The sequence below is a fragment of the Budorcas taxicolor genome, chromosome 4, assembly GCF_023091745.1.
Source record: "Budorcas taxicolor isolate Tak-1 chromosome 4, Takin1.1, whole genome shotgun sequence".
In the NCBI taxonomy this organism is placed as follows: Eukaryota; Metazoa; Chordata; class Mammalia; order Artiodactyla; family Bovidae; genus Budorcas; species Budorcas taxicolor.
In genome coordinates this window covers 67,810,733-67,954,911 of record NC_068913.1, presented here as the reverse complement: position 1 = coordinate 67,954,911, position 144,179 = coordinate 67,810,733, and the positions used below count along the sequence as shown (strand labels likewise).

Genomic DNA, 144,179 nt, shown 5'->3' with positions numbered 1-144,179 from the left:
GGCCAGGCACTGTTTTGTGCAGGGAGTACATCAGCAAACAAATCTCTCTGTAGCGTGGATTCTGCTGGGTGGACCAGACAATCAACAAGGTGTATGTTTAGGAAATAATATATTAGAAAGTGATAAGCTTAATGGAAAAAAAGGATCACAGGGCTCAGTAAAGAGGACCAGCAGTGTTGGAGTGGGAATAAGGGGACAGGGTCCACTTGTACACAAGGTAGTCAGGGGAGGTCTTGTTGAGAAGGTTACATTCAAATATGTACATGTATTGAAGGAAGCAGGGGAAGTAACCATGCCTTTACATGGGGAAGAGCATTCCAGGCAGAGGGAATAGAAAACACGTGGTATGTTAAAGACCAGTGAGTGCAGTTGGGGGGATGACAGATGTGTCACAGTGTGAAAGGGAGCCTGGTCATGGTGGGCCTCGTAGACCACTCTACACACTTGTCTTTCATTCGGAATGAAATGGAGGGCCCTGCCAGACCCTGAGCAGAGGAGCAGCCTGTTCTGACTTCTGTGTTTAAAGGACCCCCCCCCCCCCCCCGGCTACTGTTTTGAGAATGAGCTCTAGGAGGTCAAGGGTGGAGGAAGAAAGGCTGGTCAGGAGGCCACTTCAGTGATCCATATAAGAGATGAGGGTTTCATTTTTTGACTCAAACTTTGATGGTGAGAAGAGAATGGATTCTGCATGAATTTTAAACATAGAGCCACACCGCAGGCCTACCCAACCGTTAGACCAATTGTGACCTGGTGAAAAGAAAATTTCTTTATAAAAGAACAGAACATAGGAACTTGTGAACAGTGATTACAAAAACTGAGAATTAGTGCCAGCTAGGAATAAACTATACATATAATGACCCAACAGAAAGCACACAACCGGAAAACATAATAAAGTCTTTGTTTTTATTCTTTATATCATTGAATTCAGTGTAGTCATGCAAATAAGTGAGCCTTACTAGCAAAGCCATATCATTTATAACTTTATCCTCGTGATTGCACTGTGAGCACAGTCCATAGAAAAACAGTATTGTTGGAACCATTGCTTCTTTGTTTTCCAAGCTGAACTCTTAACTATTTTAATCCATCAGGAAATGCAAATAGAAGGAGAAAAAGGAAGCAAAAGAATGCATGTATTATTTAACTGTTCCTGATCCCTATGACTATGGACATCTTGTGATTATGAGAATTGAAAGGAGATTGGGTTTTTCTTTTCCTACAGTTTCCATACGAGGTACTGATTCAGAAAGCAGAGGTGACCAGATGGATCGGATTCACATCCTTTCTCAAGAGGGGACAATAAGTTGTGCACAGTGAGGAAGGCAATCATCATCTGGGCTGGTGTATTTATCTTCTCTAAATATAGCAAAGAAGTGTTTTGCTTTTAAGATGGGTTGGATCATCACTTGATCTTTTTTCACAGATGGGCGGGAGATGAATATCAGCAATATTTACCAATTGACTTCTGTGTGCCGGCACTATGCTATCTTATATTCACCTTTGTATACCCAGCTTACAGTCTGAATTCTGCCTGCTATGGTTTATTATTGAGATACACACCATCTTGAATGCTCATAGTTGAATGAAGAGCTTGCTTTCTGCTCAGTTATATGCTTAATCATTTTATGTTATTTATTTATTAAAAATTTTTATTGCAGAGCAGTTGATTGACAATGCTGTGTTCGTTTTAGGTGTACAAAGCGATTTAGTTATACTTTCACATATCCCTATTTTTTCCGGATTCTTTTCCTTTATAGTCTACTGTTTTTGTTGTTGGTTGGTCACTAAGTCTTATCCAATTCTTTTGAGACCCCATTGACTGTACCCCACCAAGCTGCTTTGTCCATGGGATTTCCCAGGCAAAAATACTGAAGTGGGTTGCCATTTCCTTCTCCAGGGGATCTTCCTGACCCAGGGATCAAACCTATGTCTCTGCCTGGCAAGCGGATTCTTTACCACTGGGCCCCGTGGGAACCCCAACCTATAAAGTTTAGTTTCCTGTGCTATACGGTAGGTTCTTGTTTCTCTATTTTACATGCAATGTTGTATATGTTAATTGCAAACTTCTAATTTATCCCCCACATCATCTTATATTAAAGAGACATTCATCTCAATGGAGTTTACTCTTAAAAGTGGACTCTGATGCTGAATTCAATTCTGAGCATCAGAAGCTAGGCTGGAAGATCTATACCCTCCTGCTTGTCAAGTGACAAACTGCGCAGCCAGTATCAGACAGCAGGTTAAGAAAGCATGATCCAAGTGTCCCATAAGGAAACAACAATGGATAAATGTCTAAGCTTATTCTCTTCAAAATATGTTTAAAAAACTCAAGACATTCTTTTTAATCAAGATGACTATTTCTGGAATTTCTAGGCCCTGAAAGACAGGAAAATGAAACAAGGAAGCAACAGCATTATTTTTTCTGAGAATTAATTAGAAGTAACAAAATTTCAATAAGGAGCCACTGTTAGAAATCACCTTATACATCTTTGAGGAAAAGCTCAGAGATCATCCCCATGGTTGAGCAGAGCCTCAAACATCAAGTTCCTCACTTAAGGCAAAAGGGTCATTTATTCTTGCATGGAAATTTGCTGACACGCAAAGGTGAAATAAGAAGAAAGGGATGGCTTCCCTGGTGGCTCAGTGGTAAAGAATCTGCCTGCCAATGCAGGGGACACAGGTTCGATCCCTGGTCCAGGAAGATCCCACGTCCTGCCTGTGTGCCACAACTACTGAGCCCACGAACTGCAACTACTGAAGCCTGAGCCCACCTAGAGCCTGTGCCCTCCAACAAGAGAAACCACGGCAATGAGAAGCCAAAGCATTGCACCTAGAGAGTAGCTCCTGCTCACTGCAACTGGCAAAAGGCCTGCATGTAGCAATGAAGACCCAGAACAGCATAAATAAAATAAAGAAATGAATAAATCTTTAACACACTTTTTTTAAAAAAAGAATAAAGGGAAAAGTTGGCAAACCCCCTGTCCAAGAATAAAAATGTGGGACTAAAAACTAAGGCTTCCTTATTTTTTAACCGTCTCAAAAAGAAGTCAGACATTCTAGACCAAGGACTACCACTGTAGGAACTTTGAATATATAGTCAAATTTCTCACATTTTTAAAAAACAGTTTGCATTCAGGATCAATGATTATGAGACCTTTGTCCTTTTCTACAGCCATGTTGAGAAACCCCTAGGGATTCAATGGATGGAAACATTGACTAAGGTGAGAGCTGGGCTGGATTTGGGGGAAACAAGAGTGCCATGTGTTTAAAAATATACCCCAAATTCACACTGGAGCTAGAAGATAAATCCAGCATGTGAGAAAGACTGAGGGAGGCAGGGATGATAGTTGGACCTCTTAGGGGTCATCTTAAAGAATATTAGAATAATTTTTTCTTTTGGTTTCAAAATCTCTCCTTCATAGTGTTCAGATCATGGATCTTTATAAGTGTGTCTGAATCTAAAAAGATTGCTTCATGGCAAGGAATCCTTCCTCCCGGACCCCGGTTGCCATGGAAACAGCACTTGCTCATGTGGCAGAAGCTCACATGCACACAACACATACACACACAGCAGATTAATATATTCTCGGGGAAATGCCTTTTATGTGATCTCCTTCTGGTGTTCTGTATACTTCTTAAAAAACACATTCAGAGCCAAAATTTTACTAATTCCTACCATCCAATTGTTAACTATCGTGTCCTTTGTTTTAATGTTTAAAAATTCTGATTTTAGGTTTTTCTTCAACACAATCTCTCCTGGAAGTGAAATAATCTATTATTCACCCTTCACCTACCTCTAACTTTTCTCTCCCCTTTTTTATGAACAGACTATGGATTTCAATACATTTAGTTTAACTAAAAAGAACCCTGTTTCAGATTTTACTCAATTTCTTTGATGAGTATAATGATACATTTCAAGTATTTCATTTCCCTAAATATTCTTTACTCCAAGTATTAGTTTTTTTTAAAATTTATTTATTTATTTTATTTCTGGGCTGTGATGAGTCTTCTCTGCTGTACTGGGGCTTTCCTTAATTGCGATGAGTGAAAGCTACTCTTCGTTGCAGTCAGTTTTTGTGGTGGCTTCTCTTGCTGCAGAACTCAGCAGTTGTGGTTTGTGGGCTCTAAAGGACTGGCTCAGTAGTTGGTACACAGGGCTTAGCTCCTCTGGGGCATGTGGGATCTTCTGGGACCAGGGATTGAACCAATATCCCCTGCATTGCAAGGGGGATTCTTAACCACACTAGACATCTAGGAAAGTCCCAAATGCTAGTTTTAGCTGGCAAAACAGCGATTCTTTGGAAGGATGTTGATGAATCCCAAGTTCATGTGAGTATAGGACTATAGTTACCTGGTTTAGTGTTTCATCTATATGAATTTGAAAAGAAATCAAAGGAAAATCTGATACAGGGAAGTAATTTACTTCAACCTGTAATTCTTGAGCACCTACTATCTGACTGTATCAGACTCAGTTCCCGTGACAGCTAATTCTGATTACATAGAGAAGCTCATGGTCTACCATATGGAGAGTGGGTACAGCAGGGTGCATGAGAGTCGCAAACTGACCTCGATTTCACCACCAGTTGGGAGCTTCACTTCAACTGAATTGAGCCCTATAATTATAACCTGTAAAATGAACAACTTGAACTCGACTCTCATCCTGGCCCCTCCAGTCCCACGATGCCATGACTATAATCAGCTTCAGAGCCAGACCAATGGAGGCATATGGTTGATGAAGCAGCCTTAGACCTCAGTCCAGGTGGTGACTCAGTCATGACACTGGATAAGGTATGACACCCGTCAGTCTTCCCATCCCTTGTGGTACCCACAGCTACCCAATGTGTCTGCCCATGGGGTGAGACAGAGCTCCTACTCAACTGTCCCTTTCAGACCATTCTTTCTTCTCCTGCATCAACTCTGACTGTCCTTTGCCATGCCCCTACTGAGGCTTGCCAACCTGCAACGCTTGTTCTCACCAAGTTATCCAGTGTCTTTGTTTGTACTCAAGGCGATGTTCTTTAGTTGTCAAGTTATTTTTTTCGGAGCTATTAGACCCTGGTAAAGTCTCCAGTTGAGTTCCTACAACTATCCCTCTCACATGCTTTGCTTCAGCCTCAAGGACAATTCCTGAAGCTCACCAAGCTCTTGATTATCCTGGACTTTGGCCCGAAGCTGTGGCCAGTGCTGCCTAGAGGGGTTGTCCCTCTCCACTCAGCTGTTAACTCCTTCCCACCCTTCAATCTCAGCCTCCCTAACTGAGCTCTGGCTTTGCTCTTTTCCTTCTTACATCTTGCTACCAGATACAACAATTTCATAACCATCTAATGTCTGTCTGCTCCAGGAGATGGCAAATACCATGAGGGCCCTGCACCACTGGACGCCCAGTGCCTGGCCCACCCAGGGGTGCAGTAAGTGACTGTGAAGTAAGTGCATGGATGAACAAATGAATGAAAGCACCATCTTGACCCAAAGAAGAGACAAATGATGGGAATTTCAGGCCTTGGCATATGCTGAGTGTGGAGAGACATCTTTTTTAAAAAATTTATTGAAGTATGGTTGATTTGCAATGTTGTGTTAATTTATACTGTGCAGCAAAATGATTCAGTTATGCATATATATTCTTTTTCATTATGGTTTATCATAGGATATTGAATATAGTTCCCTATGCTATGCAGTAGGACCTTGTTGTCTATCCATATTCTATATATAATTGTATATGCTAATCTCAAACTCCTAGTCCTTCCCTCTTTTCCCCTGCCCCCCGACCTCTTGGCAACCACAAGTCTGTGGGAGAGATACTTTTGACCCATAAAACTTGTCTCTCTTTGCATTGTTGTATGGCACAAACCAATACAACATTGTAAAAAAATTTTTTTTAATAAATAGAAAAAACACACCAGTGAATTCTTTCTACAAAAAAAGAAAAAAAATACTTGTCTTTCATCTCAGTCTGCAGTGCTCACCTAGCTCTTGAAGGACAGACACCAGCAGCAGAAAACATCGTTACTCCCAAATGGTCTATAACTATTTGTCAATAGTAATGCTTTAACTCATGATGGAAGCTTTCTCTGTATAAATCCAAAGCATTTTACTTTGTATTTGAGCAAACATGTTGATGACCGCAGCCTTTAGAATATGAAGCATAGTGTTAGAGACATTAGACTGAGATAGAAAAGCTGAGAAACTTGCTGCCATCTCACAGTGAGCCTTTAGCAGAATGAGGACCAGAATCTGACTTCTGGAGGTCAAGCCACTTTGCCTCTCTGGGCCTGTTTTCTTTCTCTGAAGATGATTTCCTCTCGTCCCCCCACTTCACTACTCAGTGGATCCTGAAACTCCTTAATTTAAATGCAACATTTCTGATATCAGTAATGCCCAAATCCTTCAAATCAAAAAAAAAAAGAAAGTATAGAAGTATGTCAAACATTTAATTGACATTCAAAATGTTTTTTTTAGATTTGTGATATTTGAGATTTATCAGATTTTAAACATTTGCTATATTCTCTAAAGAAATATCCATGTTTATATCTTAAAAAAAACACATGTAAACTTTTCTTTAAATAACTGGCTTATAGAGTACACATAATCTTGGAAATGAAAAAAACATTAGCGTCATTTTTGCTGTCCAGACTGGCGCTGGCAGATTCACTTGCCCTACTTATTCTATTTGTGTGCCTGCAGGATAGAGGAGAGGTAACTGCTGGGTTGCTCTCAAATCTTTGTATATCAATTCCATCTTTAAAATATCATTTTGCATCCTGTTTTCACCACTGGATCAATGTGAATTAGAAAAATTATTTATAGTTTTGTGTTTGCTTGATTTTTTTCATATGTGAAATGGAAAGAATACCTTTTCCTACTCATGTCCCGAGGAATTTGGCAAAGGCTATTGGAATTAGTGGTTGTGGCCGTGCCTGTTCCATGAGAAGCTTGACCACAGGGCAGGTCATACACTGTTATAGGCTTGCCAGGGATTTGTGGCACCTCTGTTGCTGAGTCCCAAGGAAGGTTTCTGGAGGAGATGCTGATTAATGGAGTTCTGTGGCCTAAGAAGACAGATTTTGTGTTGCTTCTAGAACAGTGGGTTCCCCAAGAACCAACTACAATTGGGTCTCCATCAATGAGAATAAAAGGATAAATGTGGTGTGTGTATATTTGATGTCAATGTGTGAATGTGCGTATTGTTGCCAATATTTTTTCCTCTGAGATAATGTTCTTCCTATCCTTTGGAGTTAAACTGGTGTTTTTAACATCCAAAAAATGTAGTCGTCCATAAGATTCCAAAGTCTGCTTAGAAACACTGAGCTGAAGGACAACCTTGTTATTATTTCCTAGATCTTTTGTGACCTGGTTTTGTCAGTCAATGATTAACTTCCTTTGGCTAGCAGAGATAATCTAAGCTTTGGAAATTTACCCAGCTTCTTAAGTGGAAGGATACTAACATATATTGAGTGTATACTGTGTGCCAGGAACTGCATTTGGTGCTTTCATATCTATTACTGCATTAAATCTCCTTAGTAACTCTATGAAGTTGGAAGTATTATGCCAATTTAAAATGGGAAAAATCTGAAACTCAGAAGACAAGTCACTTGATCAAGGTCCTGAGTTGTTAACCAGCGAAGTCTAAATTTGAACTCAGTTTTTCTGAGCCCAAAGTCCAAGGTCTTCTAACCTTACTAAGCTTATTTCCCCGAATAAAACCATAAGACACATATTTTAATCTGGGTGATACTTTTGATGTCAATTGAAGACCATCTGGGGACTGGCATTTTAATTCTGTGTTGTGCTAAGTCGCTTTAGTCATGTCAGACTCTGTGTGACCCCTGGATTGTGGCCCACCAGGCTCCTCTGTCCAAAGGATTCTCCAGGCAAGAAGATTGGAGTGGATTGCCATACCCTTCTCCAGGGGATCTACCCAACCCATGGATCATATCCGGGTCTCTTGAGTTATAGGCAGATTCTTTACTGTGTGAGCCACCAGAGGAGCCCTGGCATTTTAATCCTGATACCTAAAAAGAAAGCATTCTACTTCTAATAAATATAGGGACACATACACTCATTGTTAACAGAGGCAATCCAGAGTTGACCAGGACTAGTTAATCCATGACACCAGGGCCTCTTCTTGTCTGTGGAGTGTGTAAAGGACTCTGAAGAGGTTCCAAGGCCAGGGACCAAGTGAGACCAAGTTGCTTAAGACACACTGTGTTTCTGAGAACCTTTCAGAGCTAGGTATAAAATATTCTGGATTATCTCTTCTTCTGTATAACCTATCCTTGCTTTTCCCTCTGTCCATAAGAATAATCCGTTTTGACTAAATTTCATGACACAAAAACAAATGGTTAATTTGCCCTCCCAGGCCATAACCAGCGACTGGCCTTGTGTTCAGTGACTAGGCTAGAGTTTGTTTCTATGCCTCATACCTTGTCTTATCTGTGATTAACTTCTGCTGTGATGGTGACAAAGAAAGGCTAAAGTTCTGAATTTTCAAGACTCTATTGTTAAGAAATCAGTTCAAGAGAAGGCTAAGTCTTTGGGCAGAATGACTAAAAGTCTCTAAGCCCCAGGTTTGCAAAGTTTAGTTAAAAAGGTAACATGCAGGCTGCCCTGTCTGTAGGTTCCCATTCAGTAGGTCTAGGGTAGTGGCCTGGAATCAGTGTTTTAACAAACAAACCAGGGAGCTAAGTGTGGCAAAGGATCCAAGGAATCCTTTGGGAAACAGTTCTAAGACACATTTCACTCAAAGAGGATATAATCATTCACTTGCTCAGTGGAGCTTTTTCTTTTATTGCTTTTTTTTTCAGCCAATAAAGGACAGTGTTTTTGTACCCTAGTGCTGAGAGGGAAGTGCATAAACTTTCAAATAACAGCTCATTTTCTGGGTATGTTTCAGTATGAAAAATGGGCCAAAGAGAAAAACCCTTAGCTGTGGAGAATTCCAGATGATTGGGGTGTGTGTGTGTGTGTGTGTGTGTGTATGTGTGTGTGTGTGTGTGTGTGTGTGTGTGTGATGGGGGGTGATAACCCAGTCATGCTAAAGATCCCAGAAAGGACAACATCACACATAGCCTTCAGAAGGACAAGGAACATACTAGGGCCATCAGCATGACGACCATAAATCTGGACCGGGCAGTCACAGTGATTCCAGTTGCTTGGAATTTCCAGACAGTTCTGTTTTTATTGAGTGTACAAGTCAGCATCTCTTTTAAATGCTGCCTGAAAATACCAGCGCTCTGTCTGCCTGCCACGCTTCTCCAAGGTAACTGGCACCACGGTAGGGCTGTCTTCCTGGTTGTTTACGGGAAGGGAGCCATTCTGGTTGATGAGCACCTGAGCTGAACCAGTTGTTAAATACACTGAATGTCTTCCCTAACTCTGCCAGTGCCTTGTGGGTAAGTTGTGACCATGGAGAGTCACAAAGAGTGAAGGGCATAAAGGATGCCTTGAGAAAGGGGAGCTGGAATCTGAGGCTCCTGGCAGAAAAGCAGGAAATATAGCTAAAAATACTTATGCTGTCCCCAGTGAATTGGGGAAACTAGGCCAGAGATGGCAAAGTTTCTTTAGGAGAATTAAAGCTGAAGGGCAGGTAGTGGCTCCCTGCCCTGAAATAGATTTGGAAACCAGTCTTGGCAGTGATCACCTACAGTCATTGATTACTGATGTCTGCCAAGGGCTCAGGAAGGGGTATGTGTGTGAGGCATGCTTGTTAGCTGTGCTCGAGGGGACATGGGGCTGACCTTTTGCTGATCTCTCCTTTCAGAAAAACACACCAGCTTATTCTTTCTCCCCATGAATATACATGGCCATCTCCAAGCTGCTCAAATAAGAGATTTATAGTAGTTTAGGCAGAATCTCTCAGAGATATCTGGGCTAATGAGCAGTAAATGCCAGTCAACATATGTCTCTGAAAACTATGAACAGGGGACTCCCTTCAAGCTGGCTTTCCCTGTGTAGTCACTTATTCTCTGCAACAGATGTCCAATGTGTCAGGTTCCCCCAGGCCCTAGAACCAGCTGTCACCCTCAGATCCCCTGGAGTGGCTCATGACTGTGGTAGGATTCACATCTGTCACTTGGTTTCACACAGAAGACATGGTGGGTTATTATGAATTACGACTGTGAAATCACGGGTATTTTCAGTCATAACTGAGGTCCCTGGAAACACCTGCCCCATCTGATGGTGCTGATGTTCCTGGTTGTGATCTGCTGGATGGATGGGCAATGGTGCAGAGGGTGTTCACCTTGCTTCCTTATCTCTCCACTGACTGCCTTTTTGCCATTTTTTAAAATGAAAAATCCAGTTTCCTTAAATATTAAATAATCTTGCCTTCAGGGACACTCTCTTTTCTAGAAGGTGTATTGTCATTCAAAAACACCGGCCTTTGATAATAACATAGGGGATATAACCTATGTAACCAAATTTTCTACCAAGATTTTGCTTTGCAGTTTGACCTGACAGTGTTATGTTTTGGGCCTGTAGGGAGTTGATATACTGGTGGTACTGGCTTGTACTAGTTAGGGTTCTATGGAGAAACAAAACCAGTAGGATACATAGAGATATATATGAGAGGAGGGGCTTCTTTGGTGCTAGTGGCAAAGAACCCGTCCGCCAATGCAGGAGATGTGGGTTCGATCCCTGGGTTGGGAAGATCCCCTGGAGAAGGAAATGGCAACCCACTCCAGTATTCTTGCCTGGAGAATCCCATGGGTAGAGGAGCCTGGCGGGCTACAGTCCATGGGGTTGCAAAGAGTCAGACACAACTAAAGTGACTTAGTATGTACGTATGCACATGTAAGAGGAGATGTATTATAGAAATTTGCTCGTGTGAATAAGGATGCTGAGAAATTTCACAGTCTGATCTGCTGTCTATAGACTGAGAACCAGGAAAGCTGGTGGGGTAATTTAGTCTGAATCCAAAGGCTACAGAGCCAGGAGCCCTGGATGTCTAAGGGAGGGAAGAGATGGATGTCCCAGCCCAAGAAAAGAAAATGATTTTTCCCCTTCCTCCAGCTTTTTGTCTTATTCAGTTCCTCAATGGATTTGGTGACACCCACCTGCCTTGGTGAGGGCAATCTTCTTTACACAGTCTACTGATTCAAATGCTAATCTCTTCTTTATACAGTCTACTGATTCAAATGCTAATTTCTTCCAGAAATAATATTTTACCAGCTATCTGGGCATTCCTTAGCCCAGTCAAGTTGACACATAAAATTAACCATCACATGAGTGGAGAGCACAGAGCCTTAAAAAATCATTAAGATTTAGAGAAATAATGGTATTTTTTCAGGTTTAAAAGAAGTAGTGAGTGATTTGGTTGTTAATGCTAATCCTAGAAAAATGCCTTCGAAAAATCCTCTGGGGAAATACAGAGGAACATGCAGTAGGGTGTGGGGAAGACTCTGCGACTCTATGCACTGTAGCCCACCAGGCTCCTCTGTCCATGGGATTCTCCAGGCAAGAATACTGGAGTGCATAGCCATTCCCTTTATCCAGAGGATCTTCCTGATTCATGGATCAAACCTAGGTCTCCCATATTGCAGGCAGATTCTTTACAATGAAACTTCCTCTTGTATTCACATTTCTAAGCCACGAAGAACTTGCATGTATATACTGACAAATCACAAAAAAGAAAATAGAAATGGTACAGACACATTTGAAAAAATGTTCAAGGCTTTATCCCAGTTGGGGAGCGAAGAGTCATTGGCAGTCATGATCTCACAGCCACTTGGGGGTATTTAGAGCTTTAGCTATAAAAATGGGCAGGATTTTCCTTGATATCAGTGGTACCCGTCTGCTTTCCTGTGCAAACTGATACGATCCTGACCAACTGCTCAGAATTCATCTCCATGCAATTCACAGGCGCCACTAGCAGAATACTTCTTTTCAAAAAAAATTTCTTTCTTTATTTTACTTGGAGGATAATTACTTTACAGTATTGTGATGCAGAGCATTTCTTTATAACAAGGTAGTCAACCTGTGAATTTCAAAACTGGGTCATGCTCTCTAGTTATCACTTGGTTCAAACTGTGAGCTGCAAAAACTACAATAGCAAACTGGGATGGATCTATGAGTTTGCCACTGAAGACAGCCAATTTTATAAGCAAGGCCATGTGACACTGAAAAGTGCTCTAGTTTGAGAAAGTGAGGGCTTTGAGGAGGAGCATGAACCATCTGATAACTCTTGAAGAAAAAGAGATAAATCCATCTTTTCCCAGGTCTCTTTCACTGGAAACAAAACTCTACTTACATACATTGTCACCTTAGCATCAGAGTCTGATTCATGAACTGTGGAAAGAGGTTATGAGAATCTATGATGGAATCTTTCTCTCTTTTTTAAAATTTTCTATTTTCCATCCAACAGCAGTGTGTAGAGAGAATATTATGCAGATGCTGTTCTTTTTTTCCCCCTGTGTTTATATCTTGAGGCAGACTAGTCTACCTGCAGCTACATGGTGGGCTATGGGAGGAAAAAAGTCTGTGCTATTAGAGTGAAAAAGCGTTTTACGGACATTTTGAAAGGAAAATGTGTCAAGGGCATGATTTTTAAATTTTTCTGGGCTTCATTTTAAAACTAAAAAAAAAAAATCCAGTTATTTCACTTGATTTGCTAAGTTCAAAGAAGAGATCTGAATTTGTGGCCAGTGCAAAGGTTCAGTGTTAGTCTTCTCTATGTAACTTAAGCATAAAAGTGAAAGTAAAGGTCTCTCAGTCGTGTCTGACTCTTTTCGACCCCATGGACTCTAGCCTGCCAGGTTCCTCTGTCCATGGAATTCTCCAGGCCAGAATACTGGAACGGGTAGCCTTTCTTATCCCTAGGGAATCTTCCCAGTCCAGGGATCAAACCCAGGTCTCCTGCATTGCAGGCGGATTCTTTACCAGCTAAGCCACCAAGGAAGCCCAACTTAAGCATAGTAATATAAATAAAGTAATAGCTGGGAAAAAAGAAGAAATATTCAACTTCATAAATGAAAGAAATACAGGTTGAAGTAAGACTTTACTATTTTCAAACCATCAAAATAATGATTTTTCAACAATTTAACAATTCACTGCTAGTTAGGATGTGATATATATATATGTGTGTGTGTGTATATATATACATATAATGATATTACATCCCATCATTAAGAAGATAAGTGATATGGACTTCCTGGGCATCTTTTAGCAGTACACTTCAAGAGACTTGAAACATTTCATCCATTGACAGTGTAATTCCATTTTTAGGGAAACATTTTTCTTAGGGAAAGACAGCTTTATAACAAAAGATGTTTGTTACATCAGTACTTAATATAGCAAAGAAAGAAGGAAGGAAAAAGGAAGGAAGAAAAGAAAGTTTCTACAAATAGCTTAAATGTTCAACAAAGTAATGATTCAGCAGATTATGCTGTATCTATGAAGTGATCTGGCTTCCCAGGTGAAGCGGTGGTAAAGAATCTGCCTGCCAACACAGGAGACCTGGGTTCAATCCCTGGGTCGGGAAGATCCCCTGGAGAAGAGAATGGCCACCCATCCCAGTATTCTTGCCTGGAGAATCCCGTGGACAGAGGAGCCTGGCAGGCTAGAGTTTATGGGGTCACAAAAGACTGGACACAACTCAGTGACTAAACAACAACAACAAAACTGTCTATTAGAGGCCTTAAAATGCCAGGCATTCCTACAGTTCCCTCTAAGGGGTCTTTTAGCCAGTGACCTTTCCAGCTGGCCCAGGGGTGGAAACCTGACCAAGGGAAGCCAGTTTATTTACAGGATGATCAGCAGGGGAGACGGTGATTCACTGAAACCATGCAGAGCTTTCCTTGGCACAGGCTGAACCTGAAGCTTAGGGAGAGAAAAGCACATGGAGGCAGAGGAGAGGTGAAGATGAGTAGGATCTCCATCATGGTGGTGACTGAAACAGTGTACCAGAATTCTCTTGCCGTATTAACAAGCCATCCCCAAATGTAGTGCCTTCAGTTCAGTTCAGTTCAGTCGCTCAGTCGTGTCCGACTGTTTGCGACCCCATGAATCGCAGCACGCCAGGCCTCCCTGTCCATCACCAACTCCCATAGTTCACTCAGACTTATATCCATCAAGTCGGTGACGCCATCCAACCATCTCATCCTCTGTCATCCCCTTCTCCTCCTGCCCCCAATCCCTCCCAGCATCAGAGTCTTTTCCAATAAGTCAACTCTTCACATGAGGTGGCCAAAGTACTGGAGTTTCAGCTTTAGCATCCTTCCTTCCAAAGAAATCCCAGGGCTGATCTGCTTCAGAATGGACTGGTTGGATCTCCTTGCAGTCCAAGGGACTCTCAAGAGTCTTCTCCAACACCACAGTTCAAAAGCATCCATTCTTCAGCACTCAGCCCTCTTCACAGTCCAACTCTCACATCCATACATGACTACTGGAAAAACCATAGCCTTGACTAGATGGATCTTAGTCGGCAAAGTAATGTCTCTGCTTTAACAAGCCATCCCCAAATGTAGTGCCTTCAGTTCAGTTCAGTCGCTCAGTCCTGTCTGACTCATTGAGACCCCATGGACCGCAGCATGCCACGCCTCCCTGTCCATCACCAACTCCCAGAGTTTACTCAAACTCATGTTCATTGAGTTGGTGATGCCATCCAACCATCTCATTGTCTGTCATTCCCTTCTCCTCCCACCTTCAATCTTTCCCAGCATCAGGGCCTTTTATAATGAGTCAGCTCTTCACTTCAGATGGCCAAAGTATTGGAGTTTCAGCTTCAACATCAGTCCTTCCAATGAACACTCAGGACTGATCTCCTTTAGAATGGACTGGTTGGATCTTCTTGCAGTCCAAGGATCTCTCAATAGTCTTCTCCAAGACCACAGTTCAAAAGCATCAATTCTTCGGTGTTCAGCTTTCTTTATAGTCAAACTTTCACATCCATACATGACTACTGGAAAAACCATAGCCTTGACTAGACAGACCTTTGTTGGAAAAGTAATGTCTCTGCTTTTTAATATGCTGTCTGGGTTGGTCATAACTTTCCTTCCAAGGAGTAAGCATCTTTTAATTTCATGGCTATAGTCACCATCTGTGGTAATTTTGGAGCCTCCCAAAATAAAGCCAGCCACCGTTTCCACTGTTTCCCCATCTATTAGTCATGAAATGATGGGACTGGATGCCATGATCTTAGTTTTCTGAATGTTGAGCTTTAAGCCAACTTTTTCACTCTCCTCTTTCACTTTCATCAACAGGCTTTTTAGTTCCTCTTCACTTTCTGCCATAAGGGTGGTGTCATCTGCATATCTGAGGTTATTGATATTTCTCCTGGCAATCTTGATTCCAGCTTGTGCTTCTTTCAGCCCAGCATTTCTCATGATGTACTCTGCATATAAGTTAAATAAGCAGGGTGACAATATACAGCCTTGATGTACTCCTTTTCCTATTTGGTACCAGTCTGTTGTTCCATGTCCAGTTCTAACTGTTGCTTCCTGACCTGGAAACAGATTTCTCAAGAGGCAGGTCAGGTGGTCTGATATTCTCATCTTTCAGAATTTTCCACAGTTTATTGTGATCCACACAGTCAAAGGCTTTGGCATAGTCAATAAAGCAGAAATAGATGTTTTCTGGAATTCTTTTGTTTTTTAGTGATCCAGCAGGTGTTGGCAATTTGATCTCTGGTTCCTCTGTCTTTTCTAAAACCAGCTTGAACATCTGGAAGTTCACGGTTCACGTATTGCTGAAGCCTGGCTTGGAGAATTTTGAGCATCACTTTACTAGCGTGTGAAATGAGTGCAATCATGCAGTAGTTTGAGCATTCTTTGGCATTGCCTTTCTTTGGAATTGGAGTGAAAACTGCCCTTTTCCAGTCCTGTGGCCACTGCTGAGTTTTCCAAACTTGCTGGCATATTGAGTGCAGCACTTTCACAGCATCATCTTTTAGGGTTTGAAATAGCTCTACTGGAATTCCATCACCTCCACTAGCTTTGTTCATAGTGATGCTTTCTAAGGCCCACTTGACTTCACATTCCAGGATGTCTGGCTCTAGGTTAATGTGAGTGATCACACCATCGTGATTATCTGGGTTGTGAAGATCTTTCTTGTACAGTTCTGTGAAGTGCCGTAAAACACCAATAAAAAGTAACCTTGCTCACAAATCTCTAATTTGTGGGCAGAGCTTAATGGGACCGTTGGTGTCTGTTCCATGAGAAGAGCCTGTCGGGAAGTCAGTGGAGGATTGGATAGAGGGTCCCTCTTGAAGATGGCTCACTCACTTGGCTGGCATGTGCAGGCCCATCACTAGTTATGATCCTCTCCATGAACTTGTCACACACGGCATGGTGACTGGGTTTCACTGGGACAGGGCTGAAGAACATGAAAGTGAAAGTCACTCAGTCATGTCAGGCTCTTTGTGACACCATGTTCTGTAATCTGACAGGCTCCTCTGTCCATCGAATTCTCCAGGCAAGAATACTGGAGTGGGTAGGTGTTCCCTTTTCCAGGGGATCTTCCCAACCCAGGGATCAAACCCAGGTCTCCTACATTGCAGGCAAATTCTTTACCATCTGAGCCACCAGGGAAGCCCCTGAAGAACATAGTTTTCTTTTTTATAAGCACATGGTATTTTTATGACCTAGACCTGGAAGTCAAGGAATGTCACTTTTACCAGGCTCAAGGTCAAGGCAGTCATAACAGTCATCCTACTTTCAAAGGGATGATCATAAACTCCACTTCTTGTTGGAGGAATGGTTAGGCTTTCCTGGTGGCTCAGATGGTAAAGAATCTGCCTGCAATGTGGGAAACCTGGGTTCAATGCTTGGGTTGGGAAGATCAGCTGAGAAAGGGAATGGCTACCCACTCCAGTATTCTGGCCTGGAGAATTCCACAGAGGAGAGAGGAGCCTGGTGGCAGGCTACAGTCCATGGAGTCACAAAGAGTTGGACACGACTGAGCAACTTTCACTTCAAGGTTCTAGAGGAGAGCATAGAACAGGAAACATTTTTGCAGGTCTGCCACCAACACAGAGGGTTAAATAAATGAAAGGGCACCAAGGACCTTAGTTGCTAATTAACCTATGCTGGGCCCTGAATGACCTGAAGTTTCAAAACTACATTCTAGACACCATGAGACCTGTCTGTTCTTTTTCTGGGATTTCATGATGGCAGACCTCCATTTTCTACAATAAACTTTCATTATTTAATTATTAATGCCTAAGGTAACTTTAGCAAATCTTCCATCCTTGCAAACAAAAAAAGAAAAATAAGTGCTACTAATCTAGACATCCAGATAGCAACTACATAAAAAGAAATTAATGGAAGGAAGACTAGAAATAAATGTGTTGAAATGATAACAATTGTTGCCTCTGAGTGGTAGATTTTTAGGTGATATGTCTTATTCCTTTAAGATTATTTGAAAAACACTAAGGTGAAAAGACACTAAAAAACTTTATTTGAAAATAAGATTATTTGTGGAAGGGAGATTTATATTATAAATGAGCCTTCTATCAAGTTATGTCTGGTTGCCCAGAACTGGTTCTCATAAAGATCTTAGCTATACCCAGTTCTTTCCCCAATCTCATTTTTATTTATTAAAAATGCTTTTAGTATTTATTTTTATTTATTTATGTATGTGTCTGAACTGAGACTTAGTTGCAGCATGTGGGCTCTAGTTCTCCCAACAAGGATTGAACCCGGGCCTCCCACACTGGGAACACAGTCTTAGCCACTGGGCCACCAGGGAAGTCCCCTAAATCTCTTTTTTAATAATCCCAGTTTGGTGCCAGTTACTTGCAAGAGATTGTTTTCTAGACGTATTCATGTCTAATAACAATCCTAAAATTAGATGTTCAGGGAAATTGGAAGAGACATCTTGTCTGATCTGGTTCTCTTGTTCTTCACCACCCTTGAACAAGCAGTCTCTCAGCAAAGGCTGACAATTAAGGATGCTCCGCAGAGGACCACTGCATCAGGCTGGCTGCTCAGGCTTGCCAGGTTGCCCCAGCATTCTGCTGCTGGTCACGGAGAGTGATGACATCCCACTGCAATAAATCCTCATGGGCTGAGGGCTCGATTTCTATTTAAATCCACTGAAGTTAACCCATCTTGTTATTTCTCATTTCCACCACTGCCAGCTGGTTTAAAGGCAGTGACGAAGCAAGTTCAGGCCAAACAGTCTCCATTCTAGAGATTCCCACTGTCTCCACTGTCTCCCTTTCATGTTGTCATGTATGGAGAGAGAAGACATAATGTCAGCCACAGGCATGGTCCCTTGACTCGCTGGGAAGTCATACAGCCACAGGCACGGTCCCTTGTCTTGCTGGGAAGTCATATTGGCTCCCTAAGATTGCAGGGGTATTCCTTATCATCTCCTTAACCCCAGTTCCCTTTTCTTCATCTGACTCACCTCACCTTGCAACTCCCCCACTTGCTTCTACCCAAGGCACATATATAAACACACGCACATACACATACACCCTCTACTACCACCTCATACAAATCTGTTCATCAGAGGATCTTTTACCAACTCTCCATAGAGTCTCTGTTGTGCTTTGGTACAATGTGGTTGTCCCCTATTCAAAACTAAACCTGTTTCCTTTATCCTCAGCATGCACCTTCTATGTTTCAAAGCCTCTGTAGGCTTTATGTTTAGTGGGAAGTTCCAAGCAATCCAGGTACTTTTATGGCCAAAATAGCTGGGGAGAAGATGGTGCAGGTCAGGGAGACATAGGGTATATGTGACATTTGTCTTTACCTGTACAAGGGATCCTCAGAGATCCTGCTACTTACCAGTGAGATAGTGCTTTAAAGTTTTCCCTGTTTTCATCTCAACGAGGACTTCTCAGACAAGCAAGATTACATCTTGGATTTAGCACTGTTAGCATGCACTCTTCATTCATTTATTTTGGCAATAATTAATCTTTGCTCTGACCTATACAAACTGGCTTGGTGTGGATCAACTTCAAATGCTTTTCTCATAGGGTAGTTCAATAATAGCAGAAGTAATGATATCATCTCTGCAGAGTTGTCTAGTATTTGTGTTTTTTCTGACCATACCTTCTGATAGATCACATAAGAGCACTGTGAAGGCAGCAATTAATTTTTCTTTAGTTACTGCACTTACTGAAGATGCTTCATTTGTGAGGTCTATGCTTCCTGGCACAGCATAGAGACAGCCCTGCCAGAAAGAAGATTCCCTTAGAAAGGCAATATTTTGTGCACAGAGAATGTTGAGATTCCCTGCTGAGGTATTTTAGTCTTTTGGAAATATTTTGGGGAAAAATTAGTTGGAATAGTTTTGTGTTAATAAATCCAAAGACCTCTGATGCAGAACCAGTCTCTTCCCTGCTTTTTGAAAACAACAAACCAAAAAATAAGCTATTATCCAATGCAATATGCTGAAAAATTGATGCTTTTGAATTGTGGTTCTGAAGAAGACTCTTGAGGGTACGTTGGACAGCAAGGCGATCAAACCAGTCGATCCTAAAGGAAATCAACACTGAATATTCATTGAAAGGACTGATTCTGAATCTTCAATACTTTGGCCACTTGGTGCAAAGAGCTGACTCATTGGGAAAAAAAACCCCCTGATGCTGGGAAAGATCAAGGGCAGGAGAAGAAGAGGACAACAGAAGATGAGATGGTTAGATGGCATCAACAGACATGAGTTTGAGTAAGCTCCGGAAGACAGTGAAGGACAGGGAAGCCTGGTGTGCTGCAGTCCACGGGGTGGCAGAGTTGGCTACGACTGTCTGACTAAGCACAGCACAGCACAATATTCCTCTGTATGACATATCACATGTTGTTAATCAATTGACAGACAGTTGAATTGTTTCCACCTTTTGACTATTATGAATGACGTTGTTTACCCTCTTTCGTGTGACACAGTTTCAAATCTCTTAGCGGTATGTCTAGAAATAGCATTTCTGGGTCTTATGATAACTCTATGTTTAGGATGTTTTTGAGGAATTATTAAACTGTTTTTAAAGTGGCTGTGCAATTTTACACTCCATGAGCAATCACTAGGGGGTTCCAGCTTCTTTATATCCTGCCAACACATGTTATTGTCTGTCTTCCCCACTACCCTCTCATGAGTCTGTTTTCTTTTAAATTTATTTTTGTCTTTTATATGATAGCTATCTTAGTGGGTATGAAGTGATATTTCATTGTGGTTTTGATTTGCGTGATGACTAATGATGTTAAGCATCTCTCCATGTGCTTATTGGATATTTGTAAATATTCTTTGCTCATTTTCAGTTGGGTTATTTGTCTTATTATTAGTGAGTTGCAACAGTTCTTGACTTTCTCTCTAGTTGCTCTATCCATTATTGAATCATATTGAAGTTTCCAAATATTATCATTAAATTGCCTATTAATTCCTTCATGTCTGATCATTTTGTTTGTTTGCTTAGTGGTTAGGTAATTATTAGATAGAAATTTCCTTAAGTGTTGGGAACCAATGGATCTTTCTTTTTTGCAGAGGGCCCTTGCATACGTGTTGAGGCATGCCTTCAACATCCAGTCAGGCAATTGACAACTCTGCCTTAGCTTACACTTCCTGCCTACACACAGCTTCAACATTAGGTTGCATAGCAGTGAGAACTTAGGGCCTTCTCAGGTCTTTCCTAAGCATATGCCACAGTCCCATGTACGACCACAGCTTTCTAGTTTTTCAGGAATGTGTTGCAGTTTTTTGAAGTCCTTATGGGCATTCTGCAGCCTTTCCTTTTAAGCTTTTAGGTTAGCCTACTGTTTGCCAACAGATATCCATTGCCTCAGAGTAGTCATAAGGTTAAATAATTGCTTCTAAGTATTTTCAACAGAAGTCCTCAGGGAAAAGTCTTTTCACACTGGGTGAACTCCATAAGAAGTCAAAGCCTTCCTTGCAATTGGAATATTTCAGGGGAACAGCAGACAGGTCAAATTATGACTGTTCTGTGAGAAAGAGGCTTTGCAGGTGCTCTGGTTTCATTTTACCCTGTTCTGTTGCTGTCAGCATGCTGATTTTCACTGTGATTGTTGGCTATTGGTTTTCAAGGCTACAGAGCTGGGGGATGTGGGTAATGGGAACCAAATTAAACTCACTCTTCTTAGTAAGATTCAACTGTTTTTCTTGAATAAAAACTTCTTGAATTCCTGCAATCTTTGACTAATTTCTAGAGTTTTGAAAAAGTTGATTCTGACAACTTTTTGCCAGTTTCCTCCTTGTTTTTATGGAGGAAAGGATTTTTGGAGATCCTTACTCTACCATTTTCACTGACATTACTCCAGCGAAGTCTTAATGGGGAAAACAAGTATGTGTTTTGAAATAGTGGAATACAGTGTGTATGCTTAGTCACTCATGTCATGTCCGATTCTTTGCAACCCCATGGACTGTAGCCCAACAGGCTCCTCTGTCCATGGGGATTCTCCAGGCAAGAATACTGGAGTGGGTTGCCATGCCCTTCTCCAGGGGATCTTCCCAACCCAGGGATCGAACCAGGTCTCCTACATTGCAGGTGGGTTCATGTTTTGAAATAGTGGAATAGTTTCGAGTAATGACAAGATTCAGGGTAGGATCATGGGAATGGATAGTTGGAGTGAAGGGTAGGTAAATGCCACTGCTGTGGAGGAAGGTGGCAGGTAATGGATTTTTGAGGCCAGGCTGATGAGAGGATACCATGGTCCCTATGTTTGTATCCTCCCAAAATTGATGTGTTTAAATGATAACCCTCAAGGTGATGGTATTCTGAGGTGGGGCCTCTGAAAAGCAATTAGATCATGAAGGTGGTACACTCATGAATGGGATTAGTGCCCTCATAAAAGAGGCCTCAGAGAGCACCCTGTGCAGTTGCTAAGCTGCGTCTGACTCTTTGCAACCCCATGGACTGCAGCATGCCAGGCTTCTCTGTCTTTCACTATCTCCCAGAGTTGCACAACTCATGTCCATTGAATCGGTGATGCCATCCAACCATCTCATCCTCTGTTGCCCCCCCTTCTCCTCCTGCCCTCAATCTTTCCCAGCCCCTTCCATCATGTGAGGAAAAAAATGACCATCCAGGAAGGAGGCCTTTCAGCAAACAACAAATCTACTGGCACCTTGATTCAAGATCTTCTCAGGTTCAGCACTGTGAGAAACAAATTCCTGTGGTTTACAAGCCACCCAGTTTATGGTACTTTGTATTAGCAGTTTAAATGGACTAAGACAGCGGGTGTCCACATGGATTTTTTTTTTAATTTTTATTTTTACTTTATTTTAGTTTACAATACTGTATTGGTTTTGCCATACCTTGACATGAATCCACCATGGGCGTACATGCGCTCCCAAACATGAACCCCCCTCCCACCTCCCTCCCCATAACATCCCTCCGGGTCATCACCGTGCACCAGCCCCAAGCATGCTGTATCCTGCGTCGGACATAGACTGGCGATTCGATTCTTACATAATAGTATACATGTTACAATGCCATTCTCCCAAATCATCCCACCCTCTCCCTCTCCCTCTGAGTCCAAAAGTCCGTTATACACATCTGTGTCTTTTTTGCTGTCTTGCATAGAGGGTCGTCATTGCCATCTTTCTAAATTCCATATATATGTGTTAGTATACTGTATTGGTGTTTTTCACATGGATTTTGAAATCTTCCTGAATGATGATACTGCTTCAGGGAAAAGGATATTGAGCAGGTACCTAAGTTTCCTATGACTAAGAAGTTACTTGAGACTGATGGATGGTAGTGTCAGTGTTTGAAATTTGAGAAATAAAAGTTATCATATGCATAGCCAGTAGGAAAAAGCAATGGTAGAGAAATTCTCAAGGGGGAATATGACCAAAAAATGTTTAATGAGAATTTTAAGTACATGGAAATTACACTAAGATAAAAAATGGAGAGCTGTTATCAATATAACAAGGATGGTCTATCTGTGGGAACATTTCTTAATGCCAACAAACTATTTTTGCTCATACTTTCATACCTCAGGATGTAAAGGCAAGAATTGCAGCCCTCGATAGCTTCATCTTCTCATAGTTACACTCTGATCATTTTTCAAGGCAGTTCTCTTTCTCTGAGTTTTCTATTACCTGGGTTTCTTTCTAGCTTTATATTATAGAATAGCCCATAAGTCTCTCTCACTGGAGATGACCCACTATAAGGACAAGTTTGGTGACCTGCAATATCTTCAGGTCAAAGTTAGTCAAGGCCTTCGTCTTTGGAAAGTCATTGCTTTCTGCAGGCTCTGAGGGCACTGATTCATCCATCTTTGGTCTTTACACATAGAATCATGAGTATTCATTATATAAAATTCTTTTCATTGACATTTTCACTATTTATAATAGCTAATCTATAGTGGCTCACAATACATGTACAAAAAAGCATTATACACTAAAATGTCCTAATGGGACCATTGCCAAGTTACATCCAAATACAAGCCAAGACAACAAGATTTGGGGCTGGAAAATACACTCTTTAACATAATGGTTTAAAGCTACCATCACTTTGGACAAGGAAAATCATTTCAAGTTCAGCTCTCCTGACTGAATCTTAGACCCAAGGGACGTGGGGTGAATTCAACTGCTTTTCCTCTAATTTTCTAACCACATGTTATACCAGACTTAGAAGTAAACAGCATGAGGAAAATAAAGCAGGGAAATTGCCTCTCCTTCAAGTGGCTGTAACTCCTTTTCCTGCTGGGCCTGGCTTCCACCTGCTCCGCTCTAAAAAGATCAGCTGCGATGGATGCTCTGCTGTCAAGGACAATGTCTGTCTTGTTTGTGAATGCTGCATGAATAACTTGATCCTTCATCCCCCTATACCTCCCGTCTCCACCTGGGAGCCTCATGTCTCCAGCTCAGCCTGCTGGACACTGACATTGACACCAATATATCTCCAGCTCAGCGTGCCTCAGATTGTACAAACTGGTTTCCCCAAACCTGCTTCTCTTCTTGTCTTCCTTAGTCTCCATGTTACCCAGCCTAGAAATACTGAGTCATTACATATTCTCTCTTTCTCCATATAATCGATTCACTCCATTTCTGAATAAAACATTCTTAGATGCCTCTTCTCTCCAACCCCACTGGGTTCCCGGTTATCCCCTTGACTATAGGCACCCCCTCTGCTTTCCTATGTGCATTGCTATCAGACTCCCCTCTGTAATACAGACATATCTGAACAGTGTCAGGCCTTACAGGTGTGGCAATGCTAGGGTGACTGAATCGCCCTGTTAGCTTGGAAAATTTCAGTTTTATGTTGGGTGTTGTGTTATCCCATCTGGTTAGCATGCCCTTCTATTCCCATTTGGATGATGAATTATGTGGTCATTCTACCATGGCTAACAGGATAAAATTCAAACTCTTTTATCTAACTTACAGTCTGGCTCCAGGCTAACTTTTTGGCTCTGTCTTCTTCCATTCTGGACACCTGCTATTCCTCAAACATACCAAGCTGTTGCCCACCTCCTCGCTACTGTCTATGCCATTTCCTCTTCCTAAGCAACCTTCCCCTTATTTCCCACTTACTGATTCCTCTTTGACTTTCACTGCCCAACCAAAATAGCACCTCTTCGGTAAACACTATATCCTGTCTGGCCCCACCTCCCCCCATCAGAGATTGCTTCCCACCATCCCCCAGAGTCCTGCCTATGATCTTGTAGGAATTTGTTCAAACGTTTGTTTGAAACTAGTACAACACCTGGCACATTGTAGGCCTTCAAAGTGTTTTGAAGGAGAGGCTTTAAAGGAGCATGAAGCCAGGATTATTTTCTCTGGCTCTTTTTAGAATTGAGAGCTTTTATCCTCCATGTGGGACTTGCTTGAGAAAATCTGACATGTCAGAGCCAAGTCTATTTCTTCTTCATCTGTAAAGAAATAAGGAGAATAATTGCTGCTGCCAAAACCTACCCAAGTAAACTCAATAGGATGGCAAAAACAAGTCCTGCTGTCGAACTGTAACATGTTGAAATAAAGAGATGAACTTTCCACCTTCTGTCATCTGTCCCACAGCCTAGGGCCTGTGGAGGGGGTGGGCAGGAGGAGGTTCTGAGTTCTGGCAGATGGCTAAATAGAGAATGTACCTATGGGAGGTCAGAATGATTTATTCCAATACAAATGAAACTAATTCAAAGAATAACCATTTATTGACCATGTCCATGGGTCAGATACTGTGCTAAGAAGTTTATATACCATTTTTTTTTTTATGTAAGGCCAATTTTGTAGGATAGATATTATGTGTTCCTATTTTATATTTGAGGAAACTGAAACTCAGAGAGGTTAAGTAACTTACCAAGGGCATAAAGATTGTAAGTGGAGTTGGAGTGCATAATCATAATACTAATAAACACATGTATGTGCCAAGGTCTTTATGACGTTTGCTGCTTGGTCTTCACTACCACTTCACTACCACATATGAGTTCAATACTGTTATGTTTCCATTATCAGATGGGAAAACCTTTAAGTAACTAGCCTAGGGTCACAAAGCTAGTAAGAAACTGTACCAGGAAGTTTACATCAGAAGTCACATAGCTGGTCACTAACTTCACTGTCCTCCAGCTCTGTTTGATTTTGCTATCTTGGTTCATCCTATATTGTCAGCATCCATAATATATTCTAGCTCCTCAAACATATGCAGACCAGCAACATTGGTATCACCAGGAAGTATGCTTGAAAATTCCTGGAGACCCCAGTCCAGACCTAGGAAACCAGAATCGGCACTGTAACATGATCCCAGGTCCTGTCTAAACCAGTGGGTATCAACCTTGTCTGCACATTGGACTTCCGTCAGTTCGGTTCAGTTGCTCATTCATGTCTGACTTTTGTGACCCCATGGACTGCAGCATGCCAGGCTTCCCTGTCCATCACCAACTCCCAAGGTTTACTCAAACTCATGTCCATTGAGTCAATGATGCCATCCAACCATCTCATCCTCTGATGTCCCCTTCTCCTCCTGCCTTCAATCTTTCCCAGCATCAGGGTCTTTTCAAATGAGTCAGCTCTTCACAGCAGATGGCCAAAGGATTGGAGTTTCAGCTTCAGCAGCAGTCCTTTGGAGAAGGAAATGGCAACCCACTCCAGTGTTCTTGCCTGGAGAATCCCAGGGATGGGGGAGCCTGGTGGGCTGCAGTCTATGGGGTCGCACAGAGTCAGACATGACTGAAGCAACTTAGCAGCAGTCCTTCCAATGAATATTCAGGACTGATTTCCTTTAGGATGGACTGGTTGGATCTCCTTGCAGCCCAAGGGACTCTCTACAGTCTTCTCCAACACCACAGCTCAAAAGCATCAATTCTTTGGCACTCAGCTTTCTTTATAGTCCAACTCTTTCATCCATACATGACTACTGGAAAAACCATAGCTTTGACAAGATGGACATTTGTTGGCAAAGTAATGTCTCTGCTTTTTAATATGCTGTCTAGGTTGGTCATAGATTTTCTTCCAAGGAGCAAGGGTCTTTTAATTTCATGGCTGAAATCACCATCTGCAGTGATTTTGGAGCCTCCTAAAATAAAGTCTCTCACTGTTTCCATTGTTTCCCCATATTTGCCGTGAAGTAATGGGACCGGATGCCATGATCTTAGTTTTCTGAATGTTGAGTTTTAAGCCAACTTTTTCACTCTTCTCTTTCACTTTCAAGAGGCTCTTTAGTTCTTCTTCACTTTCTGCCATAAGGGGGGTGTCATCTGCATATCTGAGGTTATTGATATTTCTCCCAGAAATCTTGATTCCAGCTTGTGTTTCATCCAGCCCAGCATTTCTCATGATGTATTCTGCACATAAGTTGAATAAGCAGGGTGACAATATACAGCCTTGACATACTCCTTTCCCGATTTGGAACCAGTCTGTTGTTCCATGTCCAGTTCTAACTGTTGCTTCTTAACCTGCATACAGATTTCTCAGGAGGTCAGGTGGTCTGATATTCCCATGTCTTCAAGAATTTTCCACAATTTGTTGTGATCCACATAGTCAAAGGCTTTGGTGTAGTCAACAAAGCAGAAGTAGATGTTTTTCTGGAACTCTCTTACTTTTTTGATGATCCAATTGATGTTGGCAATTTGATCTCTGGTTCCTCTGCCTTTTCTAAATCCAGCTTGAACAAAAAACTTGACAATTATGGTGGAGTAGAAGGACATGTGCTCATCTTCTCCTGCGAGAACTCCAAAATTACAACTCGTTGGTGAACAGTCAACAACAGGAGAATGTTGGATCCACCAAAAATGATACCCCATATCCGAGAGCAAAGGAGAAACCCCAACAAGACAGTAGGAGGGACGAAATCATGTTTAGCATCAAACCCCATAGCCACCAGAGACGCTTGGAGGGCTCAAACAAACCTTGTGTGCACCAGAGACCCCACAGAGACTGGACTTCATAGGGAGCTTGAAAGAATCCTGATGCCTGGGTTCCACTGACAGTGATTCTGCTTTGTCTGGTTATGGTTTCAGTATCAAACTTATAAAAAGCTTCCCAGGGGAATTCTGATGTGATGCTAGGTCTGAGAACCACTCCTTTAGGCAAATATAGCTTGGTTCCTTCCTTCCTTTCTTCCTTAACTCATTTCTTTTATGTGCAATTGACCCTGCCAAAGTATAGGCACAGCTCTGCGGGAAGGTGAACAAACAGTTACAATATTGTAGAATAAGCGCTATGAAAATCATTACTCCATTGGCCGGGCAGATCCAGAGGAAAGCCTGATGTCCAAGTTCATGTGAAAGAATCAGGGCGGAGTGCTTCCAGGACACCGCCTGGGTTTCAAGGGCAAATAGGAGTTCTCGGATCTGTTGCACCTGTGCTCAGTTGCTCAGTTGTGTTTGACTCTTTTTCACTCCATGGAGCCTGCCAGGCTCCTCTGTCTATGGGGTTTTCCAGGCAAATTGAGCCATTGAGCCACCTGGGAAGCCCTGGATTTGTTGAGGGGAGTGGGAAGCTGGTATGGGTGAAGGGAGAGTTCTGTATTTACTATGAAAGTGAGAGTCATAGAATTTGAAGCCATAACAGATTATAAAGATCATTTGATGAATCCAATGAAGTAATATTTACCTTCACTACATGTAATGCACTTTGATGTTTTCTAGTATTTCAATACTCTTTTCCTTCATTAAAAAAATAAATACTGGTCATGCCTAATTGAACTGGCTTTCTGCATCACTAATGGGTCACATCGGCAGTTTGGAAGACCAGACTTAAATCCTTCCATTTTCCCTTGCAGGAAAAAATAAGCTAGAATATTGAAATAACAGCCTGGAAGAGTAAAGAAAAATGTGTTCAAATTCCAGTGTGAAGGATTTGTATCAGAAATTAAAAAAAAAAAAAAGCCTTCTGTATGGTTTCGGTCATTGGATATTTCAGAAGGGCTTGCCTTCCCTATAAATTCTACCCATTTTGGGCAGACTAAGGCATAGACCTGTGCAGAAGTCCAGATGGTGAATTAAGGAATGAGGTATCCAGGCCCTTTCTTGTTGTTGTTCAGTCGCTAAGACATGTCTGACTCTGTGACTCCAAGGACTGTAGCATGCCAGGCTTCCCTGTCCTTCAGTATCTCCCAGAGTTTGCTCAGATTCATGTCCATTGAGTTGGTGATGCTATCTAACCATCTTATCCTCTGCCACCCTCTTCTGCTTTTGCCTTCAACCTTTCCCAGCACCAGGATCTTTTCCAATGAGTTGGCTCTTCACATCTGGTGGCTATAGTATTGGAGCTTCAGCTTCAGCATCATTCCTTCCAATGAATATTCAAGGTCCTTTCTAACCCCACTCAAATATCCTGGATATATTAATACTACTGAGCAGGTATTCTCAGTTTAGCTGGGTTTGGGAAGTGGTCATTGCCATTTGGGTGTGGGGAGAAGGCCCTGTTAGAATCACCCAAGGTCTTTATCTAAGGTACATGACTCCCAGCTCTTTTGATATGCACCCTGACCTTTTAAGGCCAAAATTCCAGCTGACAGTATGCCCTACTGAGGCTGTGGGAAAGGTAGGGAAAGCAAAAGTGAGAACCACTGATCTCTTCAGCAATGGTTCCCCACCTTTTAGGTTTCACAGGTGAATAAAAATTCAAAATGAGTTTGGGAATTAATATCACGGTGCCAATATTTCATTGTGTCAAATAAGAGGAAAAAAAAAATCCCAAATAAGCAAAAAACAAACAAACAGAAAAAAACCAACAAAAAAAAAACCCAAAAAACACCAAATTCCCCAACCTACTGCTCTCTACAATTATCGTAAGATTAGGAAGCACATAATCTTAAAGGAAAGTTTTGTGAAATGAATATGTTAAGCCTTAAGAAATTTTAAATATGGTAGCAGAAAATTTCCCGTCTTAACCATTTCTAAGTGTACGGTTAGGTAATGTTAATCATGTTTGATTATTGTGTAAGCAGCCTCCAAAATTTTTCATCCTGCCAAACTAAAATTCTGTACCCCTTAACAACTCATAATATCCCCCTCTCCCTAGCCCCTGACAACCACCGTTCTGCTTTTGGTCTCTATGAATTTGACTGCTCTAGGTACCTCAGGTAAGAGGAATCACACAGTATTTTTGTTTGTTTTTGTGACCGACTCCTTTCCAGTCTTCAGGTTTCATCCCTGTTGGAGCGTGTGTCACAGTTTCCTTCCTTTCTGCTGTCCCTCTGCTCCCCACTATGTGAGAATACAGTGAGAAGATAGTAATTTACAAATCAGGAGGCTCTCACCTGACACCAGGTCTACTGGCAGCTCCAGAGCTGTGAGAAATAAATGTCTATTGTTCGAGTAAAAAAAATCTGAATAATATTTTATCATATGTATATACTACATTCTTTTAATCCATTCATCCACAGATGAAGACAGGTTGCTCCCACCTTTAGGCTATTTCTAGTAATGCTGCTATGAACAGGGTGAAGAAATCTGTTTGAGTCACTGCTTTCAATTCTTTTGAGTATAATCCCAGAGGTGGGATTGCTGGATCATATGGTAATTGAATGCTTAATTTTTGGAGGTACCATCATATTGTTGGAAGACATTTAGCTTTTTCTAGATAAGAAAGCAAGTGCTGCATTGAACTAATTTTTCTTAGTTTACTGTGAAGGCTTCATCACATACCTGCATCAGTCTGTAGATCAATGCCTAGAATTACTGCTTCAACAGATATAAACCTATTTCTGGTACTATCCACTCTTCAAATGAGGAAATCTGGGTTCTTTATATCTTGCCTGACAAGAAAGATAATTATTTTTCATCATAAAATATCCATTAAGTAGTTTGGAAAAGTATAAAAATCCATTAGCTTGATTACACTAAATTATGAAAAACAAGACAGTTTCTATTATTCACTTTCTCAAGTCATCACTGTTTTAAATTTGACTATAGGTCATTATCATTCTAATATTGAGTATTGAAGACAACAGACATTTGCTTTTCCCCTGCATAGTGACTGAGTTTATAAAACTCCTCGAGGAGATACTCTTGCTTTCCAAAACTAATTTCTCTAAAGTTCATGTGTATCAAACTAGATAAAATTTCTGAATGATGGGGCTTAAAAAATTTTTATTTTCAAATTATTCTTTTTCAGTTCTTTGTGAGCTCCAGAAGAAACTCTTTTACTACTGAAAGTCATTAGTTATTATCAAATAACTTTAATTCAGTAGGAAAAAAAAATCCTAATAAAAGAAAAGAAAATCCTGCTGTATTAAGATGAAATCTTAATTGTAGCTGCCATATTGGCCTTAACGGTCTTGACAGTATTTTTCACATCACCCAGTCATTGGAGAGGGGCAGGCATGAAGAAACAGAGCAAAATTTATTAGTAGTATGACGTGTCTTAAAAGACCTTACTCCTTGGAAGGAAAGTTATGACCAACCTAGAGAGCATATTAAAAAGCAGAGACATTACTTTGCCAACAAAGGTCCGTCTAGTCAAGGCTATGGTTTTTCCAGTGGTCATGTAAGGATGTGAGAGTTGGACTACAAAGAAAGCTGAGCGCTGAAGAATTGATGCTTTTGAACTGTGGTGTTGGAGAAGACTCTTGAGAGTCCCTTGGACTGCAATGAGATCCAACCAGTCCATCCTAAAGGAGATCAGTCTGGAAGGACTGATGTTGAAGTTGAAACTCCAATCCTTTGGCCACCTCATGCGAAGAGCTGACTCATTTGAAAAGACCCCGATGCTGGGAAAGATTGAAGGCAGGAGGAGAAGGCGACGACAGAGGATGAGATGCTTGGATGGCATTACCAACTCAATGGACATGGGTTTGGGTGAACTCCGAGAGTTGGTGATGGACAGGGAGGCCTGGAGTGCTACGGTTCATGGGGTTGCGAAGAGGCGGTCACGACTGAGCGACTGAACTGAACTGAACTGATGACGTGTGTTAAAAGACATACTAGAGAAACTCTGTAGATGTACATCTGAATGTTAATAGAAATGTTGCATTTTACTGAAGAAATTCCAGATCTCTCATAATTCCTCCCTGGAATGCCAATGAATCATAATTTCAATATGTTACAAATTCTAAAAAGTAACAAATTGTCATTTCCAAACCTGTGAATCTGCTCTTTGCGCAAGTCATGTCTGAAGTTCCTCCTATTTAAATATCGTTTTTGTTTTTGCTTGGCTTACAAAGAACTCAATTCTGGAAATGTTTTTTATCTCTTTCTTACTTCTGACACTCAAAACTGAATCAGAGATCCCTCATGAAGTGTTTGTGTGTGTATGTGTGTGTGTGTTTTCTTTTTGCCCTTTCTCTGCTAAATCTGTGTGCTTTTAGTGTAGCACATTTTATTTTCCCATCTGTATGATTTGCTTGAAGCTTGGTATTTTTATGCCATAAAAGAAAATGTTCTAAATGTATGGAAAAAATACACTTCATTGTAAAATCTGATGAAGTTCTTCCACACTGTTTCAGACAGTTGTAAGAGTGTTTTTTGGCATTAATCTTCTAGAGTTTATTATTTGTTCACAATCTGCCCATGGAATGAAAACAAATCTCCACCCAATCATTTCATTAGCCCTGTAGACTCTTCCTTTCCCACTGTTTCTGATGCCGGTCAGCCTCTTACTAATTTTTTTTCTGGTGGTAAAATATACATAACAAAAATTTTAATCGTTAAAATAATTTTATTTTAAGTATCATTGATTTACAATGTTGTTAATTTCCGCTATACAGCAAACAGCAAAGTGATTCAGTTACACATACGTATATTCTTTTTCATACCTTTTTTCATTACTATTTAAGGATAATGATTATAGTTCTCTGTGCTATACAGTAGGACCTTGTTTATTCAAAGCATCTTTAAGTGTACAGCTCAGTGGCAGTTGAGTGTATTCACATGATTGTGCAGCCCTCATCATTTTGTACTTGAGTTACTGCAACAGCCTTCAAAACCCAGTCTTGCTTCTAATTTTGCCCGCAGTAAAGAAACATAGAAATCGTAACTCTGTTGACTTATTTGCACCATGTGCATCCGGAGAAAAAAAGTGAAATGTAAGGGGCATTCTTTGCCATTTCTTCTGTGCTTTAGGCTACATAGCTGATGAAGATCAAAGGCAGATAAAGTTCCAGGGGCGAAAAAGAGCATGTACTTGCTACACTTGTGCTTCCCTGGCGCAGATTATTCCTTGCTCCCGATATCACAGCCGAAGCGATTGCTTTGTGTACCTTGAAAACGTAAATGCTCTTAAACTGATTTGGCACTAAAGGGTCTGGTCACCAGAAGCACCGAAAGGCTTTTAGAAGTAAAATTTGTAGCTTAATAGAGCGTAGAAATGATTATTTCTCAAAACAAAATGCAAAATTCTTAGACGGCTGAACTTTGTACACACGCGCGCGCGCGCGCGCACACACACACACACACACACACACACACACACACACACACACACCGTAAAGGAGCCTGACCCGCCTTGGCCCCGCCCACGACCGCTGACGTCACCTGGTCAGTCTCCTGGTCGACGCCGAGTCCTGAGCCGTCTAGGAGGGTAAGAGCATCGAAAACGAAAACGAGGAACCGGTTGACGCCAACTGTTTCAGGTTTGGAGCCTTTAGCAGTGCAGTTTTGGATCACTAGATGTCAGTGTGGGCTTTCCCGACCGCCTCTGCAGGAGATGCACCAGATCCTGGGTCCTTACCCAAGTCCTGGCAAACACAGGGCTATTTTCAGAACTGTAATTTCACCAAATATATTATATACTTACATATTTTGACTTTTCAGAGCTCTTGTAAAACACAGAAACCCTGAACCAAAGGCTGTTCTTTTTAATGCTATGACCTAATCTCAGTGCTTGCATTTGGAAGACACGCTGTTTTGAGGCAGGTGATGGGAAGTCCCAGCTGTGTTCCACTTAGGGTCTTTCAAAAGCAGCGTGCGATCTCAGATACTTGTAATACCTAGCTTCAGGAAATCAAGCATCTTATGCTCCCATGACTCACGAATAGGGCAGGAAGCCAAGAAAAAATGTGTATGACGAGCTACATAAGAATTTCATTGGCCATGGTTATTAGATTTTTTTTTTTTTAATGCAGTTTGTCATCAGGGAGCTTCTGAAGTCTTAAAGAACAATCAGTATATTCGTTTCCTATGGCTGCTGTTGGAGAAGGAAATGGCAACCCACTCCAGTATTCTTGCCTAGAGAATTCCATGGACAGAGGACCCTGGCAAAAAGTCCGACACAGCTGACTAACACACTTGGCTGCTGTAACAAATTACCACAAACAATTGCCTAAAAACAATACAAATTTACCATCTTGCAGTATTAGAGGTCAGAAATCTGAAATGGGTTGCACTGACTAAAACCGAGATGTTGGTGGGACTGTGTTCCTCTTGAAGGATCTCGAGAGAATCCATTTCCTTGCCTTTTCCAGCTTCGAGAAGCTACCAGCATTCCTTGGCTTGTGGCCCCCTGTCTTTAGCAATGGCCCACTGAGTTCTTCTTGCACTGTATCACTCTCTTGCATGTATCATTTTGAAAGGTCAAAATATGTAAGTATATATTTGGTGAAATTACAGTTCTGAAAATAGCCCTGTGTTTGCCAGGACTTGGGGAAGGACCCAGGATGCTGTCTGGTATATCTCCTGGAGAGCAGAGAGGGTGGTGGTCGGGAAAATCCACACTGATATCTAGTGCCTCTCCTCTCCTCCTCCCTGTTTCATCTATAAGGAACCTTGAAATTATTATTTTTAAAATTTTATTTTAATTGAAGGCTAATTACAATATTGTAGTGTTTTTTGCTATACATTGACACGAATCAGCCATAGGTGTACATGTGTTCCCCATCCTGAAACCCCCTCCCACCTTCCTCCCCATCCCATCCCTCTGGGTCATCCCAGTGCACCAGCCTTGAGCCCCCTGTCTCATGCATTGAACCTGGACTGGCGATCTGTTTCACATATGATAATATACATGTTTCAATACTCTTCTCTCAGATCATCCCTCCCTCGCCTTCTCCCACAGAGTCCAAAAATCTCTTCTTTACATCTGTGTCTCTATTTTTGTCTCGTATTTAGGGTCATTGTTACGATCTTTCTAAATTCCATATATATGCATCAGTATACTATACTGGTGTTTTTCTTTCTGGCTTACTTCACTCTGTATAATAGGCTCCAGTTTCATCCACCTCATTAGAACTGATTCAAATGTATTCTTTTTAATGGCTGAGTAATACTCCATTGTGTATATGTACCACAGCTTTCTTATTCTTTTGTATGCCAATGGACATCTAGATTGCTTCCATGTCCTGGTTATTATAAACAGTGCTGTGATGAACATTGGGGTACACGTGTCTCTTTCAATTCTGGGAACCTTGAAATTAAATTGGGCCCATCCAGATCATACAATCTCCCTATCTCAAGACCCTTCATTTATTTATACCTGCAAAGTCCCTCTTGCCATGTAACGTAATATATTCACAAGTACCATAGATAAAGGCATAGACCTCGTTAGTTGGGCATTTCCCTGCCTATCACAGTCATTATTTTAAGTACAACAATATAAGATGCAATTTTTAGATACGTATTTTTTATTTGCTGATGTATCTGTCTATGCCGGGTCTTACTTGAGGCACAATGATCTTTGATCTTTGTTGTGGCATGCAGGATCTTTATCAGTTGCAGCCTGTAAGATCTTTAGTTGTGGCATGCAAACTGTTAGTTGCGGCATGTGGGGTCTAGTTCCTTGACCAGGGCTTGAATTGGCCTATTAAAAAGTTCATCACCTCAAAAACTGTATCTTAGTCACTGAGATTTTCCTGGTGGTCCAGTGGCAAAGATGCAATTTTTGAGGTGATGAACTTTTTAATAGCCTAATTCACTGTGATAGAAAACTGCTGTCCATAGTAGACTGTGTGGGAAAATAACAAGGCCTAAATTTCCTTTATTCATGGAATGTTAACAAGGAGGAAAAATAAATTTGCCACACCCAGCATTAATATTTGGTCGTCCTCCAACCTGTCTGCACAGAGCATTAGCTCTCCTGCCCTTGGGGTTCCGCATATTCAGAATGTCTATCCCAGGAATAGCACTGAGCTGGAGAGTGGGAGATGTGGTTCTTGCACTGAGAAGCATTGTACTAAATGAATTTCAGGGCTTTGAGAAAGCTATTTGTATCCCTGTGCAAATTCAGTATAGGATTGGATGCCTAAAGCCAACAAAACTTAACTCCATGGCTTGCTACAACCTAAAGGCTGGTTTTGTTCTGCCTTGTAGAGCTGAATGTATTTCCCTAATTCTCAAAATTGATCTTTCCTATCTAGTGCTCCCCGGGACCCAAAAGCTTACCTGTTATCCTTGACTGTCCTTTCTCAGTAATGTACAACACCTGATGGGCCTCCAAGACCTATGGTGGCTACTCTTTTAATAGCTTTTGAATCCACTGTACATCAGTCTCCTGACTTGTCTTCCTCTTCCACTGTGCTTTCCTCTCTATCAAGAAACTCTCCAAAATACTGCTTGAGTTATCCTTCTAAAATGTGTATACAATCATGCTACTTACCTGTTTATGAAAGTGGTTGTCTTTTGTCTTCTGGATTGATTCCAACCTCTTAGCCCAGCATACCAAGCCAGTTAAACTTTGCCTCAACCTACTTTTCCAGCCTAGTCGCTTTCCTCATCGCCTCCCACTCTTTGTTTCAGCTCTAATGAACTGTTTGCTGTTCTTCAGATGCTCAGAGCTCTCCCTTGCTTCATGCTCCCTCAGCCTGGAATGCCTGTGGCTGCTTAAGCCAACTCTCAATATTCAGCTCAGTATCACTTCTGGGAATTCATCTGTCCTTCACCCAACCCCTGTCCCTGCACTCGGCTCCCGCATGCATTTATCACACTGCAGTCTAATCATCTCATGATTTATATCTAGGTCCCCTAACTCTAGGCTGTAAGTTTTTCCAAGGCAGGGACCCTGTTTAACTTTGCATCTCCACTGGTAAACACACGGCCTGGCAATTACAAATGCTCAGTCACCTTTTGCTTAAAGAATGAAGACATCTGCAGCACAGGTCCCAAGGTATTTTGCAGTTTCCATGAATCAAGGACAACCTAGTTCAGGGCTATGTTTCAAAACCTACCTGGTTTAGACCTGAATCCTGAGAGTGCAGCCAGAGCCCAGCTAGTTTCTGGGAAACAGAGGGTGGGGCAAGTTGAACAGTAGCTCTTATTACTCTGTTTTCTCTCTGGTTGCCAAGGATAGATCACCCAGCAATTATGAGTTTACCACTTCCAACCTGCCCTAACCTGGCGGCATACGTCAATCAACAGTGACCCAAAGGGAACTGGCCACCCGAGATATGGACTTCCCTGGCTGAAAAGCATAGAAGATGGCAAATGGGACACATGCAAACTTAATGCGGTGGTGACAGCCTGGTAAAATCAGGAGAGATTCAGGACAGGTATTGTCACAGCTGCCCGTCGTGATCCACGGCGGATGCTAATGTCTCTCGTGTGCAGAGTGTCTCAGAAGCAGGCACTGTAGGGAGTTAAAAATAAAACAGAGTTCTGTATTTGGGAAGCTTATGCAATCTAGGCTTAAAATAAGGGGCTTGCTTTCATCGGGGCTTTTGGCTACTTTTTGGGCTAGGGGAGGAGATGGTTAGGGAAAATGTCTTGTAATACTATTTAATCATTGATGTATAACCATAGCGATTTCAGCAAGTGACAGGAAGCAGGGGGCGAGTGTATATGCACTGGATAAGAGCCCACATGCATTATGTAGCAGAGAGCTATTTTTTCTCCAAGCCAAGCTATTCTTCACTTCTGGAGGCAGGGAAACACCCCTTGGTGCTGACCTCATGACGCACCTTTCCACTAAATCTTAAGGTTTTTTTTGACAGTATGCCTCTCAGAGTAGGGATTCCTTTTAAATTTAAAAGTGTGGGGAAGCTGAGGATTTATTCATAAGGGAGGAAAATCATCATGTGTTGCAGTTGTTTTGTATGATGGATTTTAAAATAGGGCTTTTAAATATTGAGAAAAATATATTGTTTACAATCCAAGGTGGATTGAGAAGACAGCATAATATAAATATTTATGCTCTTATTGATACTCCATATCATTTTGATAAGCAAGAATTAAGTTATTTTTATTAGTAGTTGCTGACATTGTATCTCAAGCTGTTTTGGGAAAGGAAGATGATTTCAGAATCTGTGTTTGACATAGCCTAGGGATCTGGCCACTGATTAACATGAACTGCTGTCACAACATGTTTAGTCCTGTTTAGGATGCTGAAGTCTCTTTAGTGAAAGCGTAATTTAATTATCTTATAGACTCAAGATATTTTTTTTGTTTTTAAAGCTTTAGATACATTTCAAATAACTAGTCCCTTGTCTCTTAATGACAATTTCTTTTCAAATTTTATATATATATATGCATATTCATCCACCCTATGACAATTAGATTTGCCATTATGTCATATTGTCATCAAAATTAGAGTAGTGATAGATATACTTATTAGTAAATTACTACTAAACAATTATTTCCAATAAATAGTGTCAATAATGTATTCTAATTATACAAAGTGGTAAAATCAATCCCAGTCAGTACTAGTATATATTAAACTGAATAATATCATAACCTGCAAGAAGTAATGAAAATTATTACAACCTGCTAGGGACAATCACATTGAGATTAAAATGTGTGCATCTATTAACAAATTTCAAAGTATTTTCCAAGAGAGACTGAGTCTTTTGAGACTCACAACTGCTCTATGCAATGGGTATTATGATCATTTGCATTTTACAGAGGAAACAGGTTTAGCCAGTGGCTTGTCCTAAATCCCATAGCCAGAGCTAGGCAAAGACAGGGCCTAATGATGGCCTGAGCTTATCCACGTCATGGTGTGTGCTTAGAATCCTATCATGATGGCTCCATCTTTTGGAAGACAGGCATGATTGATTAAAGAATCAATGAAAGTAAAGGGATGGAAGAATTTAGCTTACTCATGATCCCCCAAAAAGTGTGTTAAAGACATTATCTAAATTATTGATGTCCTATGAAAAATTACTCAACAACACGAGTCCTAAATATTCCTCTCAACTGACTTCAGTTTTATTAAGATATAAGTTTCTGATTACCATGCAAGTCTTTTGTAGGATGGATTAGGATAAATTTTAATGTTAAGATGCCTCATTTATTTATGTAAAAAAGGAAACATAAGAATAGGAAAAAGGCCTATTTAAAGATAGGTAATTCTACCTATGGCTTCCCTGGTGGCTCAGCAGTAAAGAATCTGCCTGCAGTGCGGGAGATGCAAGAGATGCGGGTTCGATCTCCGGATTGGAAAGATCCCCTGGAGAAGGAAATGGCAGCCCACTCCAGTATTCTTGCCTGGAGAATCCCATGGACAGAGGAGACTGGTGGGCTATAGTCTACAGGGTTGCAAAGAGTCAGACACGACAGAGTGCGCACACACAATTATACCTATAGTCCTATAGTTTGGTAAGGAGACCAGATAGTATATAATACCAAAAAAAAAAAAAAAAAAAAAAGGCAAAATCGTAGCCTTTTAAATACTATAGCAAGAGGAAAGTGGGATGGCGGAGACTTTAGCAAACAATGTAGGGCTGGTGCTGGCTGTAGGAAAGTCTGGTTGGGAGGCTGTGGGCCTGACTGAGCAGATGAATGAGGGTGACAGGCCTTCTGCCCAGTGCACATCTGCTGTCCTGTATGTCAAAGGTCTGACCTGTCATAACTTTAAAAGAGTGGGCAAGAGAGGACAGAGAAGCACACAGAAAAGAATAAGTGCAAAAGGAAAGAGACGTGCTCTGACTGGAATTCAAACTAGGTAACAGCAAATTGCTCGGTCAGGTATTTTTACTAAGTTCACAACTAGTTTATCTGTTCCAGTGTGGGGTTCTGGTCACCAGTTTTGTCAGCAGGAAGTACTTTAACAGTACAAACTAACTGTGAACCCCAAAAGTCTTTGAACAAATATCATTTAAACCTGTCAGGAGAAAGGAAAACAGAGCATGAGAAAGCTTCAAACAGTTTTAAAGAGCTGGGGCTTTGGTCTCTTGAGTCACTGAGACATTAAAACAACAGCTCTGATTCGATACAGGAGAGTGTCCTTGAGACGCGTGCTTCTCCAGGGATGTTCTGAGGGCCTGTGGCATCAGCATCACTGGCCTGCTTTTTAGAAAGCACATTCTCAAGGTCCGATCCTGATCTAAGAAAGGAGAATCGTTGAAGGTGGGGCCCAGCAATCTGTTTTAGCGAGGTCTCCAGTTGATTCTCTCATGCACTGAAGTTTGTAAAGCACTGATTTAGACCATCATTTGTCAAACCACAGATTACAACCCATGAGTGGGCTATATAATCAATTCATCAGGCAGTAACCAGCATTTTACAAAAGTGAAATGGAACAGACCAGAAACTGGAGTGTATCCCATGTAGCATGGGTATGATCGCATAAGGCTTTGTTCAGTTCTGTACAAGTGTACTGATTTGGATGAAGCAGCACTTTTAAATGTTGAAGAAAGAGTAGGATAGAATAAAGAAGCTACAAATTTTAAATGAAGTCAGAACTGTTTGGTTGACAATAAAACACACTGACAGCTTAATGTGGATCCCTGTTTGGAGAGAGACAGAGGAGAGAGGGAAGAGGGCCAAGGAGAAAAAAAACAGAGCAGGCCAAAGTTTCATAATTCCAGGATCCTTGAGGGGAAAGAAATAAGTCCCACCCAGAGAGAAAATAGAAGGGGAATCGACCACAAGGGAGCTATCAAGGGAGATTCGTGCATGTGTGCTAAGTTTCTTCAGTCGTATCTGACTCTTTGTGACCATATGAACGGCAGCCCACCAGGCTCCTCTGTCCATGGGATTCTCCAGGCAAGAATACTGGAGTGGGCTGCCATGCCCTCTTCCAGGGGATTTTCCTGACCCAGGGATCAAACACAAGGCTCTTTTGTCTCTTGCATTGGCAGGCAGGTTCTTTACCACTAGCACCACCTGGGAAGCCCATCAAGGAGGATAAGTATGAAATAAGGTCATGTGTAACCTTCAGGAAACCATCATTTAAGCTGAAATACTCATTCACTCCTTCATTCATTCATTCATAGACCACTTATTGTACCATCACAGGTCCCAGGTACTGTGTTAGATGCTGGACAGTATTGTTTAATGACAGCAAGAAGATGAATAATAACAATAGCAAGATCTGTAATGTGAAGGGAGTATTAATGTGTGTTGAGTGAGAATATTCAAGTTAGCCTGTGATGATGGGGTTAAGAGTGGAGTGACAAGAGATGTCCATATGGAGAGGGTGTTTAATCAAAATGATGACCACATTTCAACATGATAGTTTATTTTGAAGTTAATTAATAGTTATTGAGATAAGTGGTTCTTAAATATTAGCATGCCTCAGAATCCCTTCAATGGCTTGTTCAAATACTTTTTGATTTAGTAGTTCTGGGGGGTGGGGGGTGGGTGAGGTCTGAAAATTGCCTTTCTGACAAACTTCCAGGTGATGCAGATACTACTGATCTGGGCACCATACTTTGAGGGTCACTGACCCAAATGACTAAATGAACAGTTGTGCTGGATGGTATTTCTAGACACACAATGTAGAGCAGAAGGAATTTAGCTGACCCATACAGACACAACATTTTTTCTTTACATTTTGATGGCTTAGAAACAATAGCTGCCACTTGAAATTTTTAACTTAATTTTTATTTAAAAGATTCAAGTTTTACAAAGATTTCAGCTTAGATGTTTGATGGCCAGACAGTTGTTCTTGTGTGGCAAAGATATGTTTGCTATGTGCTTGCCAAAATTATTTCCTTCCCTTCCTGGGCACACACACAAATCCACATTTTCTGACCCCTTTGCAGGTAGGTTAGACCATGTGACTGATTTCTGCCAACATGGAGAGTGGGAAGAGGGATGCAAAACCTTTTAGTCTTGACCAAAAGTTCTTCCTATATCTGTCCTTTTTCTTTGGGTGGCACAGGATCGAGTGAGGGGACCAGGGGTCTTGCTTAGCCACAAGATAAGAACCTGGGTCCCCGAGTCACCACTTGGAGAAGAGATACTCAGGATTGCCACTTAACTGGGAAACTATTTGGAGGGAGCTGAGAGGGTTTACCAAGTGAACTTGTAATATGCTTTCATTGCATCATGAACCTGAGGTCAAGGGGCTTGTTTCCATTTTGCGGCTTAGCCTGCCCTGATTAAGATGCTGTTCCTGGCACTAAGTAACACAAAACACACACTTATGAAGCAGAATGAATAATCATTACAACTCTAATTTTTACCCTCTATGTTCAATTTGTAAATGGCCTTCTCACTATTCATTTATTCAACAAATACCTACCTAAAGGTTATTGTGTGCCAAGCATTGCAATGGTGAGCCAGAAAATGACGCTTTCCATGCCTGCATAGAATTTACAATTTTGTGAGGAACGGACATAAACAATCAAACAAATATAACACTCCAGCTGTTGTGAGTGGTGTGAACACTGGAAACCTGGCACTATAAGGAGATGTTTTTTCTAGGTAGGAATAAATGAATAAATATTGAGTACTTTTTAGATGTAATTAACATCTGAGTAAAAATGACTTAAAAGTATAGGTTTGGATGTGTTGAAGCAAAACATATGTAAATTTGGATATGAGCAAGAATCATAGGGTTAAATCTTTTCATTTAACAGTTTTAACTAATGAATGGGGTTTGCTCCATATTATAGCTATCTAAACTTTTAAAATGCATAATGTATAATGACACATAAAATTTTATATATGATAAAATGTATAATGATGAGTGTGAAACTGTCAGTTGTTAGCTCCTCCGAGACCTGTAAAAGTCTTTTACTTCCTTTGAAAATCATAATTTGCTACTTTTCTCTATTAACAATAAGTTCTTGCCATATTGGTATAAATTCCTGTTGAACCAGAGTTTCCCACCAAAGGCCTCATTCAATAAAACTTAAATTGGATTAAATAACTAGATTGCCTGCTTAAATTAGAGCTTATCATTTTGGTAACAACTTTGGCCTTTCAAACTTTATTTTTGCTTACCAAGTAAATGTTAAATTCTTAAAGAGATGGGAGTACCAGACTAACTTAACCTGTCTCCTGAGAAATCCATATGCAGTTCAAGAAGCAACAGTTAGAACCAGACATGGAACAACAGACTGGTTCCAAATTGGGAAAGGAGTATGTCAAGGCTGTATATTGTCACCCTGCTTAACTTATATGCTGAGTACATCATGAGAAATGCTGGGCTTGATGAAATTAATAACCTCAGATATGCATATGATACCACTTTTATGGCAGAAAGCAAAGAGGAACTGAAGAGCCTCTTGATGAAAGTGAAAGAGGAGAGTGAAAAAGTTGGCTTAAAGCTCAACATTCAGAAAACGAAGATCATGGCATCTGGTCCCATCACTTCATGGCAAATAGATGGGGAAACAGTGGAAACAGTGGCTGACTGTATTTTTCTGGGCTCCAAAATCACTGCAGATGGTGACTGCCACCATGACTGCCACCATGCTTGCTCCTTGGAAGAAAAGCTATGACCAACCTAGACAGCAGAGACATTACGTTGCTGACAAAGATCTAGTCAAAGGTATGTTTTTTTCAGTAGTCATGCATGTATGCATGTGAGAGTTGGACCGTAAAGAAAGCTGAATGCTGAAGAACTGATGCTTTTGAACTGTGGTATTGGAGAAGACTCTTGAGGCTCTTGGACTACAAGGAGACCAAACCAGTCCATTCTAAAGGAAATCAGTCCTGAATATTCATTGGAAGGACTGATGCTGAAGCTGAGGCTACAATCCTTTGGCTACCTGATGCAAAGAACTGACTCATTGGAAGACTCTGATGCTGAGAAGGACTGAAGGCAGAAGAAGAAGGAGGGGATGAGATGGTTGGATGGCATCAATGACCTGATGGACATGAGTTTGAGCAAGCTCCGGGAGTTGGTGATGGAAAGGGAAGCCTGGTGTGTGGCAGTCCATGGGGTTGCAGAGTCGGACACGGCTAAGTGACTGAACTGAAGTAAATGTTGATTTCATTAAGCTCATACCCAAGATGAAAGAATTTTGAGTACCTCAAGATTTGAATTGAGTGAGTAGTTATATATATATATATATATATATATATATATATATATAACTACTCAAGGCAATGGCACCCCGCTCCAATACTCTTGCCTGGAAAATCCCATGGATGGAGGAGCCTGGAAGGCTGTAGTCCATGGGGTTGCTGAGGGTCGGACACGACCGAGCAACTTCACTTTCACTTTTCACTTTCATGCACTGGAGAAGGAAATGGCAACCCACTCCAGTGTTCTTGCCTGGAGAATCCCAGGGATGGGGGAGTTGGTGGGCTGCCAACAGTTGGTGGGCTCCCAGCAGTTGGTGGGTTGCCATCTATGGGGTCACAAAGAGTCGGACATGACTGAAGTGACTTAGCAGCAGCAGCATATATAAATATATATATATACGCACACACACAGAGTACATCAATATCTATACATATAGTCTTCTGTTTAAAAACTTGATTCTCATACTTCAAAGTGATAATCATTACATAAATTACTCATTACAAGTATGAGAAAAAAGACAAAGTATTTCTACAGTTTGTACAAAAAAATACCAGTTACTATTATTTTCACATAGAGAACACTTATAGGCATTTTAAAGATCGAAGGGTCACAGCAGGGTGTCCACTGGGTATCTAGACCGTGCTTTGCCACCAAAATACCACATTACAGTTTGGACCGGAGAGGGAAGAATTTTATTCAGTTCAGTTCAGTCGCTCAGTTGTGTCTGACTCTTTGCAACCCCATGAATTGCAGCACATCAGGCCTCCCTGTCCATCACCAACTCCCTGAGTTCACTCAAACTCACGTCCATCGAGTCGGTGATGCCATCCAGCCATCTAATCCTCAGTCGTTCCCTTCTCCTCCTGCCCCCAATCCCTCCCAGCATCAGAGCCTTTTCCAATGAGTTAACTGTTCACATGAGGTGGCCAAAGTATTAGAGTTTCAGCTTCAGCATCAGTCCTTCCAATGAACACCAGGACTGATCTCCTTCAGAATGGACTGGTTGGATCTCCTTGCCAACCAAGGGACTCTCAAGTCTTCTCCAACACCACAGTTCAAAGCATCAATTCTTTGGTGCTCAGCTTTCTTCACAGTCCAACTCTCACACCCATACATGACTACTGGAAAAACCATAGCCTTGATTAGACAGACCTTTGTTGGAAAAGTAATGTCTCTGCTTTTCAATATGCTATCTAGGTTGGTCATAACTTTCCTTCCAAGGAGTAAGCGTCTTTAAATTTCATGGCTGCAGTCACCATCTGCAGTGATTTGGGAGCCCTCCAAAATAAAGTCTGACACTGTTTCCACTGTTTCCCCATCTATTTGCCATGAAGTGATGGGACCAGATGCCATGATCTTCGTTTTCTGAATGTTGAGCTTTAAGCCAACTTTTTCACTCTCCTCTTTCACTTTCATCAAGAGGCTTTTTAGTTCCTCTTTACTTTCTGCCATAACGGTGGTGTCAGATGCATATCTGAGGTTATTGATATTTCTCCCAGCAATCTTGATTCCAGCTTGTGCTTCTTCCAGCCCAGCATTTCTCATGATGTACTCTGCATATGTTAAATAAGCAGGGTGACAATATACAGCCTTGACGTACTCCTTTTCCTATTTGGAACCAGTCTGTTGTTCCATGTCCAATTCTAGCTGTTGCTTCCTGACCTGCATATAGGTTTCTCAAGAGGCAGGTAAGGTGGTCTGGTATTTCCATCTTTTTCAGAATTTTCCACAGTTTATTGTAATCCACACAGTCAAAGGCTTTGGGATAGTCAATAAAGCAGAAATAGATGTTTTCCTGGAAGGTTGATGCAAATATAATTGCGGTTTCAGACCGTGAATTTTAAATCATCATAACTGGGCTCAAGCCCATCTTTATTAATTAAAATAGGAACCATTATAATCAATAATTTTTTCCAACAAGAAATAAGTTTGTTTATCCCTGTAGTATCGAAATCAATACTTAGGGATTCGATGAACTCTTGGAAAGCATTTCCTGCCTTCTGCTGGCTCTGGAAGCATTTTCCCTGCAAAAAGTTTTCGAGATGCTTGAGAAGTGGTAGTCGGTTGATGAGAGGTCAGGTGAATATGGTGGATGATACAAAAGTTCGTAGCTCATTTGTTCAGCTTTTGAAGTGTTGGTTGTGTGATATGCAGTCAGGTGTTGTCAAGGAGGAGAACTGGGCCCTTTCTGTTGATCAATGCCAGCTGCAGGAGTTGCTGCGTTTGGTGCATCTCATTGATTTGCTGAACATACTTCTCAGATGTGTTGGTTTTGCTGGGATTCACAAAGTTGTAGTGGATCAGACTGGCAACAGACCACCTATCAGTGACCATAATCTTTTCTGGGTGCAAGTTTGCTTTGGGAAGTGCTTTGAAGCTTCTTCTCGGTCCAACCACTGAACTGGTCATCACTGGTTCTCATATAAAATCTACTTTTTGTCGCATATCACAATCCGATAGAGAATAAGAGAAGAACCTAATGTAGGAAAAGAGAAGACGACCCTTCAAAATGATGTTTTTTTTTCATTTTCAGTCAGCTCAAGATGCACTCACTTCTCAAGCGTTTCACCTTTCAAATTTGCTTCAGATGCTGAGCAACTATAGAATGGTTGATGTTCAATTCTTGGGCAACTTCTCATGTAGTTGTAAGCCTCTCAGTTGGTTACTGTCAACTTTCCATGGGCAGCCACTATGTTTATCTTCAGGCTTTTATCTAGTCTGTAAAACTTCTTGAACCACCACTGCACTGTACATTTGTAAGCAGCTCCTGGGCCAAATGTGTTCTTGTGAGTTGTCTCTGCAAACTTGAATAGAAAAATCGCTTGAATTTGCTTTTTCTCTAACATCATTTCCATAGTTGAAATAAATATAAACAAGTAATAAGTCAGCCAAAAACATAAAGCAAGAAATGTGCATTAAAAGATGTACAGCACAACCATATTTAAGAAAGTATTGCAATATCAAATGGAAACTTTAAACAATGCAAAAACCGCAATTGCGTTTGCACCAACCTAGTAGTAATTGACATTTTAGAGAAAGTACAGGGTTTTAAAGCAGCAGGTGCTGTGGCGATTTGATACAAACATCCCAGGTAAGGAAACTAACGTCCACAAAGGTAAAATGATTGCTTATTACACTTAGTTTTGGTCCCAGACCTAGATAGACCCCAGGTCTTATGAATCGGTTGCAGCTGTCTCCGTGCCACAGTTTTTGCTCTACAGCTGAAAATCATGTTGGATTATCTTTAGTTCTATCAACTCTGCTTTCTCCACAGTCGGAGTGTTTAAATGGGATAGATCTAATTCAGATCAAGTTGCCTTCAGCCTCCTAGGTTCTTTCTTTTGTTTTCAGTCTTTTATTATCAGATTGGTGAGCTTCTGCTTTACTTAAAACACGCACTCGGAGGAACATCAAGGAGGAAGGTCGAAACCCATTCAAACGCAATGGCTGGGGACACAGGACCGAGACACACCCAGCCCCAGCTGTAAAAGGTGAAGACTGCCCACTGTCAGGTCCAGCGTCCGAGGGCCACGTGCAGGAGGAGGGGCCGTCTTCTGGTTGGCCCCCGGGGGAGCTCCGTCCCTCCAATCAGCGCAGGCCCCGCGGTGGAGAGGGGGCGCGCCCTGCGGGGGAGGGCGGGGCCAGAGACCTGTCCATCACCGAATCCGCGGGTGGCAGCACCTACCCCACCAAGGCACCTAGGCGAGACAGGGCGGGAGCGGGAAGGCCGCGGCGAGGGGGAGGCGGGGCCAGGCCGGTGGGAGCCAATCCGCCCGGCAGCGCCAGGGGGCAGGGGCGGGGTCACCGTGCGCGACCCAAACACATGGGTTCGGGCGCACCTTGGGGCCGCGCTGCTCCTCCGCCTTCCGGTGCGAGGGCCGCAGTACCTCCTTCCCTTCTGAGCACCCCCACCTCGTGGTCCAGACCCTACCCACCCCCCCCGCCCCTCCTTCTCTGGGGGAGCGCGGTGACGGTTGCCGGGAAGCGCGCGCTGCCCCTCCCTCTCCTCCTGCGTCCTCTCCTCCCGCGCCACCCGTTTTTCCTCCTCCTCAGTTAATAACAGCTGGGTGGCTGGGGGAGGAGGGAAGGTGGCCCCAGCGGAGTCTGGGCGGGCACCTCCCACTCACCCGCGAGCCGCCGTGGGAGCAGGAGGATGGCGGCGGTAGCGGCGGCCGCCCGGGAGGAGGCGGTGCCGAGGGCCCGGGCGCAGAGCGCAGCGGCGGCGGCAGAGAGCGGCAGCGGCCCGTCGCGGCGCACCAGAACCGAAAGCAGCGGCAGCCGCGCAGCCACCTGAGCCGCCCCTCCCGCCGGAGCCAGCGATCGGCGCCCGCGGGAGCCGGGACCTCCTTCCTCTCCATCTCTCCTCGTCTCCTGCGTCCCCAGACAGGCCGTCGATCTCGCTCGTCATCCCTTAGAAAAGCGCGGCGGGCGCCGACCGCCCCCTGGGGCGCCGGGCGGCGGCCCTGGACGTGCGGGCTTGTTTCTGCGCCGGCCTCCGCGCCTCGGCCCTGCCCTCTCGCTCCTGCGCTCGCTCCCGCCCTCCCGGCGCTCCGGGCACTGTGCGCGGGCCCGGCCCGGGGCAGGGCGGACATGGGCGCCAAGCAGAGCGGGCCGGCCGCTGCTAACGGCCGCACCCGCGCGTACTCGGGCTCGGATTTACCTTCCAGCAGCAGCAGCAGCGGAGGGGCCAACGGGACCGCGGGCGGCGGGGCGCGAGCCGCAGCCGCTGGGAGGTTTCCGGCTCAGGTGCCCAGCGCGCACCAGCCCAGCGCCTCCGGCGGCGCCGCGGCGGCCTCGGCGGCCCCGCGCAGCCGCTCCCTCGGCGGGGCCGTGGGGACCGTGGCGTCGGGGGCCCGGGCGGCGCAGTCAACCTTCAGCATCCCCAACAGCAGCAGCGGCCCGTACGGCTCGCAGGACTCGGTTCATAGCAGCCCGGAGGACGGCGGCAGCAGCGGCGGCAGGGACCGGCCGGCGAGCGGGGGTCCTGGAGGGCCGCGCCTGGTGATCGGCTCCTTACCAGCTCACCTCTCGCCGCACATGTTTGGAGGTACGGCCCTTTCCCTCTCTGCCTCCCGCGGGCGGCACGTGGGCCGCGGCTGCGCTTATTTTTACCCTTCTCCTTTTCTCCTTCAGCCCGAGCGCCGGGGGTTCGCCGCGCGGCCGGGCCGGGTCACCCCTCTTTGGGGTGGGAGGGAAAAAGAGAGGGAGAGAGCGCCTCTTAACCCCTGCAGCGCCGCTACTGCGGGACCCTAGTGTTTGGTTTTTGAACACCGCGTGCACCCTCACCTCTTCGTGGCTTTCTCATACAGAAAGCCCTTGTTTGCTCCCGGGGGTGAAGGGAGCAAATATTGTTTTAAAAACAAGCGCAATAGCTGGTGCTTGTGGTTTTTAGTAGCAGGAAGTCAGGACCCGTTGCTAAATGTAGTTGTATCTGATGACTCGAGTGGTGAGCAGTTTTTAAAGGCCAAAAGTCAGAGTCTCAAATGAACAGATGAGTGTTTGGAAAAAGAGTTACCGCTTTTGGAGTAACTTATTGTAGAGCTGAAATTCTCATGTCTTGTGTCAGTAGTCCCACCTACTGTGTATGCTTTAATTAGGTGAATGTGTTAATGAAAAGTGTATTTTTAACCTCAGTAAACTGCTACTTTAGATAATGATTAATGTGAGTTCTGCTTTATTTGGACAGAGCATTAAAAAATTGAGAACTGTTTCTTAAGGAAAGAAACCAATAATCATTACAGCTCTGCCTACAAGATGCAGTAAAAGCCCAGGTGTTTTTGAAAAGCAGTGCTCGCTAGGGTTCAACAAAGACCCTGTGGAAAATGGAAATTTTAGTAGCAAAACGGTATGTCTTTTTGGATTGATAGAAACGGGGGAGGGGTACCCCTGATCTGAGTAAAGCAAATTCGACCTCTTGAGTTGTGTTTTATGGTTTCTACTTTCCTTCAGAGCAGTTAACGGTAAATGAATTAAGACGCTCCCTTCCCAGTTCATTAAGAGTAGAAGTTAAATCTGGTTAGAGATGCAGACAGTAGAACAGAAGCATTTCCATATCATTGCTTTCTGGACACATCATGATATTACCTACAGTTACAGTTGAGCACAGGTGAGTAGTGAAAACACTATCTTCTCTATTTCTCTGCTTCCTTTACTCATGTTTATAAATGTGAGCAATTTGAGCAGGCAGTTGATAAAGTGAAATGTTCAGTAATGTAATTGCTCTGATGTTCTGTACTATCAATATTCGCATTAGCACAAATTTAAAATGGAGGCGACATGTTTAGTTTCCCCCATCTTTTTAATACCTCTTTGCATATTCAAAATATAAAACAACTCTTTAATTACTTTTATTTTAATCACTTGCTATAAAATGATTTTTTCTTTGTAACTCAAAATACTGACTTTTAAGATTGGCCCTTAAAACATTTCTTTTTGAGAAAAAGAACTAGTGCTGACTGTACTGTGATTTGTGATTCATAACTAACACAGCTGAAGGTCCTGTAGTACCACACCGAAGAGTAACAAAAGACAGTTTCTTAAGAATGGGAGATTAGTGGCAAGGATAAAGGCTAAGCTGGTCCTAAAAAAATATTTAAGATTAAAATTTGCATGTAGTTATGTCTAACAGCTTGCTAGAGAAAGGAAATAGGGAAAGGCTCATCAGATTAGGAACTTCTTTGGTATACTGATGGCTTAACTTTTTTTTAAAGGACTTTGTTTTCTTTTAACGAAGTTTATCTGTATGGGTTTAAAGTGTTTCATCTGGGGGTGGGGGCAAATATTTGACACCTGTGCTATTCTTAGTGAAATAGCAGGTGAAGAAGATCTGGTTGCTGAAAGTTGGAGAAGTAAAGCATTTATCTTTTTTCTTCTCTGAGTTCTTAGATTTGTACACTTTAGCCGTTTTTTGTGTTTTAGGGGTTAGCATGATTGGGGCCTAGTGGAAGCACAGTGACACTGAGAACTGTGGCAGCGTTTCCGAACCAAGTCTCTGTAGAGAATGGAGCCCCAATGGCTTAAAAGTATCTGTTGTGTGCAATTAGTTAACTATTCTCTTGTGCATTTGGAATGTTTCTACCTGTGTATCATTCTTAGGAAATTTGAGAAAACAGTCACTGGGACAATTTTGTGTTTGATAGTTCAGATGAGGGACTCTAGTTGAGAAAACCTGGAAGAGAATCAGAGAAATTACCTGTTCTTTCTAAATGATACGGACAGATCAAAGTGCCAGTACCTTAAATCCTACTTAAGACTGGGAGATGGAATACACTTGAGAGTGAAAAAGCATCTTTCTAGCAGTGTTTGTGTTAATGAGATTTTTTACCTATATTTCAGTAGTTGGGCTCATTAGGGAAACTTAATAGAACCCTGTTTGTTGTCATCCTGAGATTTAGGGAACCAGATGATAAATCTTTCTTTTTAATTTTTTAAAGTCTATATTGAGTTTGTTACATATTGCTTTTGTTTTACATTAAAAATTTTTGGCCCCAAGGCATGTGGGATCTTAACTCCCTGACCAGGAATCGAACCTGCACCCTCCACATTGGACGGCAAAGTCGTAACATCTGGACTGCCAGGGAAGTCCCTGAATCTTATTTTAAAAACTGGACTTCATTATTACTCCATGTTGACTTAATTTTTTAGTAATTTATTCAGTTAGAAATTGTGCAGATGTTTGGGCAAATAAAAAGGAACTCCATCTGAAAGTTGATAGAAGGATTATTTCTAAATTAGTGGAAAGTTATTTCTGTAATTTTATAAAACTTTAATTGATGTTTGTATTGTTACTGTTTCCTAATAGGAAAATATGGTACTAATCAGATACAAAATTATCTTTCCCTTATGGAAAAGGAAAATCTAAACAATATCACTTTAAAAAAAATTTAGACATCTGGTAAGTTGAATGGTTAACTAGTTCCATCATAATGAATTACCAAATTAAATGAGGTTTTCTGTGTTGGTTTTATGTTTTGCTCTTTTGGGGACATGTATTGTGGCTATATTCGCTCTTATTTAATTCTCTCTAGAGAAATAGAAGAGAGGTACTTAATTTATATTTCAGTTTACAGAATTTTCTTAGAATTTCTTCGAACTGAGTTGTATATCAGAGTATGATTATAAAACATACAGGAATTTTTAGATCAAGTAGGTTTCTTTTTTTATTCTTTTCAGAGTGCTGAGTTTAACAAAAGTTTTACAGTGAACAAGAGCCTTTTTTTGTTTAATCACCTTTGTTTTAAAACAGGTCTTTAAGGGAATAGTCTAATATTGAAGACTTGATGGTATCTTAGGATTTTCTTGGCTTTAGTGTATGTCTACATTTTTTTCACTACAAGTTGCTAATGTTTGTTAACATCAATTATGGATGGTAAAATAGTGTTTAATGATCTAGCAAGGATATCGAAGGTAAATTGGACTATAAAATTATGCCAGTCAATGGAGATCATTTCTAGAGAAATCATGTGGGATCCTCATGTATCTCTGAGTCTGAAAGTGAGACGGAGAGATGAATTAATCTAGACTCTTGATGGTACTGGGTTGCTTTTGGTCACCTCCTAATCGATTGGCTTAAGTTTGGGTGTGTGATTGTAATTCAGGTGCCTCCTGTTACTTAGAAACAATTGCTTCCTTTTATTGAAGAAGTTTGTCATTGCTTAAAACTGAATATGTTAAAATTTGTAGTTCTAGGCCAACTTCTCAATCTTCAGGACGGATGTGGGTTTTAAGGTGTTAGATTATCTGCATTAACTGTGTTGAATTGTGCTCAGTCACTATTACTTACCAGTATTTAGTGCCAGAATGTTTGAGTTGGGGATAGTGTGATTAATCTGCTTTCTATTCCTGAATGTTCTTTTATTCAGTTGAAAACTTACAGAGTGGTAGAGAAATGTCTGCTTCAGAAAAATGACTAATTAACCACCATCCTGTCACCCATCTCCTCCCACATCCACCCCCCAGAAATAAAGAACTCTTGTGGTTAATTTTTCTCATTTGTAATCTCACATAATCCTTAAACACTTGATACTTTGTTATGCTAAAGTATGGGCTCCCTCATGAAAGTTTCTGCTTTGGGAATATTTTGAGTTTTCTTCCCTGCAGGGTGGAGCGGGTGCCCAAGGGAGGAGTGGTTTGTGTTGCAGTGGGCACCATCTGATAAGAGAGCAGCTGCCTGACCTGAGTACTTTTGATGCTTTGCTGACTGCAAAGCCAGTACAAGCTCTGTTTTACTAACAGGTAGTGTCTCCAGCAAGTCCCCCAGTCCTCTCCAGTTGGATTACTTTGCCTGGAAACCACTTATTTTCTTTACCAATACCACTAATTAGTTGTCAGTTTTTATAAGAATTGTGTTAAGGTCATACTTACTATGTATTCTGGGTATCTGCACAATTGGGTATATTAGCAAATAGGTTAAAAAAGAAGTATAGGAACTGCTATATGAAGCAAAATACTTCCTAATTAATTTTACATATATGTATATACTTGACTGGTGTTATTAAATTGTTCTCCACTTATTGAAGTGTTTAGAAATTGGAACAAACATGCCCTTTGTATGAACAGAGTTCAGGAATAGCTTAGGTTATGATTGTATTCAGTTGCAGGTAGTTTTCTATGCTGCTTATTAAATACTAGAATTCATTTCCTCATGGTTATTAAGCTGTTGGCAGCTTGCTTCTTCAAAGCCAGCAGAGACTCACAAGATGGGCTGGTGCTACACTCTTATGTAAATATGTACACGTAATGACACTCAGCCCATGGCCCTTGCTGCGTTCCATTGGTTATAAACAAGTCACAGGTCCTGCTTATACTCAAGGGGGAGGGAATGACAGAAAGGTGTAAGTATCAGGAGGCAGGAATCACGTGTGCCCACACTAATGATAGATTTAGGTTAACCAGCTAAACATGCAACTGTTCTAACCATATTTTTGAATTTACTGTTTACTTTGAAGAAGTTATGATATTGTAGATGCTAAGTATTACTTTAATAAATGTGAATCGAGCCCTTTCTAGGGGCTGGCCATTGTAGTTGTCAGGGTTACAAACACTGGGCTGGTTCTTGCTCAGTGCTCAGTTGAATTTGAGATTGTTATACACTTGAGTTCTCTAAGATAGAACTGATAGAGTTGGGAACTGGGGTGTGTGGTGATGTCATTAACCAATATTAAAAATAAAGAAGAAAATAATGTTATAGGAAATGATAATAAGTCCTTTTAGGCTTGTTAAATTTTGAGGATTTCTGTCTAGAAGCATCTTTTAAGCATTTGGAAATATGTCTCCTATTTAGGACATTACAAAAAAATTGAGAAATTGTCTATTTGCATATTATAAATGAAGCTGAACAGTGGTTAAGATTACTGAGGGATGGATACAAATTGAGGCACAAGCATAGAATCCTGGGGAGCAAGAATTTTAAGAGACAGGTAGAGCAGGAGGCCAGTGATTACAGTTAAAGCACAAGGAAAAGAAGTTGTTTAAAATGTTTTTATTATTGAAATAATATGTGTTCGTTAGAGAAAGCTATAATGTGGGAAATACAGAAAGGCACATACAAGAAATTGCAGATCACTTGTAATATCATCATGGGAAATAACCAGAATAGAATGTTGATGGCTATTTTTCTCATATGTTTTAGATAGAAAATTTGGAGGTCATTCTTGTATTTTCTTTTGATTTTTAAATCTTTTGGGTGTTCTAATATAAGATTTTAAGGCTACAGATTTTCCCCCAAGAATTGCTTTAGCTGAATGCCACAATTTTTGAAGTGTTTTGTTAACATTCAGTTAAAAATATTATCTAATATCCCGTGTGATTTCCTTTTTGATGTGTTGGTTACATATTCTTTGATAAAATACTCTTTCTGCTTAATCAGTTTCTTCTATCATGTTAAAAATTTTTATAGCATTATTTTTAATGACTGTCCAGTATTCCAGAGCTCATTCAATAAATATTTGATGAAGACCTACTTTGCCTTGCACTGTCCTAAGGATATAGAAGTGGAGAAATCTCTGCACTCTCATAGGCGTCATATTATACTTCGGGGAGACAGTAAACAAACAAGTAAAATATCAATATACCGTGTGTCAGAGGGTTTTGAATGTGATGCAGAAAAATGGGAGTGGAAAGGTAGAGATCGTGGGTTATAGATTTGTTTTTGTTTTAAATAGGGTTTTAGGGATAACTTCTCTGAAAAGGTGACATTCAAGCAGAAACTAAAGAAATAAGCCATGAAGAATCTCTAGGGGAATAGCAAACGCAAGGAGAAGGAACAGTTACTAGAAAGGTGCTTAGGTGTGCTTGTAATGAATGTACCTGGTGTGTTCTGGGAATAGTTATGACACCAGTGTAGTTGGAGTGCAAGGGCTTGTAGATAAGGACTGGGATGGGGCATGAACTGCCTTGTAACCATTGATGTGGTTTTTAGAGTTTTATTTTAGAGAGAGATGGGAACGCATTGCAGAGTTTTTTTGAGGAAGAGATTGACATAACCTGACTTAGGCTTTTAAAAGATTGTTCTGGGAACCATGCGGGAGTAGACCCTAGAGAGCAAGAGTCAAGCAAAGGAGCAAGAGATAAGTGACTTGGACAGAGTCGTGGTACTGAAGTTGGTGAAGAGTTGGTAGACTCTGGATATCTAGCTCTTTGAAAGTGGAGTCACCTAGATGTAGAGGATTTGTATTCAGCCAACCCTTGAATGTCATGGGGGTTTGGGGTGCAGGTGCTCTGGGCAGTCCCGTGTAATTTGTAGCCCTTCTCTGAAATAACCATTCGTCTGTATCCATGGTTAGGAATGGAGGACTCAACCAAACGGCAGATGGTATGTTGTCATTGTTCAGTCGCTAAGTCATATCCGACTCTTTTCCACCCAATAGAATGCAGCATGCTGGGTTCCTTTGTCCTTCTCTAACTCTTGGAGTTTGCTAGAATTCATGGTGTACTGGAGTATTTACTGTTGAAAAAAGTCCATGTATTTGACCTCCACAGTTCTAATTTGTATTGTTCACGGGTCAGCTGTAGTTTGTCTGAGTTTGGTTCTTTCAAATTATTAGGAAGAGTCCTACAATAGCTTACAGACTCAAAGGACCAAGTGCAGGAACCAGCATCAGTGGAGCTGAAATTGAGAAATTCTGTACGTGCATGCATAGTTCAGTTGCGTCTGACTCTTGTGACCCCATGGACTGCAGCACGCCAGGCCTCCCTGTCCATCGCCAACTCCCGGAGCTTACTCAGATTCATGTCCATTGAGTTGATGATGCCATCCAACCATCTCATCCTCTCTCCCCTTCTCCCACCTTCAGTCTTTCCCAGCATCAGAGTCTTTTCAAATGAGTCAGCTCTTCACATCAGGTGACCAAAGTATTGGAGTTTCAGCTTCAACATCAGTCCTTCCAGTGAATATTCAGGACTGATTTCTTTTATTATGGACTGGTTGGCTCTCCTTGCAGTCCAAGGGACTCTCAGCAGTCTTCCTACATCAACACCTCGGAGGAGTCTTCTCCAACACCACAGTTCAAAAGCATCAGGTCTTCAGCACCCAGCTCTCTTTATAGTCCAACTCTCGCATCCATACATGACTACTGGAAAAACCATAGCTTTGACTAGATGGACCTTTGTTGGCAAAGTAATATCTCTGCTTTTTAATATGCTGTCTAGGTTGGTCATAACTTTTCCTCCAAGGAGCAAGCGTCTTTTAATTTCATGGCTGCAGTCACCATCTGCAGTGATTTTGGAGCCCCCCCAAAATAAAGTTTGTCACTGTTTCCACTGTTTCTTCATCTATTTGCCATCAAGTGATGGGACCAGATGCCATGATGTTAGTTTTCTGGATGTTGAGTTTTAAGCCAACCTTTGAGTCTCCTCTCTCACTTTCATCAAGAGACTCTTTAGTTCTTCACTTTCTGCCATAAGGGTGGTGTCATCTGCATATCTGAGGTTATTGGTATTTCTCCTGGCAGTCTTGATTCCAGCTTGTGCTTCATCCAGCCCAGCGTTTCTCATGATGATCTCTGCATGCACACCTACACCCTAGTTTTCTTTCTGCTTGTTACCTAGTTTAATCCTTATATGTGTATAGGCTTTATTTAAGGTGATGGCCTGTTGGCTCGTGGTTACTTCCATCTACATGTCATCTGAGTGGCCCGAAGGGAATGTTTTCCTCCAGCTGTAGCAAGAGGACTCTGATTTAATTTGTGTGCCTATCCACACATCAGTCACCGAAGCAAAGGAGATGGAATGCACTCTGGGAATGAGACGGCTGTGTTCTGTTATCATGGGGAGGAGTTTGGGTTTTCGGAGTCAGGCTGCCTGGGTTGAGTCCATCCACACTGTGTGACCTTAAGTAAGTTATTTAACTGCTTCATACCTTAGTTTTTTCACCTCTAAAGTCAGGATAAAAATAAATCTTGTTTTGTGGTATTGTGAGGTTTAATCTGTTTATCTTTTTATTTTTAACATTTGAACTGCTATCAAAAATTAAAACATTCAAGACTCCTATTACTCTTCTCATTCTCACCCTCTTCAGAAAGACCATGTCCTTAACTTTTCTCAACTTCTCACATTTTGCAAAAAAAAAAAAAAGAAAAAAAATCCAAGTATTTAGTTTCTATGTATGTGTTTTCTATTCCCATGAATCTCCCTTGAATATCTGGATTAAGTTTTCCAGCGCATGTACTGTGTTAATCAGAAGGTAAAATTTTGTAAATTCAGTGTTTTCAAGTACATTTTGTATTTGAGAACACAGCTAATGATCACTAAAATTATTGTATATTTAAATCATATATAAAAACTTACTGCTCCAGACAGATGTGATATTTTTACTTGTGTAAAGTAAATATATGTAAACTGAATTGTTGAGCCAAAGAAAATAGGTATAATGTGGACTATAGAAATGTGGCAATCATAAAATTGTCTTACAAATAAAATTATGCTGTACTTAATAGTTGTTTTTTCATAAGCATTTCAAGTGCTGCAAACATTGTTGATCAGTTTGAGTATATTTTGTGGGTGGTGGGAGATGGTTGGTGAGAAGTTAAAGCAGGTCAGTTCTTATAAACATATGCTACTTCTCCAGGGAAGTATCCGAAACCTTAGCGTTTTTACGCTGTATGATTTACTGCATCTCAGGCAACCTGGGTGGCATGGCATTTGATAAAGGAGCATGCGGCTTTGCTGGTGTTTTGGCACTCTGTGGTCTGAGACCTCTAAGGTCTTGATTGGGAATTTTTCAGATTTCCTGTCCTTTATAACACATCTTCAGAAGCAGTGCATCTTCGAAAGCAGTGGATCTGGTCACCTTTACATCTCAGTTAATTCCCACGTTTCACTCTTCCCACCATCTTGCCATGTAAAGAACTGTTCGGAGGAATGTCATTAGTTTCCTAAGAGAACACTTAAATGAGGAATAGTTGATATTGTAGACCACTTTTAGTGTCTCTTGAAATATAGAACTGATACTGTTTTATGTGGTAATTTGTGGATTAGACAAGTGACTTCACAAGCACTGACTCATTTGCATTTCATAAACATAGAGTAATTTCTTTGGTTATTTGGAGAGGAACATCAGAAGTTAGATGAATTCCAATTCTGCATTTGTTGTATTTTTACTTATTCCCAGGTGCCGCAGTGCTAAAGAATCCACCTGCCAATGCAGGAGACACAAGAGACACGGGTTCAATTCCTGGGTCAGGAAGATCCCCTGGAGTAACAAATGGTAACCCACTCCAGAATTTATGCTTGAAAAAATCTCCTGGACAGACGAGTCTGGTGGGCTACAGTCCATGGGGTTTCAAAGAGTCAGACACAACGAGAGACTGGACATACATTTCATATGTTGCAATGCACAGATCCTAATTTACATTTTAAAGAGTTTTGACAAGTAGATTTGACAGTACACTGTGTAATCAACACACTGTTAAAAGTAGGAAACACTCTTTATCCCCAAAAGTTCACTTAACACTCCTTCCAAGTCATTCCCACAGTACTTCTTAGAGATGATTAATATTACCTATTTCTATTATCATAAATTATCGTATCATCTATTATACCATCTATTATCATAGATTAAATAGTTGGATGGTATCACCACTCAATGGACATGAATTTGAGTAAACTCCAGGAAATAATGAAGGACAGGCATGCTGCAGTTCATGGGATTGCAAAGAGTCAGACATGACTTCACAGCTGAACAACAACGTTATCATACGTTAGTTTTGTCTCTTCTTGAATTTAATGGAGTCATAATAAAAGGTAGTTCTTCATGTTGAGGGTTTGGGGTAGTTGTAAAGTAAAAATAGGAGACACTGGAAAGGTTAATAAAATTTTTTCTTGCCACTCCCTCCCTGCAGTAACACTATCCTCTAATGTGTGGACACTAAGCCTGAGAATACCCACAATGTTTAATCAGTGATAGATTTATCGTAGGATACTCGAGTGTGTAAATACCTCAAATAAAGGAGAAATTTAATTTTAAAATTAATGCTTAAATTTATCCCTAAACTTTATCAACTCTTTAATCCTAAATTATCTGATTGGAAAAGGTTTTGAATGATACTAAATGTTTTAGATGGTATTCACTATATCAAAGTGGGATATAGTGGTTAATTGTTGCTTCAAATTGTCAGTGCTTCGGAAGAGGACAGCATTCAGGAAGCTTTGTTATTAGGATCAGTGCTTCTAAACATGGGAGAAATGTAACTTGTCCAAGGAATGTAGAGAAGTGATTGAACAAAGATGAAAGAGTTGGTTATTTCCTATGTTTTTGGTTTAGTCTAAATCTTTTAAAAATTAAGTAGACAGTAGCTAGACATCTAATTTTCTTTCTTATGTTTTCTGTGTTTGTATATAAATCAGGAAGTATAAATGAGTCAAAGATCTTAAGTTTTCTGTACAACTTAACTGTAATCCACAGTAACGGCTAGTTAGTAGAAATTCCAGTCTTACGCAAGAAGAACCAGAAAAGGGAGTTCTTAGGCTATTTGTGACAGTGAGACAGACTGTACTGAATCTTGAACATGGATTCTGTATTCACCAAGGCTGAGAACAGGAGAAGAAACTCCTATTTTTTATATGATGCATGTATCAGGCTACATGGACTGAAAAAGGTGACTAGGAAGACTGAACCTCAGCCTGGAGATTCCTTCAGTATCTATGGAGAAGAGTAGTCATAAAAAGCTAGTATAAAGGGCCTAACTAAAATTCTTAAAAGCCATCAGGGACATGGTTAGCTGCATTCACTTTTGATATATTAGATATTTTTGGAAGGGTCATTGGTTATGGTGAGAACAAATTCTACCTTGAGGTCAGTAAAGCTTGTTTTATGACCTTCATCTTTCACTTTCTTGGGCTTCAGTTTCCAGGATAGACTGAAGAATAATGAAGCTTAAGAAAACAACTCTGTCCGTGCCTTGGAATTAAATATACTGATGCAGACAATTCCCATTTTTACAAATTCCAAAAGGGTAATTAAATTTGCTGTATAAGAACAAATGATTAGGACAGCAGCCTAGAGGCCTGTCCTCTTGCAGGTTAGTGTGCTGAAGAGAGTCATAATGATACTTGCAGAAAGGCGCATGCTGTTGCTTGTTCAGGGAAGGAGGTGGTTTCACTTTTTTCAGAGGGGGTGGTAAACTAGCTCTGTCAGCATTATTCCTTGGTGTTCTGAAAGCAATCTTCCTCTTTCGGAGTCAAGAGCTCTAGAGGAATTTGAGAAATCTGACAAGCTTACACCACAGAAAATTGAGGTCCTTTGGGGACCAAATTATCTGTCATTCTGTTGACATTGTTCTTGCTTTTGCTATGTATCCACATACTTAATGTCTTAAGGCTTTTTAAAGACAGTAGCTTTATAATGTGGCAAGCACTAGAAAGAGTGTTTCTTGCTGTGACAGTGAACTTTTATAAGCCAATGCACAGGACTTAGAGATATCCTTTGTGTTTAGCTGGCTTTAAAATTGAGTATGGAAGAAACCTAAACTCTTCTCTTATTATCATGCACAGTCTGTATCTGATTCTTCTTTACTCAGTCAAAAAATAGTCAATGCCAGCTGCAGGAAGCTAGGTAGGCTTTCTGGTACTGGGAATGCAAAGGTGAAAACCACTTTTGTCCTCAGGAAGTCTGTCTAGTGGACAGACTGGAAACTACAAAATTAAGTATACAGTGGTATGGGTTTTGTTTTGGTGATTTTGTTACCAAATTTGTGTATGTATGTGCCTATAAGGAAAAAAGACCAGAAGGTAATACCCATACACTAAAAGTTGGTTATCTGGCTCGTAGGAATTTCTTATGTTTTGTCATTTATTTTCTTACAGTAATACGTGTATACCTTTTATAAACAGAAAAGAACTGGTAGCAGTGTCATTATCATTGCTATTCTTCTTACTGTTACTACTCCTGTGCTACCGTTACTCATACTTTGAGAGCTCAGGTTCATACTTAAGTTTATCTGACTTCCGGTGTGTGCCCTTAGCCCTCAGGCCCCACGGAACAAAATCTGTTTGGGACAGGATCCTTGAGAGTTTAATCATATTAAAATACTGGTCCCATAAGATTCTCCTAGAAGAGAGAGTTCTGCAGCCAAGGAAGTTTTATAAAGAAATTGGGTTAACTCCTTTTAATTCAGTATCTCCGTAATTAGTTTCGCAGTAACTTGACTTCTGTTTCATTAATCCTTTATTGATGTTCTGTGGCTCTTGAACTTCAGTGGGCACCACCCCCCCCCCCCCCCCCCGCTCCCAAAGTGTTTGACTCAGTGAGTTTGGAATGGGGCCTGAGAATGTGCATTTCTGACAAGTTTTCAGGTTGCTGATGCTGCTGGTTTGAGAGTCACACCTAGCACTCTCTCTGTTAGGTGATTTGCAGTCCCATTTTTGCATTGAGATGTAAACTTGACAAGTCTTAGGTTATGATGCTAGTGTTTTCCTGCTGAAAGAAGATATCTAAAAATAGGAAATAATTGTGGTATAGAAAGAGCTGTCACAGGGGTTTCATTAACTAAATTAACCAGGGGGCATTATTTCCCATCTGCCATCAGTATTTCTCTGTTACCTTGTGAGCTTGAGTTTAGGTATCTGTAGATGGAAATGATGAAACCTACCTCAGAAAGTTTTAATAAGGATTAAATGATGTAATATTTGCAAAAGTGCCCAGTGCTCCCCACTTAGTGATCACATTCTAAATGCTCACCACCTTGTTAAAGTGCATTCTGTGGGCCAGTTGCATTACATTTACTTATGAGCTTATTAGAAATGTAGAATCTTGGGCCCCATCCCAGACTTACTGAAAGAGAAAAAGTGAAAGTTGCTCAGTGTCAGACTCTTTGAGACCCCATGGACTATACGGTCCATGGAATTCTCCAGGCCAGAATACTGGAGTGGGTAGCCATTCCCTTCAAACAGAATCTGCATTTTAAAAAGGCCCAGGTGATTTGTATGTACATTACCACACAAGAAGCACCGCTAGTAGCATACACCTTGAAAACAGCTTCTCTGGTGTAGCACGTGACTTACTCTCCACTTTATAAACTGACCATTCAGGGCTGTTTCTGTATGGATGTCACCAGGTGGGCTATTATTTATTCTAGACCTTAGAGATACTTTGTCCAAAATGATAGTATCTACTTTAGTGTTTACTAGCCATAAAATCGGAGAAGGCAATGGCACCCCACTCCAGTACTCTTGCCTGGAAAATCCCATGGACGGAGGAGCCTGGAAGGCTGCAGTCCATGGGGTCGCTGAGGGTCGAACACGACTGAGCGACTTCACTTCCACTTTTCACTTTCATGCATTGGAGAAGGAAATGGCAACCCACTCCAGTGTTCTTGCCTGGAGAATGCCAGGGACGGGGGAGCCTGGTGGGCTGCCGTCTGTGGGGTCGCACAGAGTCGGACACGACTGAAGCGACTTGGCAGTAGCAGTAGCCATAAAATAATATATCCTATTTATAAATCTTGAGTGCTGTTGTTAAAATCTTGAAATGGCACATAAAAATACAAGAAAATAAAAATTACCTGAAAATCGAGTAGGGAAAATTACTTGAAAAGTTGCTTGAAAACCTGCTAAGATAAATACCACTGACACTTTGGTACATCTCTTTATACATGTATGTATGTTCACACCAATTTTTTTTTTTGCTTGCTTTTTCTTTTTTATCCCCCACACCTTTACCTGCCAGATAAACTGATTTCATGTTTATTTTCTGAACCTTTGTGCTAGGCATGGATATAACATATACACATATATATAGGAATTTTGTGGTTTTATAAAATGGATTGTATTATGAATACTTTTCTGCATCTTGTTTTTTTCACTTAAAACACTTTGAAAATTCCTCAAGTAATATACTTAAGATTCTTTTTAATGACTGCAAGATATTTCACAGTTGCCCTGTTGGATAAATTATTGAGCTTTTTTTTTTTTTTGACTACTACAAACAAATGAAAATCAATGTGCATATGTTCTTTGTATATTAATGTTATCCCTGGGATGAATTACCAGATGGAGATTGCTGGATCAAAGGGTAATTTTTAGAAGTCATTTATTGTGTAATATATTTTACATGCAGAAAAATATGTAAAATTGTATGCATCTTTCAAGACTAATAAAGTGAGTCCTTTTGTTCTGCCACCCATGCCAAGAAATGAACGGTTCAGTGTTTATTAGAATCTCCCTCTTGGTATTCTGTTGTATTATACTTGCTTCTGAGAAAAATATTTTTCTTATCTTTCTTTATGGCTTCATCGCTAAGTTACGCATCTCTAAAACATAAGCGTCCTCAGATAATAGACTTCGTCATGAATACCATGTAAATGGAGTCATTCTAAATAGATGACTTTATTTACAGTTCGTCCATGTTATTGTTTGTAGCTGTAGCTTATTTATCTTTATTGACACATTGTATTCCATTGAATGAATATCCCACAATTTATTCATTTTAATTGTTGATAGAATGGGTGGTGTTTCTGATTTTGCATTATTATAAAGATGCTGCTGTGAACGTTTTTACTCGTGACTCCTTTTGCACATGTTCACAAGTACTTTGGGACAGTGGTCATTAAACCTTGATGTTCTTTTATCTCCTGAATTTAAAAAATTGAAGTATAGTTTATTTCCAGTGTTGTGTTACCTTCTTATGTACAGCAAAGTGATTTAGTTATACACACACGCACACACACACACACACACATATATATACTTTTTCAGATTCTTTTCCATCATAGTTTATTACTTGATACTTGATATAGTTCCCTCTATACAATAGAACCTTGTTTATCTGTTTTATTCAATATGTATATATATAGTTTGTATTTGCTAATCCCAAACTCCTAATTTATCCCTCCTCCCTGCTTTCCTCTTGTAACCATAAATATATTTTCTGTGTCTGTGAGTCTGTTTCTGTTTTGCAAATAAGTTCATTCATATCATATGTTGGATTCCACATGTAAGTGACATATCTGTCTGATTTCACGTAGTATAATCTCTAGGTCCATCCATGTTGCTGCAGATATCTCATTCCTTTTTATAGCCAAGTACTGTTGCCTCGTGTGTGTGTGTGTGTGTATGTACACCAAATCATCTTGATCCATTCATCTGTCGATGGACCTTTACGTTGCTTCCATGTCGTGGCTTTTGTAAATACTGCTGCTGTGAATATTGTGGTGCAGGTCTCTTTTTCAATTAGTTTTCTCTGGGTGTATATTAAGGAGTAGGAGTGTTGGATCATATGCTTACTTTCTGTTTAGTTTTTTAAGAAACCTCTATGCTGTTTTCCATAGTGCCTCACCAGTTTATAATCCTACCAGTGGTGCACGAGAGTTCCTGTTTCTCTGCATCCTCTCTAGCATTTATTATTTGTAGACTTTTTAATGAGGGCCAATCTTACTGGTGTGCGGTGATACTTGATTATGGTTTTGATTTACATTTCTTTAATAATTAGCAGTGTGCATCTTTTTGTATGCTGTTGCCCATTTGTATGTCTTCTTTGGAGAAATTCCTATTTAGGTCTTTTACTTAATTTTTGATCCCCAAATAATTTTTTAAACTGTCTACCTCTTTTTACATTTTCAAGTTGACATCTAGCTTTTTTTCATCATAATGTGTAAATAGTTGTAAGGGATATAACTTCAGGAATACTAAAAATATTGATGTTTTATAATACTGATATCACTGTTTTAAATATATCCAGTGGAATATAAATATAATATCCCAGTGTCTTGAGATTTGCCTGCGTCCTTTATAACGTTCATGAAGATGCTAGTCTTTAGTTGTTGGAAATTTTACGTTGTTCCTTTTTTACCTTGAAGTAGTATTTGTATTTTATTTCCACCACAGAATTTTGCACCAGAGAACCATACTTTTATGTTTGAGTCTTCACTGATCACTTTATCATACTCCTCTTCATGTATTTTTACGTATATATATACACACACACACGTGCATATTATGTAGTACTGGTACATAAAACAATATATTTTAAATATAATTTAAATTTCATTAAACATTTTGTTGCCATCAGACTCTAGATATTAAACATTGCAGCTGATGATAATATCAGTTCAGTTCAGTCACTCAGTCCTGTCCGACTCTCTGTGACTCCATGGATTGCAGCACACCAGGCCTCCTTGTCCATCGCCAACTCCCAGAGCTTGTTCAGACTCATGTCCATTGAGTCAGTGGTGCCATCCAACCATTCATCCTCTGTCATCCCCTTCTCCTCCTGCCTTTAACCTATCAGGGTCTTTTCAGATGAGTCAGTTCTTCATATCAGGTGGCCAAAGTATTGGAATTTCAGCTTCAGCATCAGTCTTTCCAATGAATATTCAGGACTGATTTCCTTTAGGATGGACTGGTTGGATCTCCTTGCAGTCCAAGGGACTCTTGAGTTTTCTCCAACACCACAGATCAAAAGCATCAGTTATTGGGCACTCAGCTTTCTTTATGGTCCAACTCTCATATCCATACATGACTACTGGAAAAACCATAGCTTTGACTAGACGGACCTTTGTCAGCAGTGTCTCTGCTTTTTAATATGCTGTCTAGGTTTGTCATAGCTTTTCTTCCAGGGGCAAGCATCTTTTGATTTCACAGCTGCAGTCACCATCTGCAGTGACTTTGAAGCCCCCCAAAATAAAGTCTATCACAGTCTCTATTGTTTCCCCATCTATTGGCCATGAAGTAATGGGACTGGATGCCATGATAGTCTCTTTTTGAATGTTGTTTTAAGGCAGCTTTTTTCACTCTCCTGTTTCACTTTCATCAAGAGGCTCTTTAGTTTCTCTTCACTTTCTGCCATAAGGGTGGTGTCATCTACATATCTGAGGTTATTGATATTTCTCCAGGCAGTCTTGATTCCAGCTTGTGCTTGATCCAGCCCAGCATTTCACATGATGTACTCTGCATAGAAGTTTAATAAGCAGGGTGACAATATACAGCCTTGATGTACTCCTTTCCAAATTTGGAACCAGTCTGTTGTTCCATGTCCAGTTCTAGCTGTTGCTTCTTGGCTTGTATGCAGATTTCTCAAGAGGCAGGTCAGGTGGTCTGGTATTCCCATCTCTTTCAGAATTTTCCACAGTTTATTGTGATCCATAGTCAAAGGCTTTTGCATAGTTAATAAAGCAGAAGTAGGTGTTTTTCTGGAACTCTCTTGCTTTTTCCATGTTCCAGTGTAAGTTGGCAATTTGATCTCTGGTTCCTCTGCCTTTTCTAAAACCAGCTTGAACATTTGGGTGTTCTTGGTTCACAAACTTTTGAAGTCTTGTTTGGAGAATTTTGAGCATTACTTTGCAAGCGTGTGAGATGAGTGCAATTGTGTGGTAGTTTGAGCATTCTTTGGCATTGCCTTTCTTTGGGATTGGGATGAAAACTGACCTTTTCCAGTCCTGTGGCCACTGCTGAGTTTTCCAAATTTGCTGGCATATTGAGTGCAGCACTTTCATAGCATCATCTTTTAGGACATGAGATAGCTTAGCTGGAATTCCATTACCTCCACTAGCTTTGTTCATAGTGATGCTTCCTAAGGCCCACTTGACCTCACACTCCAGGATGTCTGGCTCTAGGTGGGTGATCACACCATCATGGTTATCTAGATCATTAAGATCTTTTTTGTATAAATTTTCTGTGTATTCTTGCCACCTCTTCTTAATATCTTGTGCTTCTGTTAGGTCCATACTGTTTCTGTCCTTTCTTGTGCCCATCCTTGCATGAAATGCTCGCTTGGTATCGAATATTCTTGAAGAGATCTCTAGTCTTTCCTATTCTGTTGTTTTCCTCTATTTCTTTGCATTGATCACTGAAGGAGGCTTTCTTATCTCTCCGTGCTATTATTTGGACTTTGCATTCACATGGGTATATCTTTCCTTTTTTATTTTGCCTTTAGCTTCTCTTCTTTTCTCAGCTATGTTTAAGGCCTCCTGAGACAGCCATTTTGCCTTTTTGCATTTCCTTTTCTTGGGGGTGGTGTTGATCACTGCCTCCTGTACAGTGTCACGAACCTCCATCCATAGTTCTTCAAGCACTCTTGTCTATCAGATCTAGTCCCTTAAATCTATTTCTCACTTCCAGTGTATAATCATAAGGGATTTGATTGAGGTCATACCTGAATGGTCGAGTGGTTTTCCCTACTTCAATTTAAATCTGAATTTGGCAATAATGAGTTCATGATCTGAGCCACAGTCGGCTCCTGGTCTTGTTTTTGCTGACTATATAGAGCTTCTCCATCTTCAATTGCAAAAAGTATAATCAGTCTGATTTCGGTGTTGACCATCTTGTGATGTCCATGTGTAATTCATCTCTTGTGTTGTTGGAAGAGGGTGTTTGCTATGACCAGTGCATTCTCTTGGCAAAATTGTTGAGCGTTTGCCCTGTTAATTTTGTACTCCAAAGCCAAACTTGCCTGTTACTCCAGGTACCTCTTGACTTCCTACCTTTGCATTCCAATCCCCTATCATGAAAAGGACATCATTTTTGGGTGTTAGTTCTAGAAGGTCTTGTAGGTCTTCATAGAACCATTCACCTTCTTCAGTATTAGTGGTTGGAGCATAGACTTGGGTTACTGTGAAACTGAGTGGTTTGCCTTGGAAACAACTGATATCATTCTGTCACTTTTGAGACTGCACCTAAGTACTGCATTTCAGACTCTTTTGTTAACTATGATGGCTAATCCAGTTCTTCTAAGGTATTCTTGGGCACAGTAGTAGATACAATGGTCATCTGAATTAAATTCGCCCATTCCAGTACATTTTAGTTCACTAATTCCTAAAATGTCGATGTTCACTCTTGCCATCTCCTGTTTGACCGTTTCCCATTTACCTTGATTCATGGACCTAACATTCCAGGTTTCTATGCAAAATCGTTCTTTACAGCACTGGACTTTACTTCCATCACGTCCACAGCTGGGCATTGTTTTCACTTTGGCTCCTTCTCTTCATTCTTTCTGCAGTTATTTCTCTACTCTTCTCCAGTAGCATATTGGTCACCAACCGACCTGGGGAGTTCATCTTTCAGTGTCATTCTTTTCGCCTTTTCATACTGTCCATGGGCTTCTCAAGGCAAAAATGCTGAAGTAGTTTGCCATTCCCTTCTCCAGTGGACCGTGTTTGTCAGCACTCTCCACCATGACCCTTCCATCTTCGGGGGCCCTACATGGCATGGCTCATAGTTTCTTCGAGTTACACAAGGCAGTGGTCCATGTGATTAGTTTGGTTAGTTGTCTGTGACTGTGGTCATAGTAGGCTATAAAAATGAAAGGTAAAGGAGTATAATAAATAACTTAATTTTTAATAAATTAAAACGTGATAATATTTAGGAGTTTCTCTGGAGCTCTTGTGGGCAGTGTGGGGTCAGTTCAGTGTCAGATAGTCCCTTATTCCTGCTTGTATTTGTTCTCAAGGTCTGGTTTCCTGTCAAATGCACAGCCTCAGCATTATCTGCAGAGTTTTAATCTGTTGCACCTGTCACTTCCAGAGTGGTTCCCCCTTCTTTGTTTATTTTGGCTTCCTCTGTTTCCAAGTCTCTTCAGTGTCTAATTTCTACCCTGACACGAGGAGGCAAAGGTGGCCCCTTATTTAGACTCACTTGTTCAGTTGTAATGTGGAGAGGGAGGGACACCCAAACAAATACCGCTAGCATGTGTGGGGAGTGCTCGCAGGGGTGGGTCACGCTGGGTTTCCCGCAGCCCGAGGCAGCATGTACTTCCCAGGTCCACACTGCTCTGGCTCCAGGGTGCCCTGCAAGTGCACTGTCCCATGTTGGCCCTTTGTTTCATGCACTTCCCTGGTCCAAGCTGCTCAGGTTCTCGGGTGCTCTGCAAGGGCACAGACCCAGATGGGCTGTGTGTTTTGTGCCCTTCCCAAGTCCAAGCCTCTCAGACAGCTGGGTACTTGGCGAGTGCCCTGTCCCAGGTGGACCGTGTGTCTTAGGCACCTCCTTGGTCCTGGCTGCTCCGTTTCTCATTAATCAAAGTCACCCCAGTCGTGTCCGACTCTGTGCAACCCCAGAGACGGCAGCCCACCAGGCTGCCCCGTCCCTGGGGTTCTCCAGGCAAAAACACTAGAGTGGGTTGCCATTTCCTTCTCCAATGCATGAGAGTGAAAAGTGAAAGTGAAGTTGCTCAGTCGTGTCCTACTCCTAGCGACCCCATGGACTGCAGCCCACCAGGGTCCTCCATCCATGGGATTTTCCAGGCAAGAGTACTGGAGTGGGGTGCCATTGCCTTCTTCGCATTAATCAAAAATAACATTCAAATTAGGCAAATTATATACACACACTATATATATGTTTATCTATGAAGTAGCAGCATTCTGTTTAAATAGGCCATGTAGATGATTCTGATGCATGCTAAAGTGTGAGAATTTCAGTGTAGTGTTTTTAGACCATGTAGGAATTACGAAGTCAGACAGCAGATGCAGCAAGAGTTCTATCTGTGTTCCCAAATTCGCAGTGGTGATTTTTTTCATCTTCTCCCCACCCAGTGTCCAGGTTCAGTGGGTTTTCCTTGAAGTTGCCTGGGAGATGGTGGTCAGGAGAGGAAAGTTATTTCTAATTTACCATGATGCAGCCATTTGAGGGTATCCTACCTCAAGGCAAAGGGCTTCCCGGGTGGCACTAGTGGTAAAGAACCCCCCTGCCAATGCAGGAGACATAAGAGACATGGGTTTGATCCCTGGGTCAGGAAGATCCCAGATCCCCTACAGAAGGGAGTGGTAGCCTACTCCAGTGTTCTTGCCTGGAGAATCCCATGGATAGAGGAGACTGGTGGGTTACGGTCCCTAGGGTTGCAAAGAGTGGGACACAACTGGAGTGACTTTGTATACCTCAAGACAGAAGCTTGTCGCTGTTCATTGTACTGTTTCGGATTTTCAGTCTTTTTTCATTTTCTGGCCTAGGAATTTGTATCTTCCTTGCTAGCTTGTTAATGTTTTTAAGATTTTTTTTAATGCTAGATTTTTATTTATATTTTGTCTGTTAGGATTGACCTAGATACCTATTCTTCTGTATTCCTGGGACATCTTTCTCTATTACTAAATTCGGTAGATTTTGCCAGGTTGCTCTCTAGGGAAATACAAGCTAAAGTAGTAATGCAGCACTTTGTTCCCGTCAGATTGGCAGAAAGTAAAGTAGTAGCAACATACCATTGCAGGTGAGAGGGGAGTAAGTGATAGTGGTGTAAATGTAAGTTGTTCTGGTCTTTTAGGCAACTTAAAATTAGCTTGGGTCAGGCAAAAACCATCTTGTCAAAGGAATAGGTTGGGGGAAGTATGTTTACAGCAAAGGAAACTGGCCACTGCTTTCATTTTTCTGTGATGAGGAATGGGAATGAATGATTGTTACTCCTTTTTTATGTTTAAGCCCTGGGGAGTGGCTTTTGCTTAACTGAACAAAAAAAATAGGTGGATTTAGGGAATATTTACATAGGCTTGGAATAAATAAGTGAAAGCTCTGGTGGATTAAACTGTTGAAACTTCCTTACTAATCCACCAAAATGTATAATAGCAAAGTGAGGGAAATAAATGGAGGACTGGGGTGAATTAAAAAGGGAACTGTATGCCAGTGGTGTGCTGGAACTGGCTCTTCCTGGAGTTGATTGTTAAATTCAGGATTTTGGCAGCCATCATTAAAATTACATAAACATACAATTAGATAAATTACATTTTGAACAAAGATAGTGAATACTCAAAATTCAACACTTCCTAGTGATTTTACTATATTTTACTGTTAATGCGTTCTTGAGGTTATTGGCATCTGTTTGATTGTATCTGTATGGTGGAAATACTATAAAATGATGTACTAGTGCTCATCTCTTCCCAATTCTGTGTTCAGTGATCATCCTTTGGTGGCTTAAAATCAGACAAATCATGGAAATTAGAAAATACCGAAAGTCAGGATTTTCTTTTTGCTCTGAAGAGCAGTTGTTACGCATTTACCAGAACACCACTGGGTATGTAACATTTTGCTGTTTGAGATACCAATTGCTTTTCATCTCTTTAAATATACTTAGCTTTCTGAAGTTTTAGGCCTTCCAATATTATGTGTAAAGCTTTAACTGTTCTTAAGGAAATAGTTATTTTAAACGAATCTTAAAGGAAGATATGCCTTTTACTTAGCTGTAAGGTGTGTAGACTGTATCTGCACATTTGTTCTAGTCTTCTAAAACATTGTTATTTAAAGGTATCTTGATAAACTTTTGTTTTTCTTGTAAGTCATTAGTTTCATTTATTGAGTTCCTTGTAGCAAGAAGGAACATACTTTGTTGTTATTTTTAAAATGAGTGTGTGTGAGAGAGATTGAGAGATTTGAATCTCGCACCAGTGTTACTGATGAAGTTGACCACAACACTGAGAAACATTATTTGTCCAGTATTTTTATTTATGACTAGAGTTTGATTTTTTAAAATAAGATTAAAATAGTGTTTTAATTATTTCCTACTTGTGTATGTGGTGTCTTTATGTTCAGATACTTAGAAAATCAATGAATTGGGAAGCTCTTCATAAAACTTTTGATTAATGTTACATTGGTCTGTCATACATATTTTCAGCACTCATAGAAATAAGAAAATGACATTGAAATAATGTGAAAATACTATTTTAAGTTGCTTACTTTTCTGCAGTATAGTGGTTTACATTTTTGGATTTATAGTTGGGCCTTTGCGACTTTGGTCAAATCATTTAAACACCAAACCTGTATTTCCTCAAATAAGTGGTCATAATAAATAGTATCTGCCTCATGTGGTGGTTTTGAAAATTAGATGAGGTAGTGTAGCATTCAGCAAATCACTTCATTTAATAGCAAAGTGCTCTGCAAGTATGAGCTAACATCCTTATTACCAAAATCATAAATCCTCCTATCTACAGATTGCTTTGAATGGTGGGTATGAAGCTGTAGTAAGTAAAAGATGGTATGATATACTTTACAAAACAATAAAAGCTAATATAGCAAAGTTGTGAGTAAAATTCCATCTTTTATGGCATATTAGGTACATATAAGTAAGGTAATTGTCACCTTTCATTTGTTCAGGGTGATGGTTCGATATGAACCATACCAGCAAATATAAAAACCATCTATTTTATTCACTTAAATGTTAAACCACAACTTTAGTTGTATAGATACATTCTGGATAAACTTAGATGATTTTCCTAAAATACTAGGTAGTCCAGTACTGTAGAATAAAATGTAAGGGTTCTTAGTCCCTTGGTAATTTAAGTTGCATATTGATTTGTTGACCTTAATGAATATTACAGACTTAACCTTTGCCCTCCCTGGTCTGCTCTTTAGCTAAGGAACTCTGTCCACCTAATAAGCAAAATGGGAATAAGAAGTGGAAGGGGCACCAACAACCCACCTCTCAATACTTGTAGAAAGTTGGCTGCTTGACCTCATACTTTCTATTCATTTGTTACTTTATTCAAGGTGCCTAGAGTTGATGTTGTGTTGCCACTTTTTATTCTTAGTATTGATTGGGTTTTCCCTCTTTTTTCTACTCTGCTACCTCTATTCCTTCTGGAACCAGTAGTTTGATGGTAAGTATTTCAATAACATTTACAAAGTTTTTGACCTTGTGAGGAATTTTTTCCCCTCACCTATGCTGGTGAAAACTTTGTAGACTCCAGATGGTCCCTGTGGTTTCCCAGGTTTCATTGTTGCCTTGTTTGTGTGTGGACTGATGGACCTCAGTTTTGAGGTACCGCTGTCCTTGCATGCTGTGTCAAATGGCATCCATCGTTTGTGTGTTTCATAGTGATATTTCTCTTGGAGCTTGCACTCTCCTTTTCCCCTTCTTTCTGCTGGTTTTTGTTGTTGTTGTTGGGGTTGGGGGTGGAAGAGGGAGCTTTTGGGGTGGGAAGGAGAAAAATCTTTCTCACACCTGCACTTTATTTTTCCTATGATATTTGGAATCTTTCCAAATCTTGCCAGTTAGATACATGTAAGATGCTTGTTCTATACACATTAAAAGCGTAATTACTATTGTCTTTGGGCAGACTTATAGATTGAGTGATAGTGAAGTTGATTTATTTTTTTGGGCTCCAAAATCACTGCAGATGGTGACTGCAGCCATGAAATTAAAAGATGCTTACTCTTTGGAAGAAAAGTTATGACCAACCTAGATAGCATATTCAAAAGCAGAGACATTACTTTGCCGACTAAGGTCTGTCTAGTAAAGGCTATGGTTTTTCCAGTGGTCAGGTATGGATGTGAGAGTTGGACTGTGAAGAAAGCTGAGCACCGAAAAATTGATGCTTTTGAACTGTGGTGTTGGAGAAGACTCTTGAGAGTCCCTTGGTTGGCAAGGAGATCCAACCAGTGCATTCTGAAGGAGATCAGCCCTGGGATTTCTTTGGAAGGAATGATACTGAAGCTGAAAGTCCAGTACTTTGGCCACCTCATGCGAAGAGTTGACTCATTGGAAAAGACTGTGATGCTGGGAGGGATTGGGGGCAGGAGGAGAAGGGGATGGCAGAGGATGAGATGGCTGGATGGCATCACGGACTCGATGGACGTGAGTCTGAGTGAACTCCGGGAGCTGGTGATAGGCAGGGAGGCCTGGTGTGCTGCAGTTCATGGGGTCTCAAAGAGTCGGACACGACTGAACTGAACTGGAGTTGATTAAGTGATACTGGTTTCATCCACTCATTCTTCAGTGTTAAATTCGCAGTTAGGTTTTGTGTTGATGTTATTTCTCAATTCAAATTTCAAGGTATTTGAGCCATTTCAGTATTTTTTAAAGGTATAAATTTTTTTTTAGAATTTATCATAGCAATATCTATTTGTTATGCTGTTCCCTCGAAGCTTTGTATTGTAGTGATAAATTACCATTGCATATACCACCAAGGCTAATATTTATTTTTTTGAACTTATAAAATATAATGTAATTGACTAAAAGGATGAGGCTAGATTTAGAACACTGAGATTCAAATAGCAAACTCTGGGAAGTCGCTTTCCTAAAATCCTATCATCAAAGAAAATATCTTTAAAAATTTGTTGTAAGTAAGAAAGATGCATAAGATAGAATAATTCACATTTACAGAATGAGTACCAATGCAGCTGTCATCAATATTGCAGACTAGAACATCGCCAGTACTCCAGAAACCTGCCTTCCTGATTATGGACCTTCTTCTTTCACTTAGAATAATAATTTTTTAGATCACCAGTTCCTTGCTTTTGTTTATCGTTTATATATGCAATCTAAAGAATGCCTTTAATTTTTCTGGCTTGATATTAAGCAGAATCATATTTTTATTTTTGGATCTTTCTTCTTTTCCTCAGTTTGTTGGTAAAAGATTCATTTAATTTTGTGTGTAGCATGCAGAGGGAATAATAATTTCCTCTACAGTTCTGAGATTTTAGCTGAAACTCTGGTAATAAAAAACAGATTAACATGAGAAAAATAAGCTTATTAACATGTGTGATTTATGTATACATGGAAGAAACCCAGAGAAAAATGAGTAACTCTCCAAGATGGCTTAGAATTCAGGCTTAAATATCATCTTAAGAGGGAAGGGGAGAGGGGGATATAGGTCCCTCGGGGAGAGAAATGATCTTTAGGAAGAGTGAATGGACTTTCATAAGAACAGATGGGAGGTGTGATAGTTGGTGACAAAGCTTGTCTGGCTGTGGTGTCAACTTCTAGTCTCCTCTTCTGTGGTAAGAGTCCGTTTTCCTGGTTGACGACATTCCTGGGGCAGGGAGGAAGGAACTCCCCAGCTGAGCTCCTTCTTGAGCGTATCTCTGTGGGCAGATGACAGGAGTTCGGAGGGAGCTGCTCTGTGGGTTAGCTGTCTTTTCCAGTGCCTACAGCTCAAAATAATCTGTATACCGAAGTGACATATTTTAGGGTGGTGTACTCTGTCCTTCAGTAGCTGGTTAATCTCATCATTCCTTTCTCTGAATATACCACAGTTTATTTTACCATTCCTTTGTTGGATGTTTGTTTCCATTTCAGTGTTAGAAATACTGCTGCCGTGAATATTTTGTTAACATGCATTCTGGTGCACATGTGCACAAGTTTCTTTAGGACAGTGTTAATTCAAACTGTGGTCCTTTGACCGGCAGCATTGGTGTTATCATCTGTGAGCTTATCACAAATGCAAGTTGATGGGTCACACACTCACCTGCTGCATGAAAAGCTCTGGTGTCCCGCAGACTGAAACAGAATCTCCAGGTGAATCTTAAGCACATTAAAGCTTGAGAATCACTATTCTGAGATTTATACCTTGGAGTGGGTTGAGGAATTATAGGCTGTGCATACCTTCAGCTTTATTTCACAGTTTTCCAGTATAGTTGTATCAGTTTACACTTAGGCTGGCGGTGTTTCAGGACTTTGTTGTTGCTCTGTAAAAATGTTGTCAAAAGTTTTAGGGTTTTGTTTTCTTTTACATGTCAGTATTTTCTGAGTTCACTTTTAATTGCAGTCGAATTTTGTCTTTTCAGATCTATTGGAAAAATTGACTTCTTAGATTTACTGAAGACTTTATAAAAGATTATTGAGAAGTTTTCAAACATTCTGAGAAATAGAAATAGTGCAGTGAACTAATAAACTGCATCCCCATTTACCGGTTAATTATTTTTTTCCATATTTGGTTTTATCTCTTTTCTTTGAAATATTTTACACCAGATCCCAGATATTCTTGTCATTTCACCCCATATTCTCAAATGTGCATATTTGAAATAATACTATTTCTTTATATGATGAGAATATGTTTAGAACACCTTTTTGTTTTAAAAAGTTAGATATCGTCATATTAAAAGCATGTACAAATTCTAAAGTAATGACACAGCACAGTTTTTATTTATTTTACTTTACAATACTGTATTGGTTTTGCCATATATCAACATGAATCCGCCACGGGTGTACATGAGTTCCTAATCCTGAACCCCCCTCCCACCTCCCTCCCCATACCATCTCTCCGGGTCAATCCAGTGCACCAGCCCCAAGCATCCTGTATCCTGCATCAAACCTAGACTGGTGATTCATTTCTTATATGATATTATACATGTTTCGATGCCATTTTCCCAAACCATCCCACCCTCTCCCTCTCCCACAGAGTCCAAAAGTCTGTTCTATACATCTGTGTCTCTTTTGCTGTCTCGCATACAGGATTATCGTTACTATCTTTCTAAATTCCATATATATGTGTTAGTATACTGTATTGGTGTTTTTCTTTCTGGCTTACTTCACTCTGTATAATCGGCTCCAGTTTCATTCACCTCATTAGAACAGATTCAAATGTATTATTTTTAATGGCTGAGTAATACTCCACTGTGTATATGTGCCACAGCTTTCTTATCCATTCATCTGCTGATGGACATCTAGGTTGCTTCCATGTCCTGGCTATTATAAACAGTGCTGTGATGAACATTGGGGTACACGTGTCTCTCTCAATTCTGGTTTCCTTGGTGTGTTTGCCCAGCACTGAGATTGCTGGGCTGGAGAAGGTAATGGCATCCCACTCCAGTACTCTTGCCTGGAAAATCCTATGGATGGAGGAGCCTGGTAGGCTGCAGTCCATGGGGTCGCTAAGAGTCGGATACAACTGAGCAACTTCACTTTCACTTTTCACTTTCATGCATTGGAGAAGGAAATGGCAACCAGTGTTCTTGCCTGGAGAATCCCAGGGACGGGGGAGCCTGGTGGGCTGCCATCTATGGGGTCGCACAGAGTCGGACACGACTGAAGTGACTTAGCAAGGCAGTTCTGTTTCCAGTTTTTTAAGGAATCTCCACACTGTTCTCCATAGTGGCTGTACTAGTTTGCATTCCCACCAACAGTGTAGGAGGGTTCCCTTTTCTCCACACCCTCTCCAGCATTTATTGCTTATAGACTTGGATTGCAGCCATTCTGACTGTGAAATGGTACCTCATTGTGGTCTTGATTTGCATTTCTCTGATAATGAGTGATGTTGAGCATCTTTTCATGTGTTTGTTAGCCATATTCGTATGTCTTCTTTGGAGAAATGTCTGTTTAGTTCTTTGGCCCATTTTTTGATTGGGTTGTTTATTTTTCTGGAATTGAGCTGCATGAGTTGCTTGTATATTTTTGAGATTAGTTGTTAGTCAGTTGCGTCATTTGCTATTATTTTCTCCCATTCCGAAGGCTGTCTTTTCACCTTGCTTATAGTTTCCTTTGTTGTAAAGTAATGACACAGCACAGTTTTTAAACATTTGGGACATTATGAGTGAGAGATTTTGACATTCAACATTCAAACATTCTCTGCACTCTTCTAATGTATTCAATTAGATAATTATACTGAATATTGTCTCTTCTACCAATAGAGTCAGAAATTTAGCCTTCTTAAAATGATTAAGTGTTACTTTTGGTATAATTTTTTTTTGAGTGCTTAGAAATTTATCACTTCTTTATCTCTTTATGACTTACTTAATGACTTACTCCAGGGATCAGCAAACTTTCAGTAAAGGGCCAGATAGTAAATATTTTAGGCTTGGCAGGCCATTGATCTCTGTTCCTTCGTGTGTAGTATGAAGCCAGCCATGGAAAATATGTAAGTGCATGTACATGACTCTGTGTTGCAACAGAACTATTAGTGGACATGGAAGAACTTTGAATTTTGTATAATTTTCATGTATTACAAAAGATTCTTCTGGTTTCTTTCCCCAGGCATTTAAAAATGTAAAATTATTTTTGATTCAAGGGCTATGCAAAGGCAGACTGCATTTAGCTCAAAGGTTCAGTTTGCCAGTTACCCCAGATGCAGGTTCTTCACAAGAAAGTTTTAAGATAAACAGTAAATAGGCTGTAAGGTGTCAATTCCTTTCAGTCCTAAGGATTTATAAATCCTTCAGTATGTAATGCTGTTATTTGATCCCTCCATTTGTAGGTTGAGGGTCCCCAAGAGACAAGAATACACATAGAAACAAGGATCTCCCAGCAAACTCTGTATAGCTGGGGAAATATTTAATGTAGAGTGAATTCCCTGAAGAACTGAATCTTTAAGGAGGTAAGAAGTAGTTTCCAGAGGTCAGCCCCTATGGGAAAGAAAGTCAGTAACTTTGACTAATTGCAGATGTGTTAAGAAAGTGGAGTTGGGTTATATTCTAGTAGTGAGGAATCTGATTTGTATGTGGAAGTTGGCATTTCTTTTAGGCCTTGCTCTACTCAGTTCAATTCAGTTGCTCAGTCATGTCTGACTCTTTGTGACCTCATGGACTGCAGCACGCCAGGCCTCCCTGTCCATCACTGACTCTCAGAGTTTACTCAGACTCATATCCACTGAGTCGGTGATACCATCCAACCATCTCATCCTCTGTAGTCCCGTTTTCCTCCCACCTTCAATCCTTCCCAGCATCAGGGTTTTTTCCAAGGAGTCAGTTCTTGGCATCAGGTGGCCAAAGTAATGGAGTTTCAGCTTCAGCATCAGTCCTTCCAATGAATATTCAGGACTGATTTCCTTTAGGATGGACTGGTTGGATCTCCTTGCAGTCCAAGGGACTCTAAAGAGTCTTCTCCAACACCTTGGTTCAAAAGCATCAATTCTTCTGTGCTCAGCTTTCTCTGTAGTCCAACTCTCACATCCATACATGACCACTGGAAAAACCATAGCTTTGACTAGACGGACCTTTGTCAGCAAAGTAATGTCTCTGCTTTTTAATAAGCTGTCTAGGTCAGTCATAACTTTTCCTCCAAGGAGCAAGCGTCTTTTAATTTCATAGCTGCAGTCACCATCTGCAGTGATTTTGGAGCCCCCGAAAATAAAGTCTGTCACTATTTCCATTGTTTCCCCATCTATTTGCCATGAAGTGATGGGACCAGATGCCATGATCTTCGTTTTCTGAATGTTGAGTTTTAAGCCAACTCTTTCACTCTCCTCTTTCACTTTCATCAAGAGGCTCTTTAGTTCTGCACTTTGTGCCATAAGGGTGGTATCATCTGCATATCTGAGGTTATTGGTATTTCTCCTGTCAATCTTGATTCCAGCTTGTGCTTCATCCAGCCCAGTGTTTCTCATGATGATCTCTGCATATAAGTTAAATAAGCAGGGTGACAGTATATAGCCTTGGTGTACTCCTTTCCCAATTTGGAACCAGGTCTACCAGCTCTACTACGAATACCATATACTAGTGATTTCACATCTCCTGCTAAACTTATATAAACTCTTATAGAACCAGCCTTTTATTTCTAAGTCAAATTTGATATGGTAAACCATGAGAATTAAATTATGTATATATGATATTAGGAAACACTGCCAACATTGAGTCAGATTATTTGAGTAGAAATATAGTGGGCAGAGTTTTACCTAATTTGGTGTGTGTGTCTGTGTGTGTGTCTGTGTCTGTGTGTGTGTCTGTGTGGCTTGTGGAATCTCACAGTTCCCTAACCAGGATTGAACCAAAGCCATGGCAGTGAAAGCCTGGAATCGTCACGAATAGGCCACCAGAGAATTCCTGATACTAAACTGTTAATGTATGTTTAGCTTTCATAATTAACTCTGTTGTGATGGACGTAAAAAAATTGACAGTAACTGAAAATACTTTTAGTCAAACATATAAGATTTTAAAACCCTGGTTGCCGAAAGAGCATTTTTTAAAATCCTATCAAATTTTGTTAGGTATATTCTGTATTTGATTGTGTATCTAAAAACAGTTATTTGGTAAAGAATTTAGTGTTTGTGATAGACATGTTAAACTTTCATACACTGGTGAATTGAATTATTTATTGTCTATAAGAAATCTCTAAACATCAAAGCCATATTGTTTTTTACAGAAAACAAAATATTTAAAATAAGATTTTAAAGTATCAGGTTTCTATTTAACTTGTAATTTTTAATTATTTTTATCTCCTCATATTTCAAGTTAGTACATTAGTACTAATGTACTACATGGGCAAAAGTGAATTTACTCATTCAGGTGTAAGCTATAACTAGAATGGCACAAATAAAATTTAAATCTAATTCTAGAAGCTTAATAAATGTGACTATTGTATACTCTGTCCCTGTATAATGTTTGGCCTAGTATTTTTTCTTTCAATGTATATTTTTTTGCTTTTCCAATTAAAGCCTTTTTTCATTTTGTATAGGGTATAGTGAGAAGAGAAATAGGAGTGTAGAAGAGAGGATATGCTTTTATTCTTGGCCGTATCTTCCTGTTTTCTTACCTGTGTTCTAACAGCTCTGCTTTAGCCATTGCACCAGGTACTTGTACTTTCCCTTGCTCTTTCAGCCTTCCTGGTTGGATATTAACTTTTCTTCTTTCGCTTCTTCAAGTCTCTAATTCCATGAGAGTGAATGGAATCATTAAAGGTTTTAAAATTTAATCAGAATGATCGATAAAAGATTATCCCCCTTAGAGATAAAGTGCACACTAAACATTTTAGGATTTTATTAAAAAGTAAGTTCTCTAAGAATGTAATGTGCTTATCATTCCCTGATCTTTTTTGAAAAACATATTTCTTTAGGTCGTTGAGGGAGAATTGATACTGTGATTTTCAGAAGAATAGGTACCTCATTCTGTCTGCTTCTCCTCATGTTTCTGTGGCTGAGTGGAACATTAAACCATGTAAATGTGGGTTTTTGTTTTTTCTTTTGTGAAACAACAACAGACAGGCACTAGCTATTGTTCACCAAATAACTATTGTACAGTTATTCCATGAACTATTGTTCATTCAGTCTTCTCCTACTTTCTAGAAAATTGTGTCACATATTTTGTGGTCTTTAATTTAGGTTTAATTCTGACAGTTGACAGCATGATAAAACATCAATGGTGTGTAGTGTGAGAGAGGCAGACAGGCAGACAGAGGTGGGGGGAGGGGAGAGAAAGAGACATATAGATGAGCCATGCTTTAAAAATGTCATCTAGCTAGCTCTTCAGAGCTGCTATTGTTAACTTGAGCACTAAGGAGAGAATTGTGGAGAGAGAAAAAAAACTCCATACTTCATCACATTTGGGCACGAGGAGGGGTATATTAGAGGGAGTACATCACTGTTCATTCATTCAATAAATATTTGAATGTCTACTTTACTTTGCCTTGGTGTGCTGGGAAGTCGATACCCTGATATGAAACACGAAGAAGATATATTTTAATCAGCTAAATATTTTGTATATTTTACATTTGTACTTGAAAGTTCTAAAGACATTTGACTTTAAGACTCTAATATGATTAGCTGCCTTGTAGTTCCTGAAAAAAATTTTAAGTCTAATGAAGTCTGGTTACTATACTAGTAGTAATTTTGTTCTCATTTACATTTTGAAAAGACTTCAGGAGCTTTAGTAAAATTGAACTGGACCTTTAGCAAATTGTTTTTGGAATAGCTAATTAGACAGCAAATATAAATATGATAGGGACAATACATGTGTCTTACGGAACCTGAAATGAAACAGGTGATAAACAGTTATAAGCCTTGTGGGCTATATCCAGGTTGATGCTTTGTTTCTACAGCTTTGGTCATATGATTTCTGCACTTGCAAGGGAATTGAAAACATGTCTGTTTACAAACAAATATTTTGGAACATTGAGCTTATTGAGAATTTCAGTTGTGTAAGTTTTTCGTAGTATTTTGCTTTAAGCCAACAAGTGTGAAAAGTTAACTGTTGTGGTTAGAGTTCATTGTAATAATTCTGAAGGCTACTGTGTAAAAACTTCCCCTTGACTTGATTTCTTTGTTAATCTAGAGCCATGACAAAACTAACACTTAGCTTATTACGTTACATATGAACCGGTAGACTAGTGGGCATTATTATGTAGCTGTACCGTGTGTCTTGGATGAGAAACTGGCTCAAAGATACTTTTCTCCATCTAGTATGTGAATTCCCAAAGTAAATGCCATTACTCTATCCTCTCCCTCTCCTCCTCCCTCAACTGAGAGAACATCCCAGAGCAGAGGTTGCTGCTGCTAAGTCACGTCAGTCGTGTCCGACTCTGTGTGACCCCGTAGACGGCAGCCCACCAGGCTCCCCCATCCCTGGGATTCTCCAGGCAAGAACACTGGAGTGGGTTGCCATTTCCTTCTCCAATGCATGAAAGTGAAAAGTGAAAGGGAAGTTTCTTAGTCATGTCTGACTCAGCGACCCCATGGACTGCAGCCTACCAGGCTCCTCCGTCCATGGGATTTTCCAGGCAAGAGTACTGGAGTGGGGTGCCATTGCCTTCTCTGGCAGAGGTTACTGTCTTTTATATAAAAATGAATTAACTGTGACTGTTGTTGAAGTTCAGTTTCAAAAATGCCTTGCATGCTGTTGTGATTTGAATATTTGTGCCCTGTCCCCAAATTAATACGTTGAAAACCTAACGGGCAAAGTGATGATGGTATTAGGAGATAGTGCCTTTGGGGTGGGATTTGGTCATGAAGGTAGAGCCCTCATGGAAGAAATTAGTGCCCTTGTAAAAGAGGCTCCAGAGAGCTCCCTAGCCCCATCCACTGTGTGAGGATACAGTGAGAAGTCTGCAGCCAGGGAGGAGGGCCCTTGTGCGACCGTGCTGGCACCCTGACCTCCAGAACTACGAGAGAGAAAGCTTCTGCTGTTAGCTACCTTGTCTCTGGTGTTGTGTTACGGTAGCCTGAATGGACTAAACATGTCCCCAAGACACAGAGACTGGTTTACCTTTGGCACCGAGGCTTTCTCCTCCTGTTCTAATAGTGAGCTCGTTTCCATCAGTGAAGGATAAAAACTCATTCCTCCGCTTTGGCCTTTGTCTGTGTTTGGTCATTCAGTGCCCTGTCTCACTGCCCTCTCCCGCTGTGGGCATACGTGGCCACTTTGAGGTTCACTGATGAAAGGAGATGTTCAGTATATTGAATTTTACAGGACTCATTTGTACTTGTTAAACTGCTGATCCCTAGGTTCTTATATGATTATTGGCGTACTCATTCATTATGAATTAAGGACATCTTGTTTGTATTACCATATGAAATTTAATTTTCCATGAGAACTGACCTGTTGCATACTACTGTAGTTTACTTTTCTAACTGTTCCCCTTTTCCAACCGTTTAATAAGAGCAATCAGTCATAACCTATGGTTCTTCTGTTCCCCTTTTCCAACTGTTTAATAAGCAATCTGTCATATCCTATTTGACTTTCTTATGTAAGATGGATTAATTTCTTAATTCAGTCATACAGGTTTAAGAAGGAAGATTTATATTATTTTCCAGAGAAAAGATCCATGGTGCTGTGGCTGTGCTGGGTCTTTGTCGCTGTGCACAGGCTTTCTCCAGTTGTGGCGAGTAGGGCTTTGGCTCTGTCACGGTGCGTTGGCTTCTCATTGTGGCTTTTCGTGGCAGGGCTTGGGCTCTAGGGCGTGGGGCTTTGAGAAGTTGTGGCTCTCAGGTCTAGAGCACAGGCTCAATAGTTGTGGCACATGGCGTGTGGGATCTTCCCGGCTCAGGGATTGAACCCATGTTTCCTGCATTGGCAGGCAGATTCTTTACCACTGAACCACCCGGAAAGCCCCAAGATCTTTATTTTTTAATGAACCTGTGATTTTCCATGTTAGAATTATCTTTCTTATATAATATGGGGCTCATACAAATTGCTGTGCCAGAGAAGCCTTCTCTGTCACTTTTGGCCCACTGTTAAGATCATTCCTTAATCACATTTGTCAGTTATATGTAATATTTTAAATAGTCGAGACAATAAAGAAGCCAAAATGTAGGATGAAAAATAAAGCTAATGGGATATTTAAGAGAGTTGGGTGGAGGAAAGAGAAAAAAGTTGACTTCGAGTTGATTGATAAACTAGAAGACAATAAAAATAATAATAAAAGGAAACAAAAGTAAAAAGATGGGCATCTTTGCAGTATTGTTTTCTAAGATTGTGAGTATGTCAAAGACATAAACATTTCTACGTGTTTTTCTTGCATTTTATGACTGCAGTTGCTTTTTGAACCAGTGAAGGAAAATTATTGAATCTCCAGTACCTGTGTTAGGGGACAAGGCCTAAGTATACGCCATGACAGGCCCCGGGAGCCGCACGAGGCCTAAGTTTCGGAATCTGGAAAAGCTGAGTCACTGTTCCAGGAAATAAGGCCCTGAAAACTTCCCAGAATTAGCCAGTCATGCAAAGCCCCATAAGCAAACCTTAGCCAATCAGGAAAGTCCCACTTGCGTCAAACCGGAGCCAATCCGGATAGGGATGTGGGATTTAAAAATCGCACGCGTGTGCACAGCTTAGCCAATCATCACCCGCGAGCTACGCTGTTACAGAAACAAAGAACCGCCGGTATAAAAGCAGATGTGATTCAGAGCTCGTGGCTCTCGTCAAGACTCCACTGCACTGGATGAGACATGAGCCCTAGCTCAAGCTAGCAATAAAACCCCTTTGTGCTTTTGCATTGCTGTGAGTGTCTTATTCTCTCAGTCTTGGGGAACCGGACCTTGGGCATAACACCTAATCTTTCTGGGTTTCTGAATGGTTTCCCAAGCATGGGAATTACATGTGTTAAGATGTTCAGGAATGGGTCCTAGTATGGATTTTGATTTGCTTGTGGTTCCTGGTGTGTGTTCTTAATTCTGGCCATTCATTTTGTAGAATTTTGCCACTGTACACAAGGAATCTCACCTCTTCTTGAAAACAAGTTCAGAATAGGTTTCCTATAATTGTTGTATGGTTGTTACACTAGGTTGGTGCAAAAGTAATTATGGTTTTGGACCCTGAGTTTTAAATCGTTATAACTAGGCTCAAACACATCTTTATTAATCAAAATAGGAACCGTTACAGTCAACAGTTTTGCCAATGAGAAGTAAAGTTTGCGTGGATTTTTATGCTACAGGAATAAGCTTCAGGATTCAGCGAACTCTTTGAAAACATTTTCTGCCTCCTGCTGGTTGTGGAAGCATTTTCTCTACAAAAAGTTGTTGAGATGCTTGAAGTGGTAGTTGGTTGGCGAGAGATCAGGTGAACATGGTGGATGAGGCAAAACTTCATAGCCCAATTCATTCAACTTTTAAAGTGTTGGTTGGTTGTGTGACTTCTGGTCGGATGTTGTTGGTGGGGAAGAACTGGGCTCTTTCTCTTAACAAGTTCTGGCTGCAGGCGTTGCAGTTTTTGGAGCATCTCATCGGTGTGCTTAGCATACTTCTCAGATGTACTGATTTTGCTGGGATTTAGAAAGCTGTGGTGGGTCAGAGTAGCAGCAAACCACCAAGCAGTGACCAGGACCCTTTTTTGGTGCCAGTATGGCTTTGGGAAGTGCTTTGGACCTTCTTCTCGGTCCAGCCACTGAGCTAGTCATCGTATAAAATCCACTTTTCAACACACATCACAATCTGATCAAGAAATGGTTCATTATTGTTCCAAATGCTTCATTATTGCATAGACTGAGATGATGCCACTTCCTAACAACAATTTTTTTTTTTGAAACCAGCTTATGTGGCATCTCCTTTTCGAGCTTTTTCCCCTTTCCAGTTTGCTTCAAATGCCAGACGACTGTAGAATGGTTGACGTAGAGCTCTTGGGCAACTTCTTATGTAATTGTAAGAGGATAAGCTTTGATGATCCGCTCAGTTGGTCGTTGACAACTTCTGATGGTTGGCCACTGTGCTTCTCATCTTCAAGGTCTTGAACCATCACTGCGCTGTATGTTCATTAGTAACTCCTGGGCCAAATGCATTGTTGATGTTGCAAGTTGTCTCTTCTGCTTTATGACCCAGTTGCAACTTGAGTAAGAAAATTACTTTTTGTCTAACATCATTTCCGTAGTCTAAAATGCAGAAAAAATATATAACAAGTAATAATTCATTTAGCAAAAAACATAAAGCAAGAAATGCTTATTACCACATTTAAGAACGTATTCCAATATTAAATGGCAGAGTTCAGTAATGCAAAACCACATTTACTTTTGCACCAACCTACTAGCTTTTTTATGTAGATCGTATTATAATTTATTAGTTTAATTGGTTACAAATGCTTATGAGGGAGATCTCATGGTGGATGAATGAATTGGGTAATGCAGTGAGAAGAACCCTAGTTCTGGCCCTCCTCCTGACTTGTTTTATAATTTCTGGCAAATATTTTTACTTTTCTGGATTTTCTTATCTGTTGACGTAGATTAGAATAGATACTCTCTTCAGACCCATTCACATTCTTATAAAATTATTTCTAAGTGGCATGGGAATGATTATAGTGAATGTAGAAAAGTGGCTTTTTAAAAACAATACTGGAGGGCATTGCTTGAGCCTTGTTTGTTGTTACTCCATCGCTCAGTCATGTCTGACTCTTTGGGACCCCATGAACTTACCTGCCCTTCACTGTCTCCCAGAGTTTGCGCAGACTTCGCCTAAGTCCATTGAGTTGGTGATGCCATTCAGCCATCTCATCCTCTGTCACCCCCTTCTCCTCCTGCCCTCAATCTTTCTCAGCATCAGGGTCTTTTCCAGTGAGTCAGTTCTTTGCATCAGGTGGCCAAAGAATTGGAGCTTCAGCTTCAGTCCTTGCAATGAATATTCAGGACTGATTTCCTTTAGGGTTGACTGATTTGATATCACTGCTGCCCAAGGGACTCTCAAGGGACTTCTGCAGCACCACAGTTCTAAAGCTTAGGGCTTCCCGGGTGGCACTAGTGGTAAAGGACCTGACTGCCAGTGCAGGAAATGTAAGAGAGTTGGGTTTGACCCTGGGTCAGGAAGATCCCCTGAAGAAGGAAATGGCAACTGACTCCTGTAGTGTTGCCTAGAAAATCCCATGGACAGAGGAGCCTGGTGGGATATAGTCTGTAGGATAGCAAAGAGTCAGACACAACTGTAGCAACTTAGCACATACATAGCCTTGTTTATGGTCCAACTCTCACATCCATACATGACTACTGGAAAAACCATAGCTTTGACTATATATGGTTCTTTGTTGACAAAGTGATGTCTCTGCTTTTTAATACACTGTTTAGGTTTGTCATAGCTTTATTCCAAGGAGCAAATGTATTTTAATATCATGGCTACCGTGACCATCTGCAGTGATTTTGGAGCCCAGGAATATAAAATCTATGATGGTTTCCATCCACCCCCCCAATCTCTTTGCCATGAAGTGATGGGATCGGATGTCATAATCTTAAGTGTTTTTAATGTTGAGTTTTAAGTCAGCTTTTTCGCTCTCTTTCACCTTCAAGAGGCTCTTTAGTTCCCTTTCTCTTTCTGCCATTGGGGTGGTGTCAATGAAGCAGAAGTTGATGTTTTTCTGTAATTCTGTTGGTTTTTCTGTGATCCAGCAGATGATGGCAGTTTGATCTCTGGTTCCTCTGCCTTTTAGATCCAGCTTGTACATCTAGAATTTCTTGGTTGATGTACCTTCAAGCTAGGCTTGAGCATTATCTTGCTTTTTGAGCATTATCTTGCTGGCATGTAACATGAAAACCTAGCATAAAGCATATAAAAATATTCAAACTATAAGTATTTTTGTCTTTTCTAAAACCAGGAGGCAGAAGAGACAAAATAAATTATACTCTTCCCCCACTTTAAACTACAAAGAAACTTTTAGGACGTATTTATAGTGCTTTTAGAACATGTTATGAATCATTTCAGTCTGCTCATATGTAACTTGAAAAATAAAACTTCTTTGGATAGGCTTTAGTTTATTCCATTATTTGAATGTCTATGGTGTGTCATAATAGGCATACTAATGGCTTTGTGACAAGAAAAAATAGATCATTTCACTTAAAATCGTTTCATTTCCTTTTACCATTCTCATTGGAAATCATTCTTTTTAAAAAGATAATATATGAAAAAAGAATAATAGAATTGTTGCAAGTGGGTACGTGATAGAAAATAATGAGTTTTCCTAATGGACTTAAAATATAATCCTAACATAAACTAAGCTCTTCAGTAATGTTCATTATGCAAATTGATACACACTGATGTTTTGTAGGTTCTCAAGGATTGTTTTTGATGATTTTTAGGATTCGAGATTTAAACATTTGCTCTGGTAAACATGCTTGTCGAGCAGAGTAAAAAACGTATTCTACTATCTTGTGTTGTGGAAACATTTGCTTTGCTGTCATTTAAATTTTGTTAGAGCTATTTTTGTCTTTTAAGTAGCTGTCATTTTTAAACAGTACAGGTTTTACCTAAATGTTTCCCTTTGGCTTTTTGAGCATCTTTTTCTCTTGTAGTAGAAGTTTTGCCAGTTAGAAACCCATGATAGTTAGAGGACAGTCTACAGCTCATCTTGTCTGTTTTTTTTTTTTTTTTTTTAAGGTGAATTGCCTTGCATTTTCTGAGGAAATTTTTCAAATCAGATAATCCTGTATTTGCCAAGCTCTGAACAAGTCCTATTGGCAAATGAGATCTTGCTTTATACACTCCATACCTGTTCCTGAATGTCATGTATATTATGACACTTGCTTATGGAAGTTGCTCTGTTTACCTTTCTTTTCATTGCATGTTTTCTTTTTATTGGCATGTTGAGAATTTTATCTTTAAACTGAATTTCTAAGAAGACAAAATGCAGTTTATTCCTGCAAACAGTGCTTCAGTCAGTTCAGTCACTCAGTCGTGTCCGACTCTTTGCGACCCCATGAATCTCAGCATGCCAGGCCTCCCTGTCCATCACCAACTCCCGGAGTTCACTCAAACTCACGTCCATCGAGTCAGTGATGCCATCCAGCCATCTCATCCTCTGTCATCCCCTTCTCCTCCTGCCCCCAATCCCTCCCAGCATCAGAGCCTTTTCCAATGAGTCAACTCTGCACCGAAGTACTGGAGGTGGCCAAAGTACTGGAGTTTCAGCTTTAGCATCATTCCTTCCAAAGAAATCCCAGGGCTGATCTCCTTCAGAATGGACTGGTTGGATCTCCTTGCAGTCCAAGGGACTCTCAAGAGTCTTCTCCAACACCACAGTTCAAAAGCATCAATTCTTCGGCACTCAGCTTTCTTTACAGTCCAACTCTCACATCCATACATGACCACAGGAAAAACCATAGCCTTGACTAGACAATTACCAATTATTAGAATTTTCCTTATCTGCCTTAATTGTGCCACTCTTGCCTTTTAGAACTCGGGTCACCTATACAGTTCATTCACACATGCATTTAGGTATTTACTGAGTCTTGACTCTAGATCTATCTAGATGTTGGGGCAGAGTGATTGAATAGAATATTTAGAAGAATATACAACTTCTGCCCCACAGGTATTATCAAATTTGGGAGATTAAGTCTACATAGAAGAAATGTAGTAGCTGCTTTTATATATATATATATGAGTGTTAAAAATGGAATATAGTAGGACAGAGAAGGACATGGTTTCAGATTCTTTTAAAAGGTCTTATTGAGATAGAAAGACTTAATCTAGACTTAACCAATCTAGGCTTGAAGGGATGGGAGTAGGTTTTTAATAAGAGAAAAGGCATTTGGATTTAAGAGCAAAGGCATAGAGGTATGAATGGGTGTATTCTATTGGAAGAAAGGATTAAATTGCCTTCACTAAGTTAGTATTAGGTTAATAGTGATTATGCAAAACATCTAGTGTAGGGGAAAATGTACATTAGTGCAGTAATGTAAAAGATGATCACAAGTCAGGGTGCTGTGGTAGAAAGCTTGATATAGCTCAGGCATCAGAAGCGCTAAATTCTGTTACTTGATTTCTTTGCACTTAGGCTAGTCTCTTTAAATAAGCAGCTTAAACCAAGACAGTCTGTAGACTCCTTCAGGGTAATATTCTTCATTTCTGTTATTGAGGATAGGAGATGGCAACTACTGTTTTGTGTTGTACTTGAAGAGATTGATGTGGCAAATTGAGGTCACCTGCTGTAGAAATCTCTTGAATGCGTTCCTTTCTCATTGATTCATTTCACTGTTCGTTGCATTCAGTGCACATATACCTTAGAGAGTTTTAAACCTATTGATCATTTCCTTCTGGAAATTTATATTAGTTAAGTTACCTAATGGAGATTAGAAGGAATAGAGCTTTATTTAAGGCAGCGTGTAGATAAATAGTTTTGACTTTGGGTAACTGGGGAGTGCCATCTTCAGGTAGAGAAATCCACACCCATGGGGTACTATAGAAGGGTGAGCACACCTTGGGAGGGGCAGACTATTTGGATTTTTATAAAGACTGAAGTAGAAGAGTCCTAAAGTCAGACATCTATTATATCTTCACAGCAGCCAGCACAGTTTATCTTCCTGTTCTTTTTCCCCTGAATTCTAGTAGTGGTTGAGGATAGCTTTTCCACTGTGACCCTCTCTCATGTCTTTGTTTATGACTCAACTAATAAGCAAGTGCATTAGATGACTTGTTTGTTATAGAGCTGACAATTTGATATGTAAATCTCATAATAGGACCTGATACTTTATAATCTTCTGTTTTGCCCAGCAAATTCTGATTGTGGAAACAGATTTTTCCTGCTGATTGCTATACACTGTCTCCCCATGTCTGAAGCAAACTGTTTCTAGGACTCCCAAGAGCACCAAAATCCACCTGTGCTCAAGTCTTTTGTATAAAAATTGGCGTATGTATATTTGTATATAACCTATGCACACTTTAAATCATCTATCTCTGCTGCTGCTAAGTCGCTTCAGTGGTGTCCGACTCTGTGCGACCCCGTAGACGGCAGCCCACCAGGCTCCCCCGTCCCTGGGATTCTCTAGGCAAGAACACTGGAGTGGGTTGCCGTTTCCTTCCCCAGTGCATGAGAGTGAAAAGTGAAAGTGTTACCTGTAATACCTAATACAATATAAATGCTGTGTAAATAGTTACCAGGGTATGGCAAATTCACATTTTATCTCCTGGAATATTTTCCTCCTCAGTATTTTGATCCCAATGGTTGGATCTGTGGCTGTGGAGCTTGCTTATACAGAGGGCCTGCTGTGTTTAGCAGACTTGGGTGTAGGAGCAATCCTTTTTGCTTATAGAAGGAAACAGTGTACAAATGCTAAGTAAATGTAGGGTTGGGCCAGAGGGGATGCTGAAGAGTATAAAGAAGAACCTGTTTGCCTTAGTCATCAAAGTGGAAAAGGACAGGTATTCACAGTTTACTGGTGCTGTTCATGTTTAATATATAAAGTAACTTTGATGTCACAGGTACATCTCTTTGAACTGTTGCAGGACATTTTCCTTTAGTCTGAAGGATCTGAATTTTACCATTAAAGAATGTCATTTTAGAACTGTACTGTTTTAAGAACTTCAAGAAAAACAAGTGAATTGTCTTGAAGTTGAAAAAGAAACAATTTCAATAAGTAATAACCACTGTTTATTGAATGGCTACTATATCTTTTGGCACTTTACATACATTTTTGTAATCTTTAATCCTTAATCAGATTGCCAATATGTAAGTGATATTAACATTTTATAGGGAAGAAATCAGACCTAGAGAACTTATGTATTATATGCCTTCCCTTGGGACACATAGTTTGTAGTAGAAACTGCATAGCCAGGTTTGTGTACCCATGTCTTTGGGCTCCAAAGACTGTTTTCACTGGACCATTAAAGCTAGTAAGGAGGATAGACACATGAGTAAGTAACTATAGAGTTCCATGTGCTATATTGCAGTATTGGAAGTATCATCAAAGTATAGAAGAAACACAAAGGGAGAGGATGAGTAAATCAGCTCTGAGGTGGAGCATTCTGTAGCCTTTAGAGAAAGACTCTTGGGAAAAGGATGATCCCTGAGTGTGGTTTTGATGACAGCCTCAAAATTCTATAGGGTAGAAGAGAGAGAATAATGACATTAATGTTTCAGTACCTCTAGAGTTAGTGTTAGTTGCTCAGTTGTGTCCAACTCTTTGCCACCCTGTGGACTCTAGCTCGTCCATGGAATTCTCCAGGCAAGAATACTGGAGTAGGTTGCCATTTCCTCCTCCAGGGAATCTTCCCTATCCAGGGATCAAACCGGGTTTTTTGCATTGCAGGCAGATTCTTTACTGTCTGAGTCACCTTGGAAGCCCCAGTACCTCTATACTTAGTTTCAAAAGAACAGGGTGATCTAGATCATTTCTGCTGTTCATTTTCTTCTTGCATCCCGGTCTTTTCTGTCCCTTTTATACACCGCAGGATCATGCCATTCTTATCTCACTTTTTGCTAGTTGTGTCGTTTTTGCTTTGTTGACATTTCTAATACTGTAGCAATAATTTCTACAATTGTTTTATACCTATTCAATTAAATGATAACTTGTAGTGTACTACCGTGTGTGTGTGTGTGTGTGTGTGTGTGTGTGTGTGTGTAAAACACCACAGCTTTTTTTGGTTAATCTTTTGGTTGAGTCTTGAGTCTTTGAACTTTTGAGGATATGAATTACTCGAGTCCTACTCCCCCCTGCCCCTACCCTTTTCAAGAGTTCTGAAGACATCTTTCCCATCGTTCCCCACACGTAAAATGTGTATATTATTCTGTGGATGATTCTGAGACCAGTGTTATTTCTGCCATCCTCCCCCTTAATAGTAGACATCTTATGTTTTCTGTCTAGATATTCACTAGGATACTTGGTAATTTTGTTCTGTTCTTTTGATTCAAGTCTCTTTGAGAGAACCAGTTAGCCCCTTGTTTTCCATATATTTCATCTCTTTTTCAAATTACTGTCCTCTGTTTTGTTTTGTATAAGCCTGCTTTCCATGTCAGTGATGTTACTGCTAGCTATTTCTGTCTAGCTCTGATTCTTCTGATAGCGCTTATCATTACAGGTTTATTATTTCGTTCATGAGCTATGACAGCTGTTTTTTGAGTTGATTTTCTAAGTTGTCTAATTCATAGGCCTTTTAATTGTTTTTGTTTTCTTTAAATAGTAGATTTCAGTGGTTGGGTCCTGTAATAAATTCTTTCTTATAATTAATCACACAGTGGAGCCAATTCTAGTTGGCCCTGTTGTAAGTGAAGACAGCGTGCAGGTCGGGATAGGGTAGAGTGGGGGAATGGCAGAGGAAGAGACCTGAGGCAGCCTATAGCTTCAGCTAAGTTCCCGTGGAAACCTTTTCACGTGGCTTATATGTTCTATGCTCTTCTTCCTTTAAAATAGTTTAAAAAATTAAACTAATGTAAGATATGTGTATATTTTGAAAGTACAGAATACATCTAGTCTTAGAATAAAAGTAATCCTTTTCTTGCCTCAGCTTCCTCCAACTCCCAGTTTTTATTTTTTGCGGGATGGCTGTTTTCAACACCTGTAGGTGTTGGTTGTAAAGTTACTTTGGTTGGTTATAAAGGCTACTATTTTTATTACTACATATTACTAAGTAGTAAATACTACTATTTGTAAGAAATGTACCTGTATTCCTATTTTTAATTTATTTTAAATGCTAGCTATCAACCACTTGTTATGGAAGGTGAGGATTTTCACATCACCTGTCTTTTTATCCTTCCACCTTTTGAACGTCATTTTAAATGACAGTTTGCTTGAATTGATACTCATTGTTTCTGACTGTGGGTTGCATTTCCTTTTATGTATTTTGTTTCATAATGAATAATTGCCTCATCTGTTTGCTTGCTTCATTTTTTTAAGGTCCTATCAGTTTTTCCCAAACTTGCCCGAAGAATCATAAAACTGTGAGTGCAGTACTGTTTCCACATGATTGAACACATCAAGGAGCCTCATCAGGTCACGCCCTGCCCCCCTCCTCCCTGCATTTCCCTCTCTTTCCCGCCCCTCCCCTCCTTCCCCTTCTCTGTCCTCTGCCTTTTCTTCCCCCCTTTCTCCCCATTCTTGACCAGCTAGAGAACTATGCAAGGAGTTCCCTTCACCTTTCTCCTATGAGAGATCTTGTTGCCTTGATCTTGGTGTCTTTCTCGTTTTCCTCTTCTGTTAGTGGAGCATATGTGCTAAAAGTTTCTCAAGAATGCACGTATGAAGGAAAGGTTTTGATGGGGTGTTTTTAATCAGGGAAATATGTTTTTGTCAATCAAGTATGAGTATGTATAGTTTTTGTACATAGTCTTAAGTGAAATAATTTTCTTTTAGAATTTTGAAGTTATTGTCTCACATGTCTTTTTTCAAGTGTTGCTGTTGACAACACTAGAGTCATTCTGATTCTGAAAAGTGGATTAGACTCTCCAAAAATATTAGTTTCATGAAAGACAGAGTATAGAAGTCCTGGGAAACTGTTTCAGATATTTTATATTGATCTTTTTCCATTTTCAAAACTTGGATTTGTTCTCTTTCCCTAATGCTCTGTTATTTCGTGGTGATATACCTTGATATGGCTCTTTATTTTCATGTGTTGTATGGATATATTCTTTCAGTCTGTATTCTCATAAACTTCAGTTTGGGAAATTATGTCTTTGACAGTTTCTTTCTGTTTTCTCAATTGTATTTCTAGCTGATTAGATGTTAGGCCACCTGCATCAATCTTTTGATTTTCTTTGCTCTCCTGTTTGACTTTTGGTTTTACTTCCTGGGAGATTAAACAATGTATGTAGAGTAATGGTTAAGAATTAGGCTCTGGATCCAGAAGCCCTGTTTGAACTCTTCATTGCCAGTTTCTAACTGATCTTATGTAAGTTAATTACCTTTTCTCTTTCTTATTTGTAAAATAGGATTACTAGTAGTGCCTAACTCAAGGATGTAAAGATAAATAAGTTAATTCATCTGAGTTGCTTAATTTCTTGTTATATAGTAAATGTTACTGTTATTAACAGTTGGCATCATTATTACCTCGAAGTTAATACTTTAACCATCTGTTTGAATTCTTAGTTTCTACCAAAAGTTTCAGTTTTCCAGAACTTCTGTTTGCTTCTCTGTTCCTAGTGTATAGCCTCCTGTTCTTGTTTCATGATGCAGTATCATCTTGAATTACTGGGACAGTTGAGGAAATTTGGAAAAAAATCTCCAGTATGTAAGATGGACACCAAAACAATATGTAGAAACAAAATTAAATAGAGAAAGCGAAAATAGAAATCTTTTAATTGTAAGGTTTTGGGGGGATCAGCAATGCTGAAGTTTGTTTTCTACATTGATTGTATTATCAGAGTTCCCTTTTCTATTAGTTTTGGTGTATATCTCATTAGAGGCTTTTTCTAAATTTCCTTGTTTTTCAGCCACCAAGTCATATCCAACTCTCTTGACACCCACAGTATGTCATATCAGGGAGCACAGATGTCAGCTTACCCTTGTGTTGGTGATACTAAGTTTGGACTCTTAAGCTAATGTCAGCCAGTTTCTCCATTTTAAAAATACCTTTTAATCTTTGTTAATTAAGTGATTTCAGTTGATATTTCAGAATGTGTGATTACCCATCTGTACTTTTGCATTTTTTCAAATTTAAAATATTATAATTTATTATATCATCCATTTTGATGTTTAGATTGTCTGAATTTGACCAGGAGAAGCCCTTTCAAAGTGGCTGTGCCTTTTTGTGTCTGTATGTCAGTTTCTTAACTCTTCCTTAATCTGGAACAAGATATTTGAGGTTCACTATTTCTTGCCGCCCCAGGCTTAAAACCAGCCGTTTCTTCAAGGATCCTTGGTTCCTTTTTTTGTTTGGCGGGGGGGAGAGGGGTGATATTTAAAAACCCAAGATCTGGGAGTAGGTCCTTTTTGCTATCGAGTATCATTGCTTCTAGGTCATTTTAGAGAAATGAGCTAAATAAGTTTGTGTGTATATTTTTCTTTGTATCTGATTATATACAGATGAGTTCATTTGTTTCCGTTCATATTTGCTCTTGAGCTTCCCTGACGGCTCAGACATCTTGGAATGTGAAGTCAAGTGGGCCTTAGAAAGCATCACTACAAACAAAGCTAGTGGAGGTGATGGAATTCCAGTGGAGCTATTTCAAATCCTGAAAGATGATGCTGTGAAAGTGCTGCACTCAATATACCAGCAAATTTGGAAAACTCAGCAGTGGCCACAGGACTGGAAAAGGTCAGTTTTCATTCCAATCCCAAAGAAAGGCAATGCCAAAGAATGCTCAAACTACCTCACAATTGCACTCATCTCACACGCTAGTAAAGTAGTGCTCAAAATTCTCCAAGCCAGGCTTCAGCAATATGTGAACCGTGAACTCCCTGATGTTCAAGCTGGTTTTAGAAAAGGCAGAGGAACCAGAGATCAACTTGCCAACATTTGCTGGATCGTAGAAAAAGCAAGAGAGTTCCAGAAAAACATCTATTTCTGCCTTATTGACTATGCCAAAGCCTTTGACTGTGTAGATCACAATAAACTGTGGAAAATTCTGAGAGAGATGGGAATACCAGACCACCTGATCTGCCTCTTGAGAAACCTATATGCAGGTCAGGAAGCAACAGTTAGAACTGGACATGGAACAACAGACTGGTTCCAAATAGGAAAAGGAGTACATCAAGGCTGTATGTTGTCACCCTGCTTATTTAACTTATATGCAGAGTACATCATGAGAAACGCTGGGCTGAAAGAAGCACAAGCTGGAATCAAGATTGCCGGAAGAAATAGCAATAACCTCAGATACGTAGATGACACCACCGTTATGGCAGAAAGTAAAGAGGAACTCAAAAGCCTCTTGATGAAAGTGAAAGAGGAGAGTGAAAAAGTTGGCTTAAAGCTCAACATTCAGAAAACGAAGATCATGGCATCTGGTCCCATCACTTCATGGGAAATAGATGGGGAAACACTGGATTTTGGCCTCCAAAATCACTGCAGATGGTGATTGCAGCCATGAAATTAAAAGACGCTTATTCCTTGGAAGGAAAGTTGTGACCAACCTAGATAGCATATTAAAAAGCAGAGATATTACTTTGCCAAGAAAGGTCCATCTAGTCAAGGCTATGGTTTTTCCAGTGGTCATGTATGGTGTGAGAGTTGGACTGTGACGAAGGCTGAGCACCGAAGAATTAATGCTTTTGAACTGTGATGTTGGAGAAGACTCTTGAGAGTCCCTTGGACTGCAAGGAAATGCTACCAGTTCATTCTAAAGGAGATCAGACCTGGGTGTTCATTGGAGGGACTGATGCTAAAGCTGAAACTCTTAATACTTTGGCCACCTCATGTGAAGAGTTGACTCATTAGAAAAGACTCTGATGCTGGGAGGGATTGGGGGCAGGAGGAAAAGGGGACGGCAGAGGATGAGATGGCTGGATGGCATCACTGACTTGATGGACATGAGTCTGAGTGAACTCTGGGAGTTGGTGATGGACAGGGAGGCCTGGTGTGCTGCGATTCATGGGGTTGCAGAGTCGGACACGATTGAGCGACTGAACTGACCTGATGGCTCAGAACGTAAAGAATCTGCCTGCAATGCAGGAGACACACCCTGATCCCTAGGGTGGGAAGATCCCCTAGAGAAGGAAATGGCTACCACTTCAGTATTCTTGCTTGGGAAATCCCATGGACAGAGGAACCTGGCGGGCTACAGCCCATGGGATCACGAAGAGTCAGAAGCAGCTGAGTGACTAATACACAGACATACACACATTTACTTTTACTAGAGACTTTTCCCTAGTCCTTGTTTATTTTTAATCTTTAAATACTTATTAACATTGTTCAGAAGTCTAAAACTTTATCAAAACGTGGACCCAGGAATACCTTCTTCTTTGAGTTTTTCATTCACTACATTCTCATTTACCACCTGTAGGTAACATATGTAAACTTTAATTTGAAATTTATCCTTCCTTGTATTTCTTTTTGCATATATACACATACATGTGTATTTTTTTTTACTCTTCTTTTCTTACACAGTAATGAGTGTAACATATGCCTGCTTTTCCACATTGTTCTTTCCATTTAATTTAGCTTGGGCATCTCTTCGTATCAGTTTATAGAGGCTGTTCTCATTTTAAAAAATTAATTGCATAGCAGTTCCATTGTATAGATGTGTAAATGCATAATTGTTTATTTACCAAATCTTTTATGTGTTTCCAATATTAGACTGTTTCAAAGAGTGTCACAGTAAATTACTGTGTGTGTTTTAATTAAAAGATAAATGTATTATCTCTTTAGATTCTAGGATGAGTAAGCTAGGATCAGTAGATGGGCTTCCTGTTTGGAGTCTCTCAAGCAGTTGCAGTTGGAAATTGAGATTGGAGTCATCTGAAAGTCCAAGTAACTCAACATCTAAGGAAACTCACTTAGTATGCCTGGCGATTGATACTGGTTGTTAACTCTGAGCTCAGCTTGGGCTGTCAGCTGGAGTACCTACCATGACCCCTCTGTGTGCCTGGAACTTCCAGAGTATGTCAGCTGGGTTCTGAAAAGAAATGTCCCCAAAGTGAACATTCTAAAAGGCTCAAATGGAATCTGCTAGACTTCTTGAGGTTTATCTCAGAAATCCCAGAGCATCAGTTATGTATTCCATTGATCAAGTTATTAAGGCTGACTGATACTCACGGGGAGGAAAATTGGACTCAATGTGAGGAACAGGATGCATGAAATTGAAAGCAACTATTCTTGGAGACTATATAGCATAGTCCAGTTAAAATTCAGCATTCAGAAAGCTAAAATCATGGCATCTGGTCCCATCACTTCATAGCAGATAGATAGGGAAACAATGGAAACAGTGACAGACTTTGTTTTCTTGGGCTCCAAAATCACTGCAGATGGTGACTGCAGCCATGAAATTAAAAGACGCTTGCTCCTTAGAAGAAAAGCTATGACAAGCCTAGACAGCATATTAAAAAGCGGAGACATTACTTTGCTGACAAAGGTCCGTCTAGTCAAAGCTATGGTTTTTCCAGTAGTCATGTAGGGATGTAAGAGTTGGACTAGAAAGCTGGGTGCTGAAGAATTGATGCTTTTGAACTGTGGTGTTGGAGAAGACTCTTGAGAGTCCCTGGGACTGCAAGGAGATCAAGCCAGTCCATCCTAAAGGAAATCAGTCCTGAATATTCATTGGAAGGACTGATGTTGGAGCTGAAGCTTCAATACTTTGGTTACCTGATGCGAAGAGCCAGTCCATTGGAAAAGACCCTGATGCTGGGAAAGATTGAAGGCAGGAGGAGAAGGGGACAACAGAGGATGAGATAGTTGGATGGCATCATCAACTCAGTGGACATGAGTTTGAGAAAGCTCCGGGAGTTGGTGGTGGACAGGGAAGCCTGCTGTGCTGCAGTCCATGGGGTTCCAAAGAGGTGGACATGACTGAGCAACTGAACAACAACAGTCTTGTTATCTAAGTCAGGTCCAGTTATAGTTGAGGCTTTTCAGGTGCAGTTCCTCCAGTATAGCACCTTGATAACAGTTTCCCTTGATCTAAAGATGTTCACTGAGATCTTTATTCCTCCATATGGCTTTGAGTTACTGTCCGGTATCCTTTCATTTCTGCTTGTAGGTCTCCATTGAGCATATCTGGTAGGGCATGTCAGTGATAAGAAACTCCTTCAGCTTTTGTTTATTTGGGAATTTCATTTCTCCCTCACTTTTGAAGAAGTTTTGCTGGATATAAGATTTTTCTTGCCTGAGGTAGGTCTTAGTTGCAGCATGTGGGATCCACTTCCCTAACTAGGGATCGAACACTCATGGGGAGTGTGGAGTCTCAGCCACTGGACCACCTGAGAAGTCCCTGAATATAAGATTCTTAGTTAATGGTTTTTTCCTTTTCTGCACCTGCCAGCTGCTTTCTGGAATCCAAGTTTATCATGAGTAATCTGCTTATAGTCATATTGAGGATCCCTGTTTTCAATAATTTTTCTTTGTCTTTTGAAAATTTGATTATAATATGACCTAGTTGGCCTCGTCTTACAGGGAGGCTGTTGAGTGCCTCACATGTTTATATTCATGTCTTTCATCAAATTTGGGAAGATTTCAGCCATTATTCAAATATTTTCTCTACTCCTTTCTCTCTCCTCCTTCTGGGATTCCCAAATGTATATTTTGGTCTGCTTGTTGTCTCACAGGTCTCAGACCCTGTTCACTCTTTTCAGTCTGTTTTACTTTCTGCTCCTAAGACATGATAACTTCATTGTCCTATCCTCACACTCATGTTTTCTTTCATCTTCTTGTCCAAATCTGCCTTTGAATCCCTCTAGCAAGTTTTTCATTTCAGTTATTATACTTTTCAGTCCTGGTGGCTTAGATGGTAAAGAATCTGCCTGTGATGCAGAAGACCTGGGTCGGGAAGGTCCCCTGGAGAAGGAAATGGCAACTCACTCCAGTATTCTTGCCTGGAGAATCCTATGGACAGAGGAGCCTAGTGGACTACACACAGTCTGTGGGGTCTCAAAGAGTTGGACATGACTGAGCTGCTAACACAGACATTATACTTTTCAGCTCCAAAATTTTTTGTTGGTTTTTATTTGTTCTCTATTGATAAATTGCTCATTTGTCATTTTCTTAACTTTCTGCACACCTTTCTTTCTTGAGCATCTCTAAGACAGGCATTGTAAAGGTTTTTTTCCTAGTATATCTGCCACCAGGTCTTTTTCAGGGACAGTTTCTGCTGATTGTCCCCCCCCCCCCCCCCCCCCCCCCCCGCTTTGAATGGCCCTGTTCATTTGTGTAACTTTTTTCTTCCTGAAAACTGAACATTTAAATCTAATGTGGTAACTCTGAAAATCAAATTTTGCCAGGAACAAGTGCACCACTGCCTGCCATGTAGAAATGGCAGGGAATGGAGGGGAAGGGTAACTGCCTCTGTGCTAAGAGCTGAAATTAACCACAGTGTATTGTCCAAGCCTTCCTTCCCCTGAAAGTTGCAAGCCTTCAGTAGATTGCAGACTTCCAAAACAGTTCCTTCAAACAAATTCCACCCATTCAGTTTTTGTCTAGGTGGGGAGGTAGATTCCCTGAGTGCATTCTACTTTGCCGTCTTCCCATGGTCTTTTGTCCCTGCATGTGTTTTTTGGTATTTTGGCTGGTATACCCTCAGGGAGAGATCCTAGAAATGGGGTTGCAGGATTAGTAGATTACACGTGTAATCTAGTTAGATATTCTGAAATTGCCCTCTGCAGAGGTTGCACACTTTAGTACTCTTACTAGCAATGTATGAAAGTACCTGTTTCTCCACAGCCTCTCCAGGAATGAGTGCCAGTCTTTTGTGTTCTTGCCTGTCTGGGATGAGTAATGATATCAGTGTAGAGATACAGAGCCCAAGGAGAGAAAACAGTATGTACAAAGAACCGCCTGTATTTTTAATTAAGCAGTGAATTAAACACATATTTCTCTCTCCCCTCTTCAGTCCACTAAAATGAGAGTAAAGAAATAAACAGAACTTCTTGAGAGGAAAGCGTGTCTTACATTCTGACACTGCTCAGTTTTTTGTTTAAGGATTGGTTGCTTATCTTTCTTTTTGGTGAGATGTCTGTTTAACATTTTTGCCCATTTTTCTAACAGGTGTTTGGTTTTCCTCATTTTTAAAGAGTTCTTTGTATATTAAGGATATTGTCCTTTTGTGATAACGGTTATAGATATTTCATTAGCCTTTTCAAATTGTTTCTGCTGTGTTTTAACTGCAATTTTTTTTTTTTTTTTGGTATTGTGTTATGTTTATGAGAAGAAAACCTGAAAAGCTGTTTGGAAGCTTTATATGTAACACTTGACCTTATCAACAGACAAGGATCTTGATGTTTCATTTTGTGGAATTTCTGATGTAAGAGAAGAAGCTACCAATTTTTTTGGTAGAGATAGAGAAAAGGAGATTTGTAGGAAGGGCCCTTTTCTGTACATAGGTATTTATTTATTCAGTCCCTTGTTTTCTTTCCTTCTCCTTGCTGTACCTGGTGTCCTCAAGCCAATCTGTTTTGGGTCTTTTTTTTTTCCTGTAATGAACTCATTCTTCTACTCTCATTGGAAAGCTGTAGTTGCTTGGCTACGTGACATGGGTTGGAGACTTGGGAATTTCTTTTATTTTGTTTATTAGTCCATTATTTTAACCTCATGGTTAACCTCATCACTGGCATGGAAAGTTATTGGAGGTATAGGTTCTTGAGTTTTTTGAGAATTATGTAGTGAGAATTGGCTTACTTCTGCAGACACTTAGTATGTCTGTTTTCTCAGTCCTGTCAGTTCTGCCCATCTTTTCATCTACTGCTGTCTCCTTTCAACTTCCTTACCTTAATTTATATTTATTCTCAATTTAGTGGGTTTTAGGTGGAGGAGAAAGAAACACATCAGTTTATTGAATTTAACTAGAAATATGGTGGTTCTCTGTACAGAGGTTTTTTCCTTAGGCTCTACTTTGTGGGCAGTTGGATGGTTCTCAGAGGTTCATGGTTGTGCACTTTTGTTTGATAATTTAGAGTTCATGTGCAAGTATGCATATGATTTTGATCAGTAGTTAGAGAATTAAGTAGTTAAAAAAAATTTTTTTAATGTCCTGTTTAATTTCAAGGGAAGAATGTTTTTGCAGTTCTAAGAAAAAGATTGCTAATGGTCCTGGAAATAGGAATGCTGCTTGAGAGTCTCTTTGTCTTCTCCCCGTTTGATGCATGTTTTGCCACACTGATGCAGTAGCTAGTATTTGTGTCAGAATTGTTTGAGGGTTGTAGCTGTTTTTGTAGTTTAATTTTAGATTGATCCTCTTTTGCTTTTTTGGTGGTTTTTAAGAAGTGGTAATTAAATATACCTTTATTCCTTTCTTTTAAAATGTATTTAATACAATGTGAAAAACTGCTCAGAAACACATATTTCATTTAGGAAGTTGAGTACGTGGATTAAGTATGCATGCCAAAACCGTTTCCTATTCAACAGAGCTCTGCATGAGGTATGACTCGACTGTCTTGAGTTGCAGAGGGTTTCATGTCAAGACGAAAGGAGAAGAGTGTCTCTAACAGCACACATATACTAGAAGTAGAAAGCTACCACAATCTGGGTCAGCTTTTAGGGACTTTTTTTTTCTTTCCCACCACCCTTATTGTTGTTTCTCACAGCACTTAGCTCCTCTCTGCAGATCTGCTCTAAGATCTCCATGTGAGCTGTTTTCCTGCGCTTGCTGATAGTTTTTCTCCTGTTCAGCCTACACATGACCCAGAATAGATACCCCACCGCAGTCTCTTAACTTGACATGCCCTTTTGCTTCAGCTGTCTACAGCTGACCCATGACCCTCTTGCTGTTTCTTAGTCTGATTTTCAAGAAAAACGAATTGGCTCAGGCCATCTTTTTGTGCCACTTTGGATTAGTTGTTCCTCACCAGACTGCAAATGGACTTTATCAGTTCACTGCTTATGCAGGTTGGGGATGTTGGAGGAGAGAGCAGTAAGTAAGTCTACAGGGAAACAGCAAGGACCCATGGATGAACAGTTACTCTTGGTAAATGAGGGAGCAGGATAGAGCTGAATTTGTAACATATTCCCTCCTTCAGTCTACCAGTTTAGTTTTAATAGAGTACTGCTGGCAAGTACTTAGTGCAAATGAATATTGTAGGAAAGTAATATTTGTGTCAAAATTGACTAAGAAATCTGCCATTTGGTGCTATTTTCTGTTTGCCTTGTGACTTGTGGTATGGTAATAAGTCCAATATAGTAGGAGTCAGGAGTCTTAGATTCTAGACCTGATTTTGCTGTTCCATGAAAGGCTTCACTTCATCAGATAAATCTTTAAAAGGTCAGTGGAATAGAATATAGTTTGTAAGGTACTATCTAGCTATAAAACCTTGCAACTCAAATTGTACTGTACCAACCTGGGAAAGGTACTGTCAGGAAAGATGGTCAGAATACAAAGCTATTGTAACAAAATCATAAGTTCAGATTAATGAAAAAATAAGAAATGAAAATGATTGGACCCATACATTAGAGGATATGAGAGTTTTGTAGTGAGTCAGATTTTCTTCATTGAAATTGGATGGTGTTCATAAACTGATTTAAGTCAGACACTATAGTCACAAACTCTTTTCCCAACTTAAGTTGTGCATAGGTAGTGTATTAATGTACGTGTAATACTGAAGTTTAAAATGCTTTTTCTTCCTTGCTTTTTTAAAGAGCAAGGCTGGATATTTAAAATTGTTAAGTAACATGGATTTCTTTTATTTTTTAGGATTTAAGTGCCCTGTATGCTCAAAATTTGTACCCTCAGATGAAATGGATTTACATCTTGTGATGTGTTTAACAAAGCCAAGAATAACCTATAATGGTAAGTCCAGTGCTTTAAAATGATACTTTAAATTATCATTGTAGTTATATTTCATAAAATGTATTATGAATTTCATGTTTCAGGTAGAAGTTAAAAGGCCAGGAGGGACTGTCTCAGAGCCCTGAGCTAACTGATACCCTGATTAGGTCTGGTACTTTGGCCGTGCCATTCTTACCTGACCACAATCTCCAGATATTTTCAGTGTAGTCTTAGTACATTTTGAAGTAGACTTGGGGAAAAAAAGAGTAGTTCATTTGTGACTTTAGATGAACAGAGTGAAATAAAGGAAAAATGAGAGCTTTTTTCAAAATTTTATTGATAAAAAGAGAGACTTCAAAATCCGTGGAGAAATTTTAAATTTTTCAAATGTAAAATTTGGTTTGAAATAGAATGAGTAAGAAGAGTACCAGCAAACAGTGAAATTGAAAGACTGACTCGTTGACTAGCAAATGTTTTCTGAGTCCCTGTCACCTATGAGGCGTTTAGTGTTAGAAACTTGGGATATACCAGTAAGTAAAACAGATGGGTCCTACAGCATAGGACCAACCAAAAGTTTAATCAGTGTAGTGACACTTGGTCAGTAATCTGAGATTTCGCCTCAGATTATAGAAACTTGTAGGAGTACAACTTAATATTGAAATGAACATGTTATTTTGAGTAGCTTTTTTGCAAAGTGATTTAAGAATGTCTCTCTTGATAAGGTAGTGCTTCAGCCCCACTCTTATAGTTGTAATTGAGCACTTTCCCCCATTTTCCAGTGACTAAATAAAAATAGCTTTCAGCATTTTCTTTGAATAGTATATGTACCTGTTGATTATATATAAACCTTTTTGCATTAGAAAATTGAGTTGGCTACTTTGCATAATCTAATTGAAATTTAGTTACTTAAGAAACAAAAGACAGGTTCAAAATTTGAGATAAAACTGATTGGGCTTGTTTCTCATACTTTATTATCTTATTCTCCTCAATTATTATGTTTATTATAAGTGTTTTTAAAATGAATAGCCTTAAATGTTAAGACTCTTGCCTTGAGTTTTAAAAGACAAGTGTATTTCCTTTTACCATATAATATATTTGCACATAATCTTAGTATTCTGCTTATTTTTTGTGCGGTATATTTGGATTTAGTCTTCTTACGTGTTGATATTTGGCAGTTTTTAATTTCCTGGTTGAGCTGTGCCTGGTCATTAAAGTGTTCTAATAGATCACTTATTTGATGGCTTAAAGAGCAGTATATAACCTTCTGTTTGGGGATACCTTGATCCAAGAATTCAGGTTTTAAATATTTGACAGTATTCCAGTTTAGATATTAGTAAACTTAATAGAAAAAGTGAAGTTTCAGCCACTTTTAAGAAGAGCTACCTGCTGTAAGGTAGGTAGGCCTGAAAAGTTTTAAATTGTTAATTATATAGGGGTATCTATAGAAATTCACAACAAGAAGCAAAAACAGCTTCTTTATAAACATGTATGATTCTTGAATTTTTAAAATATGGACAGTGGTCAACTATGAGTGAAGAGGAAGAACTGTGATTGACTGGTTTAGGTTAGATAGAGGTAGCAGATTGGTAGTGTACTCTCCCCTCACAGGCTGTGGGAATTCTAAGGCAAAGGCCTGTAGGGGAAGGAAAAAATGATCCCCTTACCCTTGAGTTCTTGGCTGAGACCTCTGTAATAGAAGACAGATTAATAAGAGGAAAACAAAAGTTTATTAACATGTATACCTCCTGGGTTCATAGGAGGTCTTCCTGAGAAAATGAGATCTCCAGGGTGGCTTATAATGTGGGCTTAATAACATCTTCAGCTGCAGACAAAGAAGAAAGTGAGGATGGGGAGGCCAGTTGTGGAGGATTACCACGAAAATCATGATAAAAGAGGTTTGTTACGCAGGTATAAGTTAGTGCTGTCTCCTTCTCTTGTTGTATTCTTTTGTGATTTAGAGCCCTTATTCTTTTCCTGGAACTGAGGAGATATCCTGGCAAATGACGAGTTCCTCTGCTCAATCTTATGTAACAGCCTAAATGGGAAAAGAATTGAAAATGCTTCTTGTTTTGTGTAGTAATTTTAAAATTTAGCATGTATTTACTTTATAAATAAGATGATGGATCAGAAGTGGTCATACAAGAAACAGTCTTACCCAGTTACCAGAATTGTATACCTATTTTATGTGGCACTAAATTCAGTTTTATTGCCCTTCTTTTAGCATTTAGCTGCTCAAAAGCAGTACCAGTTTGCAATTAAAATGTTATAAAGAACAGCGATACTTAGTACAAACTGTAATCTTTAAGTTCAGCTTGCTGAGTTCAGATCTCTGTTTTGTTGCTTAATTCCAGTATGAAATCTTGGTTTTGATTTTCTCTCCTGTAAACTTAGGACTGGAAGTAGCGCCTGTCTTCACAGAGTTACTGTGAAAATCATACATACTTCTTTGTAGGTTTTGTACTGAGTGTTAAGGTAAACAAGACCTGTTGTTATAAATATTACCTTTGACTTTAAGAGGTAAAGATATAATGGATACCATATTTAATGTGCTGACAAGTCTAAATTTCTTTTGCTGTTTTAAAAGCTCATAGTAACTTAATTCCAAATTAGATGTCTAAAAGTCTTGCATAGCAATAATAGTTCCTATAATATATGGAGAAGCAAGGGGATAATTAGAGCACTACCTGTTCTCACCTGATGTGATAAATTTACAATTGCAATTCAAGGAAAGAAATACTTTTTCTGCTTTCTGTAAGGAATATGGTGGCCGGCACAGCTGAAATCTGAGGTCTAAAATTGATGATAGGCAGTTTGCTTACTCTTTGAAGAAGCATAAATGCTTTCATATTCAGTACAGAAATAAAATATTGTAAAAAACTAACTGTAAATGGATATGTGTTTCTGTTACCTTTTTTTCTTATGGCCTATTATAAAGGAAGATAGGTAGAATAGAAGTTGAAATTAAAATACATATTTCAGTGAGAAGGAAGTTCTGTAGATCTCTAAAGCATAAAGTAGGTTTCAGATTTGTTTCTGATTTCTTCAGTAAAATTTGAGAAGGAAAATTACATATTTTTTTATTTATAGATTCTTATTTTGTTTCATGATTTTATAAATCATTGTCTTGCCTTTTTTTGTGTTCTTATCATATCACTTTTATAACATTGATTTTTTTAAATTAATCCAACATTCAAGGTAAGCTTTCCTGAATCATAAGAAATCTGAAGAAACAGAACAGAGACAATGAAAAGACCTTTCTTGGAGTGCAAGAAAACCGAGTAAACCTACAGAGCTGTCCTCAGAGGGAAAGTTTTTCCTCTGGTCACAGTTCTTACTTTGGTTAGAAAGTAGTATAGGCAGATTCATTTTAAACAAATTTTAATGCAAATTTATACAATACCTTTCTAAATTTGTCTCATTTTTATGTTTCTTCTTTATTGGAGCAAAGATACGAATCATCTCATGTCTGTCAACAGTTTAGCTCTTTCAAAATTATTGTATACGTATATAAATTAGTCTGTTATTAATAAGATTTGGAGAGAAATGGAAGATAGACTTGTAAATAACAACTAGGTAGGTATAGTTTGGGGCAACAGAATGATAAGAAAATTGTAGGTGAAAAGATAAATTAGGGCTGAATAATGAAGTTTTAAAATAAATCACGTGTAATTATTTGTATTCATGTGCAAAAATATTTGTAAGGAAAATAATTTCTTTAAAGATCGGTTGGAAGAATGGTATGGTATTTCATGTAGGAAATGGTCAGATGATTGTTAGGTAGAGAAAGAGATGAAGAAAGAATGAATTGAGTTCAGTGATTGCTAGAAATGGGGAAGGAGGAGCCACAGGTGACTTGAGGATTGGCACCGGAAGACTCAGATTGGGGTAAAAAGGCTGTAAAAGTACCTAGCTGCTCTCAACGTTGTTGATCTTTGCAAAATGTGAAAATTGTGAATTTTTTTTTTAGGATTTTTCCAAAATGAGTAAGGGATTAAGGTCATTGTATATTTTAAGGTAACAAAACAATAAAAATAATAAAAATATTCTAGATAGTCTCACTCCTTTGGTATCTAAATATTTATGATATTTGTGATTTGCTTGATTTCTTCCATTTTTTGCTAGGCAGACTTTGGGATCTCCAGGCTCTCAGTACCTCATAGGTTATTGTTACTTAGGATTCTTTTTATCTTAATCCCTTTAAACTGTACTTCTTGGTATTCAGTTCTTAGACCTTCCCTTGTAATGCTTTTTGGTGTGAGAGATCTTTTTACAGCTGAAAAATCTTTGACACCCAGTACCCAAATTTTGGTTTCTAAATACCATTCTCATGTAAAAAGAAAACAGGATTCCTTGGAGAAATGGCTGATTCCAGGACTGGAGCAGTGAAAGAAAAACCTGGAGATACTGTATTTGAGTGCAAGGAAGCGCTCAAAAATCAGAAAAGATGAAGGACACAGGAGGAGCAAACCTGAATGAGCTCCCAGTAAACAATTTGAGCAACAGAATTAATACAGCATGGAGATGGTAGTTTAGTCATTAAGTTGTGTCTGCCTCTTGTGACCGCTTGGACTATAGCCCTCCAGGCTCCTGTACCCATGGATTTTTCCAGGCAGTAATCCTGGAGTGGGTTGCCATTTCCTTCTCCAGGGGATCTTCCCAACCCAGGGATCGAACTTGCGTTTCCTGCATTGCAGGTGGATTCTTCATCAACTGGTCCACCAGGGAAGCCCTGTAGCATGGTATTGGATTATAACTCAATGTGTAAAATAAATATATCTGGTTCCACCAATCAATCAGTAAATTAATACAGAAAAGTAGAAGTTTAACCTGGATATTAATTCTAAGAGACAGACCATACATTTCTTTAAAAAAATTTTTTTTTAAAGATTTTTAACATTCTCATTTGTGGTTATTTAAAATAATATTTTTCAAAAAAATTTTAATGGTCCATGTGTGCTCTCTGATTTTAAGTATCCCCAAGACACACTAAAATGTATAATGGCACATATATAATTTGAAATACCTAATCTTAGTGTATTATTATCATTACAGTGGTGGATGAAAGGGGTTTTTAGGTGGATGAGAGCTACTGTTGTAAGCCCCAGCAACAAAAAACTTTATAATTTTCTCTTCCTTAGGGAAAACATGAGTTAATTTTGTTAGGTTTCATATTATGACATTCTCATAGTGAAGGACTCCTATTGTGAAGTCTTACTTTCTAGTTTCAGACATTTTATGTTTATTATATACAGAATACAGATGAGTGACTATAGAATAGCCTATTATTCGTTATTCATTAACAGAAGACTGAACTGGACTCTACATGTTTTATACTTCATTAAATCTTACTAAGGAAAAGTTCACTGTCTTCCTCAGTGCTGGTTTTTTTAAGATTGTCAGTTTACCTATTAAGGGACATGCTTTGTCTCTACATTTGATTCACTGAGAACCTATTCTTCATTGTTAAACTTGTAAAATTTGTGCCTACTATTTTGTAGTTCCGCTACTGTTAAGGGTGAGATTTGGTACTATTTGAATATCAGATCGGTTTTGCTGGTTATAAAGAGAAGCTAGGTTTTAGGCAAGTCTTTGGGTTTTCTAGATTTACGACATACCTGCAAATGAAGATAACATTTTCAAGCATTTATGCACATTTGTTGTTTTCTTTGTATTCCTGCATTAGTTTGAAGCTTAAAAATGATGTTGATAATAACGGTGCCAGTGGACATGCCTGTCTTATGTGTCTTTAGTGTTTCATTGTTTCATAGATGCTGGCTAAGAGTTATGGTTAATCATCTTCATTGTATAAATGTCATTCTCATTTCATTCTCTTTTACTTTAAGGCAAAAAACAGCCTAATTTTATTAATTGCTTTGTTCCTTTATTTGTTGATAAATTACATTGGTAGATTTTATAATGTTTCAATTGAATTGTGTTGATTTCTAATATTAATTGAATTTAACTGTTTGATCATAGATAATTCTTGTAAAGCAATGTTACCAAGTTTGTGCTAACTAAAGATGATGCTAATGAGTGGGAAAGCTTTCTGTCTTTGCTCTGGAATAATTTGAAAAACCCTGGAAGGACTATTATTTTCATATTGTATATAATTTGACTGCAAAACCATATAGCCCCCCCCCCCACTTTTAAAATCTTTGACAGTCCTTATAACTTCCCTGATTATTAGTATATTTGTGTTCTTTGACGTCCTTAGTCAATTATGGGAATTTGTATTTTGTTAGAAAATATTTTTCTTCTGAATTTCCTAATTAATTGCCACAGCATTGCATTGTATATGCCATTTCCTTACAAATATTATCATTTTTATTTCTTATTATATTGGCCTTTTCATTCTAATGTTGTATATTTTTGTACTTTTGAACCTTAGGCTATTTGAAAGAGCTTATATTTAGTTTGTATTTTCAAAAAAGCTTCTTTAGAGTTGTAAATAAAGCTAATAAAGCTACTTTCTTTTCAGTTTTTTAATTTTAATAGAAGTATTTTAGAAATAGAAATATTTTTCCTACAAGAGGCTTTAGTTGTATCTGAGGTTTTAATATGTATCTGAGAAGAAAATGTTCTTCAGTTTGAATATAAATTTTTTTATGACAGGAGTATGTGTGATGGGAAGTCATTCTGATCTTGTTTTTAGAGAATGCTGCCCATAATAACTGTTTTTAATAATTATGTGACCACATACATCATTGATTTCTATAAATCATGAATATAAGAGAAGCATATATGTTCTCTGTATAGTAAAAAAAATTACTTATATTATTCTTTTTAAAACATATGTATTCATATACTTCTAGTAAACTGAGTTTGGTTGTGTTTTTGAATTACTCTGTATTCTTGCCTATGTTTGGTTTACATAGTCTGACAAATTTGGAAAAAGTTTATTAGTGTCCCCTCTGTGGCCGTAGTTTCATTAATTTTTTTCTTATACTGTTATAAGTTCCTTTTGGTTATAGTTGCCTTGCAGCAGTCTTTTTCTGGCTTTATGTATTTCATAATATGTTGTTTACACAAATATTATGGCTTTTTTTCCTTTTCTGTTGAATCCTTTTATGTTATAAAGCATACTTCTCTCTATTCTGCTTTCTCTAATGTTATTTGACTTACTCTTACCAGAAACCATGCAGGGTCTTAGATTTTTACCTTGTTTTTATTGTTCAGTCAGAGTCATGTCCAACTCTTTATGACCCCATGAACTAGAGCACACCAGGCTTCTCTGTCCTTCAGTGTTTCCTGGAGTTTGCTTAAATTCATGTCCATTGAGTCGGTGATGCCATCCAACCCTCTCATCCCCTGTAGCCGCCTTCTCCTCCTGCCCTCAATCTTTCCCAGAATCAGGATCTTTTCCAGTGAGGTGGCTCTTTGCATCAGGTTGCCATAGTATTACAGGTTCAATATCCGTCCTTCCAGTGAATATTCAGGGTTGATTTCTTGTAGGGTTGACTGGTTTGAACTTCTTGCTGTCCAAGGGTCTCTCAAGAGTCTTCTCCAACACCACAGTTTGAAAGCGTCAGTTCTTCGGTGCTCAGTCTTCCTTATGGTCCAGCTCTCACATCTGTACATGACCACTGGAAAAACCATAGCTTTGACTATATGTACCTTTTGTCAGCAAAGTAATATCTCTGCTTTGTAATATGCTGTCTAGGTTTGTCATAGTTTTTCTTCCAAGGAGTAGGCCTCTCTCAATTTCATGGCTGAAGTATACCCTCGACAGTGATTTTGGAGCCCTAGAAAATAAAATCTGTCACTGTTTCCACTTTTCCCCACCTACATGCCGTGAAGTGATGAGACTGGATGCCGTGATCTTTTTTTGAATGTTGTGTTTTAAGCTAGCTTTTCCCCTCTCCTCTTTCACCTTCATCAAGAGGCTCATTAGTTCCTCCTCACTTTCTGCCATTAGAGTGATATCATCTGTATATCTGAGGTTATTGATGTTTCTTCTGGTAATCTTGATTCCAGTTTGTACTTCATCCAGCCTAGGATTTCTCATGATGTACTCTGCATGTAAGTTAAAAATGCAGGGTGATAGTATACAGCCTTGACGTGCTCCTTTCCTAATTTTGAACCAATCCATTGTTCCATGTCTGATTCTAACTGGTGCTTCTTGACCTGCATACTGGTTTCTCAGGAGGCAGGTAAAAATGTGGTCTGGTATTCCCATCTCTTGAAGAATTTTCCACAGTTTGTTGTGATCCACACAGTCAAAGGCTTTAACATAGTCAGTGAAGCAGAGGTAGATGTTTTTTTGGCATTCCCTTGCTTTTTCTGTGATACAACAGATGTTGACAATTTGATCTCTGGTTCCTCTGCCTTTCGTAAATCCAACTTGTACATCTGGAAGTTCTTGGTTCACATAATGCTAAAACCTAGCTTGAAGGATTTTGAACATAACCTTGCTAGCATGTGAAATGAGCTTTATTGTATGATAGTTGGAACATTCTTTGGCATTGCCTTTCTTTGGGATTGGAATGAGAACTGACCTTTTCCAGTCCTGTGGCCATTGTTGGGTTTTCCAAATTTGCTGGCATATTGAGTGCAGCACTTTAACAGCATAATCTTTTAGGATTTGAATTAGCTCAGCTGGAATTCCATCACTTCTACCAACTTTGTTTGTAGTAATGCTCCCTAAGGCCCACTTGACTTCACACTCCAGGATATCTGACTCAAGGTGAGTCACCCCATTGTGATTATCTGGGTGCGGGTAAACTGATTCCAAATAGGAAAAGGAGTATGTCAAGGCTGTATATTGTCACCCTGCTTATTTAACTTATATGCAGAGTACATCATGAGAAATGCTGGGCTGGAAGGAACACAAGCTGGAATCAAGATTGCTGGGAGAAATAGCAATAACCTCAGATATGCAGATGACACCCCCCTTATGGCAGAAAGTGAAGAGGAACTAAAAAACCTCTTGATGAAAGTGAAAGAGGAGAGTGAAAAAGTTGGCTTAAAGCTCAACATTCAGAAGACGAAAATCATGGCATCTGGTCCCATCACTTCATGGCAGATAGATGGGGAAACAGTGGAAATAGTGTCAGACTTTATCTTTTTGGGCTCCCAAATCACTGCAGATGGTGACCGCAGCCATGAAGTTAAAAGACGCTTACTCCTTGGAAGAAAAGTTATGACCAACCTAGATAGCATATTGAAAAGCAGAGACATTACTTTGCCAACAAAGGTCCGTCTAGTCAAGGCTATGATTTTTCCAGTGGTCATGTATGGATGTGAGAGTTGGACTGTGAAGAAAGCTGAGTGCCAAAGAATTGATGCTTTTGAACTGTGGTGTTGGAGAAGACTCTTGAGAGTCCCTTGGACTGCAAGGAGATCCAACCAGCCCATTCTGAAGGAGATCAGCCCTGGAATTTCTTCTGAAGGAATGATGCTAAAGCTGAAACTCCAGTACTTTGGCTACCTCATGCAAGGAGTTGACTCATTAGAAAAGACTCTGATGCTGGGAGGGATTGGGGGCAGGAGGAAAAGGGGAAGACAGAGGATGAGATGGCTGGATGGCATCACCGACTCGATGGCTATGAGTCTGAATGAACTCTGGGAGTTGGTGATGGACAGGGAGGCCTGGCGTGCTGCGATTCATGGGGTCGCAAAGAGTCGGACACAACTGAGTGACTGAACTGAACTGAACCGGACTGAAACTATAAAAATCCTAACTTTTTTGTGTAGTTTTTCTGTGTATTCTTTCTACCTCTTCTTAATATCTTCTGCTTCTGTTAGGTCCTTGCCATTTCTGTCCTTTATTGTGCCCATCTTTGCATGAAATTTTCCCTTGGTATCTCCAGTTTTCTTTAGTCTTTCCAATTCTATTATTTTTCTCTATTTCTTTGTGTTGTTCACTTAAGAAAGCTTTCTTATCTCTCTTTACTGTTGTCTGAAACTGTATTCAGTTTGGTATATCTTCCCATTTCTCCACTCACTTTCTCTCATATTCTTTTCTCAACTATTTGTAAAGCTTCCTCAGACAACCACTTTGCCTTCCTGTATTTCTTTTTCTTAAGGATAGTTTTGGTCACTGCCTCCTGTACAGTATTATGAACTTCCATCCATAGCTCTTCAGGCACTCAGACCTGATCCCTTGAATCTGCTTGTCACCTTCACTGTATAATCATAAGGGATTAGGTTTAGGTCATACCTGCAGGGCCTAGTGGTTTTCCTTACTTTCTTCAATTTGTATATTGAGGGTTTTCTTCTTATTTTAATTTTCTTTTTCATTAAAAGCATTTTTGTGAATAATTTCTTTAGTCTTTCATGGATGATATACTTAACGAGCTGTTGGGTTCCCAGGTGTTTCTTGTTTGCTTTCACATATGATTACTATCTTAGCTAAATATAGGATATCTTAGTTTTTTTCCCCTTCAAGTCTGTAAAATTGTAGTGTTCTCTTATTCCCGGTATTACAGATGCGAGGTCTTGCTGGGTCTCATTTTTCTTTCATCTTAATCTGCCTGTACTTTCAATTTGGAAGCTTACAGATTAATTTCTGTTTTTTTGAAGGTTGAAACTTCTCTTTTTGTTCCCAGGGTGCATCTGTTTGTTCACTCTGCTCCCATCTCTAATTGAGACTTTATAAGACTTTTCAGTCTAGAAATGCAGATCTTTAGTTAGCTCGGGGATTATTTTCTTCTCGTATTTCTTTGATTATTATTTCTTTCTCTGTTCCTTTTTCTGTTCCTGTGACTCCTGTAATTTCAATACAAAAGCTCCTGGATTTATCCTGTTTCTTATGTCTTTGTTAATGATTTTTGTTTTTTATTTACATGATGTTTATTGTACTGACTTAGTTTTCTGCATTGACCTTTCTTTCCCCTTCCTCTGAAGTATTAATCCTTCTAGGAGTTTCTGCTTGTAAAGTCATCATCTCCCTTACTTGCATTCATTCGTTTGTTCTAATTTTATGGTAAGTGTCTATTTCAGGTTTTTAGCTTGGTTCACCTTCATTCACATTGTTGTGTGTACTTAGTTTATGAATTTTCTCTGTTACATAATGTTAGCGCACACACAGATCACACTTACTTGTTTCTCACATAGAAGAGAATAGAATGCAAGATACTTTCCTCTTGTGAACCTTGTGGTCATAAGCTTGGCGCACACTAGCCCTTTTTGTTTAAAATTGTTTCCCTGTTCTTGGGTGCAGAGAGTTCTGTCCTCAGCCCAACTCAGTAGCTTCTTTTCTTTGAGTAGTACTTTCACCATCAGAGCAGCCTCCTCCCTTATTCTAATGGGATTCACTCAGGTACTGAAGTTGCCTTGGGCAACTGAAGGATTGGTGAAATTTGAGCAGACAGAAATAAACCTTGTTCAGAATCAGTGTGTTTCCCATCTCCTTAAAAAATTTTTTTGAAGAAAGCATTTTACATTTGCCTTTTCTTGATTTTCATGAGATTTCATTACATGAATTTTCAGATGAATCTAGATTCAGTTTCTCCAGGGTTTTTCTCACAGGGTTTTTTTTTTTTTTTTTAAAGTAATTTAGTCGCAATATTTAGTCGCAGTATTCAGTCATTTAGTAGGAGAGTATAAGGGGATCAAGAAAGAACTCTGAGTTGTTAGTATTGCATGACTGTTATTGTGAGAAATACTGGTTCTCACCTTCCTTTTTCCTCCAGATACATGTGAGTTTCACACTTTGCTTTATTATCTTGGTGGAGTGGATGTTTAAAATATCTCTCCTGTGTGTACATAGTACTTATAACTCTTTACCCATAATTTTAATCAACTTATTATTTATTGTCAAGCTCTGCATATATTAGTGCTTTCTGGTTGATTGGCTGATAGGAACCACCTGGATAAAGAAGTCAATACACTTAAAAAAAAAAGTCTGAGCTCAGCTGAGTCACCAGACTGCAAACTAAGTGCCCAAGTCACCGAAACTCCAGCCCTCCGACTTTGCGGTGTTTTCGCTTGCCGTTGGTTCATTTGTTGCTTGGTGCTTTTAGTCTTCTGAGATCTTCTGTTTTCTTAGCTGTTCAAAAAATATTTTTCAAGCAGTAACTGTGCAAAACACCATGCTGCGTGCTGGAGTAAGCAGAATCTACAAGGTTCTCTTCCTCATGGAATTTATTGTTTCTTGAATACAGAGATTGCACAGTATTGGCCACCTCCTTCTCAGAGACTGTTTTTGTTTGTATCAAAAATGTTTGGCCAATGAAAAATAAAACAAATGAAAACAAAAAAAAAAACCAAGGAACTTCCCTGGCAGTCTAGTGGTTAAGACTCCACCTTCTAATTCCTTCCTCCTCATAGACTCAGGAGGAAGCAGAAGGGAAGGAGCCTCACACTCCAGTCTCAGTTAATAAAAGCAGTACATACACATACACATTGTAACACTCATTCTCAAATCCATTCTAACAGAATGATAGAAACACTCCTACTTCATAAATCTGATAATAGTTCTGACATAATGTTTTTTTATAAGCCATTTGAGTTGACATTTTTCAGTTTCAATGTGATAGTAAATGGAATTTTAATTTAACCAACATTTAGAGTTAAGCATTTTTACATTAACTCTTCAATTTTTAATTATCAATATTAAACAGTGTATGAGATATAACTATTGAGAGTTACAATTTATTTGAAGAAAATGAATCTCAAAGAATTTTGTGTGTTGTCCAAAGTTAAGGTCTTCCATTTGCATTCTCATTGGATCTCCATAATAGTCTTAAGAGACCCGTCTAGCAGGTTTCATCATTTCTTTCAGTTGGAGATAACAGGCTCAGAGGAAGAGTCCCTTCTTCTCAGTAGTCCTATAACTAGTATTCAGAACATACCTGCTCCTTGCTAGGTACAATTCTAGACATTTAACAGGTGTATTTTAAATTCTTACCATTGCCCTATGGAGTAGGTATTGTTATCCCCATTATGTACCTAGATCTGTTGCAGTGTTGGAATTTTATCTTATTTAATTCCTACCACTGCCCTGTGAAGTAGGTATTGTTATCCCCATTATTCCTAGATCCATTGCATAGTTGGGATTTGAACCTAGAACTGTCTATAACATCTGTTTTTAAAATTTGCTACATTATATTACCCAGATTGTTTGACTTCTGTTATTGCCGTTAAAGCCTACTTTATAATTGAATACATTAATATAATTTGAAAGTATACAATCATAAATTAAGTTTGAAAATAAGCTTTTTTGTTTTTTTTTTTTTAGGACTGATGGTTTTCTCTTTGCATTGATTTCAAAGCAAAAATGAACTTGAAACTTTAGTTCAAAGTGTATTATATTCTATTTTTACATATTCAGCAGGTTTTTTTTCTGTTTTTTTTTTCCCCCTTTTTAATGTGGACAACTCATTTATATGATCTGAAGAGAAACCAGGTATTAATGTGGACAACTCATTTAAGTAAACATTTATTTAGAGTTAGCCAATCAGTGATTTGTGATAGGGAGAGAGTAAAGGAAAGTCATCTTAATTTGATATGAAGATTGGGAAGTAATTTGGTAATTTAGAAATTTCTTAGATGACTTGTAAAACTTCTTATAGCTTATTAGGTATCTGGTTTTATAGAATACTTAATCCTGAGCTTTTTCTTAGGCAAGTTAGAAACAAAAATGCCCAAGAAAACTGAATCTATAAGTATTTAGTTAGTGTTGTTTTTGTCTGTTTCACTTTTTAGAGTATATAGTTTGGGTTCTGTTTTATTTTGCCTGTGTTTTCTTGGACAAGGATCCAAATGTCAGTTTCCAGAAAATCCCAAGAGTATACATTTTTCTAAGTCATCAGAAGAGGTGCAGATTCTGTCTCTTGAAGAATCGTCTTAATTTTAAAGTAAGTTTCTAACAATGCAAATGAAAAGCGCCTAGGTGTTTAGTCATTTCTCAATTATATCTAAAGAAACCATTGACATTTCAATGGTATCTAGGCAGAGGAAGCCAGCAATTGCTCCTTGAACCAGAAAAATGAATTTCTAAAAAGGATAAAAGTTGACCCTGACCATGAATTTTGAGTTTTAGACAGTTTAGTGAAGGTTACTCCCATGGTTTTATTGATATATTAATTTTACACTGAAAATGACTGTTTCCCTTTGTTAAATATAATTTCTAATTCCCTTTATGGTATTTGAGTACAGTAACAGCTCATGGATCTATAATCTAGAATGTTAATGTTAAAGTCTTCAAAGTCCATTAGATATAACTTTATATCTGAAAGTACTTATTAATAAACCCTGTGAGCCCCAGTTTTTCATTCTTTGAGTAATTGCTTCTTACTAATGTTGTGAATTTTTTTAATTCTTGATTTTTCTAGGGATTATTTCACATTTCAGCTGCTTTTGTTTTCTACTGCTATCATTGAGGGTTCAAGAACAAAAAATAAGTCTTCAGGTAAAATGCCTGATCCATAATAGTGCTTGGCATTGTAATTTGCTGAAAAGATCATATACCTTTGGATGCTTGATCTGAAAATAAAGTTGTGATGATTATAACTTTTTCGCATGGAGTTTTGTTGGCTGGCTCTAACAAATTTGGTCTTATTTGTTGTTTTTTCTCCCCCTCCCTGAAAGGATTTTGGCTGTGTGCTTTTTTTCATGTTGTCTTGATCTGCAGTAACTATATGGATATGTGCTTGTACTTGCTACATATTTTAATTTTGCATATTTGGCTGCTTGAATTTTAAGTAATTTCTTTGGGCAATGCAAATTAAGAGCTTGAGGCTATAAGTAAAATAACAATTAACAGAAAATTTTAGTTTATAAATGTACGTTCCTTACCCACTATATTGAAATACATAGGTTTCATATTTTGCACTGGCCACATTTAAAGTGCTATTTTCAGGCCATATGTGGCTAGTAGCTACTGTTTTGGACAACATAGATAAAAGACTATTTTTGTCATCATAGAAAGTTATATTGGACAGAGCTGTTTTTCTATTCTGTAAAGAAAGTAAATAGTAAAGTGTTAGCTCATTTCTGATAACAGTTTTTATGGCAGTTTATTAATTCCAGAAGATAAAGCAGATGATCAGTCTTGAGCGTGCTTCCTCTAATCTAAATAGGTAGCCACACTAATCTTTAGTACTTCTAACCTAAAGTTGTCTAACATAGTTTGCTTCTGTATTTATACTCTAAAAGTGAAATTATTTCTTGTACCAAAACTGATGAAGTTGTTAAAAAAAAAGTGAAAGTGAAGTCGCTCAGTCGTGTCCGACTCTTTGTGATCCCATGGACTGTAGCCTATCAGGCTCCTCTGTCCATGGGATTTTCCAGGCAAGAGTGCTGGAGTGGATTGCTATTTCCATCGAACCCGGGTCTCCCGCATTGCAGGCAGACGCTTTACTGTCTGAGCCACCAGGGAAGCCCAACATAGTTTGCTTCTGTATCTATACTCTTAAAGTGAAATTGTTTCCTGTACCAAAACTGAAGTTGTAAAAAGGCCAAATAGCCTAAATTTGAATCCTGACCCCAGGACTTACTAGTTTAGTAAATTCTGGTAAATTAATTTATTTGAGCCTCATCTGTAAAATGGAGGTAATTTTAGTTACCTAATAGGATTAATAAAAGACTTATGTCTAAAAGCATGTAATAAAGTAGACATTTATAGTACTTTCAAATATAGAATGAAGCCAAGACAGTTAAAAAATTAATTAGGCAATATTGTTTGTATGGAGTTGTCCCCAGCCTTGAGTTATAAAAGGTCGTTAGAAATGACTAGGTCTAGAGTATTTGGTAGAAGTTTCTTTTGGCCGTGGGATTATTTACAACATTTTATAAAATTGAAACAACTGGGATACCAGAATGGGGAGAAAAAGAAAAATAACCAACTTTGTTTTTGGAGAAGTCCATCAAGTTTTTTCTGATAATATTTTATATAGTGTTTTTATAACTTAAAATTTTTATGTAAGATTCTTTAAGGCTTCATCTCTATAATATTTTGGATACCCAAAAGGAAACTCAGGGTTGACCAACATTTTGGAGGTTATGTACCTAATAGTGAGAATGGAAATTCATATTATTTGCAACTTTAAGTCTTAACGTTCTTTCTACTTCAACATGGTGTTTCCTTGATAGCAGTTGTTTTTCTGAAGCAGCTGTACATTTCAGAATCTCCAGGGATGGGGCCCAGATATATATAATCCTTTTTTTTTTCTTTCTGTGTTGAGATGGAATACAAACCCAAGTAATTTTGGTGCCCACTTCTTGATAAAATCATTGCTGTCTTCCCGGTTTAATTCTTCTTTTCCAGTATCGGTATCTTTGTTTCTGTATCAGTATCTCTAAATTAATGCACAGACCATGTGAATAAATCAAAGAATTTGACTGATAAGCAGTACACTGACTCGAGATGTTAGGTTGGACATTGACAACCCTTTTGGAAAAGCAACATAAATTTAGTTTCATGTTCACAATCTTGAGTATCTCTCCCCTGATCAGTGCTGTGCAGAGGGGGATTACACAAGCAAACCATGGTAGTTAAGTCTGTGTTCCCTTCTCTGCTTTTCTCATTTTAATTTTGGTTGGTTAGTCTGCCCTTAAGATACTCTAGTCCTAAAACATTGATTCCTTATTTTTTGAGATGGTTTTTTCATGAATGTTTTCAGTTGACTGGTTAAAGACTTTTAATAATCTTTTCCCAGCTTTCTTAAATGCACTTCAGTCTCCTGGATTTAATAGTATTTCTAGGCTCTAATTAACTCTGCATGTGTCTCATTGCTGAGCCAAAAAATTCTCTTTTAATGAAAATAGAATGTCATAATGGGGTAGGAGAGGGGAATACTGTAGAAAAACTCCAGATGTTGCATAATGAATTTTCAAAAATAAAAAATGCCTTCAAATATATAAAGACAGAAATAAGTCTATTGGAAATAAGTCTTTCAAATTTGAAAATTAAGTATTTGTTACTTGAGGCAATAACTGTGAGGTTTTGCAGTGAGAGTGAACTCGGAGTGACTTATCAAAATGCAGTTGAGCAGTGGCTGTAGTATGTTAACAGCTTTTAATTTTCTGAGCAGGTATCATTTCATTAGACGCCATTTACATTGGATATTGGGCTGCTTCTGCATTGAAATTAATGTATTTGGAGTGTTTTTGTATGTACAGGTATACCTTAACATAGAGAATATAGTTGTGTGTATTTTTTATTACTTGGGCTTAGAGACTTTTGATTAAAATGACTGATGTTAATATGTCATTCTAAATTGAAGTAAAAAGATTTTTTTAACTTAGTAACTGCAAAGCATATCATCATATTCTTAAAATATATATTATTCTGTTGATTATATGAATATTGGATTTGTCTTTGTTGTACTGTAAATAAATTTTCTTGTAAGCAGGATAGCCAAGGCCTTTTAAGATGCTAAAATCTTCCCAACTCAAAGATTTTTAACATCTGTTGCAATTAATGAGAGTTGGTAGTCATAGGTCTGCATAAAAGTATTGTAAGACATTTGTATTTGTGTGAACAATGAATTTGGAAGCTTGCAGCTAGTGGATTTCTACTTACTTTTATTTGGTGCTGAGAATATGTTACAGAGATTTAGATGGAAAAAATGTGGCAATACATTTTATTTTTTAAAAGCTGGTCTAATTTATGTTAATTGAGTTTTTGGTTCATTTATACTTAAATCTAGATGTGTTGTTAATGTATTCTAGAAGGTAGAAAGTTTTACACACTAGTCCATCAAATCTAAGACATACTTTTAAAAAATAAATTGTAAAGTTCTGAAAAAGGTGTATCTTAAAATTGATTTATATCACAGTTCAGTGGGAGCATTTTTTACTCAGTGAAATATAAAACCCATGGTGCATTTTTATATAATGTCTTATGCTTGATAAAAAGCAATAGTTAATTTTTTGAAGTTAGTTGTGAGATGTAGATTCATTTTACAACATGGTTATCCCTGTGATGGAAAAAAAAATCTAAGTGGTGAGAATATACATTCATTTGGAATTATACAATTGTACAATGATCTTCTAGTGTTTCCTTCAGATCTTTTTCTCTTTGTTTTCATTGCTATCATCCTCATATCAAATGGCAAAACTAAAACACTTAGTAACAAGTTTGATGTCCTTTTACTCAAGGGAAAACAGTCCGTAGACTGAGGTCTACAATGCCTAGCAAGCACCTCCTTAGGGAATTTAGGGTAAGAGTGACTATTATGGGGTCTTAAAAGAGGCACTGCAGAAACAGGACATGATTGGCTAGAAAGATGGGACTTTCCTTATAAAACTAGAAGGTCCTATTTTCTAGGACAAGATAGGCTAGCTAAAGCTGAATTGGACAATTGTGGTTGATGTTGGGTTTCTTGAGAGTGAGGTAATTTCTGTAGTGCAGGCTGACTTAACATATAGGTTTGTGATGTCGTCTGAGCCACTGGGATGGCTTTTATGAGTTCCAATATAGCAGTTAACATTAGCTGGGTGCTTTCCATTAAACTGGTTCCCTGTTTGTGGAAAGCTATTCAGAACAGTAAAGGAAAAACAGAGATCAAGAGGAGGAGCAAAGAATTGGGGTTGCACTTGAGGACAGGGCAGTGGTTAGGACTTTAGGGCTCAAGAGAGAAACTTGAGAAGACTCTTGTTCAGTCGCCACGTGTGGCCGACTCTTAGAAACCCCATGAACTGTAGCATACCAGGTTGCTCTGTCCTCTGCTATCTCCCCGAGTTTGCTCACATTCATGTCCATTGAGTCAATGATGCCATCCAGCCATCTCATCCTCTGCCACCCCTTTCTCCTTTTGCCTTCAGTCTTTCCCAGCATCAGGGGCTTTTCCAGTGAGTCAGCTCTTCATGTCAGGTGGCTGAAGTATTGGAGCTTCAGTGTCAGTCCTTTCAGTGAATATTTAGGACTGATCTCCTTTAGGATGGACTGGTTTGATCTCCTTGCAGTCCAAGGGACTCTCAAGAGTCTTCTCCAGCACCACAGTTCAGAAGCATCAATTCTTCAGTGCTTAGCCTTCTTTATGGTCCAACTGTCACATCTGTCCATGACTACTGGAAAAGCCATAGCTTTGATTATATGGACCTTAGTTGGCAAAATGATGTCTCTACTCTTTTATACGCTGTCTAGTTTTGTCATACCTTTGGGCTTCCCTGATGGCTCAGATGGTAAAGAATCTGCCTGCAATGCAGGAGGCCCGGCTTCGATCCCTGAGTTGGGAAGATCTCCTGGAGAAGGAAATGTCAACCCACTCCAGTATTCTTGCCTGGAGAATCCCATGGACAGAGAAGCCTGGTGGGCTATACAGTCCATGGGGTTGCAAAAGAGTCAGACAGGACTGAGCAACTAACACTTCGTTTCACTTTTCTTCCAAAGAGCAAACATCTTTTATTTTCATGGCTGCAGTCACCATCCGCAGTGATTTTAGAGCCCAAGAAAATAAAATCTGTCACTGCTTCCATTTTTTCCCCTTTTATTTGCCGTGAAGTGATGGGAACAGATGCCATGGTTTTAGTTCTCTTAATGTTGAGTTTTAAGCCCGCTTTTTCACTCCTCTCTTTCACCCTCAAAAGGCTCTTTATTTCCTCTTCACTTTCTGCCATTAGAGTGATATCATCTGCATATCTGAGGTTGTTGATATTTCTCCCACAGTCTTGATCCCAGCCTGGCATCTTGCATGATCTACTCTGCATATGTTAAAATAGGCAGAGTGACAGCATACAGCCTTGACATAGTCCTTTTCCAATTTTGAACCACTGAGTTGTTCCGTAACAGCTCTGACTATTGTTTCTTGACCTACACACAGATTTCTCCAGAGACAGGTAAGGTGGACTGGTATTCCCGTCTTTTTAAGAATTTTGTGCAGTTTTTGTGATCCACACAGTCAAAAGCGTTAGCATAGTCAATGAAGCAGAAGTAAATGTTTTTCTGAAACTCCTGAATATCTGGAAGTTCTCGGTTCACATACTGCTGAAGCCTAGCTTGAAGGATTTTGAGCATTACCTTGCTTGCGTATGAAATGAGCTAAATTGCATGGTAGTTTGAACATTCTTTGGCCTTGGAATGTAAACTGACACTTTTCCAGCCCTGTAGCCACTGCTGAGTGTTCCAAATTTGCTGACATATTGAATGCAGCACTTTTACAGCATCATCTTTTAGGATTTTAAATAGCTCAACTGGAATTCTGTCACCTCCACTAAATTTGTTTGTAGTAGTGCTTCCTAAAGGCTCCCTTGATGTCACACTCCAGTATGTCCAGCTCTAGGTGAGTGGCCACACCATCGTAGTTATTCAGGTCATTAAGACCTTTTTTGTATGGTTCTTCTCTGTATTCTTGCCACCTCTTCTTAATCTCTTAGGTCCCTCCATCTGTTAGGTCCTTGCCATTTCTGTCCATTGCATGAAATGTTCCCTTGTTATCGCCAGTTTTCTTGAAGAGGTCGCTAGTCTTTCCCATCCTATTATTTTCTTCTGTTTCTTCGCATAGTTCATGTAAGAAGGCCTTCTTATCTCTCCTTGCTGTTGTCTGAAACTCTGCATTCAGTTGGGTTTATCTTTCCCTTTCTCCCTTACTTTTCACTTTTCTTCTTTCCTCAGTTGTTTAAGTCTCCTCAGACAACCATTCTGCCTTCTTGCAGTTTCTTTTTCTTTGGGTTGGTTTTGGTCACCCCCTTCGTTACAGTGTTAAAAACCTCTGTCCGTAATTCTTCAGTCACTACCAGATCTAATCCCTTGAATCTGTTTTGTCACTTCCACTGTATAATCATAAGGGATTTGATGTTTGTCATATTTGAATGGCAGTGGTTTTCCTACTTTCTTCAATTTAAGTCTGAATTTTGCAATAAGAAGCTCATGATCTGAGCCACGGTCAGCTCCATCTTGTTTTAATTGACTGTAAAGTGCTTTTCCGTCTTCGACGGCAAAGAATGTAGCCTGATTTCAGAATTGACAATTCAGTGATGTCCATGTGTAGAATTATCTCCTCTGTTGTTGGAAAAGGGTGTTTGTTATGACCAGCGTGTTCTCCTGACAGAACTGTTAGCCTTTGCCTTGTTTGTTTTGTCCTCCAAGGCAAAACATGCCTGTTGTTCTGGATATCTCTTGACTTAATACATTGCGTCCCAATCCCTGATGGTGAAAAGGACATCTTTTTTTGGTGTTAGTTCCAGAAGGTGTTGTAGGTCTTTACAGGGGGGTGTTAATTAGCATTTTTCCATTTACCTGGTTCCACTTGCCGAAAACTCTTTCTGGTTAAATCTTTGATGTGATGTATTAGCTCGTGAGCTACCCAATAGTTAGCTAAAATTGCCTCAGTCATATTCCCTAAATTCTGAGAGCATAGACCTTCTTACCAAGGCCTTTCCTTTTGCTGTGGAAGTTGCCCTGTTGCCCTCTCTGGCCTAATGGGTAAATCATCTGCTGGTACCTTCCTTTCTACAGACTGAACAGAGCTGTATTTCCTCTTAATGTGCTGTCTCAAAATGAATCACTAAAGGGGAAACTATTTATAGAATGGATTTTTGTAAAAGGAACTATTAGGAAACTTACCTACATTGGTCTGTGCAGCTTTTCCCTTTTAGCTTGTTTGAGTTTTATTTCCAAAGCAGTAATTTATCTATTTGTGATATAAATTTATATTGCATGTTCCTGCTTCTGCTTTCTGTTCTCTAAACTTAAGTTTCTCCATATTCTAAAGTAATGTCATGTTTTAGTTATTCCTTGTTTAAAAAGAGTCACAAAGCATATACTAATATACTTTTAGGCAGGATCCTTTTAAAACTTAAAATTTAATGTTAAAATATGTTAAATTTTCAGTATAAAACATAAATTGAGAAAACCTTGTTGGGTTTTTTTTGTTTCGTTTTGCTTTGCTTTTTCTTTTTTTCGAAAGGAAATTTTGCTTTATAAAGGGTTTCACCGTAGTAGTATTTGTGTTTAAAATACCCTGCAGGGTCTTTTGCAAGTGAATCTGATTGGTGTCTGGGATAAACTTCGTGTAGTTGCAGAAAAGGATTAAGAATTGTTGAGCCCAGTGTCTGAAATCCTCGTTTCTAAAAGTCCCTTTCAGAATCTACACAGAAGCTTTGATCTCCCTCGTTTTGTATGTTCTTGAATTAAGCATATATTTTTTTAAGTCCTGTATTCAAGATGATTTCTTTAACTTATGCAATCTTGTTACTTTAGAATTTTGAAAATTATAATAGTATTTTAATGTCTTTTCTGCCATGTTACACTCTCTATACTTTTTTGACCTAGCTTGGTGGTGGTTTAGTCTCTCGGTTGTGTCTAACTCTTTGTGATGCCATAGACTGTAGCCCATCAGGCTCCTCTCCTTTGTCCGTGGGATTTCCCAGGCAAGAATACTGGAGTGGGTTGCCATTTCCTTCTCCAGGGGATCTTCCTGACTCAGGGATCATACCCAGATCTCCTGAATTGCAGGCAGTCTCCTACATTGCAGTCAGATTCCTTATTGACTGAACCACCAGGGAAGGACCTTTGCTGCTAAGTCACTTCAGTCGTGTCTGACTCTGTGCGACCCCATAGATGGCAGCCCACCAGGCTCCCCCGTCGCTGGGATTCTCCAGGCAAGAACACTAGAGTGGGTTGCCATTTCCTTCTCCAATGCATGAAATTGAAAAGTGAAAGTGAAGTCACTCAGTCGTGTCTGACTCTCAGTGACCCCATGGACTGCAGCCTACAAGGCTCCTCCATGGGATTTTCCAGGCAAGAGTACTGGAGTGGGTTGCCATTGCCTTCTCTGGAAGGATCTTTGGGCACGAGATTAATATTGGTTAGTAGGATGAATTCTAAATTACAAATAACTGACTTACTGATAAAACTTTTTAGCAAAGTTGTTTGCGAGTTGGAAGATTGTGTATACTGTGTTTGTATTAACTGTAATGCCTCAGTGAAATCTAAATGAAGTTGAGAGACACTGTAAGTAAAGGTAAACATTGTTTAGTGAGTTACAAATAGTATTTCAAATATAGGTGCTGAATTTTATGTGCTTCTGACAAAAATATGCCAGACACCACTCTGTATAAGTTAGCATTCACATAATTCTTTTAGTTCTATTGTCCTAAATGCATTTTCTTTTTTCTCAGAGGACGTACTGAGTAAAGATGCTGGGGAATGTGCAATATGCCTTGAAGAACTGCAGCAGGGAGATACTATAGCACGACTGCCTTGTCTGTGCATATATCATAAAGGGTGAGTTTACTTTTATGTTAGCCAAATTGATATTAGACTAAAAGACTTGCCTCAAAGTTTCAAATTTTGTAGTTAGGGATGAAAGGTTTCTTCTTGATTGAAACTCCCTTCTCCCATTTCTTTAAAAAAAATTAAAAAGGCTTTTTTTCCCTTGTTGGTAATAAAAATCTGTTTGCATCTCATAGTCTGCCATTTGTTAAGCATTTACTATGACCCAGGTATTGTCCGTAGCTTCTTGAATAGGTTATCTTATGTAAGCATTACAACAGTCTCATTGTACCGTTGAGGAAATAAGCTGGGGGGCATGGTCACATGGCTAGTAATAAATGAAAGATCTGAGATTCTAGCCATGTCTGTTTGACTCCAAAGCCCATCTGGTTTCTGATAAAGTGTTTTGGTTTTAGGGCAACAAGGAAAAATTTGATTTAAGATGATTTAAAGTAAACTACAAAAAGAACAGAAAACTATAACTTTAAAGCAATAGTGGAAATAACTTGGAATTTTATTTAAAAGCAGGGTGTGGACGTTGGAGAAAATAGTAAATAGTACCAAAACAAAGAGGCAAAAATAGATCCAATATCAGGAATTATAATAAATCCAAATGGTCAAACTAACCAGGTGAAAACAAATCAAAAGGTTGGAATATGCTGTCGATGAGCAGCACACTTAAACATATGGGTACAGAACAATATGGACATAAAGGGATAGAAGACTATATCCAGGCAAATGTTAAATAAATAAAACTGACAAAGCTAAATTAATATTGGAGAAAATTAACTTCACTGAAAAAAGTACTACTAGTATTATATGATGATCCATGAATGAAGTTGCTCAGTCATGTCCCGACTCTTTGCGACCCCATGGACTGTAGCCCACCAGGCTCCTCCATCCACGGGATTTTCTATGCAAGAATACTAGAGTGGGTTGCCATTTCCTTCTCCAGGGGATCTTTCCGACCTGGGGATCTAACCTGGGTCTCCCGCATTGTGGGCAGACGCTTTACTGTCTGAGCCACCAGGGAATCTCTCCATTATCATTATCAATCCCTCCAAATCATTATATGATGATAATAGTATATAAAAACTCCATTCTTTCCTGCACCAAAGAACACAGTCTCAAAGTAAAATATTTGTAGAATGGTTAGAAAAAATTGAGAAATCATCATGGTAATTGAAATTTTGAATATACTTCTCATTGAGTCAAACAGGCATACACATAACTAGTTAAGACCTAGAAAAATTGAACAGTACGGTGAACAGATTTGATCTCATGAGTATTAATGGATGTATCTACACTCAGCAATTTAGAGAATACATTTTCTTACCAGGAACATACAAAATATTGTAGAAATTGGTCATGTACTAGGCCACAAGGCAGATCTTAGTAAACCACAAAAAGCTGGTACCATACAGAAAGCTATTTTGTTCTCTGAGCGCAGTTAGATAGATGTCAATGACAAAAGATAAATGATCTTCACAAATACTCTTAAGTAACTTATATATCAAAGAAGAAATCATAATGGAACTTAGAAAATATTCTGAATAATAATGAAAACCTTTTAAGCATTTTTCTACAGTGATCCTTTCAAGATTTGTGTTACTGTGGAAAGAAAGACTGGAAATCAATAGTCCAAGATTTTACCTGAATTAGAAAATTGATAGCAGGATAAACACAAAGGAAACAAAGATCAGAGAAGAAAAAATTGAATGAAAAAATTACACACTAGAATAAAGACTAACAAAGTCAAAAGTTGATTCTTTGAAAAGAATAATAAAATAGGTTAGCCACTGGCAAGATTGTGTCTAGAAGGAAAAAATAAACAGTGTTAGAATGAAAAGGAACACATAACTTTAGATATAACAGGAATTAAAATAGTTGGAAAATTCTGTGAAAAATTTTATACTTTTCACCTAAAAATTTTAAAACAGGTAATTTCCTTAGAAATATAATATTGTCCAAAATGACTCAAAAAGAAATAGGAAATCCAAATAAAGTAGTAACTATCCTAAGTAGTTATTAAGACTAACCCCCGAAAGTAACAACTATTTTTTAAAAAGCCGAAACAAAACACTAAAGACAGGCCTACCATGACAGTTTGACGACAAGTTCACCACGTAGCCGAACATGGGGTGGGCTTCCACGATGGCTCAGTGGCAAAGAGTCTGACTATGATGCAGGAGACGCCAGGTCTGTCCCTAGGCTGGGAAGGTCCCCTGCAGAGGGAAATGGCAACCCACTCTAGTATTTCTTGCCTGGGAAACCCCATGGACAGAGGAGTCTGGCGAGCTACAGGTCATAGGGTCACGAAGAGTGGAACATGACTTAGCAACTAAACAGCTACAACAAAACACTGTGTTAATAATCATAAATTCCTCCAAAAAGTAGATAAAGATGGAAGGTTCTCCCACTTATTTTATGAGTATAGTATATACTTGATACCCATGTCAGACAAGAACAGTGTAAGAAAGAAAACTAAAAGACACTCTCATTTATGAACATAAATGCAAACTCTGAAAACATAGTAGCAAACCAAGTTCATCAGTATATATGTAAAATGAAGCCTCTTGACCAAATTGGATTTATGTTATTAATAGTAATGTAAAAACACTATATGATTAGAAAATTTGTGTATATAATTTACCTCATTAGCAAAGGAAGAAGACTGTATTAACTTAATAAACTCTATTTACTATTAATTTAAAATCAAAAGCAAAAAATAACAGATAATATGTTAAAATTAATAAGAATTTAGCTAGGTTGTCTGATAGGAGCTCAACATATGAAATCAGTTGCATTCATATCCCAGTTAAAAAAAAAATATATATATATATATATATAACTTTTTAAGGATAATAACATTAATAGCAACAGAAACTGCAACAGGAATAAGATTTATTAAGAATAAATCTTACAAAAAGATATTCAAGATTTTAAAACATTCCTCGAAGATACTATAGAAAGTCTAAAATAAATACGTGGCATACAATTTTGTGGATGGGAAAACTCAATATCATAAAGATGTCACTGCACCCAAATCTATGTAGTTAATACTATTTCAATCAAATCTCAACTAGTTTTTTCAGATAGCTTGACAAGTTGTTTCTTACATATATATGGACAAAAGAGCAAAGGGTCAGGAATAGTCAAGATAATCATAAAGAAGTAAGTGATGCTGGGTGGTGGTGATGGAGTACTTATCCTATACAGATTCACTGTAAGACTCTTAATTGAGGTGGTATGGAGAGAATATAGGCAAGTAAGTGGAAAAGAATAGAGTCCATAAACACTCATGCATATAAAATGGAGATTCAGCATCGCATGGAGGTAAAGAAAATGGCCAGTACTCCAATACTTGGCCACCTGATGTGAAGAACTGACTCACTGGAAAAGACCCTGATGCTGGGAAAGATTGAAGGCAGGAGGAGAAGGGGGCGACAGGATGAGATGGTTGGATGGCATCACTGACTTGATGGACATGAATTTGAGCAAGCTTCAGGAATTGGTGATGGACAGGGAAGCCTGGCGTGCCGCAGTCCATGGGGTCGCAAAGAGTCGGACAGGACTGAGCGACTGAACTGAACTGCAAGAACATGGACTGTTAAGAGTCAAGATTCCTAAAATTTGAGTCCCAGCCCGTCTGCTAATTCATTGTGTCATCTTGGTCAAGTTACTTCCTGTGCCTTAATCTGTAAAACGAAGCACTAGTATTAACTTCGTAGAGTAGTTCTGAGGTTTTAAATGAGTTATTTTTAGAAAGTGCTGGCAAATAATAGATGCTATATAAGTGTTTAACATGAATAAATGGAAAAATTGGTTTACCAAGGTGGTATTACAGTATAGTAAAGATAATAAGGAATAAACTATTCATTGAATGGCACTGGAATCAGTTATTGACATGAAAAACTAATTGAATCTCTATTTTACTTTTGAAATAAGAATTAATTCTAGATTAACTGCCTATAAACTAAAGTATTGGAAAGAATATAGAGAGATGTTCTTAACCTCATGGCAAGGAATTATTTTGGGGGCTAAGATAACCTCTCCACAAAAAGTTAAAAAAAAAAGTTGAAGTATTTGACTACGTTAAAATTCAGAACTGTTTTTTGAATCATGAAAAGGAGTACGTCAAGGCTGTATATTGTCACCCTGCTTATTTAACTTATATGCAGAGTACATCATGAGAAATGCTGGACTGGAAGAAGCACAAGCTGGAATCAAGATTGCTGGGAGAAATATCAATAACCTCAGATATGCAGATGACACCACCCTTATGGCAGAAAGTGAAGAGGAACTAAAAAACCTTGATGAAGTGAAAGTGGAGAATGAAAAAGTTGGCTTAAAGCTCAACATTCAGAAAACGAAGATCATGGCATCTGGTCCCATCACTTCATGGGAAATAGATGGGGAAACAGTGGAAACAGTGTCAGACTTTATTTTTTTAGGCTCCAAAATCACTGAAGATGGTGACTGCCACCATGAAATTAAAAGACGCTTACTCCTTGGAAGAAAAGTTATGACCAACCTAGATAGCATGTTCAAAAGCAGAGACATTACTTTGCCAACAAAGGTCCGTCTAGTCAAGGCTATGATTTTTCCAGTGGTCATGTATGGATGTGAGAGTTGGACTGTGAAGAAAGCTGAGTGCCAAAGAATTGATGCTTTTGAACTGTGGTGTTGGAGAAGACTCTTGAGAGTCCCTTGGACTGCAAGGAGATCCAACCAGTCCATTCTGAAGATCAGCCCTGGGATTTCTTTGGAGGGAATGATGCTGAAGCTGAAACTCCAGTACTTTGGCCCCCTTATGCGAAGAGTTGACTCACTGGAAAAGACTCTGATGCTGGGAGGGATTGGGGGCAGGAGGAGAAGAGGACGGCAGAGGATGAGATGGCTGGATGGCATCACTGACTCGATGGACTAGAATCTGAGTGAACTCCGGGAGTTGGTGATGGACAGGGAGGCCTGGCGTGCTGCGATTCATGGGGTTGCAAAGAGTTGGACACGACTGAGCGACTGAACTGAACTGACCTATAAAAAATTTAAAAACTAGATGTCAGAGTGCTTTCAGTACATATAACAAAGGTTCAATATGTAAAACATGGAAGCAGTCCTATATGTTATTTTGGAATACATACACACACACAGTTTTAGAGTACAGGAGAGTGATTTCCTGCTGGATCTTGGGAGGGGAATATAATATTTTAAATAACATGGGTTCATAGCAGTTTATCTAAGAAGGGGGGATTTTAAATGCCTTCTTTGTCAAGATGAACTAAAATCACATGGTTATAAAATAGGAATTACCCATTTTAGATCACAGAACTGTACATTCAGATGTACTGAGAATTGTTAACGCATCTGGCGTATTTTGTTCAGTTCTCAGTATTTTGTTGTTAAGAGGCATTCTGGTAGACCAGAAGTGAGTCAAACAGCAAGTTGAAAACACTGTCGTAAGTCAAATGGGCATGTTTATTTAGACAGCAAAAGTCTTAATGGCAACAGAAATTGTTTTAAAATATTTGTAAGAATATTGTGTGGATGGGATCTTTTACCTTCTTTCCTTTTAAATTTATCTATTGGTTTTACCTATCAAACCAACCTGTGAGGATGGATAACTATTAATTTTGCCCTTCAGCATATTAGTCAAGCCATCTGGCTTTGTGAAATATATTAATTTGCACTGTTAACTGTGAGAATGTTTGACACTTGAAAAGCAATCTGCTTGGGTAATTTCCTAGCTGTTGGGCAAGTTACTTAAGTTCATAAGGCCTTGAGTTTATCGTTACAACTTTCTGCATAGAACTTTCTGTTCTATGTCTGTTTTATCTAGTAGAGTAGCCACTAGCCATGTGGTTGTTGAGCGCTTGAAATGTGGCTAGTGTGACTAAGCAAGTGGATTTTTCTTTAATTTTAATGAATTTAAATAGCCATATGTGGCTCGTGGCTTACTGCATTGAACAATGCAGATCTATAATGATAATTATATATGCACCCTGATATTTAACTTCCTGTCAACTTGTAAGATAGTTTATAAATGGATGATGGTATATTTATTTGTATCTGTACATGTATTGTCAGAAGAAAGGGATAGAATTAGGTTTTCAATACTCCCATATAAATATAGTCTTTTAAAATGTGATATATAGTATTGTCAAGAAGTTTAAAAGCTTGATTTGTGGTTGACATTTGCATAAATTTGAACAACTATTTTGGAGACAGATATCTGTCCAGATTTGGCCTTTAACTTTGAATATCGGTCAAGTGGTAGTTCTTCAGGTTCTCTTTTGGGAATGGTGGTTCTGTTTAAACCTTAAAGTACTTTATAGCATAATTTTGCAAAGATTTATTTCCTTCTTAGAATAATCAGAATGTAATAAAAATATTCTTTTATTTATATATGCCAAATATCATTAAAATACCACATTCTTTTTCTATAGAGATATTAATATCAATAAGTAAGCATTTTTAACTATTATATAGATAATTAAACATGTTTCAATTTTTCTGTTTTTTACTTTTCTAGCTGCATAGATGAATGGTTTGAAGTAAATAGATCTTGCCCTGAGCACCCTTCAGACTAAGCATCAGCTTCCTGTCTTATAGGTAATTTTCCCTTTTTTTAAAAAAATTGCTTTTTAAACTGTTACCTGAGTCATCCATTCTCAACCACCGTTTTTATTCATTGATTTAGTCACTGAGTTGTGTATGTGTTCCAGACATTGTATGAGGCTGCTGTATAGAAAACTCACATGAAAACTTACAAAGAAACAATTTTCTTGATTTCCTGAAGAGAATCATGTATTAAGTAAACTCTACAATTTTGGTACTTTAAGGCACTTTAACTTATTTTAGTTTAATGCTTTCAAAAACACCATGAACTACTGTCCTGACCCCATTTTACCAATGAGAAACCCAAGGGTCAGAGTAATTAAGTTCCATGACATTAAGAAGTGTGTTGTCCCAACAGTCCAAGGTTATATAGTTAGCAACAGAATCAAATTCCACACTCTTCTTCTAACTTCCCAGGTATGTTTTTTAGGTAATGCAATATATTATAGTTCTTCGGTCATAATAATTAGTTAACATTTATATTGCATTATTATATTAAAAATCAGAGACATTACTTTGCCAACAAAGGTCCGTCTACTCAAGGCTATGGTTTTTCCGGTAGTCATGTATGGATGTGAGAGTTGGACTGTGAAGAAGGCTGAGCGCCGAAGAATTGATGCTTTTGAACTGTGGTGTTGGAGAAGACTCTTGAGAGTCCCTTGGACTGCAAGGAGATCCAACCAGTCCATTCTGAAGGAGATCAGTCCTGGGTGTTCATTGGAGGGACTGATGTTGAAGCTGAAACTCCAATACTTTGGCCACCTGATGCAGAGAGCTGACTCATTAGAAAAGACCCTGATGCTGGGAAAGATTGAGGGTAGGAGGAGAAGGGGACGACAGAGGATGATATGGTTGGATGGCATCACCGACACAATGGACATGGGTGTGGGTGGACTCTGGGAGTTGGTGATGGACAGGGAGGCCTGGTGTGCTGCAGTTCATGGGGTCGCAAAGAGTCGGACATAACTGAACATCTGAACTGATTATGTACCAGGCATTGATCTAAGCATTTTACATCTGTTAATAACTCATCTAATTGTTACAACAATTCTTTGAGCTCAGTACTCTTTAACTACTCCCATAATGCAGATGAGGAAACTAAGTTTTAGAGAGCGTAAGAAACTTGACTTGTCAAGGTCACAGGGCTAGTTCCTTAGTAGAGCTGGGAATTGAACCCAAATTGTGTTGTCTGCTGTTTTGCTGTTATTAGTGAGAACATTTTCCTCAGAAAGCGGTTTTTATAGTCATTCATTCAATTTTATCTTTCACTTGTGTATCCTATCTACACAGTAGACAGAAGAAAAGAATTTTTAAACCAGATACAGAATTTGTTTTGCACTGTTGACATAGCTTATTCATGATTCTGCATTTTCTGAAAATGTATAGTGAATTGAATGAAAATCTCAAAACCTCACTTGTGTATTCTTTTTGAGTTCCATGAAGTGAATTGAATGACATCATTTAGCTTTGAAATAAGTTAATTGCTAACTTCATTTGTATGAAAAGCTTTTTATTTGTATCACTTCAGAATGGTATAAAGTATTGTGTTTTACATGAAGGCAGAATATTTTAGCCCATCTTGAAATTGTTTTGGAAGGAGTTACTGCCTCTGTGTTCAGAGGCTCAAGGTAGTCACAGAGCCATCTTTTCTGAATGTCTGTGATCGCAGGCAGGAAACTAGAGCAGATAGTATCCTAAGTTCCAGTCCTGTGCTGTCCCCCCAACTTCCTTTTATTTCAGTAGCTCCTGGTCTTAAATATAAAGTGTTGTGATAATAAACACATTTGAGGAATTCTGTTGTTCTTAATGAGGATCATTTAATAGTGACAGATTAGAATATTAACAAAGGAGATTTGAGGTAACTTAATAACAGCTATTGCAGCTGGAATAAGAGCTGCACCTTTGAGACCTCTGTATTAATTAATAACAGTAGGGTTACACATGTGAAATATGAAGTCCTGGCTGAACTATCAGCTTTTGAACCTTTTCACTATGAGATGATTCAGATCATACGTTGACACATTTGAGTATGAGTCGGAATGAGGTTACTGTGTAAGATGAGGTGATGGGAGTGATATTTTGAGGATGCATGCGTGTATACTTTTATCTCACTTTGTTAAAGGGATTTTGAAGAGGAAGATGCTTTGGAATGTCTTCAGTGTCACCTTACATCTGGGTCACTAAAGTAAAGCTATGGCTAAAATTATAGAAGCTTTTTAAGAGAAGTACTAACATCAGTGCTAATAGAATGAAATATAGTATTTTATGGACCAAAAACAATATGTCTAAGTCTTTCACCCATAAGTAAAATTTGTCTTTTTAGTCAATAAACTTTTTTGTGTGTAAGTGGAGTTTTATGATATAAAATCTGTTATTACCTGGTCTAATCAGCTAAATCTTTGTTTTATTATCACAGTGAGCCTATGGGGTGTATGGGAACATGGCATCTCATTTTATGGGCAACATTGTGTGTGTTGGTTTTAAACAGCATTTCAGTTTCCTTACCCTGTGTATCAGTGTTATCTTCTATCTTCTTCTTTAGTTTTTTTTTTTTTCCAGTATGGAACCTGGGTTTGGATGTGAATCGATGGAATCTGTCTCTATGGGTCTTTTCAAATGATGAGTCATTTCTAAGAATGTATATACATGGGATTTCTCAACTCATATTTTGTCTTTGTTCTGACTGCCTTTGTCAAATGATGAATCCTCCTGTCTCTTTAGCTGTCCTGGATTAAAAGTGTATGAGTTTGAAGAGGATTTGGTGTTAAAACTTTTTTTTTTTAAGGCAACATGTACTGATACTCTTCAGCATATGAATTTAGTAGTCAGCCTAAAATAGAGATACATGAATATCTAAGGTCTTGATTAGTTAGGAAATAATTTACTACTCTTAATTTGAGATTTTGGGCAACTTGGAAAGGGATTAATGAATTGTGTATATGTGTATGTGTTCGTACTTTTTGTACTGTATTGTACTCTTTATTGTGGAGGGGGAAGGACTGTTTTTGGTGGGTTTTTTTGGTAACAGTTTTAAGCTTTAATTTGTCCTTTGGTGTCCTTGATTTTTTTCTTTGCAGGACACAGATTTTATCAGCTTTTTAAAATGCTAAGTGTATGAAAATTTACAGTCTAAAGCAATGTTCATGGGGAAATAGGTGTTTAATTTTGATTTGTGTTACTATCATGGACCGTTGCTTAAGCTTAATGTATCTGCTTTTACACAGGTTTCCTTGACTTCAAGATGCTTGAAAAACCAAGAGGATACGAAGATCTGTCTCTGGAAAAACAAAAACAAAATGCAGGCACACTCAGCCAGATGTCTAAGTTCTGTGAGACTCAATAATACAGAGATGGACAATCATACAGGAAAAAAATCCTGCTGGAGAGAGGACAGTTGCCACAGAACTCAGTGTACCAGACATGCATTTCAAGGACACACAGGGATTTTGAAAATGCTGCACATCCCTTAGTAGTCATCTACATAGGTAATACTGGTGAACATTTTGTATGCAGACGCCAAAGTTAACTGATTTACAAGTTGATTTTCTTTTTATTAAGTTCTCTCGGGCTGCACAACTACTTGTGTTTGATTTGTTTTGGTTTTTAGTTTGGGGACCCTTTATTTTCCCAACATGATGTTCCTGCATTCATCAGTTCTTAAATTGAAGACCACGTAATTTACTTCTTAAAAATTGAAGTCTTAAATGTGAAACCAAGAAATGTAATCAAGCAGTAAAACATTCTCTGAATGTAGACCATGATCTCAAGTTCTTCGATTTTTTTTCTCCCCCAAGAGTAGAAAATAGGTTTCTACATAGGAAAGCTACAGTATGTTACTATTTTAAATTAAAGGTTTAACATTATCAGGATGCAGTCCAAAGAATAAAAAATCAAGTTACATATTCTAATTAATTAAATCTAGGATTATCTACTGAATTGCAATTTATTAAATATGTTATTTCCTTTTTAAATAAAACTGCTCAACAGGTAATCAGCAATGAATCATCTTGCAGCTATGCAACTTAAAAAAAAATAATTACCAATTTGAAGTGCTGCCAGCTATAATAACTTTGTTTTAACGGGTATTTTTATTTGTTGTTTTCATGTAATGTGCTTTGCATCTCCAGGCAGTTTTCCTACATTTAGGTAAAATGTTTAACAGGTTGAATACTTTAATAACTTATGAAAAGGGTAAAATAAAATTTCCTTGAGTGGAACTTGGAATAATTTGAGGGACATTTTTATATACTTTTAAAAATCAATTTAATTGGGATGCCAGATTTATAGCAATTTGCATCTTTAATTTTCTGGAGTTTAGCATTTGATAAATGATTTTTTAAAGCAGACATGAAGATTTTGTTAATTTATAATTTATTAATGTGTTATTACTATAATTAAAATGTTAGTTTTAAATTCAGTCTTGTATAGAAAGAAATGTATTAAGCAAAATTATGTGAATAAATATTCCCACAAAATACATCTGAATGGTTAAAAAGTACTGGAAGAGAGCTATCAGGGCTGCAACAATGAATGTCTTTTTTTTTTTTTTTTTAGTATCAAAAATACCAATTCATAAATTTCATGTTTTCAACATAGGGAAAATGTTATCAGAGGACGATTTAAGCAGTGCACTTTACTCGGAATAATTAAGAGGTACACAGCACTGTTTCCTTCTTTTAAGCTTTCTTTAATGTATTTAAGTATTTGCTTTTCTCTTTTACTGCTGCTCTTATCCTTCTCGATTTTCTTCCCTCGTTCTGTTGCTTCTGTTTCATATATTTTTTTAAGGGCACGTACAGGAGCAACTGCTGCTACCCAGAAAAATTTGTGTGTTATAAACAATTTTTAAAAAGAGTTTCTAATTGTTATTTGTGTGATTCTAGAGCAGATAACATTTTCCCTAAAGTTATGCTGTGAAATGCCTTCTGTTACGGTGCAGTTGATTAAGGAATCCTAAACCTCCATTGTGACAAGCTGACAGCACAGTTTCATAGGTGCTTTTTTAACCAGTTGTGTAAAATATTCTTTCCTCAAGGAAAATATTCTCTTCTTAAATTTTTTGTTATCGTGAAACCTTCATATGAATGCATTTTAGTTCACATTTTCAGTTTTGTAAGTTCTCCCTCTTGCTCTCATGTGCGTGCTCTCTTTATCTGTCACTCACTCACACACACCCACACACACACAGAGCAAGAAAAACCTCTTAGAATGCGAATAATTTTTTTTTCTACTGGTATGTTGTTACGGTAAGAATTACTTTGTATTCCATTCTTAAAGGAAAAGATTTACTATAGCTGTGGTAGTTAGCTGTTGATGTTTTCTTGGAAGTTGATTTTCTGATATAATTTACTCACTGACTTTTAAAGTTTATTGGTCTGAATTCCCTTTTCCTGCTTTATCCAGTACCATACTCTCACAGTCTTATTCACTTAGCCTTTGTTTGTCATAAGGTTCTGTGCTGCAGCTCCTACAATAGAAGCTCCTGTGGTTGAAAAGAAAGTTCATTGTTTGCCAGTGTCGAGTGCTACTTGATTATTTGTTTAGAACAGTATTTACTTATTAATAAATTTGTTCATAGTGATCCCTTTTTGTTAAAATTTACAAGAGGTAGCATTTTTTTTTTAACTTTAAATTCAGTCTCCATCAGTGACGTCTTAAAAAGAAGAATTTAGAAATTGAAAAAATTTTAAAGCCCAAATGCTCCAGTTTTTATTTAAAGTCAAAATTGTCAATCTGGAAAATATTATAAGTAATATTGTGCATAATGTCACTTATAATATTTATAAATTTATATAAAGATACCAAATAAAATCACATTAGATGTTTAAATGTGTAGCTGAAATTGCTGACAGCTGAATATTATGGAGACAAAGATTGAAACCCTAGTTCTCAAGTTGGTTCTAGTTTTCTAGAAACTTTGTAAATACTTGTTTTTAAGTAAGATCACAGTTAGGTATATAGAAAGCAGTATATTCTGAAATTTCACTTTAGTGCCACTGTTTTCTTTTTAATGGGTTTATTGCCAGTTTTGACTCATGCTGATCTGATTTTTTTTCCCCCAGAATGTATAAAAGAGTGTAAGGATGTATATGAGTACAATTATTCTGTCTTCTTTTGGCTCTTTCCCAGAGAAATAAACTAAGAATAATCTTAATCTGTATTTCAGATCTGGTCCTAAATCAGATATAGAGTGCATTTTAAGAGTAATGTTTGTGATTGAAATATAGATAATGGTTTCTCTAACTCATTTTTTTTGTAGTAGCCAAAGCAACTAAAAAGTCATGTTGTTAACTGTTGGATACTGTGTAGGTTTTGATTGATTCTTAGTGCAAGTTTTCTATTTCTTTTGAATATTATACAGTTATTTCAGTTTTTACCTACTAAACAGTTTACTGGAATGTAGCCCCAAAATGCCTGAGGGAGCATATTTTCAGTATGTATCTTGAGTTAATGAAAATACCAGATTTTTTTCAAAGTTTAGTTTGCTTTCTAAATTTGGATTTAGTGGAGTTTAAAAGCAGTTGTTTAACATTATAGCAAGACACAAGGATATTCCTTTAGTTGAAAAAGGACTGTAATTTAATGTAAATATTACCTAATTTAATTTACTAACAGAATTGAAAAAGGGAAATTACATTTGAACAAAACATGAAACATTTTTAAAATTCAAGAATAATTGACTTAACCATCTGATTGATATCCATGTTATTATACATTGATATTAATAGTCATCTTACATTTCCACAGAGAAAGTTTCCAGATAAGTCAGATTATTAAGAATTTTATAAAACTGCATAGAGATACATATTGCTCTAAATACAGTACAACCTGTTAGTTGCAGGAAGCTTTTTAGTTCATTTGGGCTATTTTCTTGCATTCTGATTTATCTTGAGGTTAACTCAGAACATACTGACAATGGGTGGTTAAATGTGAAGTATCCCTTGTTCATGTACAGATATTTTCTAAGTTAAAAAAAAATCTAGCATGCCAGTATTTTGTCTTCAGCCCATTCTCTATTTCCGAAGTATGTAACTTCTGATCTTTTTCTTTGCTGTATTATGAGAAATATTATGGTAGTTACATCATCTGTGTTATTGTCCCCTTTTCTTCTCTACCCAGATTTTTTCATTCTGAAACTCAATTGTTACTTGATTTATATGTATATAGGAAATTGCTACTTAGTATAGTAGTGATCCTTATTCAGGAACAGCTGGTAAAAATTTTTATGTAATAATAGATAATACTCGGCTTCCCTGTTGGCTTAGCTGGTAAAGAATCTGCCTGCAATGTGGGAGACCTGGGTTCTGTCCCTGGGTTGGGAAGATCCCCTGGAGAAGAGAATGGCTACCCACTCCAGTATTCTGACCTGGAGAATTGCATGGACTGTATAGTCCATGGGGTTGCAAAGAGTCAGACATGACTGAGCAACTTTCACTAGACAATACTACAAATAAACCATATTCTGTGAATGCTGTGCTTAAGCTAGGGATATTCTTTTCAAATCACAGAATTCCTGTATTGAATCAGAAATACCTTGTCTTTTAAGTTGTCTGATTCTCTATGGAAAGTAAGAGACATCAAAGAAAATCAGATTTGATAATGTTTAGTTTTAGTCAAAAATGCAACATTACTATACTTAGGGGAGACCAATAGCTAATAAGATAAATTGTTGGTTGCTTGTTGGTTGCATGGCATAAACTCACATTCCAGAAAGAAATGAAATTTTAAAAAGTGATATTATAGTATCTGTTAACCAGCTTTGTGGTTCTTAACTCTGCTTTGGACTGTGTGGCATCTTCCAGGATTGCAAGTCTTATAATCAGAAGTGACTAATTTCTTCTGTCACTAGATTCTCATGACTTCGTTTTTCATTTAGTATGCTGAGATTGGTAAGTACTAATGATTTCTGTTTATAAACTTAAAGAGTTCTCCGGGCAACCTGTTACCAGTGAATCTGGTGCCAGCATCTTGAAAAGATTTCATTGTTAGTCAAAAGCATTTTGAGTATCTGTGTGCATTTAATACAATTAGCAGATCCTATAGAGAGATACAAGAGATTTGGGGATTTGATGATGATACTGATCTCCATTACATTTTATTGCTTTGTAATGACTGTGTGAGTTTCCTCATTTGAAAATCATGATAATAATGAATATTTACCTCTACTGCTCTAGAGGTTCATGGTTTCCTCACCTCTTCTGAAATACTTTTTAATTTCCTCCATTAGAAAGGGTTTTCCTGGTATCAAAAACATCAATCACAAGAAATAGAGAAGATGTTTTGGGAACAACTTGTATGCTGTAAAGTGGAACAATTCATTATTAATATTTTAATAAATAAGACTTCCAAATGATCTTGCCAAATTATCCCACTATTGAGAAGTAGAAAATAAGAGAAGAATTCTTTCAGGGAACTTTGTCATATCCACCTTATGTCTAGAAGTTGACAGTACTTTACAATAAAACAGAATTATCTGAATTCTGAAAGGTTACCATGAATTAACTTATGTCACAATTTTCTTTATTTTTGTATACTCATTGCCACAAAAACTGAATAAAATATTAAAATTCTGCAATAGCTTAAGAAGCAACTGTTCGTAGTGGTAGTGGACAAAGGCCTTTCTTCACTACTGTAACCATAAGGAAAGAGACGTACTGTGAAATTTGTAATGTAAAACCTATTCTGTAAATTTGTAATTGAAATGTGATTGGAGAGCTATTATATTTTAGGGAGAGATGATGGTCTGCCAGTGCACAATCATAACTTAAAATTTAGATTGTATTTTAGTAACATTCCATTATGCTTTTAAAAGGAGAGTGATCTTTTGAAGCACAGTTTGATGATGGAAGAGGTATTGAATTTTTTAGCATAGTGGTTAACAACATGGATTTTGGAGCCACAGTGCCTAGTTTTGCCATCTTCTTAATGTTGGCAATACACTTTTCTGTGCCTCGCTTTTGCCTATAAAAACAGGTAATACTACTGCCTACCTCAAGGTTGTTGGAGGATTAAATGGAAAGTACATGTATGCACCAGACAGAGTAAGCACTTAATAATGTTAGTAGTTTTTATAAATAAAAATATTTTTGCCCATCTGTGAATAAATTTTGTTATTCTCTTCATTCATGAAGTGTAGGAGTAATTCATAGACCTTGATTTAAGAAACGTAAGTGTAATAGAGGACAGGGTGGATTCTGATCTTCCCTCTTGCTGAAATCTGAAGATTATTTCAGCAGTTACATATTAAGCACTACTTGGTTCTGTGGACTGTTAGGGAACTAAGAATATAGAAATGAAGAATAACTGATCTGCAGGAATTTAATCTTTAGTATGTGATGCAAATAAGTAAACAAACATATAATAAGGAGTAAAGGTTCTTGTGGAGGTAGGGAGAAGGGCCATTAAGCTCAGACTAGGAAAGAGAATGACCTTAAGTCTTTAAGAAGAAATAGATCATAGCTCTAGGGCATATGGATTAAAAGGAAGTGGGAAGCAGGAGGTTGGGAAGAGTATTCTCAGGCAGAAAACATAGCACATTGAATCATAACCCTCTTGGACAGTTGCTGTGTCTAGAGAGGTAAGCAGGTAACAAATGTCAAAGGGATGTATGTGCCAAACTAAGGCTGAAGGATTTTTAGCAGGAAAAACACAATCAGATTCACCCTTCAGATTAGAGAGGAATGAGACTAGTGGCAGACATGTTAGAATTTATATTAATTCAGGCAAGATGATGAGCAAAACTAAAGCAATGACAACAGAGCAAAAATGGAAGAGCTTAAAAGATGTAAAGAGTAGAATTAACTCATCTTGGTAGTCACTTAGATGTAAAGGATGACAGACAAGACCAAGACAACTCCCAGCTAGTACTTCTCCCACATGTTGAAGGGTGGAATCTTAAGGACAGAATAGCTTTCCCTTGGGAAAGCCAATTATGCTGAAGAATCTGCTGGAGAACCAGAGATAAAAGAGCACCAGTTCTGACCTGCAGGATCTTAAATGAGAGAGTCTTGAGAGAACCAGACAGGAACAGCTGGTGTGTGTGTGTGTCTGTCTGTTTTTAGTGTTTTGGGGGCATCTAGACAAAAATGTGGCCAACGCTATTACAAGTATATGGTAAGTGGGCTTCACCGAACTAGGTTATCGACATCTAGGTTGGGTGACTTGGACTCCTCCACCACTAATCTTCCCCTTAACCTCAGATACCTGTTGGAGTAGGGCCATGCTTTCATAGGTGTGTTTAGTGAAATGCTGAGACACACACTGAAGCCTTCTTGAAGTTTTCTCTTTGAGTCATTTGTCCCGTACCCTTTCTGTGTACTAGTCTTCTACTCTTGGAAGACGAGTATTTTCAGAAATAGACAGGAAGGATGAATCCTGCTGTCCTAATGGATGCTGCTGTTGGGATGAGTAGGTTAGGCTGTGCAAGAGGACCAGAAGAGGACCAGTTCCCGGAAGACTCTGGAGTGCTGCTGGCTGCATTTTGATCCTTATTAGCAATTGTTAAATTCAGTCACACAGTGCTTTATTTCTATGGTTCTTTCCATATAAACTTATGAATTCAGTGTTCATTATTTTATGAGATTTTAAAAAGTACATGACACAAAAAATATCTTCCTAACGAAGTCAGTTTGAGATTTAAATGCTTTTGGATCACCTTGATCATTTTGTAGATGGATAACTGAAAGCAGTTGTAATTGTACAGTATTAGCCATGTGAATTTGTATTTCAGAAAGATATCAAGTTATTGTATGTCATGAACTTTTCAGAGTAAATCATTAAT

The 144,179-nt window shown here is 39.0% G+C and overlaps 1 protein-coding gene across 1 annotated transcript; it reads left to right on the top strand.

The window, feature by feature from the left end:
• The first annotated feature begins 47,985 nt into the window (after window positions 1–47,985).
• Window positions 47,986–137,257, top strand: ZNRF2 (zinc and ring finger 2). The gene is made up of 5 exons (XM_052639130.1): window positions 47,986–48,442; window positions 103,606–103,701; window positions 126,688–126,793; window positions 133,314–133,393; window positions 136,624–137,257. Exons 1-4 carry the CDS (start codon window positions 47,986–47,988, stop codon window positions 133,369–133,371), a joined length of 717 nt encoding a protein of 238 aa, XP_052495090.1. The 3' UTR covers window positions 133,372–133,393; window positions 136,624–137,257.
• The last annotated feature ends 6,922 nt before the right edge of the window (window positions 137,258–144,179 follow it).

What these genes read in the sequence shown, in the direction of transcription:
- ZNRF2 (XM_052639130.1), top strand. Translation starts at nt 47,986, where the DNA reads ATGGGCGCCAAGCAGAGCGGGCCGGCCGCTGCTAACGGCCGCACCCGC. An exon ending in CTCGCCGCACATGTTTGGAG is followed by an intron (nt 48,443 to 103,605) that starts GTACGGCCCTTT and finishes TTTATTTTTTAG; the next exon opens with GATTTAAGTGCCCTGTATGC. An exon ending in GCCAAGAATAACCTATAATG is followed by an intron (nt 103,702 to 126,687) that starts GTAAGTCCAGTG and finishes CTTTTTTCTCAG; the next exon opens with AGGACGTACTGAGTAAAGAT.